The following is a 121,896-nucleotide window of genomic DNA, read 5'->3' as shown; positions in this document are numbered from 1 at the left end:
CATCCATAGTTCCCAGCGGTGGCCTTGGGGATGCCACAGAACTGAAGTGTAGTGGGGAGGAAGGATGCAGCAAGGCCATTTAGAACAATAGACTATTCCCCTAACCTGATGGGTAATTCAGTACACATCCGGCTGGGGCCTGAGAGACATGGATGAGAACTGCAATGTCCTATGCAAACAGGTTGTCATGTGCTTGTTAGTTATGTTCCCAACACACAGGAACCTCAACAAAGTACTGTGGCAGGAGGGTGACAATGGCCTGGGCAACAAGAAGACAGACTGTAAGACTGAGCCCATTTCATCCCTGCCCCCAGAATGAAATGTGGAAACACTTATTTCCAGGCAGAAAGGTGATGAGAATCAACAAGCTGGGCTTTCCAACAGTCGTGGGTGAGGATGCAATGCCTCTCAGATTGCACTCTTCCTCAGGGCTAGCTTCGGAGTCTCCCTGTGTCCTGCAGTGGCTGGACAGGATTCTGGCATCATGCCTGTTAGGGTCGACTTCCTCTTCTTCAGGGGAAGAAGAGAGCGTCTGCGGCCCCAGTTCAGTGCCAGGACCAATCTTTTGATACTCATGAGAGAGAAGGTTTGGGAGTTTCAGAGTTTTTCAACACCCCAGTCCTCTTCCTTTTGCCCCTGCTCCCCCAGCCCATCCCTCCACAGCATGAGGACAAAAAGGTGCTTTATCGCAATGTCTTTATTGCATTACTGGAGCAAATTGGCCAGACTGTCCCCTCTTGGGGAAGGTAAAAAACAAAAAGACCAAAAAGTATCTCCCCGCACCTTCCCCCCACCCTCCCCCACAACTGCACAGCAATGTCTGAACACATCTGGTGACAAGACAATTTGCAAAAGTGGTCTAGGAACTACATTATGAACTGTCCCAACACAAGACATATAGTTGGCTTCCTTGTGAATCAGATATTTTTACGTAAACTACATGAATTTTTTTGACTACATCAAAGACAACAGAAGAATAGGTTTTTCACAAGTAACAACAGGGCACCAAAGTCACATGCTGGAATTTGTAAGGAAACAAGGTTGTTTGTCACAAGTGGCTGGAGCTAGAGCAAGGCTGAGCAGTTGGCGGCACAGGGCCCAGCCAGGCCCCCATGTGCACCCTCTGCTTTGAGGCCACTGAAGCCTCACAGAGGCCTACACTGGAGTCTTAACTGGCAACAGAGCCCACCTTGAAAACCAGGAATTGCCCAGACGCAATTCTTGGCCCAAGAGGACCCATGAGGTCTGTTCCTTGCAGCAAGAAGAGGGGACCCATGGAAGACACCACATTGGCTCTCAAAGCTTCTTCAGAGCACATGAGGTCCAAAATAGGTGGGAGGTCCTATCAAGGCTAGGAGACCGGATAGGGGAGGTATTAGGAAGTCTTCAACCTTAGCCAAATCAGTGGTAAGGACACAGCTAGCCTATACTGGCCTGAGCCATGGCCAAGGTTTCGCATCTATGGCCAGGTGGGGACAAAGCATTGTTCTGTGATGAAAGCTCCATCTAGAAAGATGGGCCTAGGACCTGTGTCCAGCCAGCCCAAAGCTGCTTCCATGTTGGTGGCTGGTTTCTCTAGCCAGGAAAACAATAAGCCCCTCTGGTCTTGGTCTCTTTACCCTCTGCCTCCGTGAGGCTGCAGTTAAGATGCCGAGAGAGAGAATCCCAGGGCCCAGATCAGGGGACAGGACACAGAGCTAGACTCAGAAGAATGGGGCCAAGACCACTGCGTAAAAGAGCTGTAGTAGACTGGTCCCTGTGCCACCTCCATGGGCTCAGGATCAGGCAAACCATGTGGCACCTAGTCAGAAAAGACACTTTCCAACCTCTCAAATGATCCTATGTCTCAGTTTCCACAAAGTAACAAATTCAAGGATGAAAAACGAGAGAGAAACAAAAAGTGAAGGAATGTAGGACTAAAAAAGAGCAGCTCTTCTCCACAGGCCAGCCCAAGTGTAGACAAGAGACGGCGCTAGCTCTCTCCCTGCACACTCAGCGTCCGCCTGACAAGGAGCAGCACGGGGTTCCATGTTACAGGCGTGTATCCTTATTCTCACTTTCATTTACTTTAGATGAGACATTTAAAACACACTAAATTTTAGAACCAGCAAGGAGGCATTCCTTGCACCCAACTGCTTAAGCAGGTCCAACACCAGGGGCAAGGCCGTCCAGGTGTGCCAAGCAGCGATCCACCTGGCATTGCTGAGCAAAACTTGCAGCAAGATTTCAGTCTGACAATTTGGGCAAGGAATGTGCAGATGGATGACTTTCAGTTAAGGGCTTAAGTCAGAACAGTGACACTGGAGGGGGGTTCATTTGTCTGCCTGACTCCAACCTGAAACTTCAACATAACCAAGGAAAAGCCAAAGATATGCCCTTTCCTTCCGATCCTGTTAGTAAATCTGGAGGTTTTTCCAAAAATTTTAATCTATGTCTATTTCTATGTCATGGTCCATTCTAGACCCTGTCACCAAGATAAGTGCTCAGGGAAAGCTATATTTGTTTCTTTCATCCCCCAAACTAGAGCTTTCCTAGCTGGAAGCCTTATGCACCAAGATCCAGATATTGGCTTCTTCTCTAGCTCGGCCAGGATGCCTGACTGCACAGCTTTGGACTCAAACAGCTGACTCACTCCGAGCCTATTATGGTTCCAGGATTGGCTCAGAGGCAGCTGGACTCTTTTTGTCAAACGAGTGTTGACTAATGGGGGTGGTGCATAATGGAGGTAGGAGTAGATGCCTGCCTCCAACTCCATTCGCCCAGCTTCATTCAGCTGGAAGCCTTCAAACCACACGGAGCAGAAGATTTCTGGCCTAAATTCAGGGCCACTGGAGCATGAGGACAGTCTGTGCACATCATCTTAATGGCAGGATCACAAAAAAGGCAAAGAGAAAAGCTTCCAGATGGTTTCTACTAAGAGTCTAAACTCCAAGCCATCCTTTCCTCTCCTTGCAAGTTTCAGAAACCACTGTAATGAAGCCCATGGGTAACACGGTATGACCCTCGCCCTGGGCACCAGAGCCCCTGGGTCTGTGACCTACTGAGGTCCCTGACCACCATCTAGCTGCCTTCCTGCTACAGCCTCAGCCACTATGGCTACCCTAAGCCCTACCCGGCAAAGGACAAGGAGATGAGGGGAAAATAAACCATGTTTACTGTTTCTGCAGGGCCTTTAAACTTGGGGAAGCACATATAATAAGGATGTTGTTCTACGTCATTATTTGGTATATCAAGCCATCTAAAAGCACTGGATTGCACCTTTTCTTTACTCATACAACAAGTTACAATGGTTTCAAACAACAGGTCATTCTTTAGGCTAAGGAAACACCACACAAGCACCAACTTCATTTTAGGATTCAAAGCTCACCATGCCCACAAAAAGAACACTATTCCTCATCTCTGAGAAACAAGGGCAGGGTAGAATGAGTTACACTGACTAATTTTAGTGTATGCTAAAACTAATCAATTCTAGTTTCCTTTCCTTTTCAAGTTTTGGTACAGAAGTGTGCATTCAGATACTAGTGCCGCCTTCCTCCATCAGACCTTGGTCCGGCAACAAACACTGTTTTGCTGGGATCAATTTGGTTTCTAAACATAATGCTTCTTTAGAGGGACGAGCTACCGAAATGCTGCTGCCTAAATTATGTTGGTCAAGAAATAAAGTACCTTCAGGTGAAGGTTTTTCACCTCCTTGCCTAAGATTCTCTAAATGAAATCCCAAGCGTCCCCGTTTCCCTTTGGTTGTCTTTCCCACAAATGCCATTCTACCACAGAACCAAAACAGCCTTCTTTTTGGGAGGAAGAGAGACTGCCAGATCAAAACAGAACTCCCGACAGAGCCGCGCCCCTGCCGCATTCTCAGAGTCGAAGACCAAAAGAGGACCTGGACTCTTCAGGAGTCTCCGGGTGCAACCCCCAACCCCCACCAATCTAATGTGTTCTGTTGAGGGTGCCTTGGCCAAAGAAAACAAGAACCCCAATGAAACAGACTTGCCCAAAAACAACATCTGCTTCCAGTTTCCTACGTCAGTGCGGCAGCACGGCTGAGTCCCAGAGAAGCCCAGGCCCCTTGTGCCCCGTCCTGGCCAGCGGCTGCTCGGCCTCTCCACTTCACATTCACAGAATCACTTCTTGTGCAAAACAAGCAGTCTACGTAGAAAGAATGCCCTCATAGTCTAATAAAAACGGTAGAAAAAAATGCTAGAGAGCCACCGCTCTTCCCACTCCCTCTTTATCTGCAGAGTGAGGGCATCTGTGCGTGGACAGGGTAGGCAAGCCTGACGTTGAGCGAGTCGTTGTGCTGAACGAGCGATGTCTGCTGGTAATGGAGCACCAGCTCCTTCAGTGAGCTGTACAGGTTGTAGGGCTCCGCAAAGCCATAGCCCCGAGCAGTGCTGTAGATCACACAGTGCTTCACTTCCCCATCGGCACTGCAACGATACAACACGAACACCAAAGAGAATTACGGCAGATAACAGATAAAGGGACCCCAAATGATCTGAGAGCAACTGTCTGAGACAACTGTTCTGCAAAGGAGGGGAAACAGAAGTGTTTTGTCAATCAAAGCTTGTAAAATGTCACATCCATGTGTGTCCCCCCTCACTCCCTTATAGACCTGTCACAGAGATACCCTTCACCTCCCACTAAGACCTGGCAGAGCTACAATAGGCGGCTGCATTTAACACTCAGCCTGCATCTTCACTAGGCAACGATGCATTGGACAGGGGCAGAACAAGCCAATTTTTTTGAAGTGTACAAATCAGTGGTTTTTAGAACACTGACAAGGTTGTACAACAATCACCACTACCTAACTCCAGAATATTTTCATGACCCTAAAAAGAAACTGAATCTATTGGCAGGTACTCCGTATTCCTCCCTCCCCCCAGATCCTGGCAACCACTAACCTACTTTCTGTCTGTATGGATTTACCTATTCTAGACATTTCCCATAAACGGAATCATACAGTATCACACCACCTGTTGTACCTGGCTTCTTCCACTTAGCACACCATTTTCAAAGTTCTTCCCTGTTGTAGCATCTATCAGTACTTCATTTCTTCTTATGGCTGAATAATATTCCACTGTATGGATATACCACATTCTGTTTATCCATTCATCAACTGATGGACACTTAGGTTGTTTCAACTTTTTGACTATTATGAATAATGCTGCTCTGAACATTCGTGTACAAGTTTTTGTATGAACAGATGGTTTCAGTTCTCTTGCATACACTCCTAGGAGTAGAACTGCTGAGTCATATGGTAACTCTTTGACTTTTTGACCAAACTGTTTTCCAAAGTGGTTGCACCATTTTATATTCCTGCCAGCAGTGTATGAGAGTTCCAATTTCTCCACATCCTTGCCAACACTTGTTATTGTCCATCTTTTTTATTATAGTCATCCTACTGGTATCTCATTGTGGTTTTGATTTGCAGTTCCCTAATGACTAACGATGTTGAGCATTTTTTCATGTGCTTATTGGCCTTTTATATATCTTCTTTATAGAAATGTCTATTCAGACACTTTGTCCATTTTTAAATTGGGGCATTTGTCTTTTTACTGTTAAGAGTTCTTTATGTATTAGACACTAGTCATTTAACAGATATATGATTTGCAATATTTTCTCCCATTCTGAGTTGTCCTTTCACTTTCTCAATAGTATTCTTTGAGCCAAAGTTTTTAATTATGGTGAACTCCAATTTATCTCTTTTTTCTTTTGTTATTTGTGTTTTCAGTGTGGAAGAAACCACTACCTAACCCAAAGTCACAAAGTTTATCCCTGTGTTTCCTCCTAAGTGTTTTATTCTTTCAGCTCTTACATTTAGGTCTATACTCCATTTTGAGTTAATTTTTGTACATGGTGAGAGTCAAGGGTCCAACTTCATTCTTTAGCATGTGGCTCACCAGCTGTCCCAGCACCATGTGTTGAAACGATTATTTTTTCTCTGTTGAATGGTCTGGAGACCCTTGTTGAAGACCAACTGGCTATAAATGTAAGGGTTTATTTCTTGATTCTCAATTCTTTTTTTTTTTTTAAGATTGGCACCTAAGCTAACATTTGTTGCCAATCTTCTTTTTTTTTCCTTCTTCTTCTTCTCCCCAAAGCTCCCCGAGCATATAGTTGTATATTCCAGTTGTAGGTCCTTCTGGCTCTGCTAGAGGGGACACCACCTCAGCATGGCCTGAGGAGCAGTGCCACATCCACGCCCAGGATCCGAACAAGCGAAACCCTGGGCCACAGAAGCAGAGTGCATGAACTTAACCAATCGGCCACAGGGCTGGCCTCCTTGAATAGATTCTCAATTCTGTTCATTGATCTACATGTCTACCCTTATTCAGTACCTCACAATTTTGATTACTATAGCCTTGTTGTAAGTTCTGAAATTAGGAGGCATACTTCAACTCTTCCATTCTTTCAAGACTATTTTGGGTCTTCTGGATCCCTTATATTTTCATATATATTTTAGGATCATCTTATCATCTTCTGCAAAAATCCAGCTGGGATTTTTCATACGGATTACACTGAACATGTAGATCAATTTGGGAAGTACTGCCATCTTAACAATACTAAGTCTTTTGATCTCTGAACACAGGCTGTCTTTCCACTTATTTTGGTCTTCTTTAAGCTCTTTCACTGATGTTTTATAGTTTGCACTGTGCAGCTCTTGTACTTCTTCTGTTTTAATCCTAGGTATTTTGTCATTTTTGATGCTATTATAAATAGCATGTCTTCTTCATTTCATTTTCAGATTGTTCATTGCTAGTATACAGAAATACAACTGATTTTTATATCCTGATCTTTTAACCTGCAACCCTGCTAAACTCATTTATTAGCTCTAATAGTTCACTTCTTCCTTTCGAATCTGGATGGCTTTTATTTCTTTTTCTTGACTAACTGGCCTACCTAGAACTTTCTGTACAATGATTAGAAGTCGTGAGAGCAGACATCCTTGCCTTCTTCCTGATCTTAGGGGAAAGAATTCAGTCTTTCACCATTAAGTATAATATTAGCTGTGGGTTTTTCATAGGTATTCTTTGTCAAGTCGAGGAAGTACCTACCTATTCCTAGTTTGTTCAGTGTTTTTTTAACATGAAAGAGTGTTGGATTTTGTCAAATGCTTTTTGTGAGTCTACTGAAATAACCATGTGATTTTTGTCCTTTATTCTATTAATATATTATGTATTACATTGATTTTTAATGTTTAACCACTCCTGCATTCCTGGCATGAATCCTCCTTAGTCATGGTATACAATCCCTTTTATATGCTGCTGGCATTGCTTTGCTAGTATTTTGTTGAGGATTTTTATGTCTATATTTATAAGAGATACTGGTCCACAGTTTTCTTCTGATATCTTTGTCTCATTTGGGTATCAGGGTAATACTGCCCTTGTAAAATGAGTTGGGCAGTGTTCTCTCTCTATTTTTCAGAACAGCTTGTGAAGGACTTGTGTTAATTCCTTTTAAAATATTTGGTTATATTCACCAGTGAAGTCAGCTGGGCCTGGGCTTTTCTTTGTGGGCAGTTTTTTAAATTAATAATTCAATTTCTTTACTTCTTATAGTTCTATTCAGATTTTCTATTTCCTCTTAAGTCAGTTTTGGTAGTTTGTGTACTTCCAGGAATTTGTCCATTTCATCTAGGTTTAAATACAATTGTTTACAGCATTCCTTCATTATCTTTTCCTATTTCTGTAAGGACTACAAGTAATGTCCCCTCTTTCATCCTGATTTTAGTAATTTGTGTCTTCTCTCTCTCTTTTTGTGTGTGTGTGTGTGTGTGTGTGTGTGTGAGTTTAGCTAGAGGTTGTTATTTTGTTAATTCTGACTTTTGGTTTCACTGATTTTCTCAATTGTTTTCTATTCTCTATTTCATTTACTTCCATTCTAATCTCTATTATTCCCTCCCTTCTGCCTGCCTGGGTTTATTTTGCTCTTCTTTTTTCAGTTTCTTAAGGTGGAAGAAGGCTATTAATTTGAGAGCTTCTTTTTTGATATAAATGTTTATAGTTATAAATTTCCCTCTTAGCACTGCTTTAGCTGCGTTCTGCAAGTTTTGAGCTGTTGTGTTTCTGTTTTCACTCATCTCAGGGTATTTTCTAACTTCTCTTTTCTTTCCTTGATGATTGATTATTTAAGAGTGTGTTGTTTACTGTCCACATTTGTGAATTTCAAAATTTCCTTCTGTTTTTTGATTTCTAATTTCTTTCTATTGTGGTTAGAAAATATATCTTGTATGATTTCAACACTTTCAAATTTATTGAAATTGTGGCCTAACCTGTGGTCTATCCTGGATAATGGTTTGTGTGCACTTGAGAAGAATGTGTTCTGTGTTACTAGATGGAGTGTTCTAGAGATGACTGTTAGGTCTAGTTATTTTACAGTGTTGTTCAAGTCTTCCGTTTCCTTGACGACCTGTCTCATTAGTCTATCCCTAATCAAATTTCTTTTTTTTTTTTCCAGTCCAACTAGTTTTATTCTTTTATTTTTTTATTTTTTATTGAGTTATTGATAGGTTACAATCTTGTGAAATTTCAATTGTACATTAATGTTTGTCAGTCATGTTGTAGGTGCACCACTTCACCCTTTGTGCCCACCCCCCACCCCACCTTTCCCCTGGTGTCCACTAAACTGTTCTTGGTCCATAGTTTTAAATTTCTCATATGAGTGGAGTCATACACAGATTATCTTTCTCTTGCTGGCTTATTTCACTTAACATAATTCTCTCAAGGTCCATCCATGTTATTGCAAATGGAATGATTTTGTTCTGTTTTGCAGCTGAGTAGTATTCCATTGTATATATGTACCACATCTTCTTTATCCATTTGTCTGTTGATGGGCACTTAGGTTGCTTCCACGTCTTGGCTATTGTAAACAGTGCACAGGACTTTTGGGATTGCTGACTTCAGGCTCTTTGGATAAATACCCAGTAGTGGGATGGCTGGATCGTATGGTAGTTCTATTTTTAGTTTTTTGAGGAATCTCCATACTGTTTTCCATAGTGGCTGCACCAGTTTGCATTCCCACCAGCAGTGTATGAGGGTTCCTTTTTCTCCGCAACCTCTCCAACATTTGTTGCTATTAGTTTTAGATATTTTTGTCATTCTAACGGGTGTAAGGTGATATCTTAGTGTAGTTTTGATTTGCATTTCCCTGATGATCAGCGATGATGAGCATCTTTTCATGTGCCTACTGGCCATCATTATATCTTCTTTGGAGAAATGTCTGTTCATGTCTCCAGCCCATTTTTTGATCCCTAATCAAATTTCTTAATCCTCAGTGGCAACAACAATAAGGATCACAAGTGCTTACTATCTGACTCCCTAACCTAGTGGACAACAGACATTGCTGGCTGCAGGTCTTTAGCCTGAGAAGGCTGTAGAGTTAAGCAATTTCTTCTTAGGCTTCTTTATGATGTCATTAACAGAAATTAAAACAGAAAAACAAATGAGTTTCATAACTTGACTTCCTACTACATGATCATTTTAATTTTGCAACGAGAGTCTCCTAAAAAACTGAACTTATTCATACCCCTAATTCAGCAAATGTCCTAAGTATACTGAGACATCACTGTAGGCAGGCTTCCTGTCGCCAGAGAGGGTGGGAAACAAGTGGAAGTCTTTTGCTTCCAACCATCCTCAATATGAACTCTAATAAGATATATGACTGCAGTTGGTTTTCACAGGGAAAGGAAATCCATACTGCTGTGAACTTGAGTCTGGTCAAATCTGTGGCTAAAAGAAGGAGAAAAAGAATACAGCTCCCCAAGATATTCAGGCTGTTCCTTGGTCTTCCAGGGAGTAGCTGAGCAGCACCTTCCACCAGTCAAGTCCTTAACCCACAGGCTGCCACCAAATGACTTAAGTGAGGGTGAGGGACCAGTGCACTGGGTTTACTGCCTTCCTTCTTTTTACTGTTTTTAAAAGAACTCAAATCCTGCAAAAACCATCCTTTCCTGCCATTTCCACTCAGATAACTTAGGCAGCCCAGGTCAGAGAGACATGAAACGTTTCAAGTCGCTGTATCTTCAGACAACAGTAATCCAATGCACTTTTCAACTCCTCTCCCATTTTCTGCCCATAGACATCCCTTTGTTCATACTTTCAAAGTCCAGCTCAAATGCCACCTCTTCCATAAAACCACCTAACCCTCTCTTTCTCCACTCAAATTAACAGTGCTTCATGTGCACATGATACCTATTGATACCTATTTATCTTGGATATTTAACTGTGAAATTAAGAAAGCATGGTGCAATAGAAGAATGTGGGCTTTGAAACCAAGTAAATTTGGATTCAAACTCTGACCCATGGCAGAGGTAGACCACTAAGGAGAAGAAAGTAGTGAACTCTCTGTTAATATGAGTGTCTTTTGTCTATCCTCACCACCTTGCTCTTTGAAGGCAAAATCATTTTGTCATCTTTGCTTCCCTTCTGCCATGTCCATCAGTAGTGTCACTATCATAATAAAATTAGTAGGTAACATTTATTTATTATGTGCCAGCAATGATCAAAGCACATTCCATTACATATATTAACTCATTTAATATTTACAAAAACCCTCAAGTAGATATTATTATTATCCTTATTTTACAGATAAGGAAACTGGGCAAAGAAAGGTTAAGTAAATTATACTAGGTCACACCTCTGGTAAGTAGTAGAGTCAGGATTTGAATACAATGTATTTGATATCAAAGCTTGCTCTCATAACCGTCATTCTATACCTCCATTCTAAGTATGGTCTTTGTCAATGAAGAAATTTGCCTTTTTAAGGAATATACACAACATTTAGGCAAAATCTGACTGAGGCATGGTTAGCTGTCCCAAGAATTTCACTTTCCATTTTTCTCATACTTACCCCAAAAGAAGACTATTTAAGTACAAAATTCAGATAGAGTTTTTCTTCTGAAGTAAAAACAGTTCTATTTAATCAAGCCTTCCTTAATCTGACAATGAAGACCACGGCAGGCATGCAGGAGACTACTAAAGAATTAAGTGATCTTTTCAATTACCAATCTCATACTACTTTTCACAGATATCTGAAATCCAACAGTTACACTGCAGGGCCTAACCTGTTTACCGTTTAAATTAAAATCCCAGAAATAATTTCAGATATCGTTTATCCTAAAGCAACTAACTGGTTTCTTTGTACAAATATGAATGGTCTAAGCCATGGGTTCTCATTATTGTACTTCAACTAATTTGATCTGAATTTTATGAGGGGTTGATTGTCTACTAGTCAATGCAGAAGTTTTCAAAGGTCACACCCCCAGAGAAAACTCACACCACAGAGCAAGCATAGCATCCTTCCTTGCTGCTCTCACGGATTAAGAATGCGCCATCAGGCTTCCCACAAAGCAAGTCCTCTGCTTGTACTCGATTGATATCCTCAACAAACCAGGTTTTCTCATCATAATGGGGCAGGCTTTCATCTTCCTCATTGATAAAATAGGTCCTAAAAATTAAATGTTAAAATATTATTCTAACAATCAAGTTACTTATATCTAATAGCAAATTCATGAGTAAAACTCTTTTTTAACTCTTCAACCACAAAATGACAAAGTGAAATTGCAATTAGTTGGATTTTTTTTTAACAACTTGATTACTTGCTATGGTGCAGAAAGCACAGAATTCACATGTCTCATCCAATAAGCTGACACATGAATGTCTGAATGGGCAATGCTTATGCATCCAGATTTGATGTGGTTTGGCAGGCCTCTGAACTCAAGACCCTGTAGGGTACTCTTCAGGCAATTCAATTCAAAAGAGGTGCAAAATTCTTGATTCCATGTCCTCAAGTGACAATGAGAACCAACATTTAGCATGTATAAAAAAGGCCCATGTCTTATATTGGGAACAAAGCCATCTGACAGAAAGGTACAGAGAGCTTACTCATCAGCATCCTCATTCTTGATTCCCAGCCAGGCATTTAGGCGCTTCTGTCTCACTCCTTTGTGATTGAGCCATCTGCCAGAGGGAAGACACCAGTGTCAGTATGTGTGCACATTCTGCCTGGACAAAGTAGATACATCCAAGCCAACCAAACTTCCAGAGTCCAGGAACCTTTTATTTTCCCCAGTCCCACTAAGCATGGTCAGAGATTTCCCTAAACTAGTTTCTCCATTACTTTTCCTTCAACTTTTTGCAAAAACACAGAAACAGAGAGAGCTACCTAAAATTAAACACTTCTCTCACTTTTCATTTCCCCATTACAAGCACACATATATTTGTGCTCAAACACAGTTGAGACATTTGTTTCTGATATCCCTAGTTAGGTGAGCAGTGTCACATCCGTAATCTCCACTAAGCCAGAGGACTCAATTCCTGTGTGGCCTACTATACTGAGTTTAAAATTCTAAAACAGAATTTCAAGGTCTATTTTTGCACCTAAGCAAGCCACAAGAAATTCAAGGTGGCAATCTGAGTAATTAAAACGAATTTTATTCATCGCCAGGTAAATCACAGTATTTTAAAATATGCCAACATTTTATACGTAAAATTATATAAACCATTACATTTAGTTCCATTGAGATGGCTGATAGTCTAAAACTTGAGTAGAATATAAAAACTCTTTCATTCATCACCACCCCCCAACCGGGCTCCTCATCAATCAGGTCTCATCATAAACATCATCTCTTCAGGGAGGAATACCCTAATTGCCCCAAGTAAGGCATCCCCTAGTCACTTTCTAGATTTTACCTTATTTTATCATCTTCATAGCACTTGCCTGAAATTCTTTCTTTTATATTTTCACTTGTTTATGTTTGTCTCCCCCACTAAAATTTAAGCTGCTTTAAAGGAAGGGCTCTGTCCTGTTCATGCTATTCCCAATGCTGAAAAGAGAGCCAGCACATGGCAGATATTCAATAAACAGCCAGTAAATATTTGCTGCTGGGCTGCTTTTAACAAAATCTTCAGGGTCAATTCCAAGGTCATCTTCTACCTTTCTCTGACCCCAAGTACACTTGATATCTTGACATCACACCTAATTTTAAAGTTCTTTTAGACAAATTTCATAGCCTTTCTCAGTTAAGACATGTCCTTCAGTTAACCTGGATTTCATTTTTTACACTTAGTGAAGCAGGAAAACAACTAACACATGATCTTGATGGAATTTACTTAGTAGCAAATCCCCTCCCACAGCATCACTTCTCTTCGCAAAATATCCAGATACCCTCCCCTAAACATTCTTATCATCCAAAGTTTTCTATCCTTAAAAAAGTGATCTTTTCTTTAGTAAAGACGCAGGTACACTCAGTAAAGGGCTTGAAATGAACAAACTACACCACATTTTCTCCTGAGTCCCCATTTTCTTTTAACCACCAACCTCTTAAACTGAGCTTCTCTTTCTGCCACAAGAAATGTTAGGATACCCAGAAATATCCGGGAGAAAGAAAAGAAGGTTTTTCACTCACCCTCCATCTATTATAGTCTCTCCCTTCTGACACAGGCAACTTTTCAAATCTCCCGCAAGTCCATTTCAAATACTACTATATAGTTCTGAGTCCTTAACCATCTCTTAACAACACCAGGAACTGACCAGCTTTTAAAAATTATTTTGAAAATGCTTGAATAACTTTAGCAAGTACGTTAATTCATATTTAACTTATTGATTAATGCCTAGATCACAAGTAAAGGCAGGTACATTCTAGAGGAAAAACCTGAGGCAAAGCAACAAAGGACCCAACATCCAGTTCTCATTCTGTTACTAATTGTGAGATCTTGACCAGGCTCTCCTTACGTATTCTCTTCTAAAAAACAGAAAAAATGCTACTCCCATAGCTTACATTGAAGCTATCTTAAGAAAAACAAGAGAGAAAAAATAACTGGTATCAGCATATCCTTACTCAGTTGCCGCCCGAGCACGTAAGAAAAAATATATGTGTTTATGATGCCCTTTCTAAAGGTCTAATGAGCCTTTCAACCCAACTACCACCCTCTAAGAGGAAAGGACCTTGCGTTTCAGTCCAGAAAAGAGGGGACTGGGCAGTCCCTGAAAGAAGGGGCTAAGAGAAACTACTTTGAAGCTAAAGCAGCAGTCCTGAAGGAGAATTATGCTTCCCCAGAGCCTGGCTAAAGTATCAGATGGAGTGACAGAAAAGGGTGCCTCATGCACAAGGCTGCCTGGATGGAGGACAAGAAGATGCAGGCTGTTGGTGGCCAAGAAGGAGGTTACTGTGAAGAGTACTTCTGAATTTTCTGCAATAGCAGTATTTAATCAGATGGCAGGACACAATGATTAGGGGCAGAGGAAGCACCCAATGATGGCAGTGATGAGGGACAAGGGACTCTGCTCCCTTAGTTACCTGGCACTACCTCAGGGTGACATTCTTAAATGATCTGTATGTGTACATGTATGTGTAGGAGGTGGGAAGAGACCCAATCATAACTGAGATAAAATACTTCTCATATAATGAGGCAGGTAGGAAGTTGGAATAAATTATTTTATTTTATTTTTTGTGAGGAAGAGTGCTGCTGAGCTAACATCTTGTCAATCTTCCTCTATTTTATATGGGATGCCACCACAGCATGGCTTGACGAGTGGTGCTAGGTCCACACCCAGGATCCAAACCTGCAAACCCTGGGCCACTGAAACAGAGCGCAGGAACTTGACCACTGTGCCACTGGGCCAGCCCTGGAATAAATTAATTTTAATTTAAAGTAGGAGGGAAATACAACTTGTCTTTTACCAAGTTTTATGAACAGAACTTCACACTTGCTAAAGAAGAGTAAAATGAGATAATATACAAGGCATTTTGAAAAGATAAATCACTTTTAAAATTTTAAAGATCTAAGAGATAAATGAAGGACTGATTCACTACTTTAAAAAACCCAGAAAGGGGCTGGCGCAGTGACATAGTGGTTAAGCTCGTGTGCTCTGCTTTGGTGGCCCAGGGTTCACAGGTTCAGATCCCAGGCACAGACCTACACGCTGCTCATCAAGCCATGCTGTGGCGGCATCCCACATAGAAAATAGAAGAAGATGGGCACAAGTGTTAGCTCAGGGACAATCTTCCTCAAGCAAAAAAAGAAAAAGAGAGAAAAGGGGGCTGGCAACAAATGTTAGCTCAGGGCCAATCTTCCTCACCAAAGACGACAACAACAACAACAACAGAATAACCCAGACCATTGCTGGCGGAAACATAAAATAGTGCAGTCACTTTGGAAAAGTCTGGCAGTTCCTCACTTAAACATAGTTGCAATATGACCCAGCAATTCCACTCCTCAGCATACACCCAGGAGAAGTGAAAACATATGTACATACAAAAACGTACACAAATGTTCACAGTAGCACTATTCATAATAGCCAAGAGACAGAAACAACCCAAATGTCCATCAATTGAAGAATAGTTAAACAAAATGCAGTATATTCATACAATGAAATATTATTTGGCCATAAAAATGAATGAAGTACTGATACATGCTACACATGGATGAACCTTGAAAACATTATGCTGAGTCAAAGAAGCCACTCCCAAAAGACTACATATTATGTAATTCCGTTTATATGAAATGTCCAGAATCGGCAAACCAATAGAGATGGAAAATAGCTTAGTGGTTGCTTAGGGCTGGAGGGAATAGTATGATAGGGTATGATAGGTAAAGCATACATCGTTTCGTTTTGAGGTGAAAAAAATGTTCTAAAATTGACTATTGTGATGATTGCACATATCTGTGAATATATTGAAACACTGAATCATACACTTCAAATGGGTGAATTGTATGAGATGTGAGCCATATCTCAATAAAGTTGCTTAAAAAAAAATCAGAACCCACCACCTTCCACAGAACTCCTTTAGCTGCAAACTCCTCTAGTACATATTACTCAAAACTCATCATTAATGTACCTATATTGTTATGGCAAGTTATTCTTTATTTTGAATTTATGAATTTAGGTTTATGAATACCAAGAAAAGTAAATGGTGATTATGAAAACTAACTCCTGATGAAAAAACATTGTAAAAGAACAACCAAATTCCTGTTTTGAAAAGAAATTTTAAAGGATTTTATATTTAAGAAATTTTTTATTCTATATTTAAGAAATGAAATTCTGTATTTCAGCATTCAAGAATATTCTACATATAGTAAAGTTGCAGGGTACAAAATCAACAGACAGGGCCGGCCCCATGGCCGAGTGGTTAAGTTCGCGCGCTCTGCTGCGGTGGCCCAGGGTTTTGCCGGTTCGGATCCTGGGCGCAGACATGGCACCACTCGTTAGGCCATGCTGAGGCGGCATCCCACATGCCACAGCTAGAAGGACCCGCAACTAAGATATACAACTATGTACGGGGGCAGGTTGGGGAGATAAAGCAGAAAAAAAAAAGAAGAAGATTGGCAACAGTTGTTCGCTCAGGTGCCAATCTTTAAAAAAAAAATCAGCAGACAAAAATCAGTTGCATTTCTATACACTAACAATGAACTAACAGAAAGAGAAATCAAGAATACAATCCCACTTATATTTGCAACAAAAAGAATAAAATACCTAGAAATAAGTTTAACCAAGGAGATGAAAGATCTGTATACTGAAAACTATAAGACATTGTTGAAAGAAATCAAAGACCATGCAAAAAAATGGAAAGATATTTCATGTTCATGGATTGGAAGAATTAACATAGTTAAAATGTCCATATTACCTAAAGCAGTCTAGAGATTCAATGCAATCCCTATCAAAATCCCAATGACCTCTTTCATGGAAACAGAACAAAGAATCCTAAAATTTATATGGGACAACAAAAGATCCTGAATAGCCAAAGCGATTCTGAGAAAAAAGAACAAAGTTGGAGGGATCACACTCCCTGATTTCAAAGTCTACTTACAAAGCTATAGTAATCAAAACAGCATTATATTGGCAGAGAAACACACACACAGACCAAGGGAACAGAATTGAGCCCAGAAATAAACCCACGCATCTATGGATAGCTAATTTTCAACAAAGAAGCCAAGAACATACAATGAAGAAAAGAAACTCTCTTTAACAAATAGTCTTGGGAAAACTGGACAGCCACATGCAAAAAGAAAAGTAGACCACTATCTTACACCATACACAAAAAACTAACTCAAAATGGATTAAAGGCTTGAACGTAAGACCTGAAACCACAAAAAGAAAACATAAGCAGCACGCTCTTTCACATTGGTCTTAGCAGTATCTCTGGATACGTCTCCTCAGGCAAGGGAAACAAAAGGAAAAATAAACAATGGGACTGCATCAAACTAAAAAGCTTCTGCACAGCAAAGGAGACCGTCAACAAAACGAAGAGACAACCCACCAACTGGGAGAAAATATTTGCAAATCATACATCCGATAGGGGGTTAATTTCCAAAATACAGGAAGAACTCATATAACTCAACAACAACAAAAAACAACCCAGTTAAAAAATAGGCAGAGTATCTGAACAGACACTTTTCCAAAGAAGATAGACAAATGGCCAAAAGGCACATGAGAAGAGGTTCAACATCACTGATTATTAGGGAAATGAAAATCAAAACCACAATGTGGTATTACCTCATGCCCATGAGAATGACTATTCTTAAAAAGGCAAAAAATAACAAGTGTTGAAAAGGACGTGGAGAAGAGGAAACCTTCATACACTGCTGGTAGGAATGTAAAATGGTGCAGCCACTAAGGGAAACAGTATGGAGATTTCTCAAAAAATTAAATAAAGAACTACTGTATGATCTAGCTATTCCAATTCTGGGTATTTATCCAAAGAACACAAAAACACTAATTTGAAAAGATAGATGCACCCTATGCTCATTGCAGAATTATTTACAACAGCCAGGACCTGGAAACAACCTAAGTGCCCACTGACAGATGAATGGATAAAGAAGATGTGGAGTGTGTACACACACACACACACACACACACACACAATGGAATACTACTCAGCCATGAAAAGGGATGAAATCTTGCCATTTTTGACAATATGGATGGACTTTGAGGGTATTATGCTAAGCAAAATAAGTCAGACAAACAAAGACAAATACCATATGATTTCACTCATATGTCAAAGATCAAACAAACAAACACATAGATACAGAGAACAGATTGGTAGTTACCAGAGGGGAATGGGGTGGGAGGAGGGCAAAAGAGGAAAAGGGGGACATCTGTATGGTTACAGATGGATACTAGACTTTTGGTAGTGAACACAATGTAGTCTATACAGAAGTCAAACTATAATGATGTACACCTGAAATTTATATATTATAAACCAATGTTAACTCAATAAAAAAAATTATTCTAGAAACAGTACATTGGGATCTCAGCAGAGAATCTCATAAAATCCTTGTGGGCTATGCAGTGGGAAATCGGGGAAATGTCCACACCCACAGGGGGTGACAGGGATGAATTAATGATAATCTCTCGTTGGGTACTGTAGAATTCCAACCTATTCCAACTTCAAAACAAGATCAAAGAAAGATCATACTCAGTATCATGCAGTACACATTTCACAACCGGTCTCCTTCAGGACTGACTATGCAATTTCAGCATTGGAACAGACAGAATTCACAAGCCTAGTACTGTCTCTGTTAGAAACATCAAAGCAGGGACTATGCGACACTGGACTATCCTTCCTGAAGCAATCCTTCCAAAAGAGGTAATGGTTGTGTCGCCCTCAACTTCCTAGCTATCTTTACTAGCAGGTCATGGCTTATTATCCATCATGTTATCTAAACTCTCTTATACTTAGCTTACATAACTCATTAAAGGAACTTTCAAGGTCTAGTTTGCCACACTTATTCATGACCCATGGGATGGTATATTTCTTGCTATCTCATTGCTTTCCAGGGCAAAGAAGAGCTTCCCCTCATTCCTCTGATCCATGGCATAGCCTTCTGGGGCCTTCTTTCAGCTTCATTATGTGACCAGCACCATTTAAGCACTCCAAGAACAGACAACACTGATTTGAGACAAGGGCAACTTCTTGCTTGTTCCCAAAGCTCTTCTGTGTGGTATGTGTACTTGCTTGACTTTTTTTTGGTCACAATAGCAAACCAAAATGATCTCTAGAGAGGAGTGTTACTAAAAGCTACTCAGCATAGTATAATTGTGATTGTTTGCCCCGAAGACAATCACCTTAAATTTTCCTCTACTGAAACTCAACAGTCACCAGTTCCAACTTCTAAGCTTATATTTCATCCCCTTTCCCTTTCTCACATAAAGAAGCCCTGAAGGCTATGGAAAATCCAGTCAGAGGTCTTTACCCTGTCTTCTCCTGCCAGGAGTTTGAACTGAGTTGTGTTACATACATGAAAGTCAGCCATAAAGATATGTCCTAACAGTATATTCATTACCTAGAACTAAACCTAATATATTTTCCTTTCTCATGGACTCTCTCCTTCTATGAAGCAGCCATTTGTCCTTCTAAAAATCTAACCCACACACCTTGTTCTGATAATGAACCTTTCAATCTCTATTTGGATAATATCCCTGTATCTTGCTAAATCATATCGTTTTCCACAATATTGAAGAGCTGGGTTTCACCCCTCAGGTGAAATTAGCTTTCATGTCTGCTATTGACAGATTTCTAGTATTTAAATACAGAATTTCATTTCTTAAATACAGAACACCTTCCACAGATTGTTCTGTATCCCTATTTGTAGGCCCCTACTATTAGTGTCTTTGCCTGTGCCCATGAGGGGTAATTTCTATTTCTGTGGTTCTACTATGTAACCAAAGATTCTGGTTTATGTGTTTTAGGCAAACATTAATCTGTACTTCTTAAGCTATATCACTTTGCTTGTGCCACAGCAAACCTCTGAGACTTCCAAGGCATTTGTATGGATTAAAGTCCTACATTCTGATTTGCCCCATACAGTGACTTTAGGTAAACTGTGGTACCCCAACTATTAATAGGACTGCTTTCCTAAATTCTTACAATCTCAGTGGCCAGTTCTCAATTAAAAATCTCTTCGACCTCTAACATCTCCAGCAGTAATCTGGTGCTGGTGTTTCCCTCCCATATAGGCCCAGACTACTCACACAAGGTGCTGATCTCGGATCTTGCGCAGCTGGATCAGGTCAGGTTTGATACTGTTCATTTTTTTATCTATTTCCCGGTTGTCCAAAGCTTGTTTCTTCAAATCCTGCTCTAGACGCATTTTACTATCATGAATCTCACCCAGACGTGATTTCAATTTGTCATAATTCATCATAATTCTGTGAAAATATTTGACATATTAAGGCTAAAATGGGAACCAAGCAGAAGCATTCTATACTGTGAGCACAGCCCCAATCTCTTAAGTGTGGTGGACATCTGTTGTTTCTGCATGGCCCATAGCCATTCTCATGCTTCTGGGAGCAACACCCTGACGTTCCCTGTAGGTAAGTGTTCCCTGCCCCTATCTCAGACTCAAGGGTGAACATCCACATTACCCAGCCCAGCCAATAGCAGCATTCCATTCCATCCTATCCCTATCCTCAGGCCACAGTGACTGGTTTAGGAACAGGAATATTACCCAAACGGACCCGGTGAAAGTCAATTCTAAGACTTTTGCTAGAATTATTGTAAACAGAGATTCTCTTTCCACTGGGATTGCCAAATTATGAATATGTGATTCTAAGACACCCAGAAGCTATACTGCCTCCTCACAAGGAAAGCCTACCTGAGGATGAAGCCAACACAAAGAAAAACTGAGCCAAAAGACAGGGTATGAGAGAGAATCCTGATGATCTTGTTTGGGCCCTGGATCCAGCCATGACTGAATGAGTAAAGCTATATGTATGATATATAAGAGGGACACAATAAATCAGTTAAGAGCAATAGCTTAGCAGTCAGCCTGCCTAAGTTTGAATCTCTGCCCTGCCACTTACTGTGTGGCTATGGGCAAGTTATTTAACTTCTCTGTGCCTTCATTTCCTCATCTGTTTAAAACGGGCACCTACAATAGTACCTACTTCACTGGGTTACCATGTGAATTAAAGGTCGTAACAGGTAAAAGGTCTAAACTGTACCTGGTACATCTTGGTAGGCACTTGGTAGATGATGGCTATAAGCTTTTCCAGCACACAAAGTTTTGCTGTGCTCTGAACGCTTAAGGCAAAAATGGTCCACATTACTCATGTGTCACTCAATAATATGTGGTTTTATATCACTATTAAAACTTCAGGGGGCCGGCCCCATGGCTGAGTGGTTAAATTCGCGCAATCCGCTTTGGCGGCCCAGGGTTTCGCTGGTTCGGATCCTGGGCACGGACATGGCACTGCCCATCAGGGCACAGTGAGGCAGCGTCCCACATGCCACAACTAGAAGGACCCACGACTAAAATATACAACTATGTACTGGGGGGGATTTGGGGAGAAAAAGCAGGAAAAAAAAAAGATTGGAAACAGTTGTTAGCTCAGGTGCCAATCTTTAAAACAAAAAAAACAACTTCATCATGCTGCTTCACCTCCCCTTGCAACTGAACGACAAGTTCTTTTCTATTTCTTCATTATTAATAATAATTGCCTTTCTTTTTAAAGATTGGCACCTGAGCTAACAACTGTTGCCAGTCTATTTTTTTCCTTCTTCTTCTCCCCAAATCCCCCCCAGTAGATAGTTGTATACTTTTAGTTGTGGGTCCTTCTAGTTGTGGCATGTGGGACGCCGCCTCAACATGGCCTGACAAGCAGTGCCATGTCCGCACCCAGGATCCGAACCAGCAAAACCCTGGGCTGCCGAAGCAGAGTGCTGAACTTAACCACTTGGCCACGGGGCCAGCCCCGCCATTTATTGATACTATATGCCAAGATACATACACACATGCACAGACATACACCATTCTATACCATGAATATGTATGTATGTTCATGTGTATGTGTGTGTATCACTTAATTCTCAGAGCATTTCAACAAGATACTATCCACAGTTTAAGGACGAGGACACAGGCCAAGAGAGTTAAGTAACTGACCCAAGGTCACACAGCTAGTGAACGGTCAATCCAGAAGTCAAGCCCATAGTTTTAACTGTCAAGCTATACTGCCTCACAGCACTCAACTCTTTTTATGTACACAGAAGTTCACTAACACTTTAGTGCTAATATGAGAAGTAATTTTGCTTTTCCCTTGCATATGATTCTTTTTTATTGATTTACTTTTTCACTCCTCAACCCATTGTCATCTGGCTCAGTCTACCAATACTCCACTAAATTGGCCATCATAAAGGCTTCCAATATCCACTAGTTGCCAGATCCCATACTTCCCTCATGCTGCTCACTCTCTCACTGTAATCTCATTCTTAGCATCTACCATGACCTACACACTTAGGCCTCCCAAATCCTTTCTGTACCCTGAGTTCCAAATCTAAATAACCAGCTGCCTGCCTCTCAGACAACTCCATTTGGGTTCTCACAGGAACCTCAAACTCATTGGTTCCAACTCCAAACTCATCTCATGTACTTCCTATGTTGGTAAATAACAGCATCCCTTAGTCACTTATATAGAAATCTAGGAATAATCTTTGACTTCTCCCATACCTACTACATCTGGTCAGGCATCAAGTCCTCAGCATTTCTATTAACTCCCCCTCCTTTCCTGCCCTTGCTCTACTTCAGGTCACTACCATCTTTTAACCTGATGACCACAAAGACCGCAGTCACCTGCAATAGTCAGGTTGGTCTTCCTGCCCATGGTCTTGTTCTGCCTCCAATTTATTCTTAGACTGCTGCTGTTGATTTTCAGTTCAACAAATATTCAGTGAGTACTACTCTGTACTCTCAGGCACCATAATAGGGGCTGGAGCTATGAGGGACGATAAGCCACCCTCATTACTCTCAACAAGCTTGCAGTTTAGTGGGTATGACATTCGGTAAATGTTACAAAAGGGATCAGGACCAGATACTATAGAGGTAGGAACAAAAATCCCCTAAAGATTTTCTAGAAAGAGTCATGTCTTAAGCTGAGTCCTAAAGGGTGAGCAAGAGTTAACAATTTAGGAGGATGGAGACAGAAGATAGAAGAGAGGAGATGCAGTTTGGTGCTGTCAGTGGGAACAGCAAGTAGTTCCATAAGGCAGGACTGTGAAGTCTGAGTGGATAAAAGCAGACACGACAGAGATTACTGGGGAAGAAAAGAAGTCTTGTCTCACTGATGCAGTTGGAAGTATTACGTAGATTTACCGTTCAATTTCCTTTTCATTCCCCTCTCTGCGAAATCGCTCAATATATTCTTTGCTATGTTGTTCTTGTGTGTGACACTGCTCTTCAAATATTTTAATTGTTTCATTAAAAGCTTCAATTGCAGTCCTCTTCATCTGTATTTCCTGTAGGAGAGAAAAAGCAAAGACATATACTTCATTACCTTTATTTTTTTTGTAACCTTGGTCTTAAAACAAATCTTATAATTCTAGTTACAATTCCATATAGGGCCAAAGTAAGAGGGCTAAAACAGGACCCTTTATTTGACTCCTACCCTTATTACTTATATGCAAAATACATCATCCAAACCCTAAAATAAGAATAACTATTACCTGAAATATAGCTGCGAATCACAGAAAGGCCTCTGAGTTGCTAAGAGAGATTAACCCCTAAAGGCACTAAAGGAGTGAAAGGATGGAGGGGAGGAGTCCATGCACCAACGTGCAAAGCCTTATTCCCCGAAGAGCCCTCTAGAGTCTATTTATGCCTACTTTCATTTCTAAAGCCTGTAGTTTTCCAAACAGATTCATCAGTAGATTAATCTGATTAGAAGCAGAAGATGAAAATGGAAAGAACAGCTGCTAAAATCATATGTAGAATAAGAAGAAAAAGTAAAACTCCACAAAACAAAAGCCCAGTGGGCTAAAGCATTCAGTACTGGGGTAAGGAGTTCTACACATCTTGATGAGCTTTGAGGGTATCTGTGGACTTTAGCATCTGAATCACGATTTCCCCAAAATCTTCAAAGAGGATTAAACTTTGTTCAATTTATTTTGGAAAGTCAAGAAATATGTATAAAGGTTGAGAAAGACTGCTATCCAGACTGCTTACAATTTTAAAAGTTTTGGTGCTTACAGGATAATTCCTCAATTTCAACAAATGATTATTGAGAATCCACCACACAGACAGTACCATATGGTGATAAAGAAATTCATAAAACATGGAGCCTGCCCTCCAGGATTCAGAATACACAGGTAAAATAGATTTCTGAACTCTAATAAGATTTGGTTTCATGTCATGGTAGAGGCAATCAGCTGGGATGAATTAGTTATTTACTGCTTTACAGAGGCTTCACAGAAGAGGCGACATTTAAGCTAAGTCTTAAAGAATTGGGGTACGGAAAGAAAATGCAACACTGCACATAGATGGCATGGCAAGGCGTATACACGAAATAATAGGGGATGTTCATGGATCAGCAGTTGCTCAGGAGAGCTGGAACATACGGAGATTTGCAGAAGAGGGAGGTTAGAATTTTATGATGCTCCCTATAGTTGAAGTTATTATCATACATATCTCAAATAGTACTGTGAATGGACTGAAATGCCTGTATCTAAATATCTTACTACAAATTCTACAACTCTCAGATCATAGTGGAGGGTCTTGGCTCCCTTGCAAGGTTAGAAATTACCTATAAAGCTCTGGTCCTGTAAGTTTCAAAGAAAACACCAATAATTTAGACTTTACTAACACTGGTAAATGTCTTGTTAGGTAGGCAGCAAAGGGAAAAGTATTTGATATTATTGCCAAAGCAGCAGCCCTTCCACAAACAATGCCACTATACACCACCACCAAAATCATAACCAACCTGTATCCAAACTCCTTCTCTCCCTTCTCCCTTTGTCTACATGTACCCTGGGTCCCACCTCCTCTTCCTTTCTCAGGCACTTCATTCATTCCATTACATTAGCCAGCCCCTCTTCCATCATAAACTCTCTCAGTCTAACAGCTCCTTCTCATCAGCATACAAACAAGTTCTAATAACACCACTCTGAAAAAAATCCCTTAACCCTAAATTCTCTTCTAGTCACAGTTAAGCTTCTTGAAAGAGTTGTTTATATGGGCTGTCTCTCTTTGCTCACCTCTCACTGACACCCCTACTCATTCTATTCTGGCTGCTGTACTCACCATTCCACAGAGACTGCTCTTTCCAAGTCACCAATGATCTCATTGCCAAATTCCTGTCTTTTATCCCAATCCATCACTAAATCCTATCACTTCTCCTCCTAATTATATGTAGTCTAGATGACAAATATCCCCACATGCAGTCTATTCTCACCCCATGCCAACTCTGACAGGATACACCATCTCTTCCCATTCTCTGGGAAGAATTCAGTTCCACCAAAGCAATCTAGATTTTATCTAAGATTTCACAGAAAAACCAGAGGAGGTCTATAACATGTATAAACACTATAACACTTTAAAACAGAGATGTCCATTCTTTACTCACCCTTTAACACTTAGCATCCCAGCACCTCTCAGGTACTGCTAATCTCTGGGTCCCTCCCGCTCTTCCCCTGCCTCCCAAAGCCTTTTAAGCCTCCATGGCTCTTCTCTGCTCAGCCCCATCTCAAGTCTTGCTCTCAATTCTCACATAGAGAAATTTAGTCCTCTTCCAGCTTCGACCTAGTGGTTTTTTGGTTGCGTCTATCTACCCGCATACCCAGCTCCCCAACCTGGGATTCCAAGCCCAGAACCCAGTCTCATATCAGCTGCTCAGATTCTGCTGTTAAATCTCCAATATTACTGAGGATATGGGCAGCATGTGGAGCGTTCTCTGCTTTCTCCCGCCCTGACAAGAAAGCAGAAATGCAGCTCTACAGAAGCCAAAGCCACATGCAATAGTGGCTGTTTATTCTAACCTCTGTTTATAGGACGGTTAGCCCTCCCCTAGACTCCAGTTCATAGCATGAGTCTGACTCCAGGCGCCTGCCAAGGATGGAGTGTTTTCAGTTCATTACCTTGCATAAATTCATTCAACAAATAACTGAACACCAGGAGGGATCCGCAATGCCACCAGGCCTGCGGCGGGGATGGAGAGAGCGGTGGTTCTGCTGCTGCATGGTAGCGCGCTGCTTAGTGAGCTTGCAGCAGGCGTCCTGGGGGTCCGGGAAGACCTCAGCCCCAACGAAGGGGTCTTCTCCTAACGGACCCGGGATGCCCCCTCCATGTCCTGGGCTCACCCTCCCCCAGGTCAGTCTCAGACCCTTCACCGCAGGCCGACCACAACCCTGACCTCACTGCAGGCCTCCGGCCATGCCGACTCCTCTGCTTGTGTAAGGAGGCCTGGGTGTGGTAGCTGGTGAGAAGGGGGCTGGGGTCTGGTCTAAAAGCTTCTTTGGCAGAACGAGCAGCTTGTGTGCGGTCACAGAGCCACAGCTGCAAGATCTCATTTGCAGGCCATTAGGCCCTGGGAGCCACCAACTCTCAGCTCTTTGGGGGCATTTTGCAGAGATGTCATCTCTCCGATGCCACCTTTCCCAAAGGATTACATGTCATCCCCCCAAAAAAAGATTGTCAAAATAAAGGCACAGTCTCATTCTAAATAATAATAATTGGTCACTAACTATATGCCAGGCATTATTTGAAACATTTCGGATACACCAGCTTAGATAAAGATTTCTGCCCTCCTGGAACTTACAGTTTAGGGGCCTACAAGAACACTAAATAACAGACACAATAAATTCATAAATTATACAATTTCTTAGAAGGGAAGAAGTATTATGGAAAAAAGAAAAGTAGAGTGAGAAAGGAAACTGCAATGCGAGTTACAATTTTAAACAAAGTTGTCAGGCAGGCAGCACTGAGATGACAGCTTGAAGGAGGTAAGAGGGTTAAGCCAGGTGATTATCTGGGAGGAAAGTGTTTTAGGCCAGGAAATAGCCAGTGCAAACACTCGGAAGGTAGGAAGCAGATCCAGTATATTCAAGGAACAGCAAGGAGGCTAGTGTGGTGGGAGCACAGAGAGGAAGAGAGTTGTAAGAAAGGAGGTCAGAGAGGAAGAGGGGCATAGATCATACTGGGCATTGTAGAAAGGACTCTGGCTTTTACTCTGTGTAAAATGTAGAATCAGAGATAGGTCTTAAACAAAGGAGTGCTGTGATATTACCCATGTTTTACAAGTATCACTTAGCTGCTATGCTGAGAATTGATCAGGGGGAAGGGAACAGACATAAGGGCAAGAAGACCAGTTAGGAGGTTTCTGTGGTATATCAAGGCAAGAAATGATAATAGCTTAGGTCAAGGTATTGGCAATTGATGTGGTGAGAAGGCATTGAATTCTGGGTATATTCTAAAAGTAAAGTCAACAGGAATTACTGATGGATTGGATGCAAGGTGTAAAAGCAAGAGTCTGGGATAACTTCAGGGCTTTTGGCCTGAGCAAGAAGAAGAATGTGTTTGCTCTGCCCTGGGATAGGGAAAGCAAAGAGTAGAACAGCCTTGAGGTGGAATATCAGAGTTCAATTTTGGAAATGTTAAGTTTGAGATATCTACTAAACATCCAAGTGAAGCTGCTGAATAGGCAGTTGGATATATGAGTCTAGAGTTAAGAGTAGTTAGAAGAACCAAAGATATAACTTTGGGAATTACTGGCATATAGGTGGTATGTAAAGCCATAAGTCTGTTTGAGATTACCAGAGAGTGAATGAGTAAGTAGAAAAGAGAAGAGGACCAAGATTAAAGAGGAAAAATCAACAAAGATGACAGACAGAACTACCAGGGAGATCAAACTCACAGTCATCTCTGCTTATTTTCAGATCTGGAAATTCCATTTAAGATTATTATTATGGGTTCCTGTTCCATCTCTGATCTATAGAAATATTCATATTCTTCTTACATATAGCCATGTGCTTTTAATGTTCATTATTTTTTAGTGTGAGTTATAACATAACAAGTGCATAAAACAGATGCACAGCTTAACAAATTATTACAAAATGAACATCCTCCACCAGCACCCCAGAAATTCCCTGTGTATCCTTTCTGGATCACAACTCCCTGCCTCCCCCAACTCTACCTCTCCCACCTTGGTGATAAACCCTACCCTGTCCTTTATGATGATCATTTCCTTGTTATTCTTTATGGCTTTATCAGTTTACATTCTCATCCAAAATAAAAAAGTTAACATTTGCCTGGTTTTGTACCTTATATAAATAAGACTCACATGTATTCTTTTGCATCTTTTACTCAATATTCTTTGTGAGATTAAACACAGTGTTGTAAATGCCCTTTAAATAAATATAAACACACAAATATAGTAATCCATCATTGCTTTGTCTGATGCAGAAGAAAGGGATTAAAGTACACCATTTTGAATAATGAACATTGTGTTTAACAAATATTGTCAGAGTACTTCAAACTTTTGAAGAAGAGGGCCTCATCTCTCCCTCTGTGATTCTAGAGTCAAGCATAGTATCACACCTAGAGTAGGTATTCGATAAATGTTTTTGAATGGTTATACTGACCTTTATTTTTTACCTGATCCTCTGTTTCTCTCTCACACACTTACTCAAATTTAGCTGGGGTTGTCATTATCTCCATCTTGCAGATGGGAACTTGAAGCACAGACAGGCTCTCAAGGGATACAACCAGTTTTTAACATAACCAGGATTAGAAAATAAATCTCCTAGAGGCCAGCCCCATGGCTTAGTGGTTAAGTTCACACACTCCACTTCTGCAGCCAGGGTTCAGTTCCCAGGCACAGACCTACACCACTCATCAGCAGCCATGCTGTGGCAGTGACCCACATACAAAATAGAGGAAGACTGGCACAGATGTTAGCTCAGGGCAAATCTCCCTCAGCAAAAAATAAATTCATTAAAAAAATAATAATAATTTTTTTAAAGAAAATAAATCTCCTAAATTCCAATTCAGTTTATTCTATATATTTTTAAGAAGGTAATAAATGTGCACAGAAAAAGACAAATCAAATAATATAAAAGAATATTCAGCAAAGAGTAAGTTTCCTTAATTATCTCACTGCCTTAATTATCCTCCCCAGAGAATACACCTAGTTTCTGACCATAGATATTCTGAGCACATATAAATATATATCACCCTCCACACTCTTTTTCTTTTTTTAACCATAAATGACAGCATACCATGTACAATTTTCTGTACCTTGCTTTCTTTTATGTAATAAATCTTGAAATCACTCAAAATCAGTAAATATAAACCTCACTCATTCTTTTTGATGGTTATAGCATAACTTTATTTCATTTTGTTTTAAAAAGAAGAAATGCCATTTTTGTTATATAAAATAATATATGCATATTATTTCTATTATTATTTCCTTCTTTCTATTTTAATTGTATTTTTACCAAATCCCTCTAATTCTACCATTCAAAACATCCCAGTATATTCTCATAAAGTCTCACCTTCAGGTGAGTGGGTACACCCTCAGCTGACAAATCACATTGCACACACAATTCTACATGCTGTCTCCTTTTACCCGAAACTAGATCCTAAGCATTTCTCAATTCATTAGGAACTCCTAAGAAGCCCTTAATAACTGCAGTTGCCTCTGGGGAATGAGGACTTTTACCCTGTATGCTATAATTCATAGAGAATTCAGCAATAATTTATACTGACTTTAACATACAAATTTACATAACTTTTGCACTTTCTAAATATCAAAAAGTTTTAAAATAATTTCTGAAAAACTAATTAAACAGCTATAAAACCTTCTATTATATGTATGATCATTTCACCATCCCCTAATGCTGACCACTTATGATGATTCAATCTGAAGCAGCTCAGTAACTTTTTCCCTACTTTACCCCAAACACTGCCCTCATCACAGATAATTCATCTGGAAAAGCTAAAGGAATACAGAGAAGCTGAAATTTGCAGTGTAAAAAAAGCATACACACACACAGGCACACCACAAGTATCCAGGTAGAGAGAAATAAAGGTTATTAAAATTATTCTGAATAACTAATTAACCAATTAAAAAAACCCTGAAAATAAAATGGAATCAAACATCTTACATAGGAAAATGGACCATTAAAGCATTTCTGGCCACTGTAATCCCACACCTTTTCCCAATCAATACTCTATCTCATTTCTAATCTGTAATTCTCACAGGCCAATATCCCCTAATAAGCCCCACAAGTCGTGAGGTTCCTGGTGCAGACTCTACCTTTACATTGCCCACCACAGACACTATCAAGGGCTTTGGGGCTGAGACAATCAAGAACATAAACACCAGGGTCAAAACAAGACACCTGAGTTACAGTAATACTGGAATAGTTGATAGCTGACTAACCCTTCCACAGCTAGCAATTACAAACTATAAACAAAGATACAAAAAACAAGTATTTCACATTATAGTCAAATTGTCAAAAGACAGAGAATCTTGAAAGCAGCAAGACAGAAGCAACTCATTGTGTACAAAGGATCCTCAATAAAATTAATAGCTGATTTCCCATCAGAAACCAGGAAGACCAGAAGGCACTGGGATAACATATTTATGGTCCTGAAAGAAAAAAAAAACTGTCAACCAATAATTCTATATCCAGCATAACTGTCCTTCAAGAATGAATGAGAAATTAAGATATTCCAGATAAACGAAAGTTGAGAGAGTTCATTACCACTAGATCTGCCCTACAAGAAATGCTAAAAAGACTCCTTCAGGCTGAAATGAAATGACACTAGAGAGTAACTCAAAACCACATAAAGAAATAAAGTAAAGGTAACTGCATACGTAAATAAAAGACAGGATTATTGTACTTTTGGTTTAGAATTATTTTTTCTACATGATTTAAAGGACAAATGCATAAAACAATAGTTATAAATCTATGTTAATTGGTATACAATGTATAAAAATGTAATCTGTGACAATAACAATAGAAAGGAAGAAAGACAAAGATGCATAGGAGCAGTGTTTATATACTATTGAAAACTTATTCAGTAAGTTAGCATTATTCAAACTAGGTTGTTACGCATTTCAGACATTAATTATAATCTCCAAGGTATCTACTAAGAAAAACTAAAAAATATACAGAAACGGAAAGAAGTGGGGAATCAAAAAGGTACACTAAAAAAAAATCAATTAAATACAAAAAAAGCCAGTAATGGAAGAACTGAAAAACAAAATCGTGTAAGACACACAGAAAACTAACTGCTAAAACCAGAAATCAGTCCTTCCTTATCATTAATCAGTAATTATTTTAAATGTAAGTGGATTAAACTCTCCAACTAAATGGTAGAGACTGGTAAACAGATTTTACAAAGAAAAAAACAACCGGGGGCTGGCCCCGTGGCCAAGTGGTTAAGTTCGCGCGCTCCGCTGCAGGCGGCCCAGTGTTTCGTCGGTTCGAATCCTGGGCGCGGACATGGCACTGCTCATCAGACCACGCTGAGGCAGCGTCCCACATGCCACAACTAGAGGAACCCACAACGAAGAATACACAACTATGTACCTGGGGGCTTTGGGGAGAAAAAGGAAAAAATAAAATCTTTAAAAAAAAAGAAAAAAAAAGAAAAAAACAACCAACGATCCACCCAGATGCTATCTACAAGAGACTCACTTCAGATGCAAAGACACAAAGGGTTGAAAGTAAAAGGATGGAAAAACATATTCCACACAAATATGAAGATAAAGAGAGTGGCGGTGGCTATATTGTTATCAAACAAAATAGATGTTAAGTCAAAAGAGGCTACAAGAGACAAAGAAGGACATTACATACTGATAATGGTTCACTACATCAAGAAGATAAAACAGTTATATAGAGAGAATTTCTGGTTTCCAGTTCTGCATATCAGAAGCTTGGAAGTCACCACTCCATCCAAAAAACAAGTAAAAAGCTAAACAGACTCAAAAAGCAACAACTCTTCTAGGATCTGTAAGAGAGGTGCTCATAAGCAGAAACCACTGCAGAAACCAGTAGCAGGGTAGGAAAACATAAACTGCACTTGACAAATTGCTGGAGACTCAGGGTAGGCAACTCTGACAGATAAAAACTCCAGGGAAACCCAGTCAAAAGAGACCCCCAAAATTTTCTGAGATTTACCTCTAGGAGCTCAATCAGGTTCTCATAGTAAATACTGGAGAAAAATTCCCTCACGTTTCCAGCAGAAGGAGAAGAAACGGAACCATTTTGAAATATGCCAGAGCACACTGTTCTTAGCAAGGCCTGACCTCAGGAGAAACTAGTTAACCAGAGCCTAGCTTCCTGCAGTATTATCAGAGCCTAACTGACCTGGGAGAAGGAAAATACCCAACTCCAATCCACTCTAGCCATCCTCTCCCATCTAAGGGTGGAGGAAAAAACCCTGAGAAACACTTGTGAAGTTATAGTCCAGAGGCGTAGACTCCCTAAAAGACTGCGACCCAGTCCTGGAGCTATAGAGTGCTTCCCTCTCCCACACCTCACCACCATCATTAAAGGCCGAATTACAGCAGTTTCTTTTACTCAGTACAGCCTTTCTGGCTATCAAGAAAAAATCACAAAGCATACCAAAAGCCAAAAACACAATTTGAAGAGATAGATCAAGCATCAGAACTCGACATAGCAGGGATGTTGGAATTATCAGACCAGGAATTTAAAATAACTAAGATTAATATACTACTGACTCTAATGGATAAAGTAGACTGAATGTAAGAACAGATGGCCAATGTATGCAGAGAAACAGAAATACCAACTGGACATAGCTGAAGCAAGAATCCCTGCTCTGAACTTGAGGATATCTCATTAGAAACCTCCAAAACTGAAAAGCAAAGAGAACAAAGACTGAAAAAAACAGAACAGAACATCCAAGAACTTTGGGACAACTGCAAAAGGTGTAACACACATGCAATGGGAATACCAGAAGGGAGGAGAAGAAAAAGAGAAACATATATGCACCTAACAACAGAGCCCCAAAATAAATGAAGCAAAAATTGACAGAATTAAAGGAGGAATGGACAGTTTGACAGTTCTACAATAACAGTTGAAGACTTCAATACCACACATTCAATAATGAATAGAACTACCAGATGAAAGATGAATAAAGAAATAGAGAACTTGAGCAACTCCATAAACCAATTAGACCTAACGGACATATACAGAACACTCTACAAAACAACAGCAGAATACACACTCTTCTCAAGTACACATGGAATATTCTCCATGATAGATCACAACAGGCTATAAAACAAGTCTTAATACATTTTAAAAGACTGAAGTCATATGAAGTATCTTTCTAAACCACAAAGACATGAAACTAGAAATCAAAAATAGAAGAAAAACAAGAAAACCCCCAAGACGTGGAAATTAAACAACACGTTCTTAAACCACCAATGGGTCAAAGAAGAAACAACAAGAGAAATTAGAAAATACCTTGAAATAAATAAGAACAAAAACACAGCATATGGGATGCAGCAAAAGCAGTGCTTGAGGGAAATTTATACTATAAACACTTACATTTGGAAAAAAGATATCAAATCAATAACCTAACTATATACCTTAAGAAACTAGAAAAAGAAGAGCAAATTAAGCCCAAAGCTACCAGAAGGAAGGAAATAATAAAGAGTAGAGGAGAAATAAATAAAATAGAGAATAGAAAAATAGAGAAAATCAACCAAATAGAGGAAAAAACCCAAAAACTTTGAAAAGATCAACAAAATTGACAAACCATTTGTTTGACTGACTAAGAAAAGCAGAGAAGACTCAAATTACTAACATCAGAAATTACAGAGGGGACATACTACCAACTTTACAGAAATAAAAAGGATTATAAGAAAATGCTATAAACAACTACAAGCAAACAAACTAGATAACCTAGATGAAATGGACAGATTCCTGGAAGCACACAAACTACCAAAACTGACTCAAGAAGTAACAGAAAATCTGAACAGAACTATGATAACCAGTAAGGAGACTGAATCAGTAATCAGAAACTTCCCACCAAAGAAAAGCCCAGAACCAGATGGCTTCATTAGTGAATCTACCAGACATTTCAAGAAGTATTAACAACAATTCTTCTCAAACTCTTCCAAAAAATAGAAGAGGAGGGAACACTTCCTAACTCATTCGATGAGGACATCATTATTCTGATACTGAAGCCAGACCAAGAGACAACAAGAAAAGAAAACACAAAGAAAATGTCCCTTATGAATACAGATGCAAAGATCTTCAACAAAATACTAACAAATTAAATTCAGCAGCATATTAAAAGGACTATAACTATACACCATTACCACATGGAATTTATCCCAGGAGTGCAAGGGGGGTTCAACATATGAAAATCAGTCAATATAATACACAACATTAATAGAATGAAGGGAAAAAAAAACGTAATCATCTTAACTGACACAGAGAAAGCATTTGACAAAATCCAACACACTTGCACAATAAAAACATTCAATAAACTAAGAACAAAAGGAAACTTTTTCAACATGATAAAGGCCACTGTTGTAGACTAAACAGCATTCCCAAAAAAGATACGTTCAAGTCCTAACCCCAAGGATCTTAGAATATGATCTTATTAGGAGATAGGGTCTTTGCAGATGTAATTAGTAAATTAAGATGAAGTCATACTGAATTAGAGTGGGCCCTAATCCAATGACTTGTATCCTTATAAGAAGAAAAAACAGACACAGAGGGAGAATGCCATTGATAATGGAGGCAAAGATTGAAGTGATGCGTCTACAATACAAGAAATGCCAAGGATTGCCAGCAACCATCAGAAACTAAGAAAAAGCAAGGAAGGATCCTCCTCAGAGCCTTCAGAGATAGAACGGCCCCTACCAACACCTTGATTTTGGACTTCCAGCCCCCAGAACAGTGAGACAATAAATTTCTGTTGTGTTTGGCCACCCAGTTTGTGGTACTTAGTTACAGCAGACCTAAGAAAGTAATACAGCCATACACGAAAAACCCAAAGCCAACATCACACTCAGTGGTGAAATGGAGAGCTTTCCACCTAAATCAGGAACAAGACAAGGATGCCACTTTTCACCATTTCTATTCAACATAGTACTTGAAGTTCTAGCCAGAGCAGTTAGGCAATAAAAAAAAATACAAGACATCCAAACGGGAAAAGAAGAAAAACTCTCTCTTTTTCTTTCTTTCTTTTTTTTTTTTTTTTTTGAGGAAGATTAGCCCTGAGCTAACTGCTGCCAATCCTCCTCTTTTTGCTGAGACAGACTGGCCCTGAGCTAACATCTGTGCCCATCTTCCTCTACTTTATATGTGGGATGCCTGTCACAGCATGGCTTGCCAAGCAGTGCCATGTCCACACCCGGGATCTGAACCAGCGAACCCCAGGCCACTGAAGCGGAAAATGGGTACTTAACCGCTGCACCACCGGGCCGGCCCCGAAGAAAAACTATCTCAAATGACACGATCTTACACGTACAAAACCCTAAAGAATCCAAAAAAACTGTTACAGCTAATAACTCAGCAAAGTTGCAGAATACAAAAATCTATATACACAAAATCAGTTGTAGTCTATATACTAGGAATGAACAATCCAAAAAGGAAATTAAGGAAACAATTCCATTTACAACAGTATCACAAAGAATAAGATACTTATGAATAAATTTAACCAAGGAGGTGGAAAACACTTACACTGAAAACTACAAAACAACACTGAAAGAAATTAAAGTCAGAAATCAATGGAAAGACATCCTGTCTTCGTGGATTGGAAGACGTCACACTGTTAAGATGACAACACTACACAAAGTGATCTACAAATCCAATGCAGTCTTTATCAAAATCCCAACTGCGTTTTTCACAGAAATGGAAAAACCAATCCTCCAATTCACATAGAATGGAAAGGAATCCAGAATAGCCAAAACAATTTTGACAAAAAACAAAGTTGGAAGACTCACACTTCCTGATGTCAAAGCTTATTATGAAGCTATAGAAATCAAAACAGCATGGTACTGACATAAGGATAGACACACAGACCAATGGGAGACAACACAGAGTCCAAAAATAAATCCTCACACCTGTGGTCAATGGATTTTCAGCAAATGCCCCAAGACCATTCAATGGGGAAATGGTGTTGGGACCACAAAGCAGGGAAAATGGATTTTCACATGGAAAGAATAAAGTTGGCCCTTACATCAAAATGAATCAAAACCCTAAATTTAAGAGTTAAAACAATCAACTTTTAGAAGAAAATCTTTATGACATTGGATTTGACAAAAATTTCATGAATATGATACCAAAAGCATAGGTAATAGGAAAAATAGACAAATTGGACTTCATCAAAATTAAGAACATTTGTGCACCAAAGAATACTATCAAGAAAGCAAAAAGACAACCAACAGAAGGGGAAAAATATCTAAAAATCATAAATATGATAAGGGATTCATACATAGACTATATTGTTTTTAAAAAACTCCTAAAACTCAACAATAACAAAAACAATGAGATATTACTTCAAAACTGCTATCATGGCTATAAAGAAATTTCAAAATTACAAAAACAGAAAATAACAAGGATTTGAGGATGCGGAAAAACTGGAAGCTTCATGCACTGCTGGTCAGAATGTAAAATAGCTTAGCCAGTGTGGAAAACAGTTTGGCAGTTTCTCCAAAGGTTAACAATAGAACTATATGATCTAGCAATTCCATTCCTAGGTATATATCTAAAAGAAATGAAAGCAGAGACTCGAACAGATAATCTGTACATCAATGTTCAAAGTAACATTATTCACAATAGCCAAAAATTGGAAATGATCCAAATGTCCAACAACAGATGGAGAAACAAAATGTGGTATATACATACACTGGAATGTTATTCAGCTATAAAAAGGAATAAAATTTTGATATATACTACAACATGGATTTGCCTTGAAAACATAATTAGTGAAATAAGCCAGACAAGGACAAATATTTTATGATTCCACGTGTATAAGGTACCTAGAATAGGCAAATTTAGAGAGTCAGAAAGTAGAGGTTAGTTGAGGTAACAACGTTACCAGGGGCTGGGGAGATGGAGAAGGGGGAGTTATTGTTTAATGGGTAAAGAGTTTTTGTTGGGGATGATGAAAAAGTTTTGGGTATACAGTGGTGGTGGTTATACAACATTGTGAATGTATTTAATGTCACTGAATTGTATGCTTGTGAAGGGCTAAAATGACAAATATTTTGTCATGTATACTTTACCACAAGACAAAAAATTTTATTAATAAAAAAATTTTATATGAATGCAAAATACATAGATCACAGTACCAGGTCAATGAAAGCTGAGAGTATTTGCTGCCAAATGACCTGCTCTACAAGAAGTATTATACTGTTCTTCAGGCTAAAGGGAAATGACACCAGAGGAAAGCCCAGATTTATAGGAAAGAATGAAGAATACCAGAAATGGTAAATATATGAGTAAATACAAAAGATTCTTTTTTTTCCTTCTCTAAAATTATTCTAAAGATAACGAATGCTTAGTACAAATATTATAACATTGAATTATGGGGTTAACATATGTAGATACAAAATATATGACAACAATGAGAAGTGGAAATGGAATTATGTAGTTGTAAAGTTACTAAATTTACAGGATACATAGTACAATATGAACTTAACTGTAATGAATTAAAAATGCATGTTGTAATCCTTAGAGCAACTACCTGAAAAAAAAAGAAAAAAAGAGCCCTTAAAAAGCCAGATGAGGAATCAAAATGGAATACCAAAAACTGTCTGACCTAAAGAAGATAGTAAAAGAGTTGTGGAGGAACGAAAAACAGATGGGGCAAATGACAAAAAAGTGAACATAAACCCAACCACATCAACAATTACAAGAAATAGAAATGGATTACACACTCCAGTTAAAAGGCAGAGATTGTTAGGCTGGATTTTTAAAAAAGCCAGACCCAGCTACATATTATCTATAAGAGATGCAATTTAAATATAAAGGCACAAACAGATTGAAAGTAAAAGGACAGAGAAAGATATATCATGCATATAGCAAGTATATGAAAGCTAGTGGGGATGTATCAGAAAAAACAGACTTCAAGACCAGGAGGATTACCAGATATAAAGAGGAATATTACATATTGATAAAGGGGTAAACTTACATAAATGTGTAAGCACTTAATAGACTTTTAATATACAAAAAGCAAAAATTAAGAGAACTAAAGAGAGCAGTAGACAAATCCTCAAATGTAATTGGAGACTTTAAGATTCTCTCCCAATAACTGACAGAACAACTAGCAAAAAAAAAATCAGTAAAGATATAGAATATCTGAATGACACTATCAATCACCTTGGCCTAACTGATATTTACAGAGTACTATACCAACAACTATACTAGTCTTTGTCAGTACACATGGGAAGTTTACCAAAATAAGGCATGTGCTAGGTCATAAGTCAATAAATCTCAAAGGACTGTAACCTTAATGAGTATGTTCACTGAGTACAACAAATTAAATTAGAAACAAATAATATCTATAAAATCTCCAAATATTTAGAAATTAAAGAATACAAAGGCCAAAGAAAAAACCACAAGGGAAATTAGAAAATATTTAAAACTGAAAAATGAAAATAACAGTATAACAAAATTTATAGGATGCACCTATAACAGGGCTTAGAGGGAAATTTATTATAAGCTTTAAATGCTTATATTAGAAAATAAGAAAGTTTTAAAACCAATGAACAAAATTTCCACATTAAGAAGCTAGAAAAAGAAGAGCAAATTAAACTGAAAGAAAGCAGAAGAAAGGAAATAATAAAGATAAAAGCAGAAATCTAGGAAATAGAAAACAAACACAAGAAAAAATCCATTATCATTATCTCCTAGAAAGGACTCAGGTAAGTTATTGTTGCACCAAGAATTAACTTTGAATTTAGTAGAATGGACTAATGCTAATACAAAATGGACTAATCAATATAGACAAATGCTTCTATAAATCATTTGATGTTCAAAATGACCTGTGTTTCAAAAGTATATGCATAACCCTAGTGAAATATATATTTTTAGGCCACTATTGACCCAAATATTGCAACAAACTTCCCTTCATAAAAATTCTCAGCACCCTTTATATACCATATAACAACTCAGGGCAAATTAAACCAATCCAAGCGTAACTAAAAAAGAATCAAAGTACTTCTGGGAAAAGAACTAGAAAAAAACAGTTCTACGAAAAGAACTAGATTATTCTTCAGAATTTTGCTCTACATCATAAATGCGATAAAACAAGTATTATTGATTATTAAGGTTTATGATCTAAAAACTGTGTAGCTGAGACTACTAGTGACCCCACAATTTCCATTAGCTCTCTTTGCCTCAGTATGTAAACTCCCAAATGTTAGTTCAGCACACCTAACCAAATAAAAACTAGCTTTCTCAGCCTCCCCTACAACTGGTGGTGGTCTGCAGCTATGTCTAGCCAGTGGGATGAAAGTGGAAGCAGTGTAGGCTTCTTCTAGGAAGCAGCCTTAAAAACAGAGAATGGTCCTTTCTCCTTCCTATTCTTCATTCCTGTTTGCTGGAATATGGTTGTAATGGCTGATACTGGAGTGAGCCAACTTCCACAGATAGCAAAGCATCAGGACAGGAGAACCCCTAGGCCCTAATGACTGTGGAGTTGCCCTAACACCCCTGGCACTGCCTATACACGAAAGAAAAATTTCTCTCTGAAGACTTTGTTATTTTGCTATTTTTTGTCACTTGCAGTCATACCTTATCCTAGTCAATAGTAGGTGATATAAATTATATCATTAACCAATAAAAAAATGATTTATGAGGGGCTGGCCCCGTAGCCAAGCAGCTAAGTTCACATGCTCTGCTTCAGTGGCCCAGGGTTCACCAATTGGGATCCTGCACACCACTCATCAAGCCATGCTGTGGCAGCATCCCACAGAGAAGAACTAAAATGACCTACAACTAGGATATACAACTATGTACTGGGGCTTTGGGAAGAAAAAAAAAAGATTTATGAATGGGAGAGGAATTTATATCATCAAAGTTTCAAAACGGCTGTTTAAGATACTAAGACAGCTAAAGATTGTCAGGTGAATTATAAGAAATCTGATGTAACTGTCACATTGCATACTTATTGGCCTAAACAACTAAAATATACTAACCTGGGATGTTCTGGTATATTCTTCATATAGCCTGTCATACTCTTTACTCTTTTCCTGATACTGAGAGTGGTACTCTTGCAGTTTTTTACCTACTGCATCAATGTTATCTTCTTTTACCAACTGATCCTATACAAGTAAACAGAAGAAACAGAGAATGTTAACAATTCTGACACATGAATTTTTCCACATCTATTTATTTATTTTTTTAATGTGTAAAAATCAATTTATTATACAACAATCATACAGAATGCTTTTTATCTACAAAGAAAAATGACTTCCCCTGCCTCCCTCGCCACCCTAATCATGATATTATGTTCTTAAGATGTAAGTTCTCTCAAGGGAAAACCAAAAAAGTGACATCCTTATTTTCCAAATAAGCCCCCAGGAATATCATAAAATGCTATTGCAAAGAACTAGAGTGGTCTCTTACACACAAAGTGCTGTTCTCCACATCTATTTATTTTTAAATTGCATTTCCACAGGAAGTTTAAGCTACTGAATTAATATTAAGCATGAAAAAGCACTAAATCCTTTAACACTAAGATCAGCCTTTAGATCACATCAAAATAGATAATACTTTAAAAATTAAGAAATGAACTATAAACAGGAAACATAAACAGAAGTATTTTTATATGAAGTTAATAAATACATCCAACAAGGTATTAAGGAATAGTAGCCACAAAATAAGTTCCAAAAATATCATAAATCTTAAGTAGGAAATTTGAAATGACTAAATTTCTGGGGTTTTTTAAGTGATAAGCCTGGTAAATTAGAATCAAATGCTGTTGTTAAGTAATGACTTCCTTACTAGCTATCGAAAACGTCTATAATCATACCTGTTGGTACCTGGACACCGGGTACGTCAGCTTCACATCAAGTTTGGGATTGTACTGAGCCAGAGATTCGTGATGATAGTGGTTAATGAGCTCCACCACAGAATTAAAGGTCAGAGGATCAGAAAAGCCATATTTACCATCTCGATGATAGATCTTTATTAACTTATTATTGCCTCCCTTCCTGTGAACAACAAGACAACAACTGTAGAATTTTTTTCCCCAAAATTCTATTGAAGTGCTACCTTCATACGGAGATACAGAAGTTTGGATCACATAATAAACATGTTTTACTATGTTAATGAGACTGGAACGTGTGAAAAGGCATATATAATTATATGTGTAAAAGTATATATTATCTATTATTTTTACAAGTATTTCTTTTGTCTATAAAATGTCTTGGTTCCTAAAGGTCAACATACCTATGCAGCATTCAGTATCAACAAATTTAGCAAAAATAATCACTTAAGAAAAATAAAACGGAAGTAAATTGTATCTTTTGTTTATTTTGGAATGAATTTTCTAACTTAAATTCTAACAATATTTTTTCAGGAAGAACAGAGACAATCTCTTTAGAACCTACAGATGCGTGGTTGTGTGCCTGTGGAGGAACGCAGAAGCCCCTCTATATGATGAAGGATGATAAACATTTGTCACACAATCACCAACACACTCAAGGTTTTATTGTTAATGCACACAGTTAAGCTCCTTGAATGATTTATAACTGAGTAATTAATCTGGCACTTTACATTATTTTGCTTTTATATTTGCTTATAATTCTTGGAAATAACTATTTACTTAGGCCATCGCAAAGTGTAAATGATTCAACCATCATTCAGCTGTTTTACAAAATATAGCTTTTGAAGAGCCATTTATATCAGGTGGGTGTAATTGGACACTTGAATGGTTCAGACCACTTTCATTTACTGAGTCATATCCAATAATCCCTTAAAAAATAATTTTAAATGGCAATGTTTTGCAAGTCCCATAAGGTATAATCTAAAACCACAGCAGGTTGATTCATCATATCATAGCAAAACTCTGCACCACACACACTCAACTCTTCCTATAGCAGCATGCAGACTTAATGGGGGAAAAAATATGCCTCTACATTGCTTGATGCCATGCTATTACACATGATAAATGAGGCACTGGGATTTGTGAAAGGTCAAACACAATAGGTTTCAATCTATGGGTTGATTTAAACTAAATAATGCTTAGAAAGTCAGTATTTAGATGGATGAAGAAGTATTCCTATAAAATGTAAATTAGAAGGACCAGCTAATCATATGTAGTTACTATACTATGTGTATGTACACCCACACATATACTCATAATAAATGCAAGCTGGTCTCTCTGCTAGAGAAAAGTTAAAAGGCACTCATTCATTCAAAAAAATTTATGGAACATCTACTATGTGCCAGAAACTGTAGGAGGCACAATGGATATCACGATAAACAAGCCAGATACAAGAGTTCATGCTCTTATGGAACTTCCAGTTTAGGAGAATGAGGAACATTATCTCCATCTTTAAGTTTATAATGAAGATAAAGAATTTCTCATCAAAGTAGAACAAAAAAATAAACAACTATATATATATCAAATGGTAATAAGTCCTATGGGAAAAAATAAAGCAGAGAAAAGGGAAGAGAGAGTTCTAGGGGCTGAGGGATTGCTATTTTATATATGTTACACAGCAAAAACCACTCTGTTCAGGTGACATGTAAGCAGTCCTAAACGAAGTGAGGGGGTCAGCACAGTAGCTATCTGGGGTAAAAGTTTTCCAGGCAGAGGGAACAGCAAGTACAAAGCCCCTGAGGTAGAAGCATCCTTGACATTTCAAGGAACAGCAAGGAGGCCAGTGATGCTGAGGCTGAATGAGCAAAAGGGAGAGCAGTAGGAGAGGAAATAGAAGACGTAAAAGAAGCTTAGATCATGCAACAGCCTGTAGCCCATTGTAAGAGCTTTGGCTTCTGCTGAGTAAGACAGGGAGAAATGAGAAGGTTTTGAGCAGAATGATATCACCTGTCTTGTGTTTTAAAAGGCTCATTCTAGCTGCTAGGGTAAGAAGAGACCATTCAAAGTTGGCAGGGGTAGAAGCAGAAAGACCAGCTGGGAGACTATTAAAATAATCTAGGCAAGGGATGAGGTGTCTTGGACAAGGGTAGTAGCAGTGGAGATACTGAGAAATGCTGAGATTCTGAATATATTTTGAAGAGAAAGCTGACAGGACGTCCTGATGGCCTGGATATGGATATGAACGAAAGAGACAAGATAAAGATGATTTCAAGGTTTTTATCTTACGCAATTAGAAGAATGGAATTGTTATTTATTGAAATGAAGAAGGTTACACAGAAAGAACATGTTTAAAGGGAAAAAAAATTTTGGTTTTAGACATGTTATGTTTGAGATGACTAGTGAACATCCAAGAGCAGATGATCAAGCTGCCTACGTGAAGAGTCTAAAGTTCAGAAGAAAGGTCTGGGCTAGAAGTATACAATCAGGAGTTGTCAGCCTGTAGATGTTATTTGAAGATGAGCATAGCTGAACAAGAGAAGAGGCCTAATGTCTAAGCCCTGGAGTACACAAATGTTCAGCAGTCAGGGAAATGAGGAAGAACCAGCGGAGGAAACCAACAGAGAGCAACTAATGAAGTAAAAGGAGAACTAACAGCATGGTATCCTAAAAACCAATTTTTAAAAAAGCAGCGCAACAAAGAGAAAATGATCAATTGGGTAAATGATCTTGGGGCTTGGCAAAGTAGAGACCACTAAGTGATCTTGACAAAATGGTTTCAGTGGCATGATTAGGATGAAAGCCTAACTCGGATGGATTAAAGAGAATAAAAGAAGGGGAAGAAGAAAGGCCTATAGACAACTGTCTTGAGGAATACTGCTGTAAATGGGAGCAGAGAAACAGAAGAGTAGTGGGAAAGAGATATAGCATCAAGGGGATTTTTTTTATTATTCTTAAGTGGGAGACAGTATAGCTTATTTATATGCTGATGCTAATGGCTCAGTAGAGAAACAAAAACTGTTGATCCAAAAGAAAGGACAAGATAATTCCTCGGTGATGTCCTTGAGCAGATTAGAGGGATGCAATGGGATGGGATCCAGCCCACAAGTAGAGAGGTGGATGCTGGACGTGGACATAAACAGTCATCCACTGGAACGAGAAAAAGGTAGAGTATTCACATTCTGACACAAATATGTTTGGCAGCTGTGGTAATAGGAGCATGAGGGAGTTGGATCTCTACTGACTGCTTCCATGTTCTTAGTGAAACAGGAAGCAACCTCTTTAGTTAAAAGGGGGAAGATGGGGGCCAGCCTGGTGGCACAGCAGTTAGGTGCACACGTTCCGCTTTGGTGGCCCGGGGTCTGCCAGTTCGGATCCAGGGTGCGGACATGGCACCGCTTGGCAAGCCATGCTGTAGTGGGTGTCCCGGATATAGGGTGGAGGAAGATGGGCATGGATGTGGGCTCAAGGCCAGTCTTCCTCAGCAAAGAGAGGAGGATTGGCGGAAGATGTTAGCTCAGGGCTAATCTTCCTCAAAAAAAAAGGAAAAGGGGTGGGGGGAGATGGGTTGTTGATTTGAAGAGGAAAAAAAGAACATATGAAATTGTCATCTAGGAAAGTAGGAGAGCAAATGGACTGCAGAAATGCAAAAATTCAGCTGGGCAGTACTAAAGGCCCACTTAAGATCAGGAGTCACAAACTTAATGTGAGACCAGTCAGCACGATGTATTTTTCTCCACGTCCAGCTGCCCAGGTATAGGCAAGGAATAGATGGAGAGTTGAATTTAACCAGTGCTGGAACAGTTAGGGGACTACAATGGAGAGGCAGAGGAGCAAGTTTGTTGAGGAGATATTCACAAGGGTAATTTTAATAAGGGATCATGGACTCTAAGCAGAGAAGGAGGGAAGTGAAGACACGAAGGAATTGAGGAATGGTGAATTTTTAATTATATGTCTCTCTCTCTCCCTCACTGTAATCTTCTTGAACAGAAGAATCATGCTATTAAATCAAAACTACACTAAGATATCACCTTACACCCATTAGAATGACAAAAATATCTAAAACTAATAGCAACAAATGTTGAAGAGGTTGTGGAGAGAAGGGAACCCTCATACAGTGCTGGTGGGAATGCAAACTGGTGCAGCCACTATGGAAAACAGTATGGAGATTCCTCAAAAAATTAAAAATAGAACTACCATACGATCCAGCCATTCCACTACTGGGTATCTATCCAAAGAGCTTGAAGTCAGCAATTCCAAAAGTCCCATGCACCCCAATGTTCATTGCAGCATTCTTTACAATAGCCAAGACGTGGAAGAAACCTAAGTGCCCATCAACAGATGAATGGATAAAGAAGATGTGGTATATAATACAATGGAATACTACTCAGCCATAAAACAGAACAAAATCATTCCATTTGCAATAACATGGATGGACCTTGAGGGAATTATGTTAAGTGAAATAGCCAGTTAGAGAAGGATAATCTCTGTATGACTCCACTCATATGAGGAATTTAAAAATGTGGACAAAGAAAACAGATTAGTGGCTACCAGGGGAAAGGTGGGGTGGGGGGTGGGCACAAAGGGTGAAGTGGTGCACCTACAACACGAATGACAAACATTAATGTACAACTGAAATTTCACAAGATTGTAACCTATCATTAACTCAGTAAAAAAAAAAAAGAAGAAGAAGAATCATGCTATTCCTTCTTGTGTCCCAGCACCCGGCCCAATGTCTGGCATATAGTAGATTCCTAAAGATTTGTTAACTATCTAGATTTTCTACAATGAATACTATTTACTGGTTTAAAAAATGGTTATTGGATTGAAAAATCTCTCTTCCTCATCACCTACTCTCTGCAGTCTGATTTCACTCTCACTCCTCCCATTTGAGGGTCACAATGACTTTTCTCAAATTCAGATTCTGCCTCCTCTCTCTACCCCAGGCTCAGATTCTTTGCAGTAACTGAAATTTCTACTCTCCCTTCCTTCTTGATATTTCATCGTCCCATGACTTCTATGACATTACTCTTTTCTCTCAACCTCTTAGACCGCTATTCCTCCGCCTCCTTCCTGCTGCTAAACACAGTTATTCCCTTAAAAAAAATTTGCCTTCAGCCTCTACCATTATTTCCCTCTATATCCTCTTTCATTAAAATCCCATTTACTCTATGTAGACGGTACCTGAATCTTTTTCTGGCCCTATACTCTCTCCTAAGCATTAAATCTACATTTCTAGCTATATTCTAGAAATATTTTTACCTGGAAGTTTTGGAGCAGCTAAAAATCAACATCTATCCCCTCTTCCCCAATAAAATAACTGCTCCTGACTTCCCTATTTCTATAGATGGCACATTCATTCTAAGCCCAGCAGACTCAAACCACAGTCACCTTCAAATCCCCCTCAACCTCATGCCTATTCTATTATCAAATCCCTTTTGCTCTTAGCTCCATGTCACCTCCTCAACTCCTTTCCTTAAAGCCACTATCCTACGTAATAGTGTATTTGATCTTGGGGCTGGCCCTGCAGCCTAGCGGTTAAGTTCAGCCCACTCCAATTTGGTGGCCCAGGTTCAGTTCCCAGGTGCAGCAGACCTACACGACTCGTTGGCGGCCATGCTGTGGCAGCGACCCACATACAAAATAGAAGAAGATTGGCACAGATGTTAGCTCAGGGTGAAACTTCCTCAGCAAAAGAAAAACAAACAGTTTATTTGATCTTTCAATCATGTCATTCCTCTGTTTAAAACCCTTTATTGATTTTTCTTTTTGCACTTAGAAATAAAATTCAAATTCCTTACTGTGACTCACTAGGCTCTCTGCATCTAGTTCCTTTCCATTTTCAACTTCATCTCCCACCACTCCGTGGTTCACACTGTACGCCAGCCACAGTGGGCTCTGTATTCACTAGAGCCACTAAATCTTTCCCAAATCAGTGTCTTTGTGTTTTCTGTTCCCTCTCTCTGGAACACTTTTCCGGCTGGCTCTTTCTAATTTTCCAGTTTTCAGGTCATAACCTCAGAGAGCCCCTCCTTCTCAAAACTATCTTAAATTCCCTTTCCTCATATTGTCTGTCATATAACCCTATGCATTCACTATAAAGAGCTTCTTACACTGTGAAGTTATCTCATTTCTTTTTTATACGTTTATTTTGTCTCCCTCTCCTCCACTCCCACCCCACCCCTGAATATAAACACTATGGACAAGAGACCATGTCTGGCTTGTTCATCATTTCCTTGTCCTAGAACAGTATCTAGAACATTTTGGACACTCAATAAATATTACATGATTAAAGAATAAATTCTATTCTGGATCACCATTATCACTCAATTCATAACAGCCTTCTAACTCTTTACTAATCTCTATCCTCTTTCATTCTTTCTATTCAAATACAGTCTGATCATATAACTTCCCTGCTGAAAATATGCAATGGTTCCCCCTGCCTACCTACCATATTAAACACAAGCTCCAAATTTTAGAATTCAAGGCCCTCTTCAACATGATCCTTTTCCAACCTTCCATCCCCTACCACTTTTTCCTCTTAACAAACTTTACCCTCTAGCCAAACGGGACTACATCTCACAGAACAGGGTTCTATAGTTTTTAACCTCATATCTTTGTTCCTACTGTTACCTCATCCTGCAACCTCCCCTCCACTTTCTACATATCCAAACCTATCCCCTTCAAGATAGACTGTAAGTGCAATTTCTTCCATGAACTACAGCTTTCGATACCATCTCAACAAGATACTTCTTCCCCTCCTTTGAGATTCCAAAGAACATTGTTTGAACTTCTCCTATTATTTTAGTTTAATTCAAAGCAGTCTTTTTATTCCTTTGCCCTCACTAGACTAAGTCTTCCTTGAGACAAAGTTTTAACTCACTATTAGATCCTCTGCAGAGTAACTACTACTAAGCTATGAGTATTTACTAAATTAAGACCGTCACTTTTCTGCCAGCAAAATCTATCAAGGCCCAGCTCAACTGTCATTTCCTCTGAGAAACCTTCTCTTTGTCTTTCTCTCATTTATTCCTTCCTTCATTCAGATATTTACTAAGTACTTACTACATGTCAGATCTTGTGCTAGATCCATGAAAACTTTAAAACATTCTTGCCAGTGTCCATTGACTGATGGATAAACAAAATGCAGCATATACATACAATAGATATTATTCAGCCTTAAAAAGGAAGGAAATTCTGACACATGCTACAATTTGGATGAACTGTAAAGACATTTTCTACATGAAATAAGCCAGACACAAAAGGATAAATATTGTATGGTTCTACTTATATGAGGTGGCTGGAACAGTCAAACTCACAGAGACAGAAAACAGAACAACAGTTACCTGGGGCTGGGGGAAGGGGACCATAATGAGAACTCTAATATAACACTTAACACATTTCATTACAGTATAGTATATATGTGTCTCTCCTATTACACAATTACACACTTGGATTATCAACTCTTGAGAGCAAAACTGTGTCTTATTCATGTCCATATTCATGGTCCTAGCACAATATTCAGCACAAAGATAATCCTCTACACTTTAAAGCTGCCAAAAAATAAAATAGGCTGCCTCAAAAGGAAGTTGCTAGCTCCCTATGATGGAAAGATTACATGAAGCTCAATGGCCCTTTCTGAAAAACGCTATGCAGGAAATTCCTACATCTGGAGAAACCTAGTTGAACCAGGCAGTATTAAAGATCCCTTCCAGCTGTAGATCTCTAGCATAAGAATTCTCATGGTGACTCATGAGACTAGGAGACAGTGAGTGGGACCGCTTGCTGGCCTTTGCTCTTGAAGAGCACCACAGCTTCAGGTAGTGTAATTTTACAGGCTCTTTTCCTCATCCCAAAGATACAAAATTTATTGATTTTAAGCTAATTGCAATTAGGGATCTACCCATCACAAAATAAAATCATGTTCCAAATAAATAAGGCCATTCGTTCGTTTAATAAATATTTACTAGGCACCCATTATCTAATGCCTATCCATTATCACGTACTTATCTAGATTCTGGGGATACAGCATACATTAAACAAATCCCCAATCTCAGAGAACTTAAATTCCAGCGGGATGAAACAGACAAGGTGGGAGAAGAGAAGAAAATAGACAGTGAGCAGCCCAAACAGAGAATTAAATTGAGCAATATATATCCTCAGACGGCTACTTTGGATTGAGTGGTTAGGTAAGACTTGCAGAGGTGGCATTTATGCAGAGATCTAAATGACAAAAAGGAACCAATTCTGCAAAGATCAGAAAGAACAGCTATGCAAATAGCAGACGGAACAGCTACTGCAAAGGCTCTAAGGCAGGATATAAGCCTCACTTGTCTGAGGTACAGAAAGGCAGGTAGGATTCAATGTAGTGGATACAGAGGGAGAGTGGCAAGAAATGAAGTGTAAAAAGTAGACCAAGACCAGGTCAAAGAGAGTTTTGTTAAGTTAGAACAAAATCCAAATTCTTTATCTTAAATGCAGTAGGGAAACTCTTAGAGAGTTTTAAGCAAAGGAGTAATCAGACTCATATCTTAAAATGATCACTCTGGCTACTGTGCCGAAAATGGTCAACAGGGGTGGGGAAGGTTAGAAGTTGTAAGATGCTGGGAGGCCTGTTAGGAGGCGACTGCAAAAGATCAAGCAAGACGATAGTGGCTTCAATTGGATGGTAGAGAAATGTGAAGAGATTATGAATATAGGTTTGGAGGTAGAGTTAGCAGGACTTATTTAATGATGGATTAGATGTGAGGGTGAGGGAAAGAAAGGAAAAAAAGATTTGTGGCTTGAGTAACTGTAGAGATAGTGGTTCTATTTCTGAAAAAGGAAAGACTAGAAGAGAAACAGTTTGGATAGGGGAGTTGGGTTAGAAATCAAGAATTCTGCTTTGACCATGTTAAAATCAGTGTGTCCCCTAGTTATCTAAGTGGCAAAGTCAAGTAGGCAACTGGATACATGTACCTGGAGTTCTGAAGGTCAGAGATGGAGATGAGGTTTATGAATCATCACCATGTAGTTGTATATTAAAGCCATGGGACAGGACAAGCTCAAGAAAGAATACAGAGAAGAGAAGGAGGTTCAAGTCTGAGCCCTGCAACACTTAACATTTAGATACTGAACAAAGGAGTGGCCTAGAGTTAGGAAGAAAATCAGAGAGTGTGATGTCACAACAGTCAAGACAATAAACTTTCTAGGAAAAAGTGTCTATGACTAATGTTGCTAAGAGGTCAAGTAAGGTAAGAAGAGAGAAGTGGCCACTGGTTTAGCAGTCCCTGTAGAGTGGTAGAAACAGAAGCCTGACTAGAGGGGGAAAACATCGTGTTGAATGAATCACTGTAGAACACTGACTACTCCTCAGCACAACTGAAGTCCCAAAGCATTAACTTCTTAATGTCTTTACCAGAAACTAATATAGTGACTCCAAATTTCTAGGATAAAATACAGCATTATTTTTCCTAAAGATACTAGGCTGGAAAGGCAGCAAAGAGTCAGATAAATCTAGATTTGAACCCATCCTCTGCCACTTACTAGCTATGTGTCTTTAGGCAAGTCTCTTGACCAGGTTAAGCTTCAGTTGCCTCATCTATAAAACAGAAATATTAATAATACCTATATTTTATCAGATTGTTGTGAGGAATAAGATATTGTATGTAAAATGCTACTTAGTACAAAGGAGTTGTTATTGTTACTGTTGTTATCATCAATTTTTTTTTAGAAAATCCCTTTTTAATAAAATCACAAGACTTTATTGTAATTAGGCTATTTTAATTATTAAAATTAAATGTGGAATTATCTAACAGTTTTACTAATCTTTTAAAATATATATCCCATCTTTGTAAATATAAAAAGTGATACATCCACCACTTATGAGATTCTAATATGCCCACATGGATGGCATGATACAAGCTGAGAACTGCTTTATCTTCTATGTATCCTCATCAGCCTAAATTATGTTGAGTTTTACTCTATGAAGTCTGCACTAAGAAAAATAACAGGGTTATAAGAGGGGTGGATTCACAACATAGCATTAATAACCTTAGGCTGTGCCTGTGACTTCTGCTTCACTCATAAGTTCAACAGTACGCTTCTTAATTCCTTACATTTACACATTTTCACCTTTTTGTTTTATTGTTATGTAAAAATAAAAATTGTTGCCATTTTTATATGACATTTAAATATTTAACATATAGAAAAAGGACAGTTAGCCAAAAAACTAAAAATTAGGCATCTAAATTAAATAAAAATATGAAAAAATGTGTATATAAAGTTTTAAATAAAATAAAGAAATCTTAGTATTACAGCCCTTTTAGAATTGTCGAACAGATTTTCTGGTCCTCGCCAGAAGACCCCCCCCCACCAAATAAATAAATAAATAAAATAGATAAAAAATAAAAACAAAGAAATCTTTGTAAACCTAGACATAAACAATGCTAGTAGAACACTAGCCAAAATGCTGAAAAATACTCACCGCAAAGTCAAAGTGTAATCTCCCTGCATTTTTGTTGAGGCATCTCTGACCAAGAAGGTACCATCTGGCATGTCTCGTAATTTGTCATTTACCTCCTCCCTGAAGAACAGAATTATAGGAAAAATGAAAAAAACGTAAGCATCAATTGTTCTTTTCACATATTATCACTAAGGCTAGTTGGGAGGTAGATATGTCTAAGGTTACCAAATCATGGGGGCCCTCAGAGGTCACTTAGTTCTTCTCCCTACATATGTTCTTTCTGTTTTGATTTTCAGTGATATGCAATCTAAAGAGGGACTATTTGCTTTTTAAACTTCCAGATTTCAACTGTCTGTAGGGGATAACATTTCCATTAAGACTTTAGGGTTACCTTAGGCAGGTCTAAACTTGTAGAGTTTCAGGAAAGTCCGGCAGCTGTTTAGAAAGAAGGTTATATTTAAGCAACAGTGGCAGCTGTGTCTGAGCAGAGGGGGCAAAATTCACTAAGTTCACAACCTTTCAATATAATAGTCTCCAATTTGAATTTCTACTGATAACAAATTTCTTCTGCAGTGTTGGTTTAGGACTTTAAGGAACAACACTAGAACATTCAAAGGAAATGGCAGGGCATAAAAGACCCTTGAATTATAGAATCACAGGGTCTTAAAACATAAATTTAAATGGTATTTAAATATAATAGATCTTTTTATTGTGCAATGCTAAAATAAAAGTTTTCTGATCAATTTTAATATAAAATACATTAAGTCTTCTGCAAAAAATTAAACACAGAATTGGTGTATGACCCAGAAATTCCACTTCTGGGTATACACCCAAAAGAATTGAAAGTAGGGACTTGAACAAATATTTATACATCAATAGTCATAGCAGCATTATGCACAACAGCCAAAAGCTGGAAACAATCCCAATGTTCATCAAAGCCAAAATTCCAGATAAATAAATTAAAATGTGGTATATACATATAATGGAATACCATTCAGCCTTAAAAAGAAAGGAAATTCTGACACATGCTACAACATGGATGAATCTTGACGACATTATGCTAAGTGAAATAAGTCAGTCACAAAAGGACATATATTGTATGATTCCACCTATATGAGGCACCTACAACAGTCAAATTCATAGAAATAGAAAGTAGGATGGTGGTTGCCAGGGGCTGGGGAGAAGAGGAGGAAAGGGGAGTAAGTGTTTAACGGATAGAATTGGAAAGATGAAATAGTTCTAGAGACAGATGGTGGTCATAGTTGAACAACAATGTGAATGTACTTTATGCCACTGAACTGCACATTTAAAGATTCTTAAATGATGAGGGGAAAAAAATAAGAAATGAGCGCCACTTTGGCAATGGGAGAAAAGGGACAAGAGAAAGAGAAGGACATGTCTTCAGCATCAATGTATATATATTTTTTCCTTCTCTAGGTTCAAAATTTTCCAAAACCACATTTTACCCAAAAAGCAAATCTGTCCTAGAGTCTTGTTTCTCAAAATGAGCTGTGTGAACAGTGCATCAAAATGACCTGGGGAGATTGTTAAATGGAGGTTCCTACGCCCCATCCCAATTGATTCTTGTGCATGCAAAGATTGTGGAACCATTGCCTTAGAAACAGAAAGGTAAGGAAAATTGAGTACCTATAAGTATCTTTTATCCTAAAACCCGTAGCTATCCTAAGTGTATGTTTCATTTATTCAGAAATCTATCCTCAATATAGTATTAAAAGTAATAGTTAATCACATCCATAATTTAAAGATTTTCTTGTCACTTTTTGATAGGGGAAAAAAACATTTAGAAACTTTTGAAATGTCCTAACACATTTTCAAAATGGTAACTAATCTTTAAATGACAAATAGTGGGGCAGTAAAATGTTTTAACTACTAATTCTCAAAAACGATTTTTTTTAAATTGTATTTAATTATAGTAGCATTCTTGTTACCTTGAAATATCCCCCCAGTACCATTCTGCATCCTGAAGAGAAACAGAACTGTCCTTTATTCCATTTGAAATGCCTGAAGTCATTGGCTTAGGTGGCTTTGGTGGAAGAGCTAGAAGAGAAATAAACATTATTTTGTAGATGTAAATTATTATTTGTTTTCTAATTTCCTCAGTCAGGAACAGCTTATTAACCAATGAATGTTAAGATTCAAATAATTATAAATCAAATTAAGTATTATTTTATGTTAAATGTTGAACATTAGCCAAAGAAGGAATCCTTTTAGAATTCTACCAATAATTGCCTGAAAAGTGAAACTGTCCAGCTATTTGGGTTTTTTCCCTTCTTAAAAAAGTATTAACTTTTAATTCTGAACAGACATCCAAAAAAACTTCACTATCTCTCAAAAGACAATGCGAAGTCCCTTCATAAACATTCAGTCCAAAAGTCATTAAGCAGGACTGGTCATGATGGCCAAGAGTTCGTATCAGAGTCCAAAGCAGGTGAGAGAGAATTATGTCCATACAGGGGGGCAGCAGCACAGCCCAAGATCTCAGAGCTCAAGCAGGGTGAAGAGATGCGCGGGCTGTTGAAGCTCAGTGAAGTAATAAGGGCATTGGCATGGGGCCCGGGTGGCACAGAATGTTGGAAACCTAGCCAATGAGGACACATTGAGGTGGGTATCCCAATGCAATGGGACAATGCCAGATAAGAGTGAAAAGTTTCCACTTGAGTAGGGGATGGGAGGTGGCAGGGAAAATGCAGCAATAGCTATAAGAGATTGGGTACATACAGAGAGATGGATCAAATAAGTAAACCTATTAAAGATAATAGAAGCCAGGTTTCTTATAGTCTAAAAAGGAAGTTACAAATACAGAAAGGTAAAAAAATAGAATGAACCCTCTGGTTTGGACTGGAATGGCAGCTATTGATGTGAACTCAATATATAGACAGACAGAAGTAAATGTCTGTACATATAGGGAATACGACTCTTCCCTAGCTCTGTCCTGAGAGGTCCTGGGATCAGCAATAGCCCAATATGCACACCTAGCACCCAGATCTTGGTTTCTCATGCTATTCTCTACTGAAAGGAACCAGGGCCCTTTGGAAAAATACCTGATTCCAGGGCTGGAGTAGAGCCAAATGAACCTGGAACATCATCCTGTGCCAAAAAATAAGCAAGCACTCAAAGAATGAGGGGCCATGACAAAAGAACAAAGAAACCAGCTCAAAGGGGTTCCCAATACCAAATCTGGAACAACTGGAACATCAATACAAACAATAACAGTAAGGGAATATAAGCCATTAAACAAAACAGGAATCTATGTGTCCATGAAGATATAAATAAATACATGAAAAAACTGAGAGATTAATGAGTAAGAGGATTTATATAATCCCAAAGGGCCTTCCCACAAAATGCTTATTAATCACAAAAGTAAAAAGACTAATATAATAGTAAAGAAGCCTAGCAAACAAAAGTAATCAATGTTAATATCACCAGTAATAGTGAGATATAGGCCCCTAATAGGATGCACTGAGGAGGCTACAAAATCACTTTTGTGATATTCCTGCCAAATATGCATAAACTGAATTTAATCATGAGGAAACATCAGACAAACCAAAATTGAGAGACATTCTACAAAATAACTGGACTGTAATATTCATAAATGTCAAGGTCACAGAAGTCAAGAGAGACTGACTTTCTGGAACTATACCAGTTTGAAGAAAACTAGAGAATAATGACTGTCAAACACAATGTATGATTCTGGACTGGATCATATTGTTATAAAGGACATTATTGGGACAATGGACAGAACTTGACTGGGATCTGAGGATGAGATGGCAATTACACATTAATGTTAATTTTCTGATTTTGATGGTTATATTGTGGTTATGTAGGAGAATGTTCTTGTTTGTGGGAAATACATACAAACAGGGTCATCATGGGTTACCATGTTGGCAACTTACTCTCAATGGCTCAAGAAAATCAAGTTATTTGTACTGTACTTGCAACTTTTCTACAAGTTTGAGATTTCCAAAATTTTTTCAAAATTAACAAAAAAGGAGAACATTGATGGGAAAGGGTAACAATGTGAATATTGTCTTCAAAACAGAGACTCTTTACTGTCAAATGATTTTCAACAAAGGTGTCAAGACAATTCAATGGTGAAAGAACAGTTCTTTTGAAAAATGGTGCTGGAACAACTGGATATCCACATGCAAAAGAATGCAGTTGGCAACATCTCTATCTCACTCTGATTGCAAAAATTAACTCAAAATGGACCAAAGACCTAAATGTAAGAGCTAAAACTATAAAACTTTTAGAAGAAAACAGGCTTAAATCTCCATGACCTTGGATTAGGCAATGGTTTCTTAGATATGACACCAAAAGCACAAAAATTAAAAAAAAAAAAAAAAGATAAACTGGACTTCATCAAAATTAAAAATTTTGTGCTCAAAAGATACCATCAAGAAAGTGAAGACAACCCACAGAATGAGAGAAAAGCTTTGTAAATCATATATCTGATAAAAAAAATTTGTATCCAGAATACATAAAGAACTCTTGCAACTAAGTTATAAAAAGACAAACATCCCAATTAAAAATGGGCAAAGGATCCAAATATTTTTCCAACAAAGATATACAAATGGCCAAAAAGCACATAAAAAGATACTCAATATCATCAGCTATCAGGGAATGAAAATCAAAACCACAATGGGATACCACTTCACACCCACTAGGATGACTTTAACCAAAAAGATAGATAACAACAAGTGTTGGTAAGGATATAGAGCAATTGGAACTCTCATACACTACTGATGCAAAAGTAAAATGATGCAACTGCTTGGAAAACAGTCTGGCAGTTCCTCAAAAGGCTAAACATAGAGTCACCATATGACCCAGGAATTTCAATCTTAGCTATATATTCAAGAGAAATGAAACACACATCCACAAAAACATTTGTATATGAATGTTCACAGAAGCAGTATTTACAATAGCTAAAAATTGGAAACAACCCAAATGTCCACCAACAGATAAATGAATACATAAAATATGGCATATATCCATAACACCGAATATTATTTGGCAATAAAAAGGAATGAGATATGCTATATAACATGGATGAGCCAGGAAAACATTAGGCTAAGTGAAGGAAGTGAAAGAAGCCAGTCACGACAAACCATGTATTATGTTTCCATTGATCAGAACAGGCAAATCTATAGAGACAGAAAGTAGATTAATGGCTGCCTAGGGCGGGGTGGCGGGGGGGGGGGGGGGGAAGGGAATGACAGCTAAAGTGTGCAGGGTTTCTTTTTGAGGTAATGAAAATGTTCCAGAATTGTTTGTGGTGATGGTTACATAACTCAATGAACATACTAAAAAATATTTAATTATACGCTCTAAGTGGGTGAATTGTATGGAATGTGAATTATATTTCAATAAAGCTGTTACTTTAAAAAAACCAAATATTGGACTTCTGAAATTATAAGATGGAGGAGAGCTTGCTATAATCCATACTTTTTTTCTAAGTGACTACTTACTTAAACCTGCCTTGTTTGAAAAGAATTTGATGTGGCATATAAAAGTAGCTATAGGAGGAACTATAATTTTGCAAAATTTATAATTCTTCCACTTATCCACTTATAAGGATTAACAGTTTAAATCTGTGCTATAGCTATGAAAGGTACAGAGACAAGGCATTCCTAGCATTCCTAGCACTCAAAACAGCAAATCTAGAGAGAACGACACATAGAAACACCTAACCATAACACTCAGCAGAATGAGGTAAATACTATAATAAAGGCAAAAGCAAAGTATAACGAAACCCAGCAAAAGGAGCAATTGATCCCCTCCTGGGGAAACTTTAAGTTCAACCACTAAGCTTCTCAAACCTAGTCTTTACTGAACTGAGCGCCACAACCAGCAGGGCCTAACAAGAACCAATCTGGCTCCTTGAATCAGCAGGTGGATTACACTCTCATCACCAAAAGGAGTCACAGAGACTTGCTGTTGTCTATATCCCTTCTCTGGAGGAGGAGCCAGCTCTGAATGGAGTTGACCAGGCTGCATGCGGAAGCTGCTATTTACGGATAATGATAGTTCAGAGATAGCTCTACCACCAACAAACATATAATGACCATTTCACGTCTATTACAGAGGACTGCCCGTAGCCTCATTGTATTTGCTTTTATCATCTGCAGAAATATAAGAAGAATGAAATGATTACAAAGTAGTTCCTACATAAAGTTGCTAAAAGAACATAATCATAATGAACTGAAAGATCTGAAATGAATGCAATACTGGCCTATTCTACATTCTTATCTATCATCACTCCATACATATAATAAACAAATATTTATTGAAGACCTCCTATGTTCTAAAAGCTGGGAATATAGCAATGAACTAGATAAACACAGTCTCTATACTTACAGACTTTATAATTCAAAGGATAAATTTCAAGGTAATTCATTACTCTTAAAATCATGAGTATGTTCAAATTTAGCTCAACTAAACCAACCTGAGTTTTCAAACTAAATGTTTTGCTTTCTCCAGTAGTTGATCTCCATCCCTGTGTAAATTATAGAATCTACTGAACAAAAACTAAATAAAAACCTACCTTAAATAACCTTCCAATTATACGTAAATAAGCAGATGTGTATCTATACGTTGCTTCCAGATCATATTATAAATAAAGGTAAAAAACTTATAAATCACATACATTTTAAGTAGGTCAAGTGGACCATATTGAGGGAAAAGCTAATTAGGGTACATTATCTTTCAACTCCTTGACAAAGTAGTTCTTGCATCGGGTGAGCACTGCAGTGCTCAGTGATAAGTTAAACACACTTGAGCAAATACCTTCCTAAGTATCCATAAAATACCTAACACTTTTACTTCTGCTTAGTAGGCAATGAAAAGTATTTCTCTTTCCATTTTGAGAAACTATATTGCAAGTTTTTAAATATTGGCAATACAAAAAGATATTTTAAATTCTGTTTTAATTCATATGTAGATACATGAACAAACATACACACATGTATGTACGTGTGTGTATGTATGTATGTGTGTGTATACAGATGTGTATATATGCATAAAGACATCTGGAAGAATACAGAAACTATTTTTTCCCAAGTAATTTTATTAGGATTATAATGGTTTATAACACTGTGTAATTTCTCATGTAATATTATCGTTTATCAATTCCTGGATACACTTCATTGTGCTCACCCCCAGTAGTCTAATTTTTATCCATCATCATACATATGTGCCCCTGTCACCAACTATTGATAGCGCATATAACAAGGATGGGGGAAGTAACATAGGGGAGGACTTTCTTTATCTACGTACGTGTGTTTTAAAAACAACGAAAACCAAAATGATGGGTTATGAGTAATTTTTAAATTTAATTTATTGTGTTTTCTGACTTAAAAAAATTTTTTTTGCAAAAATTCACTTTGATATTTTTTAATCAAAGTATTCAGGGGCTGCAGCACTGAAAAAAATTATTTCTTTGGGGCCAGCCCCAGTGGCCTAGTGGTTAAGTTCAGGGTACTCTGCTTCAGCAGTCCAGCTTCGGTTCCTGGGCGTGGACCTACACCATTTGTCTGTCAGTGGCCATGCTGTTGGGGCGGCTCACATACAAAAAGAGGAAGATTGGTAACAGATGTTAGCTCAGGGCAAATCTTCCTCAGCAAAAAGAGGAAGATTAGCAACAGACATTAGCTCAGGGTGAATCTTCCTCAGCAAGAAAAAAATAATAGTTTATTTGGTCATACTCTACAAACAATAAGTTAAAGTATTCTATCAAAGTTAAATGTACTGAGGTTACTTACTGTAGTGCACTGTGATATGCAAAGGAATATTCCTGTTCTTACGAAATACATAGTGAGGTATTTAGGGGTTAAGGGCGAGGATGAATACAACTTATTCTCAAATAGTTCAGAAAAAAGCAATATTATTTTATATAAAGAGAAAATATGAATGATAAAGCAAATATAGAGTAAAATGTTAACAACAGGTGAACCTGAGTAAAGGATGTATAGGTGTTCTTCGTACTCTTATTTTCGCAACTTCTCTGTAAGTTTGAAATTATTTCCAAATAAAATTTTTAAAGTATTTTTTTAATTAAGAATCAGAGTTAGGTACTTATTAAAACCAGGGAGGAATGGCAGATCTCAGTCCTCATATTCTACGCTGGGATTTGACTTTATGAAGGATGGCTTTAAATCAAAAATGGAAGAAAAAAAAGCTAAAACAATATTTGAATGTATGTCCCAGTATGTGCTGGGTGTAGAAGAGGCATTCAAGCCTCTTGATTGCAAGTACCACAAAACCAGGAGCAGCGACCTTTCCCTCATTTCGGGGTCAAGTTTTAACCAACATTCTGTCTGAAACCCTAATCAAAGACATCCTTAATTCTGTAGCCCAAACATGCAGCACAGTGCCTGGTACACATTCAGTAAATGAGTTCATTCAACAAATACTGATTGAGCACCTACTTATTCTAGGGCTTTGTTTCTTTCATTCGTAAAATGCGGCTAAAGCTTTAGTACCTACATCCTATGAGAATTCAATGAGTTAATATGTGTAAACTTAAAACAGCATACGACACACAGCAATCAATAAACACTAGCTGTTAGCTAGAGGTGCTGGCTGGATGCTAAAGACAGCAACAAGACAGACAGTCCAAAGAGCAATTCAAATGAGTAAAACATACAATTACTACACTGTAGTTAAACACAGTAAAAGAGAAAGTATTCTTAAAGTATATTCAAAAGGGTGAATATTATGGTATATGACTTATATCTCAATTTTTTAAAAAGACAGAAAGAATAGGGTACCATGGAGGCCAAAATAAGGGAACTGAATCTAGAGGGAATGGAGGAAGACAAGATTTCTAGTGTCCCAGATTAAAGGAACAGCATGTATTAAAAAAAAAAAAAAGTCCTAGAGAATTAAAATAACTGCCTGGCACAGAGGGAGTATGAGATGGGGAACAGTGGAAGTTCATTTCAGCCACCTGTCATCTCCTGTATTCTCATCCCAATATTGCTCTGAGCTGCCTCCCCACTAAACCATCTTCTCACTGCTCATCATTCCATTTTGTCCTCTGAAGCTTCCTCCCTGATCATTTTCCTCACCTTCTAATTAAACAAACTATTTTGTAACTTCATTATCTCCGCAGAAAGTGTTTTTTCCCACTTCCTAGCCTTCTCTGAAATCCAGCTCTCCCTGAAGGACACTACTAACCTTGCAGCCCTCTCTCTCGGAAGGCTGCTCATTTTCCCACACCTCATGTACTCTGGGCCTCTTTTCTTCCTTAGCTCTCAGTTCTCCTGGAAGGCTCTCTCTTCCTTCATTCACACCTTAAAACTGGTATTTCCTTGGCCCTCTTTTTACTCTGTACTCTCATCTACTCCCAGAGCTTCAAATACTACCTATACTCTGATACCAAAACATTTATTACTACAAAGTCTTTTCTAAATTTCTGATTGTCCAAGAGAAGACACCTAAAATGTGTCAGGCACTGTAGCAGTCACAGCAAATTAGACCAATGGTTCTCACACTTTAACGTGCTTATATATCACCCAAGGATCTTGTAAAATGTAGAGTATGGTTAGAACGGGATGAGTTGGAACCTGGATTCTGCATTTCTAACAAGCTCCCAGGTGCTGCCAAGGCTGCCAGTCCAAAATTTGAGCAGCAAGGAGCTTACAGATTCTCTCCAAAAAAGAGTCTATGGGGTAAAAAAAAAAAATTAGGCGAGTAGAGTAGCTAAACTACAGTAGATTAAATACATACAACGCTTCACTCCCTCTATAAATCACTCCAAATTGTCAATAAAATATATTTTTAAAAGTATAATCACACAATAACAAAGAGATCAGGGGAGGAAACAATAGCAGATGATAACACGACTTTAATACAGGAAAAGCAACCAGATGAATGTGACTTGGTATAGTGTAAAAACTGAAACCTAACCCTGAAGAGAGAAAGTCCAGCAGAAAAGCAATCTGATTCACACCACTGTACTCTGGAAAAACCAGGAACTGGAGACATAAGGCATCTCTGAAGGGAGGACTGAGGGATAGGGCTGAAAACAGGAGCTGAAACAGCTGAAAGTCTATAGAAAGAGCAGTTGGAGCCCCAGTTCTCCTCCCCAACCCACAAACAACCAAACAACTCCTGCTGCCCTACTCTAGACAAAGGTTGCCTGTCAACTCATCAGCCCAGAGAAACAACGAGAGAGAGACTGGACTTAGGGAACACCAAGCACAGCTGGGACTAGCGGCAAGCCCCTTACTGAAAACAACAGAACTAAGGAAACGTCTACTAAACAGGTAGATGCCCCAACCCCGTTCCCCACTTCTGTTCTCTGAACACTGAGCCACCAAGCTTGTATCTCCAGGCAGGAGTTAGGGAGATTTTTCTCTGGAGAAACTGACAAGACCCCCCAAAAGATCTAAAAATATGGATATTTGGGGGTTACCAAGGCAAAAGATATTCATAATCTGTCACCTTTCAGAAAGCCTTCAGTTTAATACATCCTGTCCATTTACATGGAGCTTCAAATCAGCTTTTTAGTATCTCCTTCTTAAATAAGAACAAACCCTTTAAAAAGGAAGGAAATTCTGACACATGCTACCACATGGATGAATGTTGAAGACATGTCCTCATGAAGACATGAAGACCTTGAAGAAAAAGCCAGTCACAAAAGGACAAATATTGTATAGTTTCTCTTATATGAGGTTCCTAGAGTAGACAAATTCATAGAGACAGAAAGTAGAATGGTGGCTGCCAGGTGCTGGGAGGAAAGGAAGTGGGGAGTTAGTGTTTAATGGGTACAGAATTTCAGGTAGGTAAGACGAAAAAATTCTGAAGATGAATGAATGGTTGCACAACAATGTGAATGTACTTAATGCCACAGAACTGTATACTTAAAAATGGTTAAAACGATAAATTTTGCTAGGTAAATTTACCATAATCAAAAAAAAAAAAGAACAAACCACAAGACATTTGAGGAAAGCCATCAACATTAAAGAACACCAAAACAAATGGAAAAAAAAGAACTTACGAGTAAACAAAGAATTCAAGGAGAAGAAAACTTCACACACAAAAAAGTACAATATCCTCGGAAATATTGCATCTATGAAACAGAAACAAGATGTATAACAAAGTAACACTGAAAAACAAAAGCTCTTTTATATTAAAATTATGATAGAGGGTTTTTAAAAAACCTTAATTTACAAGCTGGCAGGCAGACTTGAGGAAATCTCCCATGAAGTGGAACAAAAAGAGAAAGTAATGAAAAATAGAAGAAAAGAGAGAATTAGAGGATAAACCCAGAAGATCCAACATTGAACTAATAGAAGTTCCAGAAAGCAGAAAGAGAGAAACTATTAAAATAAGAAAAAATTTTCAAAAATGAAGTACATACATTTCCAGGATGAAAGTACTCACAGAGTATGCCACACAATGAACGAAAAAGACCCACATCAAGGCACATCTCTGTGCAATTTCACATCAGCAATAAAGAAAAGGTCCTAAAATCTAGCATAAGGGAAAAAAGGTCACAAAGGACTAAGGCCTAGAATGTCTTTGGATTCCTCAACAGCAACACTGGAAACTAACACCACCAGAGAAAAATCTTCAAATTCTGAGGGAAAATTATTTTCAACTTAGAATTATGTGTCACGTCAAATTATCAATTACATATGAGGATAGAACTGACATTTTCAGACATACAAAGTCTCAAACAGCTTATATCTTGGCATCATTCTTAGGAAGCTCCTGAACATGTGCTCTACTAAAATGAAGAAATATGCCTAGAAAAGAAGATGATGCAGGATTCAGGAAAATGGATGCCAACACAGGAGAGAGCAAAGGCAATCCCCTGGGATAATGGTGAACAGGAGTACCAGGATATCAACTGAAAACAATAGTTGGGATTCTAGCAAGAGAATGAAGGGCGACTTAAGGGGTCTGTTGAAGTAAAAAAAGATAGAAATGATAGATTATCTGATGTTTAACCATACTGAGATGAGTTTTATAGTTCTGTCAAAAAGTATGGGGTTGGCGGGGCTGGCCCCGTGGCCGAGTGGTTAAGTTCGAGCGCTCCGCTGCAGGCAGCCCAGTGTTTCGTTAGTTCGAATCCTGGGCGCGGACGTGGCACTGCTCATCAAACCACGCTGAGGCAGCGTCCCACATGCTGGAAGGACCCACAACCAAGAATATACAACTATGTACCGGGGGACTTTGGGGAGAAAAAGGAAAAAAATAAAATCTTTAAAGAAAAAAAAAGTATGGGGTTGGGGGCTGGCCTCGTGGTCAAGTGGTTAAGTTTGTGCGCTCCACTTCAGTGGCCCGGGTTTTGCTGGTTCAGATCCTAGGCACAGACCTAGCACTGCTCATCATGGCCTGATCATGGCGCCATCCCACATAGCAAAGCCAACTGGAATATACATCTACGTACTGGGGGGCTTTGGGGAGAGGAAAAAGAAAAAAAAGTATAGGAATAATACTGTGACAAGTACCTTAAAAAATCCGGTAAATGTTTAAAAACTAAGGCAATTACTAATTCCAAGAAAAAAGCAAATGTAATAATTATATACTAATGACTTGTCTGTGAACAGTTTTACATAATCATAATATTGTAAACACTAAAAGATAATTTAAGAAACAATTACAATTGTGATATAAATATACTGAGAAAACGGGTAAAGGGAAAGAGTGTGTATGGTATAAGAAAACTAAATCCCCAACTTCCTTAGAAGGAATAAATAATGTCAAAAATGAGAAAATGTAAAAGAGTAGTATAAGCATATTATGAAAAATAGGGAGGTAAAAAGCAGAAGAAAAGCTGAGTTAAGCGTTGCCTCTGTAGATTAGAAACCGGAGATGGAGAGAGGAGGGCAGGGAGCTGCTGTTTTTCTTTCACTATAAACCTTTAAGCACCTTTTGACTTTTTAAACTATGAACATGTATTGCTTTGATAAAAATAAAAATTAAATTAAAAGAAACCCAGGTTTATTCTAGTTCTGCTGCTTAAACGAGATTTGGTAAATTATCTCACCTCTCTAAGCCTTAGGTTCAATGATACGTTAAAGCCAACACATAAAGGCTAGTGAGAGTTGACTGTTAAATTTTCAGGAATTTTGCAAGCCATTGTTATACAGTCATTATCAAAAACTAAATCATACAAATGCACAATTAAATAAAATATACTAAAAATAAAGGTAATAAGCACAAAATTCATCACTTCCTGAATATTTTACTACACCATATTTAACTATGTCTTTATAGTTATTTACATCTACTGTATTTATGTAGTAGAAATACTTTGTGCTACTGCACATCTCTTTCAAACTCTGCATTCGGTATACGACATTGGTAGCTTGAAATCAGCCACGATGGGAGTAATTACACTTCAGAAATCAGCAAACACTACGAATCAGAGCTTGATTTACTGTTGTATTGATTATCTACCAGAGATCATCAAACTATGGCCCTCTGCCTGGTTTTGTACAGTGTAGAAGAATGGCTTCTATATTTTTAAATGGTTGGAAATACACACACACACACACACACACACACAAAGAATATGCAACAGAGACCATATGTGGCCTACAAAGCCTAAAGTATTTACTATCTGGCTCTTTACAGAAAAAGTATGTCCATCTCTGATCTAGACTTAAGAAAGTGATAGAGAAAATGTTACTGGAGTAGAATAATCTTAATTCCATGGCTGCAGCTTCAGTGTAACAAGAAATTATATGATACTCAAAAAACAAATATATCTTCCTCACCAAACCGATTACTCCTATCTACTCTATCCTAATAAAGAACATCACTATGCATTTGTCAAAACTCATAGAATTGTACACCAAAAGAGTCGATTTTACTACGTGTAATTTTTGAATTTTCTTTAAATTACATGTGTAACTTTTTAAATGAAAATGACTTGCTTCAACTCCCTAGAGATTCTGATTCAGTTGATCCAGAATGAAACCTGGGCATCTGTGTTTTTTAAACACAAATGGTAATTCTGATTTAAACGGGGATGAGAACCCAGTTTCGAATCCCACAAACATGTGCTGACTTCTATGCTTACTCCAACACTCTCCCTGTTCTTTCACCTCTGAGACCTCCAGTTCCTCAAACTCATTACTTCCTATAAGACGCCGGTCTTCACTCCCTCTCTACCTCAACTAATACCCTCATTTCTTTTGTCCCTCTTATCCTCCTTTCAACTGCGCCTGCCTGGCAAGACTCCAGCCACAGTTCAATCCATTTTCATGCTTTTTCTGCCCTGTCCTTAGGCTGCTGCGGGGCGGGGAGGGGGGGGGGGGGGGGGAAGCTACACCATCTTCAGTTTGGTTTCACTAGCAATGGTCTCCAATCACAAGCAGACTCTCAACGCAATCCAAAAATCTTTCCCCTCTCTCCCACTCTTCACTCGGCTATTTCAAACCTTCTCACCCTTCCTCAAACATCATATTCCACCTCTCCTCACTCATTTTTGGTAGCTCCTGTTTCACCTCCTACATAACAGAGAAAATACAGACTGTGAGTAGAGAGCTACTTCAGTTTGCTGCCATTCACCGACAAATTTATGTGCCTCTACATCCATTTTTTCTTTCTTCTCTAAATTACTCACTCTACCAAATGCTCTGGATCTCAACTCCTTTCACCACCAGAGGGACCACAGTCCTCCAATACCCTATTCCTACCCTCTAGCCTCTCCTGCTTTACTGGCTCCTTTCCTACAAGCTCATAAATATGCCCAAATTACTCAACTACAGGTCCCCTGACAGAAGTGGCTCCTTTGGGTTATAAACTCTTTTGAAGAGCTGATGAAAGCTTTAAGGCTTCTCTCCAGACAAATGTACATATACACAAAGTTTGCATATAATACTGGGAGAGGGAGGTCCATAAATCCTAGGTTAACACTATAACTTCTACTATCTTTTCTCCTTCATACCCAAGCTTTTTCAAAGAGCCGTACACTGCCTCTCTCCTCTTAAATTCCCTCCTGCATCCAGTGCAATCCTGCCTCACAACTCCACTGAAACCACTCTTGCCAAGGTCAGGGATGCTGTTGCTAAATTCAGGAGACACTTATCAGTCCTTTAGCAGTAGCATTTGATACTGCTAACAATTCTCTCCTTTTTGAAACACCCTCTTTACTCAGCATCTGAGACCCTACAAAAAGTACAAAATACTTTTTCCATCTCTCTGGCCATTCTTTCTGTCATAGGCTCCTTTTCCCAGGCCAGATGGGGGTTATCATCAAGGATCTATCTTTGGTTGCCTCCTCACCCCACCACTCCACACCAACGACATCACAAACTGGCAGCCATAAGGCTGATTTTAGCGGTCAGAACTGTACTGTTTTGACCTTGCAGCGAGTATTTTCCCCCCAACTCCATGAACCATGAACAGAAGAACAGACAAACAAAATGTGGTATATAAATATAACAGAATATTATTCAGCCTTAAAAAGGAATTAAATTTTCAGACAGGCTACAACATGAATGAATATTGAAAACATTATGCTAAGTGAAACAAGCCAGACAAATATTGTATGATTCAACTTATATGAGGTACCTAGAATAGGCAAATTCATAGAGACAGGAAGTAGAACAGAGGTTACCAGGAGCTGTGGGGTGAGGAGAATGGGGAATTATTGTTTATAGGTACTGAGTTTCTGTTAGGAATGATGAAAAGTTCTGGAAATGGATAGTGGTAATGGTTGCACAACATTCTGAAGGTACTCAATGCCACCAAATTGCACACTTAAAAGTGGTTAAAATAGGGGCCAGCCCGGTGGCGCAGCAGTTAAGTGCACAGGTTCTGCTTCAGCGGCCTGGGGTTCGCCGGTTTGGATCCCAGGTACGGACATGGCACTGCTTGGCAAGCTGTGGTAGGCGTCCCACATATAAAGTAGAGGAAGATGGGCACAGATGTTAGTTCAGGGCCAGTCTTCCTCAGCAACAAAGAGAAGGACTGGCGGCAAATGTTAGCTTAGGGCTAATCTTCCTCAAAAAAAAAAAAAAGGTTAAAATAATATATTTTATATTGTATATATTAAAACAATAACTCCACAACCCGAATCTTTTCTTTTTGTCTTCCTACACAGTATCAAATAAAGGGTTAGGGTGATTTTTACTAAAATAGTCATGACATAGATAACACACTGTTCTCTTGATATAGTGCAGCAGTTTTTAAAGTGTGGTCCACTTTCAAAGTGGGGTCCTTGGGAGCCCCTGAGACTTTTTCAGGGGCTCCAGAAGGTCAAAATCATTTTCATATTAATATTTGCCATTTTCACTGTTACGGCTCACTTACTGTGTGAAAGCATCTTGGATAAAGGATAAATCAGAGCAGTGGCATCCAACTGTACTATTTCACTATTTCATCAGAATAGTCACTCTATTCTTCACTATCACACACTTGGAGTTTTAAAAAGAAGTGAGTGATACTTAAAAATGTCCAATATGAAGCAGTAAAAAATTAATTTTATTAAATCTCTAGCTTTATTTTATTATTAGAACATAGAAATTCTTAAATTTTACAAATCTTGACCCTTGAGCACACATCTTAAAATTTTAATATTCTGTGTGACAAAATGAAAAATGCACATAAGCAGTTCTGCACAATGCAACATAATGGTTATCTTGAAGAAGAACACTTCTGTGATTCACTTGTAAGCTACTTTCTTCATGGAACTCTACTTTTACTTAGAAGAATGACTAACAACCTACAACTATTCAGACTTGGGGATACGGCAGACATTTTCCTTAAAAATGAACAAAGTAAGCCTGTCACCTTGCAGAAAACTATGGACAATATTTGTTGCCACTGATCAAATCAAGCTTTCAAAAGAATATTATAATTTTGCAAAACTTGAAAGCTTCCCAATAACTTAATATTTTTTTTGCTGAGATTAACAGTGGTATTAACATGATTGCTTAACATTGCAGAAGGAAATATGAAAACATTTGGAAGACCCACATAATTCAGTCAACCAATATTTTCAAAAAGATTGCTATAAATTGAATGTTTATATCCCTCCAAAATTCACATGTTAAATACTAACGCCCAGTGTGATGGTAATTGGAGGTGGGGTCTTTGAGAGGTGATTAGGCCATGAGGGTGGAGGCTACATAAATTCGATTAGTGCCCTTCTGAAAGAGACCCCAGAGAGCTCCCTCGCCCCTTCTACCATGTGAGGACACAGCAAGAACACAGCCATCTATGAACCTGGAAATGAAGCCTTACCAGACACCAAATCTTGACCATGGACCTCTCAGCTTCCAGAACTGTGAACAGTAAATTTCTGCTGTTGAAAAGCCACACAGTCTACAGTATTTTTGTTTATAGTAGCCCAAGTGGACTACAACAAGGACCAGTACATGATGTTACAAAATCACGCATGGGTAAGAAACTCATTCAAGTGCAAGACAGACCAATGGATTTTCACATAGAGTATGAAAGCTTCTTTGATATGGTTTCTAATTCTACATTTCAACTAACTTTTAAAATACTACCACTTGTCAAGTTTTGGTGTAGTATCAAGAAGAACTTAAATATTAATATTAATCAATATTAAAATACCCCTCCCTTTTGCGACTACATATTATAAGGCTAGATTTTTCTTTGCAGACTTCAAAACAACTTATCACGACAGATTGAAAGAAGCAGATATGAGAATCCATACGTCTTTTATTAAACCAGACAGTAAAGAGATTTGAAAAAAATGTAAACCAATGCCATTCTTCTAACTAAGTTTTGGAAATCAAATTATTTTTCATTAAAAACATGTCATTTGTGTCATATGTAATAGGTTTTTTACTGTTATTTTAAGAATAAAATAAACATGTTTAAATTTTCTCAGTTTTAATTTCTATTAATAGTCAATAACAATAGATATAACTCACATAAACAAAAACTCTTTAAGGTCTTCAATAATATTTAAGAGTGTAAAGCATCCCAAAACCAACAAGTTTGAGAACTGCTGATCTAGTCAGACCTTTGTTTCAAAAAGAGATTTTTTTTCATTACCACCCTTTGGTCAAGTTCAAAAAGGGTTTATGTACAACTGAATTGCACCCTGAAACCAAAAAAAAGGCTAGGATAAAGAATAGGCTCAGGTTCTGATCCTACAACTTATTCAGAAGGATGTATTTGTTAAGGAACAAAACAGGCTCAGTGAAAGGGATCAGAATACGCCACCTTGAAATATGCCACTTTGGCATAAGGATTATTTTGAGCTGAAGGCAAATAAAAGACAGCAAACACAGGAGGAACTCTCTGTCTTCCCCCTTTCTGTCTAAGAGCAGGGCCTATATATCCATTTGTAAAGGAGTCTCCCTCTCCCATACCAGGAAGAGGAAAATGACTTAGTCACTGGAGATGAGACAGCACTAACTTGAGTCTGCATAAACAAATCTTACTAAAATAACCCTTGTTGTCCATTAGTTTCTCCCATATATTTACCTTCCCACAATCTACTGCTCCTAGAAGACCAGTTTTCCTTTGTCTAGTCACCTCTCCACAATTTATTACCCTTTGTTAAAATGGTATACAAGCTCTCACTGGTTTTTTGAAAATATAAACAAAATAGACAACCTTTAGCTAGACTCACCAAGAAAAAGAGAGGACTCAAATAAATAAAATCAGAAATGAAAAGAGGAGACATTATACCTGATAGCACAGCAATATGAAGGATCCTAGGAGATTACTGTGAACAACTATATGCCAAAAAATTGGACAACCTAGAAGAAATGGATAAATTCCTAGAAACACACAACCTATCAAAACTAAATCACGAAGAAATAGAAAATCTGAACAGACCAATTACTAGTAAGGGGACTGAATCAGTAATCAAAAACCTCATGACAAAGTCAGTCGAGGACCAGATGGCTTTAACGGTAAATTCTACCAAACATTAGAAGAAGAAAACGTGGGGTGTGTGTGTGTCTGTGTGTGTGTGTGTGTCTGTGTGTACACAGAATATTATTCAGCCATAAAAAAGGAAATCCTGCCATTTGTGACAACATGAATGGACCTTGAGGGCATTATACTACAGTCATGAGCAGCATAGTGATCTTTCAGCCAACAACGGACCACATATATGATGGTGGTCTCATAAGGTTAGTATCATATTGCCTAGGTGTATAGTAGGCCATGTCATTTAGGTTTGTGTAAGTACACCCTATGATGTTCACACAACAATGAAATTGCCTAACGATGCATTTCTTAGAACATATCCTTGTCACTAAGCAACTGCATTACTGTAATTGAAATAAGTCAGACAGAGAAAGACAAAGACAAATACTGTAGGATCTCATTTATATGTGGAATCTTAAAAAAAAAAACAAAACTGAGGCCAGCCCCAGTAGCCTAGTGGTTAAGTTCAGCACACTCCACCTTAGTGGCCCAAGTTCAGTTCCCAGATGTGGATCTACACCACTCATCTATTGGTGGCAATGCCGTAGCGGCAGCACATACAAAATAGAGGAAGACTGGCAACAGGTATTACTTAAGGGTGAATCTTCCTAAGCAAAAAAAAAAAAAAAAAAAAAAAAGGGACTCACAGATACAGAGAACAGATTGGTAGTGCGAGGCAGGCAAAATGAATAAAGGTGGTTAAAAGGTACAAACTTCCAGTTATAAAATAAATAAGTGCTAGGGATGTATTATACAGCATGGAAACTATAGTTAATAATATTGCATTATATATTTGAAAGTTGCTAAGAGTAAGTCTTAAAAAGTTGTCATCACACACAAAAAATTTAACTATATGTGGTAAGGAATGTTAACTAGACTTAGTGTGGTGAACACTCTGCAACACATACATCTATTAAATCATTACGTTGTACACCTGAAAGTAATATAACGTTATATGTCAATTATATCTCAAGAAAAAAAAGGATATACAAGCTCTCAAGCCTAACTGCTTCTTTGGGTTTTCACTTCTTTTCTGTGAAGCTCCAGTATATATGAGTAATAAAACTTTTCTCCTGTTAATCAGTCTTTTGTCAGTTTAATTTGTAGGTCCCAGTAAATGAACCTATAAGGGTAGAGGAAAAGGGGTTTTTTCCTCCCCTATACTCAGCAAAGGTGACATACTAGCCACCACAACTATTTATTAGCCATTCACAGGATATTTCAGTTATCACTAAACTAGACCTGAATAACACATGCAGAACCAAAATGGCAAACATAAAAGCAGTCATCTCTATATTAGGAAAAAAGTCTCTAACACTTATAGTTTAGTCAGCTGTTACTGGTAGTTTAGTATAACTAGAGTTTAACATAACTAGTATAAATAGCGAACTAGTAGATCAAAAATTGTCTTTAATTTCATAAAGAAAAATAAAAAATTAAAAAACTACTAATTTGTATTTCCTTCTTGTCGTTAACTCATTTAAGCCACATTTAGTTACTCATTCTGATCAAACAGCTGAAAAGAAAGACAGGAATTTGCAACGCCCTTTTAATATCTCCCTTTCCTTCTCTACTTACATTTGTTTTTTTTTTTTTAATTCTTAATAATTACCCTCCAAATAGTAAATCCTATCTTCCACAAATATCCTTGACATAAATTCTCAGTTTATGAAAAATATTTCATTCATATAAACCTTTGCTATATGGTATTGAGGGTACTGTATTCAAATACTACGTACATAAAGAGATTATCCTGTTAAGTATTGTCAAAGGCAAATGATGCCGTCAAAGACACATGACAAACCTTAAACATCTCATCAAATGATACATTTTGACTACTTGAAAAGAAAGTTTTAACCATGCTACTGTGACTGACCACATTAGTAGAAAGGTATTCTGAATTTCTGAAAATATTAAACCAGCTTTTACTAAACACTGCTGAGGAACCAGGGAACAAGAAAAAAAACCCAGTACATATATTTGTGAATAACCAGAAATTATATAAGGTTTTAAATGCAAAAATAATAAAACTAAATAATTTTATTAAAAATATTTCCTAAACTCACAAATCTATTTTATTTTAGCAGAATAAAAACAAAAAGAATTAGAACTATCCTTGATGTTATGATATAATCTTAGACATAGAAAAATGCTTGGAAAAAAATGACTGGTTGATGAGGCTATCCAGAGGGAAAAAGCAACTATCTTCAGGGGAAAGAAAAAATTTTATTTAAATTACGTTTTCAGCTTGTTGAAAGCCTAAAAATAAAATATGGAAATAGGAGGGGAAAAAAATAACACTTCACCTCTCTAAAAGCGAAAGAATTGACAGCTTTAACCAACTTCTTTTCAAAAGACAATGATTAAACAAAATTTCCCCCCAGCACCAGTGAGCTGCCACATTCAAATGCGGACTTCACCGACTATTTGGCATGCAGCATTGAATCACAGGACAATGTTGCTCATGCATGGACAAATGCATTTTTCCCCACTGAAATGATTTCTCTGTAGCATGCTCATTAATAACACTAACCCTGTCCTATGTCCCAACAACCAACCAGCTTCGTGAGCTAAATCCCAATCCCAAATCAGATGCCGTCGGCAAAAGTAATCTTTGAATAAAAATAGTACAACAGCCAATCACAACACAGACTTTGGATCGTATGTTACTGACGTTGAGACAGAAAACTGTCCAGTTTCCAGTACATAGTTTTAGTTGAGCTTCTTGGCTCAGCAAAATTGAAGCTTGATCTTATCTTTGGAGACATACATGATATTTTCCAAAATTATAACGCTGATTTTTTTTCTTTGAAAATATGTTCTAAAAGACTGTCTCACAACCAAAACAAACAATGATTTCAATAATTAGGAGCAATAACATTAATTAACTAAAAGTTAAAACATTTAAGTTGAAATAGTAACGTGATTTTCCCTCCCTCTGTGCCTTTCCGCAAGACAGAGTTCCTTCAGATTTCAATTAATTTTGACACTGCCTTTTTCGCCTATTCAAATGATATAATTTAGGCAAACAGCAATTGCTTCAGTTAAAGCTAACTGCTTTGAAGATTCCAAAAATGCTAATAATAACTTCCTCTTGATAGCAATGAATTCATTTGTATTTTCAAGGACTTCTCCAATTGGAGTATAGGATGATTAAGGCATGATAAGTTTTAGACATATTCCATTCAAATAAATAGAATACTGTCTCTTAGCATTGCTCACAAACACATAAATGGAACTGAATTTTTTTTAAGTCTATCCTTCTCACAGATTACTAATCACTGGTGAATGAAAGCTACTGGTCTAAAGTAAAATCTGGCTTGGCCATAACCTAACAATGTAATTTTGTTCAATCCTCCTAAACTCTTTTGTCTGCTTACCTATAAAATGTTTGACTACATCTAAATACTCCCTCCTGTCTAATTGTTATGGGCCCTTGTATTTGGCCATCCAAGAGAGACAGTATCCTAGCCAGGTTTCACCGGAATACCAGAAAGTTCATTAAAACTTTGCTAGGCACAATGAGCCATATTCTCAACTAGTAAGCTAAACACAATTATGAAGACTACAAAGCATTTGTGTTTTCATAAAAAGAATAACCATAACCAAAAAAAATACCCTTAATAACATTTTTTTTAAGTGAATAACAAAACTGAAGAAAACTAGGATTAGACATTCAAGAAGAGCATGGGGGAAGAGTAGCAAGACAGAGGAGGAAACACCTCCCAACTCACTGCAGGAGGCCAGTGTTACCCTGATGCCAATACCAGAAAAAAGATAACACAAGAGAAGAAAATTACAGACCAATATCCCTTATGAATACAAACACAAAAATCTTCAACAAAATACTAGCAAACCAACTCCAGCAACACATAAAAAGGATTATACACCATGGCCGAGTGAGATCTATTTCAGGAATGTAAGGTTGGTTCAACAAACAAAAATTAATCAATGTAATACACCATATTAATGGAATAATAGAATAAAAGTCTGATCATCACGATAGGTGCAGAAAAAGCATTTAACAAAAGCAAACACCCTTTCATGATAAAAACACTCAACAAACGGAATAGAAGTTCCTCAACCTGATAAAGGGCATCTACAAAAAACTCACAGCCAACATCATACTTAATGGTGAAAGACTGATTGCTTTCCCCTAAGATCAGGAACAGTACAGGGAGGCTTCCTCTCTGCTTCTACTCAACACTGTCCTGGAGGTGCTAGCCAGGGCAATTAGGGAAGTAAAATAAAGAAAAGGCATCCAGATTACAAAGGAAGAAGTAAAACTATATGTCTATATAGAGAGAGAAAAATTACAACAAATACACACACAAAAAAACCTCTTAGAGGGGCTGGCCCCGTGGCCGAGCGGTTAAGTTCGCGCGCTCCGCTGCAGGCGGCCCAGTGTTTCGTTGGTTCGAATCCTGGGTGCGGACATGACACTGCTCATCAAACCACGCTGAGGCAGCGTCCCACATGCCACAACTAGAAGGACCCACAACAAAGAATATACAACTATGTACCGGGGGGCTTTGGGGAGAAAAAGGAAAAAATGAAATCTTTAAAAAAAAAAAAAAAACCTCTTAGAGCTAATAAACAAGCTCAGCAAGATTGCAAGATAAAAGATCAATATACAAAAATCAATTAATTTCTATACACTAGCAATGAACAATTCAAAAATGAAATTAAGAAAACAATTCTATTTACAATAGCCCCAGAGAGAATAAAATATTGACTAGGCATTTCAGCAAAGAAGATATAAAAATGTTCAATAAGCACATGAAAAAAAATGCTCAACATCATTAGTCATTAGGGAAATGCAAATCAAAACCATGAGATACCACTTCACACTCGATAGGATAGCTATAATCAAAAAGATAGATAATAAGTGTTGATAAGGATGTAGAAAAAGTGGAACCCTCATATATTGGTGGAGGGATGTAAATCATGCAGCCACTGTGGGAAATAGTTTGGCAGTTCCTCAAAAATTAAACATCAAGTTACCACATGACCCAGCAATTCCACTCCTAGGTATATACCCAAGGGAACTGAAAATGTATGTCCAGACAAAAACTTGGACATAAATGTTCATAACAGCATTCTTAATAATAGCTGAAAAGTGGAAACATTCAAATATCTATCAACTGATGAATGGATAAACAAATATGGTGCATCCATAAAGTGGAAAATTATTCAGCCATAGAAAAAAATGAAGTACAGATACATGCTACAATAGGATGAACCTTGAAAACATGCTATGTGAAAGAAGCCAAACACAAAAGGCTATATACTAGATCATTCCATTTATATGAAATGTCCAAAACAGGCAAATCCATAGAGATAGAGAGTAGATTCATGGCTGTCACAGGCTAGCGGGAAGGGGAGTGGGGAATTACTGCTAATTGCTGCATGGTTTCTTTTCAGAAAAATGTTGCAGAATGAGATGGTGGTGACAGCTGCACAACTTCGGGAGTATACTAAAAACCAGTGAATTGTACACATTAGAAGGATAAATTATTATGGCATGTGAATTATATCTCATTAAAAGAGAAAAAGTAGCCAAACAAAGATATTTTTTAAATTATACCTAATTTATTGGAAAGGAAGAAGTGAAACTATCTCTGTTTGTGGATGACATGATCCTATATGTAGAAAACCCTAAAGAATCGACCAGAAAACTACTGGAAATAATCAACAACTACAGCAAAGTTGTAGGATACAAAATCAACTTACAAACACCAGTTGCATTTCTATGCAGTAATAACAAACTAGCAGAAGGAAAACTCAAGAATACAATCCCAATTACAATCACAACAAAAAGAATTAAATATCTAGTAATAAATTTAACCAAGGAAGTGAAAGACCTATACACTGAAAACTATAAGACACTACTGAAAGAAATCGAAGAAGACATAAAGAAATGGAAAGATATTCCATGCCCATGGATTGGAAGAATAAACATAGTTAAAATGTCTATAGCACCTAAAGAATCTACAGAGTCAATGCAATCCCAATCAGAATCCCAATGACATTCTTCACGGAAACAGAACAAAGAATGATACCAACCCTGCTATCAGTTTCCCTACATTAAACCCAGCATATATGGGGTTAAAACCAAAACACTCATTCCCTGCTTACTCTCTGGCTTCCTACCTCCAGAATACACTCTCCTCCATGGAAACAGACACCGTCAAGAACAAGCACCTGGATTATCTCCTCCCCGCGAAGAGATACAGGCTGGTGGGGAAGCTCCGACCAGCAAGGCCATATGCTCCCCCTCTCCTACCTAAAACCCCAAATAAAAATCCTTCCTTTTAGCTTTTCGGGGAGTTTGGGATTTCAGCGTTAGCTGCCCTCTCTCCTTGCTCAGCGCTGTGCAAAAATAAAATTCCTACTTTTTTCCACCACACTCGGTGTCAGAGATTGGCTTGCTGCGCAATGGGTGAGCAAACTCACTTCAGGTTTGGTAACAAGAATGCTAAAATTTATATGGCATAACAAAGACCCTGAATAGCCAAAGCAATCCTGAGAAAAAAGAACAAAGCTGGAGGTATCACAATCACTGACTTCAAAATATACTACAAAGCTATAGTAATTAAGAAAGCATGGTATTGTCACAAAAACAGACACAGAGATCAGTGGAACAGAACTGAAAGGCCAGTAATAAAACTACACGTCTATGGACAGCTACTCTTCAACAAAGGAGCCAAGAACATAAAATGGAGAAAGGAAAGTCTCTTCAATAAATGGTGCCGGGAAAACTGGACAGCCACATGCAAAAGAATGATAGTAGACCAGTATCTTACACCATACCCAAAAATTAACTCAAAATGGATTAAAGACTTGAAGGTAAGAACTGAAACCATAAAACTCCTAGGAGAAAATATAAGCAGTACAGTCTTTGACATCAGTCTTAGCAGCATCTTTTCCAATACCATGTCTACTCAGGCATGAGAAACAAAAGAAGAAATAAACAAATGGGATTACATCAGACTAAAGAGCTTCTGCAAGGCAAAAGGAACCATGAACAAAACGAAAAGAAACCCACCAATAGGGAGAAAATATTTGCTAATCATACATCTGACAAGGGGTTAATTTCCAAAATATATAAAGAACTCATATAACAACAAAAAAGCAAACAACCCAATCAAAAAATGGGCAGAGGATATGAACAGACATTTTTACAAAGAAGACATACAGATGGCCAACAGACACATGAAAAGATATTCAGGGGCTGGCCCGGTGGCGCAGCAGTTAAGTTCGCATGTTCCGCTTTGGCAGCCGGGGGTCCGTGGGTTAGCATGCCGGATGCAGACATGGCACTGCTCATCAAGCCATGCTGTGGCAGGCATCCCACATATAACGTAGAGGAAGATGGCCACGGATGTTAGCTCAGGGCCAGTCTTCCTCAGCAAAAAGAGGAGGATTGGCAGCAGATGTTAGCCCAGGGCTGATCTTCCTCAAAAAAAAAAAAAGAAAGAAAAAAAAAAGAAGAAAAGATGTTCAACATCACTAATTATTAGGGAAATGCAAATCAAAACTACACTGAGGTATCACCTTAGATCCGTCAGAATGACGAAAACTACCAAGACAAAAAATAACAAATGTTGGAGAGGATGTGGAGAAAAGGGAACCCTCATACACTGCTGGTGGGAATGCAAACTTGTGTGGTCACTATGGAAAACAGTATGGAGATTTCTCAAAAATGGAAAATAGAAACACCATAAGATCCAGCTATCCCCCTACTGAGTATTTATCCAAAGAACTTGAAATCAGCAATTCAAAAAGATTTATGCACCCCTATGTTCACTTCAGCATAATTCACAACATCCAAGACATAGAAGGAACCTAGGTGTCCATCAACTGATGAATGGACAGAGATGTGGTATACATATACACAATGGAATACTCAGCCATAAAAAAAACACAAAATCGTCCCATTTGCAACAACACGCACGGATGGACCTCAAGAGCATGGTGTTAAGCAAAATAAGCCAGACAGAGAAAGACAAACACCATTTGATTTCACTCATATGTGGATGAAGAGGACAGATTAGTGGTTACCGGGGGAAGTGGGTTGCAGGGTAGGCAAACCTGGTAAAGGAACACATATACAGTGATGGACAAAAATTAGCCTACTGGTGGTCAGTACAATGCAGTCTACACAAAAATTGATAAATAATGTACACCTGAAATTACACAACATTATAAACCATTATGACCTCAATAAAACAATTTTTTTTAAATTCCACCTAATTCAAAAACAGACTTTTATCAGACCTTTTTAAGTCATAACAAAGAAAATATAAAAATACATATATACAAAGGCCATCATAGAGAGAATGACATGTTTCAATTCAGGGCTTACTTTCAACTCAGTACAATTTTATGTATGACAGAAAAACTACCTGGTTCTGACCCTTTTTAGATAAATGTTTAGTTATATGTTCTGGCTGCTCCTTCTTAGGCTCCTTGCCATGCTTTCTATCACTGCTTTTCACCCCTCCCAAATTCCCTTATTATTTTTCCCCAGGGGCTCCATCTCCTAATATATTTTGTCTCTTTACGACTTTTATATAGGAGGAATCATTCCATAGCACTCTGCATTACATTTTTAAGATTCATTTATATTACCACATGTAGCTGTGGTTATTTTCACTGCTCTCTGCCATTACATCAAATATTCTACAATTTCTTCATTTTATTATTGATGGGCATTTGAGTTGTTTCTAGTTTTTTGATTTAACGAATAATGTTGCTATGAACTTTCTTGTACTTGTCACAGGTACAAACTCTTGTCCACCTTCTAGAGTTTCCCTAAGGTATACACTTTACCAGACACTGTAAAATTATCCTCTAAAGTGGCATTCCAATTGATACTGCACTCCCCACAGCAGTGTAAGAGAGTTCTCATTATTCCACATCTTCACCAAAATGATGAGTATAAAATATTATTTAACTGAAGTTTTAATCTGCATTTCCAAGACAACTATAGAGACTGAACACTTTTTTCATGTCTATAGGTCATTTGTGTTTCCTCTTCTATGACTTTCCAGCCCACTATCTTTTTACTATTATTATTATTAGTTTATAAAATATTCTTTCTATATCTGGATATTAATCCTTTTTAGTTATATGTTCTGCAAACATTCTCCCAGACGGTAGGGTATTTTTCATTTTATTTTAATCTAGACATATTTATAATCTTTTCCTTTACAATTCAAATTTCAAATTTTATTGAAGAAATCCTTCCTACCTTCCCTACCTTAATATCACAGAAATACTCTTTCAAATTTTTTCTAAAAGTTTTGATTCTCACATTTACATCTTTAATTGTTAGGAACTTACTTGTACATACGGTGTCAATAGAAATTCCATTTTATTATTTTCCATATAGATAACCAACTTGTCCCATTATCATTTATTATTTAGCCAGTCCATCATTTCTTCACTCATCAGCAAAACTCTCATATATTAAGTTTTCTTATATGAAGAGGTTCAGTTTCTGGCCTCTTTATTGTATTCCATTGGTGGTCTATGCTGTGCCAAACACCACTTTGTTAATTAATATGGCTTTATAAGTCATGCTATCTGAAAGAGTAAATTCTCCTAATTTTTCTTGCCAGTTTACTCTCCAATACAAGTTTTGGACAGAACTTGTCAAATTATATGAAATATCCTATTATTATATTAAATAGAATTGTATTGAACTTATAAATTAATTTGGAAATAACTAACATGCTTATGATACTGAGTCTTCCCGACCATTCATATGGTATCCTTTATTTAGATCTTCACTAGTGCCTTTTAATAAAATTTTATAATTTTCTCCATAAAAGGTCACAAGCATCTTTTGTTGATTTTGTTCCTAGGTACTTCTTCAATTGTTGTTGTGGCTCTACAAGAAACAATATCTTTTTAAAATTACATTTGTCATGAAAACTAAACTGCCCAATAAACAGATGGATATACAAAATGTGGTATTTACATATAATGGAATATTATTCAGCCACAAAAAGGAAGAAGTTCTGATACATGCTACAACATGGATAAACCTTGGAAACATGCTAAGTGAAATAAGCCAGACACAAAACAATAAAAATTTATGATCCCACTTATATGAAATACCTAGAACAAGCAAATTCATAATTATTTTTCTAGACTAAGAAGAGTTTATCTAAAGTTATGATTATCCATTAAGTTTGACAGAACTCACTTATAAAACTATATGAGCCTGATTAGGGAGTCTATTATCAAAAAACAAACAAAACAGAAAACAGCAAGTGTTGGTGAGGATCTGAAGAAATTGGAACCTGGTGCACTGTTGGTGGGACTGCATAACGGCACAGCCTCTATGGAAAAGAGTATGGAGGCAACTTAACACATTGACAATAGAAATACCATACGATGCAGCAATTCCAATTTGGATACATATCCAAAAGAACTGAAAGCAGTTCTCAAAAAGACATTTGGACACCCATGTTCATAGCACCACTATTCATAGTAGCCACAGTGGAAGCAATCCAGATGTCCATTGATGAATGAATGGATAAAAACAAATGTGGTATATACATAGACTGAAATATTACTCAGCCTTAAAAAGGAAGGAAACCCTGCCACATGCCACAACATAGATGAACCTTGAAGACATATATATAAAGTGAAATAAGCCCTCACAAAAAGACAAATACTGTATGATTCCACTTTTATGAGGTATACAAAGTAGTAAAATTCATAGAAACAGGAAGCAGAACGGTGGTTACTCAGGACTGAGGGGAGGAAGAAAAAGTCGTTGTTGTTTAATGGGTACAGTAGTTCAGGTTTGCAAGGTGAAAAGTGTGGAGATATGTTCCACCACAGTGTGAATACGCTTAACACCACTGAACTGTACACTTAAAAATGCTTAAGCTGGTAAACTTTATGGCTTTTTTCTTAATCATGATAAACTACATGGGCCTGGAACTGTTTTAGTAGGTGGATTTTTTCATTACTAGTTCAGTTTATTCTATGATTAAAAAGTCAGTTTGGGTAAGTTATTCTTGGTTGTTTTTAAAATGCGCTTTCCTTATGGAAACTACCTTTTCATAGCTCATTAAATTGTCTGTTTTATCTTTACTTCTTCGTAGTTACCAGATGAGCCCTATTAAAGTATTAAGTACTTATCTGAAGCCGTAATTCCATTACGTATGGACTTGATCGACAAGAGACATTACAATGATGACTACTTCTTGTAGGAATTTACAAATGGTAATTATAGGATCTCCAAATATAAAAACTGATAAATAATAAATCTACACACTGCAATCCCCACTTTAATGATGAGTAAAGTGGATTATTCTTATTAAATCTTTTCTGAAAAATTCTTGAAGATTCCTTAATGTAAAATGTTTTATATTCAAATGTTTCTTCCACTAAAACCATAGAATGAAAGTGCCAAGACTGGAGAAAAATCTAAGTAAACATTTAAACTACTATCCTAAAAAAAGTTCTTAATTTTTGCCTATTTCAGCTCAGCATGAAAGAGCTAAATCCTTGGTTTCAATGGCCTTTTAACTGTTGTTTTAAACAAAGTCTTTCTTCCATTAACCACAGTAAAACTAACACTCCAATATAAATGACTGTGTAAGTAGAAAAAGAACGATAGATAAATAGATAAATAGATGGATGGATAGATAGATTTATACTTATATTTGAAACCTATTCTAGAAGGCCTGCCAAGGAGTTCATGATTCAACTTGCAAAGTTATTTGGAAGCCATTTTTTCTTCCATTCCTTCCAAAGCAGTCTCAAATGTGATACACTAGAGATCTGGAAATTATGTCGAGCCCCTTTATGACAGCTCTATCTTGGTCTTTTGATTAAAAATAAGCAAGAATAGGGGCTGGCCCCATGGCCGAGTGGTTAAATTCGCCGGCTCCACTCTGGCGGCCCAGGGTTTCACTAGTTCGAATCCTGGGCACAGGCATGGTGCTGCTCATCAGCCCATGCTGAGATGGCGTCCCACACGGCACAGCCAGAGTGCCATGTACAACTACAACATACAACTATGCACTGGGGGGCTTTGGGGAGAAGAAGAAGGAAAAAAAAAAAGATTGGCAACAGATGTTAGCCCAGGTGCCAATCTTAAATAAAAAAGATAAGCAAGAATAATATTTTTTTCTTATCCAAGCAAAAGGCTTGAGAAACATGATATAGACTATTATAGAGAGCCCTTCTTTTTAACACGGAAAAAGTAAATCAAAGAGACCAAAATAAAAGCCTATCCTATCTATCCTTCTTAGCCCAAGTTCAAATATCATCATCTCTAAAGTTTTCCTTCCACCTTAGCCCACACTCGAACTTCTCTTGAACTTCTACAGCACTTCTTGGCATCACTCTTTTGATACTCAGTTATCTATTGCTCATATTATTATTCTGAGTTTGTTTTCTTAACTGAAAAACGAAAACTAAAGCAATATATGAGGAAAATATTAAGACTGCATATTTAAAATAATGCCTGACATAGTAACTATTCAATAAGTACTAATAGAGCCAGCCCTGATGGCCCAGCGGTTAGAGTTTGGTTAACTTCACTTCAGTGGCCCAGGTTCGGTTCCTGGGCACAGAACCACACCACTCATCTGTCAGTAGCCATGCTGTGGCAGCGGTTCACAGAGAAGAACGAGAAGGACATAAAACTAAAATATACAACTATGTACTGGCGCTTAGTACAACTAGAATATACAACTATGTACTGGGGCTTTGTGGAGGAAAAAAGAGAGAGGAAGACTGACAATAGCTGTTAGCTCAGAGTGAATCTTTCCCAGTAAAAAAATAAAATAAAGTAAAATAAAAATTTTTAAAAAATAAGTACTAATAGTTCTCTGTCATTTACCAAATTAATGACTGTGAACAAGTCACCTTTGCTAAATGTCATAAAACAAGCACTTTATAAACATAAATGTTAATGACTACAAAATAGTTTTTTATATGAATGTGTCATAATTTACTTAATTATTCCCTCAGTGTTGGGCATCAACCACTCTCTTGTCAATACCTCCACCCAGTTCATTGTTACTTTGCCACACCAGCCCAGTAAATCTCTCAACCAAGGGGGATCAATCCAATCACCTCTTCCTCTGTTCCTGTACCACAGCTGCTGAGTTCTGCTGAAGACAATCATAACAAGTTAGGAATTTGTGCCACCAGAAATTTACAAATTTCTAATCTTACCGGAGATTAACTATCCTATTAGTAATTCATCTATACGCCTCTGATCAGTGACCTTTTCCATCCCCCACAGCGATCAGTGGCTACTCCAAATCTCAAGCCCAACACTCTACATACCTCTTCTCTCACAACTGTCCTCTAGCAGAAAAAAAGAAATCTGACCTCATCCAATTTTTCAAACTACATTTTTCTTCAAATCCATCTTATTCCTTATAAGTGTTAGACCAAGGTATCTCTTCTCCTTCCCTGGGATAATAATCCCTTCTCACCTCCAAACCTACCATATTCCTGTTCCATCAAATCACTCACCCCATATATTCAACCTTATCTCTATTTTATCATCTCCACCAAACCATAAGATATGTTCAACTCTTTTATCTTTAAAAAAAACTTCTGTTTCTCAGCTCTACGTCTCTCTCTGGCTACCACTCATTTTCACTTCACAGCAAGTCTTCTAAGAGTGGTCTGTACTTGCAGTCTCTGTTTTCTCCTCTCCCATTCACTCTTCAATCTATTATAATTGATTTCGGCCCCATTCACTAAATATACGTCTTGTTAATGTTTTCTCAAAGTCCAGCAGAAGTTTTCTATCTTTATTTCACATAATCACTTCAGGTTTTATGTTGTTAGCCATTTTTTCCTTCTTGAAAATCTCTCCCTGGGCTTCCTAGAGACCAATCTCCTTGTTCTTTTCCTACCTTTCCTGCTGCTTTTGAGTCTTAAATGTAATCATATCATCTTAGCATACTATGTTTCAAGAGTTCCCCACTACATATATGATAAAGTCTAAACTCTTCAGTATGGCATATAAGGCCCTTCATGGTCTGGTTCCTACTTACTCTTCCTAAGCTCATTTTCCTATTAGTATCCTACAGGCATCGTTCACCCTAGCCACACCTAAATACCCACAGCTCATCCAAACACACGACATTCTCTCATGCCTTTGTACAGATGGGTCCCTGTACCTCACAGAATGTCCGTTCCTCTCTCAACCTCATCACACTGCCTCATCCAGCTACTTCTTATAAACACTCAGTCATGAATAGTTTTTTCCGTGAAACCTTCCCTCACATCCTTAGGCCTAGTTAAGCAATACCTCCTCTTAGATTCCATAAAGCTTTTCTCAACCTTCTAATATAAAGCTTATTCACATAGTTTAGCTGTTGACCTGTCTTTGTACTAAAATTGTGAGTTCCTTGAGGACACACATGTTCTTATTTATCTTTGTATCTCCAGTGCTGAGTGACTCACTGATAGAAGGCACTTGATAAATATTTGTTGAATTTGTGCATGAGATGATCAACATTTAGGCTTACCATAGAGAGGAAGTGAAGATTCAAGAATAATTATGCTGAAAGAACAGCAGTAGAATTTTACTAGAGGCAGAATAAGAAAAAAAAGGCAGCCTGGAGACAGAAAATAATTTTTGAAATTTCCCATAGAAAAGCGTAAAAGGAGCCACGGGAAAACAATGATAATCAGCCATACTTGCTACAAATACTAACCCATTGCTTCTCTCGTCCCAAAACTTTACCCATCCTGATCTTAGAACCAAACACACACTAGTCAGGTAGCTACTGGCAAGTGAGACATGCAGCAACGTCTAGTAAAGTCTCTAGCACAAGCCCCCCAACTTAACCTCTCCAACACTTTCCTATCACTATATCACAGAAACGCTGACCACCAAGAAAAGTAAGTACCTGCTATAAGCCAGTTACTAAGCATTATTTCATTATGTGTATATGTGCATATATATTTTATAATTCTTATAAAAATCTTTATGAATTAAGTATTACTACTCCCATGTTATAGATGAGGACTGTTTAATGTCACACAGTTGTTAAGCAGACCAAATTTAAACCAGTCTTCTAACAAAGTATAATCCTCTTGCCTCTCAAGGTAGCAACTACATGAAGGAATGACTTAAAAGCTCCCCATGGTCTTTCAGGTACCACTCACATCACGTGTAAGGCTAACTCTAAGCTAGCCCTCTGTGGCAGATGCTGTAGATATTCAAAAGTAAGATAAGACATTCACCAAGCTCATTTTCTTTTTTTTTAAGATTGGCACCTGAGCTAACATCTGTTGCCAATCTTTTTTTTCTTCTTCTTCTTTTTCTCCCCAAAGCCTCCCAGTGCATAGCTGTGTATTCTAGTTGTAGGCCCTCCTGGTTCTGCTATGTGGGATGCCACCTCAGTGTGGCTTGATGAGCAGTGCTAGGTCCAGGCCCAGTATCTCAACCAGTGAATCCCCAGGCCGCCAAAGCAGAGTGTGTGAATTTAACCACTCGGCCACGAAGCTAGCCCCTCATTTTCTGCTAGCAAGGGTCTTTTCTCTTTTATCTGTACTTCCAATTCCTCATTCATCAAACTCTAAGAAACAAGATTACTGAAAATTTTATTCTCAACTTTAGAGTGGTAGATAGACTAGCCCTCCAAAGATGCCCACATCTCAATCCCTGGAACCTGTGAATATGTTACACTACATGACAAAAGGCAATTTGCAGATGCGATTAAGTTAAGAATATTGAAATGGGAAGATTATTTTGGATAATCCAAGTGGGCCAAAGAAATCACAAAGATCATTTTAAGAGGGAGGCAGGAATGTCAGAGTCAGAGAAGGAGATGTGACAACAGAAGCAGAAGTCAGAGAGAGAGAGAGATTTGAAGATGCCAACACTACTGGCTTTGAAATGGAGTAAGGGGCCAGAAACCAAGGAACGCAGGAAGCTTCTAGAAGGCAGCAAAGGCAAGAAAACGGATTTGTCTCTAGACCTTCCAAAAGGAATACAGCCTAACGACACCTGGATTTTAGGACTTTTGACCTCCAGAACAGCAAGATAATAAATTCATGTTGTTTTAACACACTAAGTTTATAGTAATTGGTTATGGCAACAATAGGAAAATGATACAGAGTTTCTACTTATCAATGCCTGAGAGTAAGAGTCAGCTCCAAGTTTATCTTTTTTCTTTTTTTAAGACTATATTTTTTTTTTTGAGGAAGATTAGCCCTGAGCTAACATCTGTTGCCAATCCCCCTCTTTTTGCTGAGGAAGACTGGCCCTGAGCTAACATCCATGCCCATCTTCCTCTACTTTTTATATGTGGGACGCCTGCCACAGCATGGCTTGCCAAGAGGTGCCATGTACACACCCAGGATCCAAACCGGCGAACCCCAGGCTGCCAAAGCGGAACCTGCAAACTTAACTGCTGAGCCTATTTTTATTTTTTATTTTTCCTTCTTCTCCCCAAAGCCCCCAAGTACATAGTTGTATATTTTAGTTGTGGGTCTTTCTAGTTGTGGCATGTGGGACGCTGCCTCAGCATGGTTTGATGAGCAGTGCTAGGTCCATGCCCAGGATCTGAGCCAGTGAAACCCTGGGCCACCAAAGCAGAGTGTGCGAACCCAACCACTCAGCCACGGGGCCGGCCCCCAAGTTTATCTTCCTGAAGATTAATTTTTTTAAACTTAACTGTAGGATCTACTCATAATCTTTTCTCTTTTTAAATACTTTTAACGTTGTTTTTGCTACACAGTAACAAATCTAGGACAAAAATTGTACACAATCCCTTCATCAAATCAATGTTTTAATTTGATCATGTTCTAGTTCTTTTCCTTCACATTTCATTTTTATATATTTGTAGCAATATGAAGGATTTTATAATCTACATTTTTACTAGTAACACTTACTCCATGAGTTTTTTTCATTTTTCCTCATTTCTTTCTGTGATCCTCTTACCTCTCTCCTTTCCAATCTCAAGTAAGCATCCTCTGCTACTCCTGCAACATTTCAAAAACACTCCTGCCTCGAGTGTAACTGCTGTTCATTCTGCCTGTAATACCCTTCATTCAGCTAGCCCCATGGCTCACTCCTTCACTGTCTTCAGGTCTCTGCTCAAAATGTCATCTTAAGAGAAAATATTTGCAATAGTATCCATATAATAAACAAAGACTGATATCCAGAATCTATAACTCCTATAACTCAATAAGGAAAAAAAATCGGATAATCCACTGGAAAAATGGGCAAAAGACACAAAAAGGCATTTCAAAAATGAGGATAACCAAATGGCCAACTTATGAAAAGATGATCAACTTCATTAGGAAAAAGCAAAATGCAAATGAATTTAAACTACAATTGAGATACTACTATATAATTATGAGATTTGCAAAAATGTACAAGTCTGACAATACCTAGAGTTATTGTAGATGTAGAGTAACTCTCATTTACTGTTACAGAGGGAAACAGTTTGGCCTTATCTAGAAGGGCTGAGATACACATATTCAGTAAACCAGAATTCTGAATCCAAGATATAGCCTACAGAAATGCATTGATGTAAAACAGGGTATATGTGCAAAAATCTCAATAGCAGTATTGTCCATAATAGCCAACTAGAAACTACTCAAATATCTATCAACAGCAGAAATAAACAGAAATATACAATGAAATGTCATATAGCGATAAAAACAGAAAAAACGACAGCTACATGAAAACAGTATAGATGACAACATAATGCTGAACAGAAAAACATAAGAGAATACATACTGTATAATTCCATATATATCAAATCCAAAAACAGGCAAAACAAAATACATCATTTAGGAATACAACTATAAAGAAAAACAAGCAAGTAATTACCATAAAAAGTCAAGTTAATGGTTACCTCTGGTGGGAAGAAGGGGGATATAATTGGAAAAGGCCATGCTTTTGGCTTCTGGGAAACAGGTTATCTTCAACATCTTTATCTAGGCTATTTAACTTCTTTATAAAGGTGGTGGTTACACGACTGTTCATTTCATATGAAGTCAGTAAACAGTACATTTATGTTTTATATACTTATTAGTATGTATTTCCCAAGAAGGTTAAATTGCCGTTATCAGTGAGGCCTTCTCTGATTACCCAAAATAAAACAGTAATTCCTTCTCTGGCCTCCATCCCCCTTAGTCAGTAAGTTTTTTCTTCTATAGCATTTATCTTCACTTAAAATAGTATATATTTACTTCTTAATCTGTTTATTGTCATATCTCCTCTCATAAAGCAAGGACTTGGTTTTGTTCACTGCTATATTCTCAGTGGTTAGAAGAATACCTAGAATAAAATACACCTCTGCACCTTTCTCTATGTTCATATAATCCTAAACAAAGATATAAAATATGCAGTTTTTATTTTGTTTTCTAAAAATGGGATGTTACTATACACATTTCCTTCCGACTGACTTGGCTTAACCTACAACCTATCACAGATATTCCTATAGGTCAAGATATACAGATTTAACTCATTCTCTTCGAGTTGCATATTCCACAATATAAGTGCATTACAACTTATATATTCATACCCACTACTGATGGACATTCAGGCTGTTTCCAATTTTTGCCATTCAAACAATATTACAAAAATATTGTACACACATACTTTTACATGTTGATACTTTTATTTCTACAGAATAGATTTCCAGAAGAGGAATTTTACTAGATATTCCCAAACGTTCCACAACGGCTGTAGCAATTCACATTTCCACCAATACTGAACCTAACTCATAAATCTTAAGAGTTAATTTTCTTATAATTTATGCCCACTTGCTTTCAAAAAGGATGAAGCAGCTTAAACATCTGGAAATTTAAAATGACCTTAGCAACTAATGCCCTGGGAGCAGTCAATATCCCACTGCATCTCTCCCACACCTTTAGAAACTCAGTAGTATCTGATTTACTACCATCTTTTCTAGGTTCCAAAACTAGAAGCAGTAGAAGCCACTCTCCCTTCCTCTCCCAGTAAAGCCTAAGAGAAAAAGAACCCCTCCAAAAGGAGAAAAGCTGGGCCATTTCACCTCTGCCTCATTTTGATTTAAGAGGCCATATGATCCAAATCTGTCCTGCCTCCTTTGCTTCTCTTGGTTTAGAGTACCACTATCTCCCGAGCCAGAAAACCTTTCAAAAGTCATTCTAGATTCTTCCGTTTTTCTTGGGATAGTCTCTAAGTCCCATCAATTCTACTTTTTAAACAACTCTCCTATTCATTCTCACTGCTACTACCTTACTTTAGGCTTTTTTGGGGAGGAGAAGAAGAGGTTTTATATTTCCATCTTTTTTACAAAAAAATGATTAGAAGATAAAACAAAAATACAATCTCTGGTTACAAATATTAAGTGGGTATAGATGCAGAACTATCGATCAGTAGTTAAGACTGGCTAATACAATGCCTCTATTCTAAAACAAAACTAAATTAAATTTAAATAGAAGTCTCCATGAGTTCACAGGAATTCTGTGCATAGAGTCTCCGCACCTCCCTCATGTTTTTCTTTTTCTTTTTACCTTAGACTTTCATAATATCTTTCATTTGTACTGAAACAGCCTGCTAACCAGTTTCCCTCCTTTAATCTCGCTCTCCTCCAATTCATTTTTCACTTTGCAGCCAACAAATTCTTTTCAGTCAGTAGCTCCTCACTGCTCACAGAATAAAATCCAACCCCTAAGTATAGCATTCAGGGCCTTTCATGATTTGGCCCTCACCTACCTCTCCAGACTCAGCTACCACCACTTCCCACCTCATACATTATATTCCAAGAAAACTGAATTACTTACAGTTCCCAAAATACACGAAAGTGCTTTACCAACACCGTGCGTTTACCCAGCCTGTTTCCTCTCCACTACTCCACCAGTAAACCAATTATTCCCTCTTCTGTTTATACATTTTTCTCTTACTATACTTAAAACATTCATTCAACCAATATTTCAGCAGTTAATTACAGACTCAGTCCTTATCCTGATAGAATTTATAATCTAAAGAGCATTAAAGACACTAAACAAACAATAATAAGTGTGGTTAAGGCTTATAAAGAGGGTAATACAGTATATAACAAAAATGTGTATTAGATGTTAGCCAGGAGAAAGAGAGGGAGTTATAAAGGCAAGTACTGCATGCATCTGCGTACATGTGGATATTCCTTCATTACAGTCTGAACTCCTTAAGGACAGGGATTATGCCATCTTTATATCACTAGCCAGGACAGTAAATAGTAATATATAGAATGTGCACTGACTATATTAGAAAAATCTCTGCCCTATTAACTAATAGGCTAATCACTGTGGCCAGGCAAATGCAGCGATCTTACTGGCCAGGCCCAGGTCATGTGCCCACCCTTAAAGCCAACGGGTTAGATCAACTCTACCCAAGCCACACTGATTGCGAATGGGGGAAAAGCGGTTTTGAGAGAAAAATCAGGAAGCTGTTACCTAAATAAGAGGGAACGGAAGCTGCACAGGCAAAAAAAGAGCAGTCCTCTCTTTAGTGGATGTTGTAATTATCTCTTCAAAACGTATCTTGTTTCTTCCCCACGCTGGTAAGGAGTTTATGTGGGACTGACCCCTTCCCCAGCTCCAGGAGTAGGCCCTAATTTGACACAGCAGTGGTTCTCAGAATGTGGTTTGCACACCAGCCAAATCAGGAACATCTGGAAACTTGTAACAAATACAAATTCTTACAACCCAACCCCAAACCTACTGCGTCAGCAGCTCTCAGGGTAGGGCCCAGCACTCGGTATTTTACTAAGTCTTCCAGGTGGTTCTGATGCACATTCAAATTTAAGAGCCACTGGTCTAGACAGAAAACCTGTAATTAGCAGTTTAAGGAGTCCAGATTTTAAGAGTCAGGATCCTTTACAACACAGGGATAGCCTAATTAGCATCAAGATCAGGATTTTTGTGTTACATCTGTGGGACATATCCTTTTTCTCCCCCAGAAATGAGGAAACACAGCCCCAGGAGCCAAAAACAGTCATCTTGTACTACCAGGGAAGCCAGCCTGAGAAAAAAGCTGAGACAGGGGAGAGCCAGGAGAAACGCAGAAAAACAGGGCAAAGCTTAATTTTTTTTTTTTTGGAAAGATTTTATTTTTCCTTTTTCTCCCCAAAGCCCCCTGGTACATAGTTGTATATTTTAGTTGTGAGTCCTTCTAGTTGTGGCATGTGGGATGCCACCTCAGCATGGTTTGATGAGTGGTGCCATGTCCACACCCAAGATCTGAACTGGTGAAACCCTGGGCCGCCAAAGCGGAGTGCACGAACCCAACCACTCAGCCATGGGGCCAGCCCTAAAGCCTGACAGTCTTGATCAAACCACACCAGGGGCCCCCATTTCCTTTGTACTTTTCAATTACATGAACCCATAAATTCTCTTTGTTTAAACTAAGGTGAGTTGAACTTTTTGTTATGGAAACTGAAAGTAGTGATATTCACTACATCAAGTTACACATCTATCCCTAAACATCATAGAATGTAGTAGAAATACCATCTAGTCAACTGTCTAGCCTCTCTCTAAATTAGAGTTGTAGATTTAGCAAATAAAAATACAAGACATCTAGTTAAATTTGAATTTTAGATAAACAACAACAAACTTTTTAGCATAAGTATATCCCAAATATTGCATGAGACATACTGCATGTATTTTATCTGGCAACTCTACTCTAAATGCCCATGGTTGATTCCTAAGTAACAAAAGAGAGGCCCAGGTCAGTCTCAGTCAGACAGATGTGACAGCTGCTCTTACAGTTCATAAATACTAGGAGAAAAATTAAACCCGAAGTCCTGAACTAATGTCCTACAACAGGTCTGAACCACCTGATTGTCCTTTTAAAACTAAGCAGACTTCTTTCTAAAAGCCAAAACGTGTTATACCCTCTATGGCAGCTAAATGTGACAAAATCCAAAATGTTGCTGTATTAAGTATTCACAGATTCTTTTCTTTACTCCCTTGGTTCCTGGCCTTTATTATATAGATCAGAGTAACGAAACAGGCAAAAGGGAGAGCTTAAAGGGAGATAGGTACTCCTGGAAGAGAAACTAAAAAGTTTGAGAAAGGGAGGAAAGAAACAAAAAAAATGAGACTGTTCAAGTTGTTATGAGAGAGTTTGCAAGTTCTAAAAGAGAGAAGGAAGTTTGGTATTAATCATGCAAAGATACTGACCAAAAATAGAGAAATCAGATTTTTAGTAGTATTGCAGTATGGTATAAATGTAATCCCTTTGGCATTTTTAAGAGGCTAGAATAAAGATTTAAATTACTTTTTGATTCAATTTAAATGTCAGGCTGGTGCCTCCTCTGAATGGAAGAGAGGAGCTATGTCACAAGGCATCCCAGCTTAATAATAATGAGATAATAACAATAACAGCAGATACCTGTTCTAAGCTCTTCTCCTTGCTATACAGATCAGGGAACTGTCAAGTCACAAGCTGGAAGTAGACAAGACTAGAACTGGAAATCCAGGCAATCTGAGCATAGAGCTCTTAAACAGTGAGCAATGTTTCCCCATTTTATTGCAATGTCTCTACTCCAGCACTTAAGCACTACACTAATAAGCAAAAACACCGAAATATATTTTAATTATTCTAAAATACCAACAACTTTAGCACATAAAGTAAAATGAAACATGTATGCATGGCTTCCTTCTCTTTAATTTCTTCTCCCCTTCATAGCTCACCATAAAAACTAAGGACCTTAAGATAATTTCTTTTTCAAAGTTACTTTTGAAAGTAAATTACAGTACAGTCTAGATTTATAGAGTAATGTTTATAAAAGTAACTCATGAGTAAGCTTTATCAAATAACTAAGGCCACATATTATGCTGTTTCACTCCCAGTTGTTAGAGATCAGAAATCATAATACTTCAAAAAAGAGAAAAATACATAAAACATATATATATAAATAGCCTTGGTATTATTCTAAAAGTTAAATCTTTTAATTATTAAAACACATAGAGAAATATAAAGCTAAGAAATTAGAAAATAAAGTGACTAAGTCAGTTTAGAAATTACATGCTTTATAACTGGCAATAATATTCAGAATCCAATCACTTTTTACCACCTCCAAAGCTTCTACCCTCGTCCAAGCCACTATCATCCCTCAGCTTGTTTATCACAATAGCCTCCAAACCAGTTTCTCCACTTCCATCTTTTCCTACTTCCCACCAGCAGCCAGAATGATCATTTTAAGCCAAGAATCATAATACATCACTGCTCATACACTTGGATGGATTCTCATCTCAGTCAAGTTTTAAAAGCTGAAGTTCTTACAGTATCCGACATGGACACCACCATCCACACCATTACCTGTCTTCCATTTTTCCTACTTTCCCCTCATTCCACTCCAGCCACACCAGACTCCTAGATAATCCCTGAATACAAGACAGAGATGTTCCTGCCTCAGAGTAAGTCATCTGGTCTTTCCTCTACCTGGCACTCTCCCTTGCCCTCACACCTCCCATAGATCTACAAGGTTTGTTCCCTCACTTCCTTTAGGTCAGACCCTCCTTGTCCTCCTATTTAAAATAGAAGTTCCCCCACTCTCTATTTTTGTTCTTTGCTTTTTCTCCATATCATTTATCACCATCACTATGTATTTTATTTATAAATTTGTTTATTCTCTGCTCTCTTGCCTCTCTTAAAAATGTATGCTCCACAAATACAGGGAGTTTGCTATTTTGTTCACTGCTATACCTAGAAGAGTGCCTGGCAATCACATATTTGTTGAAAAACATGAATTAATTAATATACACAAACAAAAACATTTATGGGTACTTAATATGTTCCAGGTACCACACTGAGTGCTTTACAGTTATTAATTTACTAATCCTCACAACACCCCTATTGAAGTAGTGACCATTAACATCTGCATTTTATAGGTGAGGAAACCAAAACACAGAAAAGATACGTAAACTGCCGAAGGACACATGCTAGGCAGTAGCAGAGGCAAAATCTGAACTCAGGCAGTCTGATTCCAGAGTCCTTTCTCTTAACTACCCCACTATACCACCTCTAGATTTTCAACATACTGGAAAAATCAATACTTAGTTACAGAGTAGATTTTAATTGAAAGACGTGATCTGTGGGTTAAAGTGGTGTTCTTGGGGCCGGCCCCAAGGCTGAGTGGTTAAGTTTTCACGCTCCGCTTCAGTGGCTCAGGGTTTTGCCGGTTCCAATCCTGGGCGAGGACATGGCACTGTTCATCAAGCCATGCTGAGGCAGCGTCCCACATGCCACAACTAGAAGGACTCACAACTAAAATATACAACTATGTACTGGGGGGGATTTGGGGAGAAAAAGCAGAAAGAAAAAAGATTGGCAACAGTTGTTAGCTCAAGTGCCAAACTTAAAAAAAAATAGTGTTCTAATTTTGTTGTTGTTGTTGTTGTTTGAGGAAGATTAGTCCTGAGCTAACTACTGCCAATCCTCCTCTTTTTATTGAGGAAGACTGGTGCTGAGCTAAGATCCATGCCCGTCTTCCTCTACTTTATACGTGGGACGCCTACCACAGCATGGCTTTTTGCCAAGCGGCGCCATGTCCGCACCCGGGATGCCAACCAGCGAACCCCAGGCCGCTGAGAAGCAGAACGTGCGAACTTAACCGCTGCACCACCAGGCCGGGCCCCTCTAATTTTTAAGGCTAGTCATTAAACTCATAAGTCATTCTACAGGTCCCAAGCTTATTACTTAATTTACTAAACTTTGGAATTTGGAATTTATAGTTTTGCAAAATGCTCTCTCACACTCATTTACTTGATACACTAATATACTCTATTCCAACACCTACATGCCTCAAATAAGGAAACTGTCAACCAGAGAAGTTAGCTTCCCCATTTCCTAGTAAGCAACTGACAAGAAAGAGGAAAAGGCCTGTCTCATATTTAACTCTCAATACTATGTGACTCTGAATTCCAATTTAGAAAATGAAAATGGGTTTCTCATAACTAGATTTTAGTTTGAAAAAGAAAAAAAATTAACTTGCAAAATTATTTTTATTTACAAACACAAAGACAAGAATTTTGAAAAGAGCTATAGTTCTCCAAATTACTTCCTAGAGTGGTCGCTATCGACGGCCTACTTAGCATTCACACCCCGCCTCCACACGCCCACTCCCCTCAAACCCCCCCCACCCCTGCCCACTCCTTCCTTCCGCCTACACACGCCCACTCCCCTCAAACCCCCCCACCCCTGCCCACTCCTTCCTTCCTAATAGAATCCCTCCCCAAAACAATACCTCAGGAAAAGCCAACACCACTCCAGATTCAGGCATGGACATGGTTAATTCAAGGGTAATCATTAGTGATTGGTTCAGGAATAAGCATACGACCCAATTCTGGCCAAAAATATGTGAGAGAAGTCTGCTAGAGGTTTTCAGAGAAAACCTCCCCTCTTCAAAAACAGAAGTAAAAGAAAAGACATCTTTCTTCTTCTTTTATCTATTTATTTTTGGTGAAGAGATTGGCCCTGAGTTAACATCTGTTGCCAACCTTCTTTTTTTTTTTCCTCCCCAAAGCCCCAGTACATAGATGTATATCCTAGTAGTAGGTCATCCTAGTTCCTCCATGTGGGATGCCACCACACCGTGGCTTGATGAGCGGTACAAAGGTCCACACCCAGGATGCAAACCAGCAAACCCTGGGCGGAGGGAGGGAACTTAACCACTCGGCCAGGGCAGCCCCTCCCCTTCTTTCAGAAGTTGTGGGTATGGATACGATGCTTGGAATCGATACAAACACTTTGATACCAACCTGACAATGAAGCTGATCCCAAGGAGAGCAGAATTGAGCAAGGGAAAGAATATGGGTTTTTACTGACATTGTTGAACTGTAAACCAATCCTGAAGCCTAAAGATAAAATTTCTTATTTCTTAAGCCATTTTGAACTAGGTTCTGCTGCTTGCAGCTGAAAAGATATTACTTTTTTACGAAACAAATCCCAGAACTAATCTCAGAAAAAAACTTTGTGGTTAATTCTACGAATGCATATTAAAAGTTCAACATAAATTATATCATGCTGAGTTACTCTGTTGTAGAGTTAGAAAGTTAAAAAGAATAATACATATGAAAGAAGAGACTCTAAAGCAATATTTTCCCAGTACAAATAATTCATTTCAATAAAGGCTTTCTCCAAAACAACTTACACACAATTTTAAATTTTGATTCATGATTGAATTTATTTTTTCTCAAGTTTAAAAATAAAAACTATACCGGTAAGTATTTTAGATTACATCACCACATGCTCTGGATTTGTTGTCCTATACCCTTAGACAAGGGTAGACAATTCATCTGGCCCACAAACAGAACATCAGACAGGAAATTCAAGGCTGGATAACGGTGGATGGTATGACCTCATGGTACCGGCTTTGGCTTTGTGTTGGCTCATATTCATAGGGCACAGGGCAGTTTTCATATTTACATGGGACATGTAAAATGGTATGATGTCACAAACTGGACCTAGCTTACTGCCGCTTTTATACAAAAAATAAGATAACCCTCTTACTTTACATGAACTTACAAATATGCACAAGGAACAAATATACCATATATGGGGAAACAGTTTGGAAACTGATTTTACAAGGCTCGATGGCTGACCTTACCCTGTTATCTCAAGTCAAGTGCTACATATTCTAAATTTAATTGGTATAATAACACATTGGGTAACTTAAACCTACATTTGACTACAAAGCTATAGTAATCAAGACAGCATGGTACTGGTACTAAAACAGGCACACAGATCAATGGAACAGAATTAAAAGTCCAGAAACAAAACCACATATCTATGGACAGCTAATCTTTGACAAAGGAGCTGTGAACATACAACGGAGAAAAGAAAGTCTCTTCAACAAATGGTGTTGGGAAAACTGGAGAGCCACATGTAAAAGAATGAAAATAGACCTTTTTTTTACGCCATTCACAAAAATAAACTCAAAATGGATCAAACACTTAAAGGGAAGACCTGAAACCATAAGACTTCTGGAAGAAAATATAGGCAGTACACTCCCTGATATCAGTCTTAAAAGGATATTTTCAGACACCATATCTTCTCAGACAAGGGAAACAACAGAAAGAATAAACAAATGGGACTTCATCAGACTAAAGAGCTTCTACAAGGCAAGGATAAACAGGATTGAAACAAAAACACAACCCAACAACTGGGAAAAAATATTTGCAAATCATATATCCGACAAAGGCTTAATCTCCACAATATATAAAGAACTCATACAACTCAACAACAAAAAATCAAGCAACCCAATCAAAAAATGGGCAGGGGATATGAACAGACATTTCTCCAAAGATATATGGATGGCAAATAGGCACATGAAAAGATGCTCATCATCACTGATCATCAGGGAAATGCAAATCAAAACTACACTAAGATATCACCTTATATCCACTAGAATGGCTAAAATAACCAAAACAAAAAATAATAAATGTTGGAGAGGTTGTGGTGAAAAAGGAACCCTCATACGCTGCTGGTGGGAATGCAAACTGGTGCAGCTACTATGGAAAACAGTATGGAGATTTCTCAAAAAATTAAAAATAGAAATTCCATATGACCCAGCCATCCCACTACTGGTATCTATCCAAAGAACTTGAAATCAGCAATTCAGAGAAATCCATGCATGCCAGTGTTCACTGCAGCATTATTCAAAATAGCCAAGATGTGGAAGCAAGCTAAGTGGCCATCAACTGATGACTGGATAAAGAACATATGGTGTGTATGTGTGGCGTGTGTGTGTACACACACACACGCCACACACACACAAACAGAATACTACTCAGCCACAAAAAAGGATGAAATCGTCCCATTCACAACAACATGGATGGACCTTGAGGGTATTACGTTAAGCAAAATAAGCCAGATAGAGAAAGACAATCTCTGTATGACTCCACTCATATGTGGAAGATAAACAAACACATGGACAAAGAGAACAGATTAGTGGTCACCAGGGGAAAGGTGGGGTGGGGGTGGGCACAAACGGTGAAGTGGTGTACCTATAGTATGACTGACATATAATAACGTATAACTGAAATTTCACAAGGTTGTAAACTATCATAACCTCAAAAAAAAAAAAAACCTACATTTGTCCCAGCACTGTGTAAAATGAGCCTAACAAACTTTCAAAAACTTACTACTCACTTCTAATTCTTCAAAATTTCAAAAATGACTCTTACTCAAAACCATAAAGTTTTGCTAATAACATTGTGTTACATTTTTTTCATTATTTGCTTTGTTAGAATAAATTATCTTTATAAGTATAAAGGTCACATGTTGATAATAAATAATATCAACATTTTAAAACTGAAGTCACAAAATGAAGCTGGTTGGGTCCACAGACCTAAGATTTAACAAAATATTTGGGCACTGGGTGTTTAGGGGAAAAAAAAAGATAAAAAGAAATACAACAGATTGATCTCAAGAAGCTTATCTGTTGGGGGGACAAATTATATTCACGAAATAATTAAATGCCATAATATAACCAAGATTTTGTGTCAAAATAATAGACCATAGCCCTAGATAATTAAGGGGTTCAGTGTTAGAATTTTTGGAGGAAGAAATGAAGGAAGAGGAACTTGCAAAGGATCCTGATTTGAAGATGGGGATGGGATGGGCATAATCTAACATAAGAAGCAGCATAAGCAAAAGGCTGGAGATGGCAATAAGCAAGGTATATTCCGGGGATAGCCAGAAATGAGGCTAGAAGAGAAATGAGAATAGAAGATTGGTAATTAAGTTGGAGATGTAAATTGGTGCCATATTACTAAAGATCATGTATGCTAAGTTTAAGAATATGGCCTCTAAAAAGAAATGGAGAGTCGCTGATTATTTCTAAGTAAAGTGGTAAGACAATGAAAATAACATTTCAGTAGGATTAACCCGGCTGAAAAATTCTGGATAAATTTATGGCAGCCGGGAAGAAGAAACCAGAAACAGCAACCAATTAGGAGGTACCGGTTAAGAACCTGAGTGTTAAGAGTCAGACAGGCAGACCCGCTCTGCTACTTGCTAGCTGTGGGGCATTGAATAAGTTACTAAACACATCTAAGTTTCAGTGTCCTGTCTGTAAAGTGAGATAAATAGTGCCTATTTTATAAGGTTGCTGTGTGGCTAAAAGAAATAGCACATATAAAAGCATTCAACATAGTTCTTGGGCTACAATAATTATTCAACAAACATTAGCAACTATTACCTTCAATACAAATCATTTCAAGTGTGAGGTGATGGGGAAGTGGACGACAACATTAGAAACTAAACAGAAAGGATGACTTGGAGCGAAATTTCCATAGACTCACAAGATGTTATAACTAGAAAAGACCCTAGAGAACTGTTCCCAAAACAAAATGGCCCCAGTTTAAATGTCAGGGATGAAGAAAAGAATGGGGCAAGATAGCTCAAAAGGTTCTGACTGCAAGAGTATGCAAAGAGGTAGACTTGGAATAATTATAGGTTATCAACATGCTTTAAGATATAAGCTACAATGAACTGGGAACATACCACGTGCCAAACACTGTGCTACATATTGATACAGTATGTCTAATTCCCAGAACAACTCTGAAAGGTGGGTATTAGCTCAATTTTACAAAAGAGAAAATGGGTGCTCAGAGAGGTTAAGTACTAGCTAAACAACCTTGGGCAGGGTAGGAAGCAAAGCTAGGTTTGGGACCCCTATCATCTGTTTCTAAAGCCTGTGTTCTTTCTACCACACTCAGCCTGCATCTCCCTTTAATATCGATAAAAATTATATCATATCACATAGACATATATGTAACTATTTTTCTACCTACCTTGTTATATATGGTGACCACAAACATGTCCAATCTTTTCTACATTCTAAGAAAAACATAAAGGTATTCAGCATGAAAGCAATGATGAGAACAAATTGAAAACGCATTATCAAAGGGAGAATCACCACACTTCTAATGAAACATAGTTGGATACACTATAAACTATAATATATTAAATGAAAGCAATGACTAATCTTTTTCAGTAAGAAGATGAGAAAAAAAAGTGGCAAGGCTTTTACATCATTTGTTTATATTAACATTTGTCCCATACTATAATATCATTAAAAAGTGACACCTAGCTCATAAAAGAAATATCTTACCACACACTTGAGAAGCATTTATCTAAGATGAACCCATCAAATGTTCAGAGTTATAAAGAAAAAATCAACCCCAGAAGTAGAATGCCCAAACTGCCAACAGTAAGGACCACACGGTGGCAGGTGACCTATTTCTTCAGTGTGTTTCTCTGCAGATACCTTCCCCAACCACAGAGCCACTGTGCCAGTTCTCCACCAGAATGTTACTTAATCTAAATTTTACCAGGATGAAAACACCACATATGCTAGAGTAAGTAACTAAGTTTCCTGGAACAATCTTTTCATCCGGCTTCAAAAAGTCAGATCCTTTACTAGGTTGGCCATCAAACTACACAGTCAGGTAACTTCGAGACTAGGAGTTCTGAAAGTGTAATCCGGAGACCCCTGCGAGTCCCCAAGACCCTTACAGAGGGTCCAAGAGGCCAAAATAATTTTCACAGTATTACTAAGACATTATCTGCTGTTTGCACTCTCATTCTCTCACAACTGTACACTGGAGTTCTCCAGAGGCTACGACCTGTGATATCTCAATGAATGCAAGAGCAGACATGGGAATTTAGATGTCTTCTACTAAGCCAGACATTAATGATTAGAAAGCTAGACATTAAAGTTATTTGCAAAAACATAAAACAAAGCCACTCTTCTCACTTTTTTTTTGCTTTTTGGAAAATATAGTTATTTTTTCATTAAAAAAAGTTTTGTTAACATATAATGCTTTATTACTTTTAAATGAATTAAATAACTATTTTTTATAAATTTCTCAGTTTTATTCTAATGCAGTAAATATCAATAGATATAACCCACTTAAACACAAGCTCTTTGGGATTCTCAATAATTTTTTAAGAGTATAAAAGGTGTACCGAGCCCAAAAATATTGAGAACCACTTTTCCAGACATTCTTCTATTTATGTTTTGCCAAAGAATTAAAACTTTTAATTTTCTAATTACTGCTGAAGAGATGTTGCTGCCCTAAAAATAATTTCAGAAATTTGTCTTGATAAGAACAAAAAGTCTACAATCTTAAAAAGAACTGTATCCATTAATTTAAAAAAGAAATAATTTATTACATCTTCCCAAAATAAAAACAGTAACAATGTCAAAACTAAAGTATGAGCTAACAGACCACTATCTATAAGCTTTGGGCATGAGTTTATGCTCATCTGTGTACTGGTAATGCTCTAATAGCTCCCAATACCAAAGACAGGGCTCTTTGAGAGGCCTATCCAGCAACTGTTCTGTTACGAAATAATCCCAATTCCCATCACAACAGGAGCGACCAAGATGCTTATAAGCAATTGTCTGTGCAATAGTCTTAGTATTTCCAAAATAAAAAGTTTTATGCTTCATCTAAACAGTTGAGTAGTTCCATTGCTTCTGGGAAATATATAAAGATTAAGACATCAAAGTTGCATTTGGATCCAACCCTTACATTGTCGGTAAGTTACAGTAGACGTATCAATCCATGTAGTCATTAGAAACCTTCAGGATGCATGGCAACAGTACTTTTCGAAAAGACAGGCTGGAGGGAAACACATTTGAAAAACAGTTTTTGAGGCCACTGGAAGCAATGATAGATAACAATTTTGCATTTATGATTCAGTCTAAAATTAAGATGAAAATCATACTTTAAAAGCTGTAATATTAATATTATAATTAAGGGCCCTAAGTCAACAACTAATTCAAAAGTTACTTAAAGCTGGGCTGTTGCAATAGCCAAGGAATGAGGTGACTAAGGACCTTAAGTAGAAAATCACTTAAAGGCTAGAGAGAAACAGTGTTCTTGAAATATTTGTTAATTCAACACCTATTTATTAAATTGTCTACTACTTGCAAGACCCTGAGCAAGCTAAAAAGTTTATAAAAGACAATTCATAGGGGGGAGTATACATAAATAAATGCAGAAGCTACTCTAGACAGAATGGAAGAAGTTCTATCTGAGAAGAGCTGGAAGAAGGAGGGAAAAGGAACGATGTCTTCTAAGAGAAGGAATCTAGGAACATACACCCTGGCAAAGAAGGCATCTAACCTGAGCCCTAAACATATATAAGATTTCAACAAGTAACCATTGAGAGTGAAAGGCATCCATCCCAAGAAGAGGAAAAAGCCTACATTCAAGGAACAGCAAGTACAAAATAGCTTCCGGAGAACTTGTGATGGACTCCAGGAGAATAGACTGGAAAATTAGGTTGGAAGCAAAAACAGAGGGACTTATATGACAAGGTAAGCAATCTGAGGCTTTTTTCAGCAGGCAAAGGGAAGCCACTGGAAGGTTTTTAAAGTCACTGGAAGATTTACCATTGGAAGGTAAATCGTCAGATGATACTTTAATAATACTGTGGATTGCACAGGGGAGATACGGACAGAGCAGTTAGTGCGCTATCATACCAGTCCACGCAGGAAATAATAAGAGCTTGATCTGGGATAGGAACCAGGAAAAAGGCAGATACAAGACATGCCGTAACCTCTTCACTAATAATTTACTTAGTTTTAAATGTTTCAAAAACTTATCACACAAAACAAGGTTGGCACTCACATTATTTCCATTAAAAACCAGTCACTTCAAAGGTAACATTTCGGCATACTCAAGTGTGCTAAAAAGCTGTTAGAAATAATTAACCGTATTCTACATTAAGGCTACAAAAATGGGTAATAAAGAACAGCATACGCATATTTTCAATATTCTAAACAGAATCTCAGGATGCAAAATTTCATTCAAGGATGAACATTTTAACTCAAAAGTTTATTTCCATGGAACACACCAAGTTTGGATCAGAATTTTCTATACAACCTTATAAGACCCACATCACTACATAATTATAATAGTCAACTTTTTTTAAAAATCATTTTTGGACAACCCAACTCAACTTGGCCAATATTTTTTCACTAGGCCCACATTTTTCAAACATTTCTGCCTTCTTCATTTTCTCCCCTCCTCCCCACTCACCTCTCCACCCAACAAATTCCCTTTGTATGTCTGCAAGGCAAGATACTATATGACACAGTATGATTCAAAGGCAGTTTGAATATGTAATTCTTATAACAGAAATCTAGAATTATTAACCTTACTTTTTACAGCAGAGGAACCAATGATGTACTAAATTTCCATTTACATGAATGACAAATGCATCTAACCGAAATGATGCTTTACCATTAGGGGGAAACAAAGGGGGAAATACACACAATAGATGGGTGGTAAATCTTACAAACTTTGCAAAACACTACAAAGCTGCATCTGGATTGCAGTCACAATTACAAAAGCAAATAAAGAAGGCTCCAAAATGAGGGGAAAAGAAAAAAATTCTAAGTGGTCATTAAGAGTGAAAAAGGTTGATTCAACATTAGCTTTTAATATAGCATCATTTAACGCTCTATGACTAATTAAAAAAAACAAAGAGGATAATTCACCATTCACAAGGACACAGGAAATAATTTCTACCTACATTCTATAAGAGTTATACTTCATTACACTTGCATGGGCTCAAATCTTTTCAAACGTTTCCAAAAATACATAGTCTTATAATAACTGAGGTTCCCCAATGACACACAATTTATTCTGTAGGCTTAGCTAGAACACATTTTAAAAAGACAACGAATTCATCCTCAGCGAAACTAAGGAGTCACAAAGGCCTTCTACTTATTCAAAATCATTACATAAAGCACTGTCTATAATTGCAAACAGGGTCTGAAAATCTGAAAGTTAATAATCCTAAAATGGGGTAGACTTTAAAGAAAAAAAATTACCCAACTTTTCCATTTTCCCTTCCTTTTCTTTTCCTACCAGATACACAAAATGTCTGTAAGGGTCTCAGACAAAGCTCTAAAGTAAAAATACAGTACATGTATACTTTACATTATGTGTATCCAAACCCATCACATCTATGTACACATCACACATTCACATGCAAAAAAGGAGGTTCCTCCTTTTTTTACTCTAAGAATTGAAGTTATATTAAACCCCATCCCATAAATTAAATCACCATAAATTAAAGAGTAATAAAATATTGCACGTAGGTCTTTCTGAGCGACTATATTCCGAGAAGAAAAACCTCAGACTAAGGCCATAACTGAATAAAAACGCCCAATCCCTGAAAATCACTAACCGGCATTTGGTTTCTGCAAGAGAAAAAGGGGGTTTTTAAATGAATAATCACACAGGCAACCCAGTTTCAGAAGTTAACGAAGGTAGAACACAACGAACCAAATGAGACAAACGTCTGAAATGACAAGCTTTAAAGAATTCCCCCAACGGGAAAGACTGACTTCAAGGCTAGGATATAAAGCATCCTTTGCAAGTAGAAGAATCTTGAATTGAAAAAGAAAAAAAGAGGGGTGGGGGTGGGGGGGGCACGACAAAAACCTGAACGACACGCAAAGGCAAAGAAGTCAAAGAAACGGGTCTCTCCTCCCACCCCCACTCCAGCCCCCACCCCCACTCCAGCCCCCACCCCCACCCTCGCAGACAATAGGATCAGGGTCCTAACTGCAAACTTTAAACGTGTAAACCAGAAGCAGTTTTCCTGCGGCTCTAACTGCAAATCTGCCCCTCATCCCAAACCTAGCGCACCCAGGGAGACTTCTGCCCTGAAAACATCACCAAGGTCTCATTAAACACAAACCAAACCCATCACAAGATTCTTTTTTTTCTCCCAAGTACCTGGAGGATCCATTTCAATATAAAATATCAGTTCTGTCGAATAGGGCATCATCACCTCCCTCCAGTCTGCGTCATCGCGGTCCATACTCCACACCGTATTGTACATCGCGCTGTCAGGGGCAGGTTGTCAAGAAATATATAGAAAGCATATATCTTTTTTATCTGCTATTTAAAAATCTAAAAATATATATCTGTAGAAGTCCCACACGGAAATGTACTTCGGGATTCCAACGGCCGGTACAAGTCCAGCCAAGTACCAGGACGAGGACCGGGTCCTCCTCCCCCTCTCTCCTCCTCCAGCACCCAGCAAAATGCCCCCGGAACTTTCAATCTACGGGCTTTTCTCCTCCGAGAGGTACAGAGAAGCTTGGGGGCGGAGGGTAGAGGTGTTAAAAAAGCGCCGTCCCAAAAATCCCTTCTACTCCGTCGCTCTCGAAAGAGAAAAGCTCCCACCGCCTCCAAATCTTTCCGCGGAAGCCACTTTTGTGTCCTTCGAGGGAGGGAGAATCAAGAGGGAAAAAAAGAACGCGTTGTGAGGAAGGTGGGGAAGTGACAAAGGAAGGCATAAAAAGGGGGCTGGGGATTGCGTTCAAGTTTTGGGGTCCCACTGGTCCGTAGACAGTGATCCCCTCAGGGGCCGGGACTCGGGCTCCGTTCTGGTCGGGCTCGGAACCGAAGCTGCTGCAGCCTCGGAATCGGGGCCGGTCCGAGGGTCCAGTAAGCTCTGCTCGGCTGGGCGCTCCCGCTGGGCTGCGAGCAAGCCCGCCAGGACCGGCTCCCCTCACGCTCTGCCCTGACTCCAGCCACTAGAGTTTCATTTTAACGGCGCGGAGGGGGACACCCTCCCCCGCCCCCCCACGCTCCCCCGCTGAGGCGCCACCCAACCGCGCCGAGCAAGGGGGACAGTCAGCATCACCACTGCCCCTTCCACTCTACCCCGCCTGAGTGTACTAGGATTCTGTCAGGTGCCTGAGAAAGAGTTCAGAAAACTGCCCACCATCTCGGCTTTCAACTTCCTCCACCGCTCTCTAGACCTCGGCTCCTTTACCATCCATCCTCTCTCCCCCCGGCCTCGATGAGAATGGTACGGCCCGGGCGCTGGCCGCGCGCCAGGAGTCAGTGCCGGGAGCACGCGAGCCAGGCGGGGAGGGAGGGGAGCGAAGGAAGGAGGGGGAAGAGGGACAAGGTGGACGCTGATTGGCTGATCCCGGTTGCCGGAGCCCGGAGCCTGCGTCTTTTGTCTGCCTTGCTCCAGCCAAGGAGTGGGAGACGGCTGCGCGCCCCAAGCGGGCCAATTAGGAGCCAGCCGGCGCCGGCCGGTGAGGCGGCGATTGGTCGGAGCCCAGTTACTAAGCGGGACAAAGGCAGAAGGGGGAAAGAAAAGAAGAGGGGAAAAAAAAAAAAAAAGAAAGAAAGCGCAAACGGCGGTTACTGACAGGCTGGGAGCGCTCGGGGGCTCAAGCTGCCCGGAGACAGGCGGGGCTCCCGCTGAGGCTCGGTCGGCCCGGACGCGAGAAGAGAGGGGGAGGCCGGGCGGGCGCGATCCCCGCTGCCGGGGACTGGCTGCGGGGGAGGGGAGCGGACGGAGAGGGGCGCGGGCTGTCACTTGGCGGGACGCGCGCTCTTCTGGTCCTTAGGAGGTCCCCGGGCAGAGTCCCTCCCCACAGACCTCTTCACCGTGCTGGGACAGCCCTCCCCACCCCCATGATAAGTTGTCCAATAAAGCCAAGGTCCCCAGACCCACTTGCAGGACCGTTACCGCTCAGTGAGAAGATGAGCCCATGGACCCCTGCAACCCGTCCCGGCTTCTCCCTGGAGCAGTTAGGCGTTTCTTAAGGAGGCATTTCGCAGTCCCTCTGCGCTTCCCACCCAGGGACTTTTGAACCCAGAGGAAACTCCCCACACCTGAAATAAATAGTGGGGCGCCACAGCAGGCCCCTCAGCTCGAGCGCTCAAGCCAGAAAAAATATTTTGTAGTTATGGTGCGTGTATGGTTTCTGAGATAAATCTCAGGTGTTCGTGTCCCTATCCAAAAGGGCTCTTTCCCTGACAGACCCCCTTCCAGAGACGCCCAGTCCCTCCCCCCAAGCTTAAAACTATGATAGGCTTCAGTATGAAAATGCTGAATATTTCCATGCATTTCAGAAACAGCTAATTAACTTGCTAAGGAACACTGAATAGCCAAAAGCAGATTTGTGTCTCCTGAAGGTTGTGCCTGGAATTGCCATTCTGCATACCCTACAATACAGTCTGGGGAGGCCAAAAACTGCTCCGTTTCCTCTTTACACAGGAGTAACAAAGCCCATTGTGTTCGGGTTGACAATCTGATTTAAGCCCTAGCAAAACCTCCTACCCCGAATGGCTCTGCTATATTGATTCGTGCCTGTGGAAGACTTGCCACGTTTCACCCAATACCTCCTAAAGTGATTCTGCCTTCCTTAAAGGTGCTCTGACTGAGTTGAGACAGTTCTTGGGAGCAGACAGTCGAAATGTGTATGAACTGAGTATAGGGTCGTGGATTTAAAAGAGCCAGTAAGAATGAACGGACAGGGTTGAGCTGAGAAACATCAGGATTCTTATATGCTTTCTTACATTTCTGAAATCCAAATGTGGTTCAGAAGCCTCATCAACTTTGGGGCAAGGCACGTTGTTGATTTGAATTGTCCTGAACCATTCCTCTAAGTAGAAGATGATGGAAGATCAACTCTAATTTGTGGCTGGCTTCCTAGCAGTCTCTTTACTTCACCGTATCTGGGAGCCAGAAGTACTCACATTTGATAACTCAAAAGGCAGAACCATCAGTCAAGGGCAAGTTGGTTTATTTTTGTTCATGGGTGTCCCTCTATATTCCAAAACAAAGTGAAGGTGAGGAGAGGAAGTGTGGAAAAGATAATGGCTTTCAGATTTCCACAGCAGCTTTTGCCTGGACCACTTTTCATCATTTAGTGGTGGGGTTTCACTTTCTAATACACAGAGCACCCAGGCCTTTCCCACAGCTAAGATTTTGGGAAAGAAGCAGCGCCATATATAATCTAGTGCTCAAGACTGGCACATGGAATAAAGCTGTGATTCAACCTTGCCACCTGAAATTGTATGACCCAACTGTCCAACAAATAAGCCTTTGAATAGGAGACCTGCAAAGCGATGCAAGAGGCAATGATGAATAAAGGGGAAGCACACTTCCTTTGGATGGGCTTGACCCAGTCCCCTGCCACGGGAAGCGCCTGTCAGATGATTCTGGTCTTACTTTCTTTCAGTTAAGAAATAGAAGTGAGGTTCTGACTGCTTGTCACCAAACTGCCTCAGGCTCTTTGGCAAAGGTAGCGAATGTTAGCTCTGGTGTCCTGGACCATTTCCATCCTGGAGAATTATATTTGGCCTGGGTGTGGATTAAATTCAGCTGTAAGAGCTCAAACTCTTGTGTCACAACCTGCTACTTTGGGAGTTGTTTTTTTTTTCCTCTTTGCCTCCCTTCTTTCTTTTTTTAATTTAAAGTCGTCTTAGGTAAATCACAAAATCTGTCTGCCTTCATTTATATATCTGTGAAATAAGAGATTGCCTTCAGATTTATGCAAGCTTCTTACTTTATTGTGAAACACTGAAAATGGGGGGGGGGGGAATGCCACTTAAGTACTTAGAATTAATAGTACTTTTCTGTAACTCCAGATGGATAGGGTGTCCTTCACTTTTCACCCTGATATGGGCTTGCTATGAAACTGTTCAAATATGCTCCATTTCCCCTCTTCATTTCAGAGATGGATGAAATATTTCTTCTGAGCACTGAATATAGGGTATGATCTCAGAGCTCCCTGTGCCAGCAGAATCAGCCTGGAACTCAGCCAGAAGTTCTTCGTGATTAAAGGTGCCATCTGAGCACACAATATTTTTTTAAAAGCCTTAAAAAATGGAAACATACTTTTATTATTTTTTTTAAGGTCACTAGCTTTAACACAAGGACTGACCTTAGCCTTTGGAGAAGGATCACTGACCTCAGACCCCCTCTTTTTCCCCCTCTCTCATCATCTTCCCTTGACCACTTGTCTTGTGATAAGGCCAAATCCATGCAGCTAAATAAACTTAATAAATGGTATTCCAAGAAAACTCTACAAATTATCAGTTGCAGATTTCAGGACCCCCTCCCCCTTACCCCCAGCCACATGCCTTGTAAGTCAGGGATTATATCAAGTTTTGACGGAAAAAGTTTGCCTTTACAACATAAAAAGAGCAATACTAGGGATCTTCTAGAAAGACAGCTCACCTGGGAATTGATAGCCATCTCTTGAGATAGCAGTGTCGAAAATCATGATTTTCCATTTTTTCAGAACGGTCTTCCTTTTACTTGGCATTTGCAATTTTTTACCTCTCCTCTACATCTTTCTTACAACTTGAAAAGCCAAGATAGAGTTAATCATATCAGCCCAAGGCACTGAGAAGTTATGACATGAGATGAATGAGTGGTCTTCATAGAAATGGCATTCCTCCAGATGCTGCTAAATTCCTGGGCACTGTTTGAGGGCTTCCTCAGACCCATCAGCACATGATGTAGCTCTTCTCTGCCTCACTCTCCGCACTTTGGGTCCTCCTTCAGCTTTAGGGGTCACAAAAAAAAGCAGGTCTCTCTCTGTAGCCTAACATGCTCCCCTCTTTTTGGTGTCTTCCCTTCCAGCAACCCAGGGGCTACCTGGACTGTATGTATGCCACTGCTGCAAACTTCCTCTCCGTCAAGGCAACAGCTCTCAGCTCGGCTCTCACCAGGAGAGAGAGAGAGCAAATGAGATCCAAATGACAGGAACAATAAATAGTCCAGGCTGTTTCACGAGGGCAGGGCACAAACAGGGCAGGCAGCTGGTGAGTTCTGTTGCGTCGTTTAATCTCCATCACCCTGAGGAAGAGGGTTATATTTTTATTCTCGTTTTACAGATGAGGAAATTGAGACCCAGAGCAGTAAGGGGACTTGTTCAAAGTCACGCAGCCACTTAGTAGCAGAGCCAGGATTAGAGCCCCAGGTCCAGACAGCAAGTTCAGTGCCTTTCCCACTACACCACACAGCTTCCCCTACCCCTTCATTCACTTAGCAAATGCTTATTGATGTTTCCAAACACTGGAGATCCAAATATGAATAAGACAGTGTCTAACATTGAGTCCAGAGCCCATAGAGGAGGAGCCAACAAAAGAATAAATAATTACAGGCATGTGATAAATGTTATAGTAGAGAAATTGACAGAGTGTTGTGTGAGCCCCAAGGACAGTGATGATCTCTGCCCACATGCAGGTGAGTAAAGGCTTCCTTGAGGAGGTGACATTTGGGCTGCCCAAAACTTGTTGCACCTATTTTAAACATGTGGTCTCTTTACTTCTCGGTTTCTCTAATCCATGTGACTAGCTCCAAGTCTGAAAAAATTTTGTTGAAAGCTGACCCAAAGATCAGGTCACCAAAGAGTTCCCCATCACCTTTAAGTGGTCTGCAACAGCTTCCTCATAATCTCCCTCCCTTGCCTCCTCCGGTCCATACTCTACAGAGTGATGACTCTAAATAAAAAATCTGAGCATGTCACTCCCTTGCATAAACCCTCCAGTAATTCCTTTTGCCTTCAGGACAAGTCTTCAGTTTTAAGTCTCTTAGCCTGGCATTCAAGGCTTTGATGATCTAGGCCCTGCCTACCTCTCCAGTCTGATCTCACACAGGTCTGCCTGTCACTCCTAAGACTAGCTATACTGAAGTACTGCAGTTCTCAGAACAGTACAGAATGTCTCCTTCATGCGACGCTCTCCACTATAAAGTAGCAAACTCCCTTCCACTTGTGTGCATCTGATCTCGAAGACTATGCTCATGCAGCCCTCTGCACAGCCCTTGGCGCACCATATTTAAAGTGTCTGTTTCCAGATCTGTCCCTCCCCGACTACTCTTGGAGTTCCTCATGGGTGGAGAGCGTGTCCTCAAAACATAGATGCCCAGCATCAGGCCTGGCACACAGTGCATAGCCAGTGAATGTTCTTTGAGTGAATAAACAAAAGTCCTAAAAGAAACCTAACTCTCCAAGAAGGTTCTGGGGCAGTCTAAGTTCAGGTTACCCTGATAATCCTTTGTGAAAGTCCTCAGCTGATTTCCATTTATTTAAAAGGACAACAAGAGGGGCCAGCCAGCCTAGTGGCACTGTGGATAAGTTCAAACACTCCACTTTGGCTGCCTGGGGTTCACCAGTTCAAATCCCAGGTGTGGACCTACACACAGCTTGTTAAGCCACGCTATGGCAGACACTGCACATATAAAGTAGAAGAAGATGGGCATAGATGTTAGCTCAGGACCAATCTTCCTCAGCAAAAAGAAGAGGATTGGCAGCAGATGTTAGCTCAGGGCTAATCTTCCTCAAAAAATAAAAAGAAAAAAAATATTAAAAAACTGTATAGTTTTTGGTTACAGACTGCAAGAGGCAGACACTGACTCTTCTCTCCTGCTGGCTGTCTCTAGGGTCTTCCCCACAGACGCTCAGTTCCACTGCCCTTTTATTTTATCAGCTGTGAATTGTTTGCAAAATCCCAAGCAGCCTGTAGGAAATTCAGGAAAACTCAGCAGCAAGAAGAGAAGCTGGTTTCATTTTCCAGCCCAGCTCATTTCTGAAATGTAACACCATATAGGGCTTTAAAGTATGCTTACTTCCTGTGGTCATTATTTCAATAGTTTGGAACAATTTGTAGTCCATGCCTCCTTTCTGAAACGTACGATATTTGCCCTGTAATTCCACAGGTCTAAATCTAAAAACTGTCTTACATCTTTCATTGTTAGAAGGCAAAATTAGTCCAGTTTCTGTATTGGACAATTTTGGTTAAAAAATAAAAATAAAAAAGCTAATAGCATTTTTCTTTTCTTCTATAAACAATAAAAGCACAAGCATCCTTTAGAAATATTTTATAAAATCTCTGTATTAAAACTAAGGGGCTCCTGCAGCTTCCCCAGACAGCTCTGCAGGAGCATTATCTTTGAAATCTTAGAAAATGATGCAACCTCTAGGGCTTGAAGATCACCATTTGAGTAGAAAAAGTACAGGCATGGAATGTAAAAGGTCTGGTCATTTATTTCCTCAGCTGTGAGAATGTGATTAAAAAATGATACACCCACAGTGACATTCTTTTAATTCAAGGGTAGAGACTACCTTGTGTTCCACTCATCTTATGCTTCTTGCAAAGAAGGCATTCAATTAAAATCAAATCAAATCAGAGAAGATCACTATTGTTCTCCAAACTTCATTCAGGATCCTATTTCTCCCCTCTGTGTACCAATGTATGAAATTCTAGGTTATCTAATGTTAGAGCTAAGGAAAGGCACTTAAGGTACTGGAAGCATATGTTCAATATATTTTCCAATTGTAAACAAAAAAATGTAATTGGTCATCACATATATCAAATACGTAATATGATAGTTGCATTTAAAGTAAATTTATTAAATGTTAAAGGTAGAAGGGAAGAATAGTCCAAAATGACAAGCTCTTTCAGTTCAATTCAACTGAGCCCCTTCCATGGTCTAGATCTTGTGCTGAGCGCTCAGGAAGACACTATTTCTGTCCCACCATCTAGTAAGGGAGACTCATGTAAACAAGCAATAACAGTTTCACTGACCCCTGTGCTTTTAAACTGGCTCACGCTCCCTGAGGCCATAAGCTCGGGGCAAGATAGCAGCCTTCCTTCACCCTCTCCATCTTTCCTCTCCAACAGCTTCTCTGTTTTTTAGCCTCCTCCTGACCTCATTGACTGCTGAGTTTTGACCTCACACTCCTCACTGATTCTGTTCGTGCAGCATTGACTTCTGGCTGTGTTCCCTAACCACAACTCAAATTTGTCCCTTGTCTTCTTTTGCAGGACAGTGGAGGAATCTAGCCCAGTCTCCTACCCTGACAAAAGGCCTTGTCATCAGTGTTTCTCCTGAGTTCTCCCAGGACCCTGCAAATAAGAAACAGACAATACTATACCCATGAACTTCCTCTCTGAAATCTCAACTCAGATAGATGACTCTCTCTGACCTTCCCCCACCTCCTTTTTTTTTTTTTTTTTGCTAAGCATAGACATTGGGGAAAAATGATCACCATCTAATACTACTGTAGTGAGCTGAATAGTGTCCCCCCAAAAATATGTATCCAAGTCCTAACCCCTCAGAAGCTATGAATGTGACCTTATTTGGAAAAAGGGTCTTTGCAGATATAAAGATCTTGAGACGAGATCGTCCTGGATTGAGGATGGACCCTAGAGTCAATGACAGGTGTCCTTATAGAGAGAAGCAGAGGAAGATATGAGACAGAGACACACAGGGGAAGGCAATGTGAAAGACAGAGGAAGAGACTGGAGCGATGCATCTACAAGCCAAGGGATACGAAGAACTGCCTACGACCCCCAGAAGCTGGGAGAGAAGCACGGAACAGGTTCTCCCTCAGAGCCTCCGGAAAGAGCTGACCCTGCCAACACCTTGATCTTGGACTTCTAGCCTCCAAAACTGTGAGAGAACAAATTTCTGTTCTTTTCAGCCACCCAGTTTGTGTTAATTCGTTATGGCAGCCCCAGGAAATTAATACATCCACCATAATTTGATTTTTAAGCCATCTTAATATCAAGATGTAGAGAGAATATAATTTCAAAATAAAGGGACGACCTTCCCAAGAAATGACTGTGCTCAAACTGATGAAACTTTGTTACAGACTAGCTCCAGTACTAGGAGCCACAGGCCTAATTCCCAGGTGGATCTTTTTAACCATTTTCTCCCAATGCCTTCAACCATGTCTCCTTCCTGTCCTTCCAAAAAAGTTCCCCTGGCAGAGCCAAATCCCAGACCAAAACAAGAGTCCTCCTTCTGCCCTTACACTCAGGCAACTGGGTTTAGGTAAAGAAAAAGCAAGTTGACCAACTTCACTCTGGACTGGTCTCTGGTCATAACTGAGATTCCTTTTGCTTATCCTGGATCTGCTTCCTCTGACATTCCAGACCTTCACCACTCCTCTCAAATGACTACCCTCCACCCTCAGATTAGTAAATGTGACCTCACCTTTTACTTCATGGAGACAAACAGGCATAATGCTGCCCTCCTTACATCCCCTCCAGAGCCTATGAACTTGTATCCATCCCTGCTTCCTTGCCTTCCTCTCTGAGGAAGCACATCATTCCTCTAGTTGAAAGCCTACCACCCCTTTTGACCTCTGGATGGCACCGTCTTCAGCCTCCTAAAGCACCAGTCCTACCCCATTTCCCGTCTATTCAAATGCCTACTGGATGCCCCCAAACCATCTCAAAATCATCATATCTACACTAGTTGCTTTTCTAGTTAGATGGCAGCGCCAGATGGAAAAGTGTTGACAAAGAGAATATCACGTGCAAAGGCCCAGAGGAGAGTATGTGTCTCTTGGGGACACTGAAAATAGTGCAGGCTGGTCTAAGATTGAAGGAGGTGGAGGATGGTGAGGGATGCAGCTGCAGGATGAACATGAAAAGCCTTGCAAACCAATATAAGGAATGTGTACTGGATGCTAAAAGCAATAGGGGCAGATTTACCTTTGAGAATCATCACAGATTGCAGAGTGAATTGAAGGGGCAAACCCAGAAGACATTTAAAGATAAACAAAACATTGTTGAAACAATATAGGCAAAGGATAGAGAGCCCTGTGTAGATTTGAGAGATGTTTAGGAGGTAGAAAAGGCCACGCTTGGTGAGTGATTAGGTCACCAGCACATCCTCACCCTGAAACACAGCTCACTGCAAAATGAGATTACAACCTTTCTGGTTGAGAATCTTTCCCTTTATTGGTAGTATTTTCCTCCTCTGCTTCTCTGGGTGATTCACTGACTTCCAGGACCTCACTGAGTGGATTAACCAACCCTAAGAGCACTGTTAATGGGTTAAGGCCTGAGGACGTGAGTGGATTAATGACCCAGGCTGCTTGGTCAATCATCCCACTGTAGTTGACACCTTTTAATACCTGTGCCCAGTTCACCATCACATTCCTCTTCTCAATTTGTACATGACCTTGCCCCTGGCCACAGTTGATGACACACAGGTTGAGTCAAAGTTTCTTTCACAAATGTTTGGAAATATTACCCAAAATAAAAACTGGCTTCTCCAGAAGTTTGGACCTGTAGCATGGAATCTCTGGAGCTGGCTGTGGCCCCTGTCCACCATGAGAGCTGAGTTGCAAAGGAAGCTGGTGTTCAGAAAGCCAAAGAAGGATGGAGGAAGTGCTCTGAAAGGAGCCAGGATAAAGAATGGAAAGGACACGTGCACTAGTGAATTTCTTGAGTCTATAGCCTCCTAACACCCAGCTTTATCCCTGTTCTAAGGTCAGGCCCACCCTTAACATTTGCAGGCCCAGGGCAATAATATAAGTGGAGGCCCACATACCATATGTCAAAATACTTAAAAGTTATAAATCAAACAAACTGTTAAATAAAATATATTCAGTCTTCCTATTTGCCAAATATACCTTCATGCAAACCTGGAAGACTAGGTTCAAATTTAGAATTCATGGATCCTTAGAGTTCTGGCAGAACACCGTGGTGGGGGGAGAGCTGACCCCCATCTCTTCCAACCCCTGGCCTCATCCTGCACTGTGAAGGGGAACTTTGTGCACATGTCCCAGCCTCTTCCAGCCATCCCCCTACAAACAGCTGTCCCTTGACCATCCCTTGAGTCTAAAGATACTGACATTGACTATCCTGCCTGTCCTAAGAGGAAGAGATCCAGGGAAAAGGCCACTGGTGCAGGTCCTGGGAACAGGCTTGGGGCCATTTGGGCAAAGAATTCCAAGAGCATGGTCTAGAAGAGGGAAGCAAGGGCTCTGAGTTAATAACTTCCCTTGGCTCCCCTGGTTTCTCATCTCATAAGAAGAGATGGACTCAGGGCCCTCTAGGCCCTGTCCTGGGCCCCCCTTTCTCAAGTCTGATAGGGGCTGCTTATATGAATTCCTTGTTTATTTAAGGAGGCTCCAACTAGATTCTGTTGCTTGCAACCATGCATCCTAACTAAGGCCTCTGTCTTTTCCCTCTGAACCACTGTTCAATCAATCTCTCTCTGTTCCCCACAGGGCCTGCAATAGTACCTGGGAGAGGGCTTCCTCATGAATCCTAAAGCCTATCATGTGGGCGAAAAGAAGGGAGGGAGCTTTCTCATGGGTTCCTCCATCAGCGGTAAATTATTTTGGTCAATCATGTGACTTTCCTCTCCCACTTTTGAGCTGTATGTTATATCTCCAATTAGCTATTTTGAGCTTAATGGGCAACCTCAAATCCTCAAATCCCCAAAATAACATTTTATTTCATTCTTGTTTCTTCTGGTACCATACTCAATACAATATCAGAGTTTATGGGCCCTCCTGCCTCCCATCTGATTTGGGAGTCCTCCATGTTGGGAAGGGGGTTCAAATAGTAGGCAGCCAAAAATGTCAAATATTCTGTACAACCCCATTAATCAGGTCTTGATGCCATCTCCCTTGGAGGATGCTCTGGTCCTCTCCCATGGGAAGCTTTGAGTGTTTTCTTTGGGGACAACCTACACACGCATACACTTGGCTTGGGTCCTCCTAATCACTCTTCTCTCCAAGTGTATACTCACAGTTAGGATAGTAGTGACCTGCCCTGGACCACACAGTCAAATGCCACCATGAGCATGGTATCCAAGGCTTCCTGCTAAACCTGCCTCAGAGCCTGACTCTCAGTGGCCTGTGAATACAGCTGATGAAGACAAACCATCAGTGTGTTCACAGACCTATAGTAGCCCGTTGCCAAAAGCAACCAGCCTAGCACTGGGAAACATATGGACAAGTGAGATGTGGTCTAGCACCAGGCACACTTGCTCTTTCTTTCTTTTTTTTTTTTTTTAGGATTGGCACCTGAGCTAACAACTGCTACCAATCTTCTTTTTCTTCTTCTTCTTCTTCTACCCAAAGCCCCCCAGTACATAGTTGTATATTCTAGTTGTTGGTCCTTCTGGTTGTGTGATGTGGGATGCCACCTCAGCATGGCTTGATGAGCAGTGCCATGTCCGCACCCAGGATCCGAACTTGTGAAATCCCCGGCCGCCGATGTGGAGCACATGAATTTAACCACTCAGCCATGGGGCCAGCCCCACACCTGCTGTTTCTTACCTGTGACTTCCCACTTTTGATCCAGGAACTCTGTTTCTTGTTAGTGTTGCACCTCACTATCAGACAGACTTGAGCTAACAAAAACTACAGACTTTCTCTCTTCATTTTTCTAACATAGTACCTACCCTGATGCCCTCAAAATTGACATCAGTGTGGGTCAGCAATTGCTAGGACAAGCCTGAACTGAGTAGCTCAGCAAAGTTATCAAGGCCTTGAATTCCCAAAAGGGATCAGGTGAGTGAGAGAATTGACTTCTTTCTGGATTTTTTTTTTAGATTGGCACCTGAGCTAACAACTGTTGCCAATATTTTTTTTTTCTGCTTTTTCTCCCCAAATCCCTCAAGTATATAGTTGTATATTTTTTTTAATTGTGGGTCCTTCTAGCTGTGGCATGTAGGATGCCGCCTCAACATGGCCTGACGAGCGGTGCCATGTCAGCGCCCAGGATCCTAACCGGTGAAACCCTGGGCCGCCGAAGCGGAGTGCGCGAACTTAACCACTCAGCCATGGAGCCAGCCCCCTCTTTCTGGATTTTTAAGCTGACTTCTGACTTGGTGCTCTGGGTCTGTCCTGATAACACTAAGTTAGAACACAAAAGACTTTTGCAATCCTGAAAGAGTGTTTCATAAATATAAATATTATAAATGTTCCTAGTTCTCCCTAACTGATGAGGTAGGACTAGTTGTTAATAATGGAGATCTTCTCATGGCCTGTTTTCACTCCCTGTGTGATATTACATGTCATCGCCTTTTACTGAGATCAAGCAAAATTACTCAAGTTGTTAAGTTTCCCGTATGGCCTAGTGTCACTATAGTGTTAGCATGACTTTTTAAGTTGTAAGTGACAGAAAACTAGCTTAAGCCAAATAAAAAGGGAGTCTCACTTGACACACACTTAAGTAGAGGTGCTCGAACAATATTAGCAGGAACTAGACTCGTTCTCAGTTCTCCTTTCCTCTCACGCTTCCCCAGGTGATGACAAGGATAGCCTCCAGCAGCTCCAGAACTACATTCCACCTACTCTGCAACTCCATCTAGAAGAGTGCAAGTTTCTCCACCTAGTTGCAGAAAAATTCTGGGGGTTGAGTCTCATTGGCCTAGTTTGGGACATATGCTCACCCCTGAACCAATCACTGAGTCCAGTTAGATGGAATATTTTAACTGGACAGACGTAGGTTCTGTGGCACCCTTGGAAGCAGAGTCTGAGGTCAGCTGTACTCAGGCTCCATAGATTGAGGATTGGGGAAGGACAGTTTCTCAAAGAAAATCTGAGCAGGCAAAAAACATGTTCACTACTCTTGAAGAGCCATTGCTCGTGCTTTTCCAAGGTTTTGGAGAATTTATATATATATATATAATGAATATATAAATATTATATATAAATGACTAAGGAAACACTTCCAGAAAAATTTAAATGATCAATCACTTTCTCCAGTAACCTCAGAACAGTACCAGGGGTTCCCGAAGCCCCTATCCCTTTATGTCAGTAGACCTACACAAGACAAATAAAATCTACCCTGTTTATGTCCTCTGCAGTCATGGGGATTTTATAGTCCCTGCTCTGACATCCACTGCTGGAAACAACTGACTCCATAGGAAGTAGCTAAGCCATCCTGTATAAGGAACACAGTGTGCTGGACTATTTTGGTCTATTCAGAGCCAGGAAATCCACGCAAACCCAGATCTTACCTGATTTTTTTTCTTTACCATCACAACAGCGAATCCATGGGATATGGAACCCAGAGATGATTCAGTTAATCAGTAGGTCTTTAAGGCGATCTAAAAAATCACAGACTTCCTGCACTACATTCTGAAGGGTCTGGGTTTCAAACTTTAAGCTTGTGCTGCTCACCCGAAGCCCAGTCACTCCCCATTCTTGGAGAGAGAAAACTATTCCTGGTTTGGTCCTTCCATGACACCTTTTCTTTCCACCTTTTTTTTTTTATTTTAAGATTGGCACCTCAGCTAACATCTGTTGCCAATCTTTGGGGTTTTTTTTTTGGTTTTTTCTTCTTCTCCCCAGAGCTCCCCAGTACCTAGTTATAAATTCTAGTTGTAGGTCCCTCTGGTTGTGCTATGTGGGACGCTGCCTCAGCATGGCCTGATGAGCGGTGCCATGTCCGCGCCCAGGATCCCTACCGGCAAAACCCTGGGCCACCAAAGCAGAGCCCACAAACTTAACCACCTGGCTATGCTGCCAGCCCCTCTTTCCATCTTTTTAATTTGGAGAATCCTCTAAATTAAAGCTTTGAGGTAGAGGACCCGGGATGGAAGCAGACAGGATGGAAATTTGGGGCTCTTCTTTGCCTTGTTTTTCCTGTGGCTTCCACACCTGGATGAGGATAGAAGGTCCAGATGCTCTGCCCCTGCATGCTTCCAGTAAACAATGCAGAGTCTAAACTTGATCCTTACTGATATACCTACTTCTGGACACTGCCAGGGTCCAACATACAAGCACAGATTTTTCACCTCTTCCCTCATCTCCACAAGTCCTGTAGGAAACTCAAGCCTCACAATCAATACTAAAACCACATCTGACCCATTCTATTTTTGTCATGGAGGGTGGGTTGGGTGCTTGCTTCTTGTGAAGTCACCATCAAGAAGCACTTAGGACTTCCTAGAATTCTCCCTCCATAAGACAAAAATGGGATCTTTCCCTGATTGAGGCCTCCTCTTGTGAGGGTTGAACACGGCTCAAACTCCACTCTTCGCTTCCTCTTTTCCTGATGCTCTTCAACTTTAGGAATACTATAGCTGGGATTTCTTCTTGGCCAGCAAGTTCCTCACTCTCAACTTCCTCCAGTGTTCTTCCTTTTAGGGGCTCAGAAGTGTCCGCCCTCATACCTCTTTCCCTAAACCTATAGGGCCATCATTAGGGCTTTCATCTGTCCCATGAAGTCCTCATGTATAGTAGGACTCATGAGTCCTTGCTGGGTACCTACAATCACCTCAAGTGATTGAGTTTTCTTTATTCCATGACTTGAGCTGCTTCCCTTCCTCCTTTTCCCATGTTAGTTTCAACAACTGGAAGAATCTAAAAGACTACTCTGGGCCTGGTGGCTGGAATTTTCCCCCAGAGACTTACCCTGGTACAGCTCTAGTCCTTGCCTGCTACACAGGGGACCTGATTCCTGCCGTTTGGATCTTTGGTTCCCATTTCCTCTGCCTTCTGTAAGAGTGTCTACAGCCCCATTTCAAAATTAGGCATCTTTTCTCACACCCTCTGATCAAGCAGAGAAAAAAATCTAACAGCCCTGTGGTTATAAACCCTCCCAACTGCTAACTTGGTCAGAGCATTCAACACTCAGCCAACTGACACTGAGGCCTTGGTGGCCTTGAAAACTCCCTTTGTCAGACTCAGAGGTTCTGCTATCACTTCTCCACATCTGGTAACCACCACTCACAGCGTCTCAGTAGTGTGCCCAACCACGAGCACACTTTCCTTATGCAAGGGATGGCCTTCCCCCAAAATAGCCTCAGCTTCTGGAGCCTCATAAATCTCCAGATTAACTGAGTGGCCTTTCCTTTCACCTGTCCCTGGTAACTAGGCCAATGATTCTTGTGGCAGTTGAGGCTATTTTCATATAAAAGAACTTCTAGCCATATCCAACACTGAAACTGTTCTCTAGTAGCTCCCTGGGACTGCAGACTAGTTAACATCTTTAGCAAACTTGAGTAAGGCTGTGTTCTCTCCCTGCCTGAAGACTTTGTTAGACCCTCTTTACCTGCTCAGGGACCTAATAGAAGTTGCACAGCCTTCCCAATTTCAGGTTTTTCACAGTTCTTTTGAATCCCACAATTCATAGAGGCTTCTAGAAGTCTACAGCTACCTCAATGCACAATTTTCCTAATGTTATCTCTGTCATTGTCCTAAACATTTTTTGGGGGGATTGGCACCTGAGCTAACATCTGTTGCCAATCTTTTTTTTTTCTTCTTCTTCTTCTCCCCAAAGCCCCCCAGTTGATAGTTGTATATTCTAGCTGTGAGTGCCTCTGGTTGTGCTATATGGGATGTCACCTCAACATGACCTGATGAGCGGTGCCATGTCCGCGCCCAGGATCCGAACTGGTGAAACCCTGGGCCGCCGAAGCAGAGTGTGAAACTTAACCACACGGCCGCAGGGCCGGCCCCTGTCCTAAACATTTTGACTGGCTTTATTTCTAGTGATAGTGATGAATCCATGGTACAGATATAAATTCAGTAAGATTCATAAAAACCCCAGATGGAACCCCCAAATTATAATCCACATGTCCCCAGCCTCATTTGCCTGTACCAAATGAGATTATACTATTTAATAACCTTTTTATACCCAAGTAATTCTATCATGAACACCCATTTCTCTACGTATAGGAATTAACCCCACCTCAAAATGTCTCTCAACTATTTCTGAGGGTCTCTCCAGGGCCTCTTGAGTTCTCAAGAGTAAGTTCTTCCAAGGCTGGTCATCTTGCCACCATACTACTTTTTCAGCTCCTGTGATATATGGCTCCTAAGAGCTTACTGCATCTCCAGTAGTTACCACAAGCAGCAACCCAGGAGGGACAATGGCCTTGTCCTGGCTGTTCCCACCTCTGCTGCTGGGGCTGGAATCTGCCCCCTTAGGGCTTGGTGTGGCTTACAATTAATGTCCTGGTGCTACCTGCCTTCCTCCTTCTCTCCTTCCCATTGTGTTAGTTTCCCAAGATCTGGGTTATACAGCCTTATTGGTTTCTTGACATCTTGTTAGAATTGGATGCAGGAGTTGAGGAGGAAGGAAGAATGAGGGCTATCTATGCTTCCCTCCAACTCACTTCTCACGGAGCGTGTACTATCACTACTTCACAATTATTTCATCACATGTCTATTTTTCTCTGTAGTCCACAAACTCACTTACTACAGTGCGTGACTTATGTTAGACTGCTAGTCAACGCTCATTGACTGAGTAGAATACTAT

General features: G+C 39.0%; 1 protein-coding gene across 8 annotated transcripts; it reads right to left on the bottom strand.

Annotated features, from left to right (window-relative positions):
* Nucleotides 1-679: 679 nt before the first annotated feature.
* PIK3R3 (phosphoinositide-3-kinase regulatory subunit 3) lies at nucleotides 680-109,690 on the bottom strand. Of its 8 annotated transcripts, XM_070609749.1 has the most exons (13): nucleotides 104,848-105,694; nucleotides 101,623-101,712; nucleotides 99,877-99,922; nucleotides 53,142-53,250; nucleotides 51,584-51,627; nucleotides 51,214-51,312; nucleotides 40,737-40,917; nucleotides 39,901-40,026; nucleotides 23,091-23,233; nucleotides 19,975-20,151; nucleotides 11,886-11,960; nucleotides 11,278-11,448; nucleotides 680-4,430 (listed from the first exon to the last, which is right to left on the bottom strand). In XM_070609749.1, the coding sequence occupies exons 6-13, from the start codon at nucleotides 51,282-51,284 to the stop codon at nucleotides 4,232-4,234; spliced, it is 1,143 nt and encodes a 380-aa protein (XP_070465850.1). In that variant the 5' UTR covers nucleotides 51,285-51,312; nucleotides 51,584-51,627; nucleotides 53,142-53,250; nucleotides 99,877-99,922; nucleotides 101,623-101,712; nucleotides 104,848-105,694; the 3' UTR covers nucleotides 680-4,231. The 8 variants fall into 8 exon arrangements, with proteins under 8 accessions (XP_070465850.1, XP_070465846.1, XP_070465851.1 ...); XM_070609745.1 differs by lacking the exon at nucleotides 51,584-51,627 and having other exon boundaries at nucleotides 104,848-105,717; XM_070609750.1 differs by lacking the exons at nucleotides 99,877-99,922; nucleotides 101,623-101,712; nucleotides 104,848-105,694 and adding an exon at nucleotides 109,106-109,241.
* Nucleotides 109,691-121,896: the final 12,206 nt, after the last annotated feature.

This window comes from Equus przewalskii, chromosome 2, assembly GCF_037783145.1.
Source record: "Equus przewalskii isolate Varuska chromosome 2, EquPr2, whole genome shotgun sequence".
NCBI lineage: Eukaryota > Metazoa > Chordata > Mammalia > Perissodactyla > Equidae > Equus > Equus przewalskii.
This window is presented reverse-complemented; position numbering and strand designations above follow the sequence as displayed.

Coding starts and splice junctions, on each gene's coding strand:
- PIK3R3 (XM_070609743.1), bottom strand. CDS start 104,953: ATGTACAATACGGTGTGGAGTATGGACCGCGATGACGCAGACTGGAGG. Junction 40,027..40,736: donor CGGTGTCCAGGTACCAACAG/GTATGATTATAG, acceptor TTACTTGTATAG/GATCAGTTGGTAAAAGAAGA. Junction 11,449..11,885: donor AAGAATGAGGATGCTGATGA/GTAAGCTCTCTG, acceptor TTTAATTTTTAG/GACCTATTTTATCAATGAGG.